This window comes from Oncorhynchus kisutch, linkage group LG26 (assembly GCF_002021735.2).
Source record: "Oncorhynchus kisutch isolate 150728-3 linkage group LG26, Okis_V2, whole genome shotgun sequence".
NCBI lineage: Eukaryota > Metazoa > Chordata > Actinopteri > Salmoniformes > Salmonidae > Oncorhynchus > Oncorhynchus kisutch.
This window is the reverse complement of record NC_034199.2, coordinates 16,018,000-16,139,895: the sequence shown is the minus strand read 5'-3', so window position 1 is coordinate 16,139,895 and position 121,896 is coordinate 16,018,000. Positions and strand designations below refer to the sequence as shown.

The 121,896-nt window shown below is 43.3% G+C and overlaps 3 protein-coding genes across 4 annotated transcripts; 2 read left to right on the top strand and 1 right to left on the bottom strand.

Annotated features, from left to right (window-relative positions):
- Window positions 1–1,213: 1,213 nt before the first annotated feature.
- Window positions 1,214–15,016, bottom strand: LOC109870702 (uncharacterized protein C21orf62). 2 transcript variants are annotated; one of them, XM_031806169.1, is made up of 3 exons: window positions 14,777–15,016; window positions 5,010–5,150; window positions 1,214–3,326 (listed from the first exon to the last, which is right to left on the bottom strand). In XM_031806169.1, the coding sequence occupies exon 3, from the start codon at window positions 3,261–3,263 to the stop codon at window positions 2,532–2,534; it is 732 nt and encodes a 243-aa protein (XP_031662029.1). In that variant the 5' UTR covers window positions 3,264–3,326; window positions 5,010–5,150; window positions 14,777–15,016; the 3' UTR covers window positions 1,214–2,531. The 2 variants fall into 2 exon arrangements, with proteins under 2 accessions (XP_031662029.1, XP_031662030.1); XM_031806170.1 differs by lacking the exon at window positions 14,777–15,016 and having other exon boundaries at window positions 5,010–5,838.
- Window positions 15,017–27,466: 12,450 nt separating this feature from the next.
- Window positions 27,467–29,152, top strand: LOC109871352 (CD276 antigen homolog). Its single transcript, XM_031806171.1, has 4 exons — window positions 27,467–27,892; window positions 28,090–28,353; window positions 28,621–28,719; window positions 28,823–29,152. Exons 1-4 carry the CDS (start codon window positions 27,517–27,519, stop codon window positions 28,858–28,860), a joined length of 777 nt encoding a protein of 258 aa, XP_031662031.1. The 5' UTR covers window positions 27,467–27,516; the 3' UTR covers window positions 28,861–29,152.
- Window positions 29,153–48,945: 19,793 nt separating this feature from the next.
- On the top strand, window positions 48,946–59,874 carry LOC109871278 (uncharacterized). Its single transcript, XM_020462101.2, has 6 exons — window positions 48,946–49,476; window positions 50,884–50,923; window positions 51,772–52,128; window positions 52,250–52,555; window positions 52,652–52,750; window positions 57,448–59,874. Exons 1-6 carry the CDS (start codon window positions 49,414–49,416, stop codon window positions 57,843–57,845), a joined length of 1,263 nt encoding a protein of 420 aa, XP_020317690.1. The 5' UTR covers window positions 48,946–49,413; the 3' UTR covers window positions 57,846–59,874.
- Window positions 59,875–121,896: the final 62,022 nt, after the last annotated feature.

The following is a 121,896-nucleotide window of genomic DNA, read 5'->3' as shown; positions in this document are numbered from 1 at the left end:
TGGCACACCTTTATTTGGGGAGTTTCTTCCATTCTTCTCTGCAGATCCTCTCAAGCTCTGTCAGGGTGGATGGGGAGCATCGCTGCACAGCTATTTTGAGGTCTCTCCAGAGATGTTAGATAGGGTTCAAGTCAGGGCTCTGGCTGGGCCACTCGAATACATTCAGAGACGTCCCGAAGCCACTCCTGCGTTGTATTGGCTGTGTGCTTAGGGTCGGTATCCTGTTAGAAGGTGAACCTTCACCACAGTCTGAGGTCCTAAACGCTCTGGAGCTGGTTTTCATCAAGGATCTCTGCACTTTGCTCCGTTCATCTTTCCCTCGATCCTGACTAATCTCCCAGTCCCTGCCGTTGAAAAACATCCCCACAGCATGATGCTGCCACGACCATGCTTCACCGTAGGTATGGTGCCAGGTTTCCTACAGACATTCAGGCCAAAGAGTTCAATCTTGGTTTCATAAGACCAGAGAATCTTGTTTCTCATTGTCTGAGAATCTGTGAGTGCCTTTAGGCAAACTCCCAAGTGGGCTGTCATGTACCTTTTACTGAGGAGTGTCTTCCTTCTGGCCACTCTACCATAAAGGTCTGATTGGTGGAGTGCTGCAGATATGATTGTCCTTCTGGAAGGTTCTCCCATCTCCACAGAGGAACTCTGGAGCTCTGTCAGAGTGACTGTTCAGTTTGGCCGGCGGCCATCTCTAGGAAGAGTCTTGGTGGTTCCAAACTCCTTTCATTTAAGAATGATGGAGGCCACTGCGTTCTTCGGGACCTTCAATGCGGCAGACATTTTTTGGTAACCTTCCCCAGATCTGTGCCTCGACACAATCCTGTCTTGGTATCCCTACGGACAATTCCTTCGACCTCATTGCTTGGCTTTTGCTCTGACATGCACTGTCAACTGTGGGACCTTATATAGACAGAGGTGTGCCTTTCCAAATCATGTCCAATCAATTGAGTTTACCACAGGTGGACTCCAATCAAGTTGTAGAAACTTCTCAAGAATGATCAATGGAAACAGTATGCACCTGTGCTCAATTTCGAGTTTCATAGCATAGGGTCTGAATACTTATGTAAATATAAGAAATAAGCTCTTTCTGTTTTTTATTTTAAAATACATTTGCACAAAAAAAAGTGTTTAATTTCTCATTATGGGTGTGTAGCTTGATGAGGGAAAAAATAATTTAATACATTTTCGAATAAGGCTGTAATGTAACAAAATGTTGAAAAGGTGAAAGGGTCTGAATTCTTTCCGAATGCACTGTACACATGCACATATCGCGTAGACACACACATTCACAAGCACAAATGCACACACTCAGAGCCTCTGGATGATCTACAGAACAGAAGTGTTGGCTGCAGTCTTTGTTTGTGAGAGTGGTTTTAGATGAATTGAATGTTTACGTCTCTCTCAGGATGTGAGATGGAAATAAAGACCAGATTGGTGCCATTCGTTTTCTGAGTGGAGAACTTCTTTTTGAGTTCCCAACACCTCTTTGCATGCTCCTTTTTTTTTTACACCATGAGTACAATTTATTAACCCTTACTAGGCTGGCCTATAGTAGGTCCCTGGTCAAGGTACTACAGTAAATATACATGGTCATTCTAGAACAGGAGTGAGCAAACTACATTCAATCCGGCAGGAGGTTTGAGTATTTTTTTTAATAAACTTTTGATGGGGGAATTATTATTTCGTGAAAAATATAATGTGTGTCTGTCCCTCTGTTGAATTTCAAAATCCCAATGTGGCCCTCAAGCCAAAAAGTTTGCCCATCCCTGTTCTAGAACATGAGCCGAAGAACACATTGTGGAACATAGAGATGAGAACACTCCACTCCAAGGTTGTTCCAGGACAACCCTGAATTCTAGAACACCAGAAACAGAGTGATGTAATCAATCCAGCATGGGCCGGACCAATCTCCAGATCAAATCAGTCCAAAACGCTTTTAGCTTCATCTTGAATAAAACCCCAACCAAGTCCAGCTTAAGTAGGTGGATTCAGAACTGTACAGTCACGAAGAGTGAAGTCCATCGCCTGATGATCCAACAAGGTTCTAATCAGGCTGGCCCATTTATAAGGCAGACATCATAACCGGTTTCAAAACAACATGTTTTAATAGGCCATCTGCACGCAATAACCGAGAGAAAAGAGCAGCTGGAAAATTTAACTGTCAGCAGCAGGTCTACAAGCTCTGTCAGTTTGTAGAGCAGCAGACGGATGCCATCGTTGTCTTACTCTCACCTAACCGGACCTCTCCCTTTCGCTTGCAATGATATTGAAATATGACTCCATCCTCTTCTCAGAGATGGTTGTGTTTTCTTGTCCAGAGTCCTCTTGAGGACAGATAATAGTGTTTGTTTTTTCCTGCACTGTAGAAATGCACCATATAGACACACATTGAAAAGCAGCACAGCTCTGCACATCAAGCCCATTCAGTAACATCTGGGTGGATGGAGCTCTTGTAGGCACCTGTGTCATCCATCCAGCCCAGTCTAGTTTCCACAGATCTAGCTCTGAGCTCAGAGCCTACAGGTCTAGTATATGAAGGTGAGGAGGCAGTCCTGTTGGGGCTCCGGGGGCTGATCCAGGGCGGTGGAGGGGTGTAGGGGCAGGTGGGGGAAGTATTGGAAGAGGGTGGACATGGGAGTGGCACTCACACTGTAGGCCTTCAGGGACGACAACCCATTTAGCACTGACACATCCAGGATGGATACATGGAGAACGGAGGAGGGGGAGGCGAGGTCAGTGGAGGAGAGGTACCCCATCCCCTCCATATCCCTACTTCTAGAGGAGATGGTGAGGACCTGCTCCAGGTGTGGAGCTTCCTGGGCAGCACTATAGACCCTCAGCCTACGGAGGCCAAACAGGGCCAGGTACTGGTTGGGGATGGCCAGGGTGCCAGTGCCACAGAACGACAGGCGGAGGTCGAGCACCACGCTGCCATTCAGCAGCTCTGTGAGAACCCAGGGCTCTCTGAGCCACACAGTCAGTCCGCCCTGCTCCCTCAGGCCACCGGGGGTCAGCTTGGAGCGCACCACAGTGTGGCAGCTGCACAGCAGGTTGGCCAGCGCCTCGTCACAGTCCTGGATGTGGGCGGAGCAGCTGCAGTTCCGCAGGCTGTTGCTGTTGTCGGTGCTGTCAAAGAGCAGGGTGCTGTTGCCGGGGCCTGTGGTCAGGGTGACAGTTGAGGGGAGGAGTAGAACCCACAGAGTCCACAGCAACAGGGCACGGGGACGGTGCCAAGAGGAAGCCCTGTTTAGAAACATCTCCAAGGCAACCAGTTGGACTACATCTTCACCGAGAGGATATCCTGAAGGTTGTATGCAAATCTGCATGATAGGAGAGAAAGTTATGTAAGCACATGTTTTTAAGGAGCTTCGGGTGTATACAAGGTTGAAATCACAACGTAGACACCAAGACCAATTCATAAACAAAGCTAAATCGAAAGCAAGACAAATCATACCAGTGGGAAAAATGACTCAGATTGCTCTCTGCCTCTTTGTCACAAAGAACACACAATTATACAGACACTCACTTGCTCATAATAGCACATGATCCATAGCTGTTCTGTCCTACAGTAACCTAGCTGCTACTGATTAACATCTCTAGTTTATTGGTTTAAGGGCTGTGAGAGACAGCCAGCTGAATTCAGTCTGGCTACCGCAGACGCAATTGAGCCACTTATTTTTTTGCTCCACTACTTTATTAGGGCGAGGTCCTTCCAGGCCCTGGGCTACTGCGGATGGCATTTGGCTGTCTATAAAAGTGCCTGCGCCCCGCTGCGGTAAAGGCTGTGGCCAGCCACATTAAAACTGTCAGGAAAAATAAAACACTGTCTCTTTCTTTCCCCATTGAGGAGCGAAGGAAAAGTGGGATGAATAAGCCATCTTGACTTCAGGAAGCAAGGACTTTCCGATGCTGTGATTGGCATCACGGTTGGACATAATGTACGTAGATGGGGGAAAAAAGAAAGATTGATCTGGTCACAAAGAAACCTTTTTATTTTTCTCTTATATAAACTGCGTATAGCGCTTATCAGGGTTTCAGTTGCTAAAACAGTGCCATATTCAGACTATATTTTCTCTCTAACTTAAGAGGATATATTTGTTTGAAAACCCAGCCTTGCAGAGGATTGGCTATGCCGATCCCAATCCTCATCTTAGCATCAACAGGTTATATCCATCACACAGCACAAAACAATTCTCAGTCTTTAGACAGAATATGCCACTGGCCTTAAATCTAAACTAAAACCTCAGCAGCTGTGGCTTCATACAACACGGTGTAAACTTACTACCATTCTGTGCTAAGTGTCTGACTGCTTCTAAATCCCTCTGCCTGCAGCCACAGTATCCTTCAGTCACCTGACCCCTGCTAAGTACACAGAACCACAGCCCAGTCTGCATTACCGGAGCCCAAGCTCTAATAGACTACTGTTCCCTTCCTCCTCCAGACCACAGCCCTGACTCACAGGTCTGCAATACTCGAAGCCTATGCAGCGCTATAAACTCCTGTTTAGATATCTCCCTCCTTATTTCCACTCCGTTACTGTCCAAGTCTCACTCATCTCTCTTTCCCGAGTTATTCTCCCTCTGCCCTACTGTCTTCTTCTCTCTCTCCCTCCTTTCCTCATTTCCCTCCCTTCGCCGCAAGCTCCAGCTGCAGGGCCGGATGCTGAAGGAGAGGGAGGGAGGGCGGGAGGGAGGGAAGGTGGCTGCTGTTCCAGACAGCTATGAGGAGAGGCACAGAGCATTCCTCTGACATCATGTTCCACATGCGGCCGCAAGCAGGCACCCAATTCCCCCCTCTCTCCCTCTCTCCCTCTCTCTCCCCCTTTCTCTGCCTCTCCAAATCCTCTCTCCTTTTCCCTCCAAATCCAATCTCCTTCTCTCTCGAATCTATGTCTGTTACGTATACACACATGCGCACGCAGACATAAGGCAGGCACTTTAACAGATTCCCGTATGATAAATGACTCAAGATGTGGCTCGACTATTAAATGTATGGCTACTTACAGGGATGGCGCTGGCGGTGGTCAGGGAGGCATGTTGTCGTCCTCTCTGCTTCTCAGATGTTAGCCTTTTAGCTCTGCTCCTGACGCAGCAACTTAGCCTTCCACATCTGCTGGGAGACACGCTGGAACTGCGCACCCCTGTCTAGCAGACGCAAGGGTGAGAAACGGTCAGCCCAGAGAGAGAAGCAGAGAGAAGGGGGGGAGAAAAAGAGGAGAGGAGAAAGAAAGATAGAGAGGACTTAGGCTTAGTCTCTGAACACGGGATACCACGGACAGTCTTCAGTGATGACATGACAGACACATTCTCTGCCCATTTTCTCCCCATGTCACTCGCTTTCACTCCCTCCCTTATTTCCTCCCTCTCTCTCTCCTCCTCTTCTTCTAACTGCACCTTCCTCTCCATGTCAGTGATGTATCTCAAGCTTCCACCTGCAGTTAGAATATGGTACTACTAAAAACATTTTTATCACGCCAATTCAGACTAATCGAGACCACTTTAAATGATTAAAATAGCATATCTATCCAATCTGTTATCTGACACCCATACATTTAATCTGAAATGTTTTCAACTAATACAAGCTGCAAAAAAAGGAGACAATCTAGCCAATGTGCATTACGTTCTTGTCCTTTGTAAAGCTATGTAGATTTTAAACAGGAGTCTGTTGGCCTGTGACAGGGTAACGGAAGTACACAGTGGTCTCGTCACGTCATACACTAGAGGGAGAAGACCCATGGACACATGGCCTGATGGTCCTCATTAATACTACTGCCGTTGCTGAGTGTGTTTATGTGTATGTGTTCCAACTAGTACATAAAACACATTCTTTCCCAGAGAAACACACATGCATATGTAAAAGAAAAACACCAACCAAAAAAACAGGCGCACAATAAATATAATTATACTCATGTATACTGTATCTCTTTGAATCAACAGCTGATACACAGCAAAAATACCCTGTGTTAAATTAACACTCAAAGTGTGGACTTGAATAGACACTGAAGAGTGTATTTTCTTTTTACTAGGCAAGTTATTTAAGAGCAAATTCTTATTTACAGGCAGAATGACAGATTTTTGTCTTGTCAGCTCGGAATATTGATACAGCTACCTTTCGGTTACTGGCCTAACACTCTAACCACTAGGCTACCTGCCGCCCCGAATTAACACACTGCTAAGTGTAAAGCTTGATTTCCATATTTCCCAGAGTGCTTTGCCATTCAAGTGAGTTGTAGAGTTACCACCCATGATTGATTTTTGTTGATAACAGAGACATGGTTGTTTCATTTATCTATTTTCAGTCCTATGGGCATCACTGAGTGAGATCCTAAGTGGATATGTCATCGTTAATATTTTATTATTTAAAGGTCCTGAACAGTCATTCTGAAAATGTGTTTTTCTTTCACGGCTAACTACCAGCAGTGTTGTAGTAAAATCAGCTCAAGAAAATTTGGTGATCCACAAAACAACTCAAACAACATTGAAATTGCATGTCTCTTGTGATGTGGTTCACAGCAGCACTGAAGGATATGTTGACTTGACAACTGCTTCTATGATGTTGGTTCCAAGGCGGTACTTATTTAAATTAGGTAAGATAATATCAAGTTGCCATTGGTGTATTAAAATGAGAGTTGGGATGATGTCACCTTGTCCCCTTAATATTGAATTCAAGTTTGACATGGGGAAGGTACCAGTAACTTTATGATCAAACTTTATCAATGTAGAAGCAACAGTCAATTTTCATACTTTAGTCATCACACTTTGATCTGGTTTCATCCAAATATCATCCAAACATGATTTTGACCGTTCATCATGACCTTTAATAATGTTCCAGTGTCTATACAGGTCCACACTTTGTGTTAATTTAACACTGGAGAATTTGCTGTGAGACGGAAGCAGGAAACTACTAACATTGAAACTGAGGTGTGAAAAGAATGCAGACATGAAAAAAAGATTTATGTTGGTAACAGAAAAGGTCAAACAAACTACAATATAACTACCCACCTCACCTGTTTGTCTTCCTAGGAATGTTGTGACATAGGTGCTCATGGGTAAATCTCAACGTCCCACAGGCTTGTTCCACTGAACAGATGCATCATTATGAAGCACCATGCATGATTTGTACCATTCAAACCCTCTCAGTCATGACTCACTCACCAAAGCACACTAATACACTGTTTACTGACTAATATGTTAGCATGTTTACCTCATTGAGAGTAGGGGCACATTCATTCATTCATGTTTGTGTGGCGCCGTTGTTGCTAGCAACCAAGAAAACTGTCCACTGCAGGGATGACAAAACAGATGGAAAGTTAGGCTTTTCCACCGAGGGCCAGTGCTTGAGTGAGATTACTTCCTGCCTGCGTGGTTCCAGTAAGTGTCTGGGCGAGAGAGGAGACGAGATGCCAATGTGGTTGCCAGGACAGTGGAACACACTGCGACCCTGCCTGCCATGTAAAAAAGCCCATGGGTGGGTTGCTGGACCTATCCAAAACATACACACACAATCCCAAGGCCTAGTGGGTGATGTGGCTGGATGCTCCATTTTTTTTCTAAATGATATTATTTTATATCCTATTTATATCCTAATCCTTGATATCCTTTGTCTGTGCTTATGGACTGTCCTCTTCAATTCAAACCATCAGTTTTGAATGGGGTTCAAGTCTGGAGACTGATATGGGCATGGCAAAATGTTAGGACCCAAATGGACCCCTAGATGTCTTTTGGTAGATAACATAAAATCCTTGAAGATAACACAATTCTGGTAATTTACTGGAAAACTTGAGTTTCCAGTAATATATCCCCCTTTTGAAGCCCTAGTTCTGCTGAGCCATGCAATGTCATGTATTGTGTAATGTCATGTATGTGGTACTACTTAAGTCGTTTTTTGGGGGTATCTGTACTTTACTTTACTAATTATATTTTTGGCAAGTTTGACTTTTACGTCACTACATTCCTAAAGAAAAGAATGTACTTTTTTCTCCCCACATGTTCCCTGACACCCTAAAGTTCTCATTACATTTTGAATACTTAGCAGGACAGGAAAATGGTCCACTTCACGCACTTATCAAGAGAATACGTGGTCATCTCTACTGCCTCTGATCTGGCGTACTCACTAAACACAAATGCATTGTTTGTAAATTATGTCTGAGTGTTGGAGTGTGCCCCTGGCTATCCATACATATTAAAAACAAAGCACACACATCCCTCTTTTCAGTTCGCTGCAGCTAGCGACTGAAATGAGCTGCAAAAAACACTCAAACTGAACAGTTTTATCTCCTTCGGTTCGTTAAACTCAATCATGGACACTTACTGACAGTTGTGGTTGCTTCGCGTGATGCATTGTCGTCTCTACCTTCTTGCCCTTTGTGCTGTTGTCTGTGCCCAATAATGTTTGTACCATGTTTTGTGCTGCTACCATGTTGTGCTGCTGCCATGTTGTGTAGCTACCATGTAGTTGTCAACTTGTGTTGCTACCATGCTGTGTTGTCATGTGTTGCTGCCATGCTCTGTTGTCTTAGGTCTCTCTGTATGTAGTGTTGTAGTGTCTCTCTTGTTGTGATGTGTGTGTTGTTTATTTGATTTGGAATCCTAGCCCCAGTCCAGGAGGCCTTTTGCCTTTTGGTAGGCCGTCTTTTATAAATAATAATTAGTTCTTAACTGACTAAATAAAGGTTTTAAAATTAATACAATAAAAATTGCGCCATCTGCTTTGCTTAAAATAAGACATTTGAAATGATTCATACTTTAACGTTAACTTTTGATACTTAAATGTATTTGATCAATTACATTTCCTTTGATACTTGAGTATATTTAGAACCAACTTTTAGACTTTTACTCAAGTAGTATTTTACTGGGTAACTTTTACTTGATTTGATTTCCCTTGAGTAACTTTCTATTAACGTATCTATACTTTTACTCAGGAATGAAAATTGGGTACTTTTACCACCACTGCATGTAGGTCACCGTCTTATCCATCTCTTACTGTAAATGTCATATTCTGACTTGATGGTCACATTCATAGTGGGCACTATTCCATTTTCATAAATATAAGGGTACTACTTGGGTGGCAGGTAGCCTAGTGGTTAGAGTGTTGGGACAGTACCTGAAAGGTCAGCTTGGGGATTCGATCCAGCAACGAGTTAAATATTTTTTTCTGCCCCTGAACAAGGTAGTTAGCCCACTGTACCCTGGTAGGCTGTCATTGTAAATAAGAATTTGTTCTTAACTGACTTGCCTAGTTAAATAAAAAATAAATATAATTTAAAAAATGGTAAACAAAAGGTCAAAATGTTTTGTCAAGGGCGTGTGTGTAGGGAGCTGAAACTTTAAGACCTGTTACAGATAATCAGGGGCGTAGGAGCGACTCTAACATTGGCACTCTGGTACAGTCCAATCAGTCTTAGGGCCATGGCCATTTATACTGTACTGAATAGCAGTGTTACTGTGGATATATTCAAGTAAACAACCATTGTGTACTCTCTGCTACTGTATGATTAATTTCCTTGTATTTTTATCACTTCCCCTATGTCAGGTTGTTACTACTGCTGCTCTACGTGCTGTATGGTCTTCTTATGGCTGGGGGGCAGTATTGAGTAGCTTGGATGAATAAGGTGCCCAAAGTAAACTGCCTGCTCCTCAGTCTCAGTTGCTAATATATGCATATTATTATTATTATTATTATTAGTATTGGATAGAAAACACTCTGACGTTTCTAAAACTGTTTGAATGATGTCTGTGAGTATAACAGAACTCATATGGCAGGCAAAAACCTGAGGAGAAATCAAAACAGGAAGTGAGAAATCTGAGGCTGGAATGTACTCAACACAGTTTCCATTTAAATCCACTTGAGATATGAATGATGTTGCACTTTCTATGGCTTCCACTAGATGTCAACCGTCTATAGAAATGAGGCTTCTACTGTGTTGTGGGACTGAATGACAGCAGAATGAATCGGGTGTCTGGCAGTCAGCCATTTTCTGGTCATGCGCATTGCACATGATAGCGACCTGTGTTCCATGGCTCCTGAAAACACAAAGGAATACTCCAGTTGGAACCTTATTGAAGATGAATGTTAAAAACATCCTAATGATTGATTCTGTACTTAGTTTGAAATGTTTCTTCGACCTGTAATATAACTTTTTGAAGTTTTTGTCCAACGTAACGCTGACCAGAACGAGTGTTTGGATATGTATAACAAACGAGCTAACAAAAGTAGCTAATTGGACATAAATAACGGACATTATTGAACAAATCAAGCATTTATTGTGGACCTGGGATTCCTTGGAGTGCATTCTGATGAAGATCATCAAAAGTAAGGGAATATTTAGCATGTAATTTATGGTTTATGTTGACTACAACATGGCGGCTATTTTGACTTGATTGTTCTGCGCGCCGTCTCAGATTATTGCATGGTTTGCTTTTTCAGTAGTCTTTTTTAAAATCTGACACAGCGGTTGCATTAAGGACAGGCATATCTATAATTCCATGTGTATAACTTGTATTATCATCTACATTTATGATGAGTATTTCTGTTGAATCTATGTGGCTATGCAAAATCACTGGATGTTTTTGGAACTAGTGAATGTAACGCGCCAATGTAAACTCAGATTTTTTGATATAAATATAAACTTTATCAAACAAAACATACATACATGTATTGTGTAACATGAAGTCCTATGAGTGTCATCTGATGAAGATCATCAAAGGTTAGTGATTCATTTTATTTCTATTTGTGGTTTTTATGACTCCTCTCTTTGGCTGGAAAATTGGCGGTGTTTTATTTTGACGGTGCTGACCTAACAATCGTTTGTGGCGCTTTCGCCGTAAATCCTATTTGAAATCGGACACTGTGGTGGGATTAACAACAAGAATACCTTTTAAAACGGTATAAGATACATGTATGTTTGAGGAATTTTAATTATGAGATTTCTGTTGTTTTGAGTTTGGCGCCCTGCACTTTCAGTGGCTGTTGTCATATCATCCCGTTAACGGGATTGCAGCCCAAAGAGGTTTTAAAACGTGACAGAATATTTTCTACTTATAATACAGTTATTAAATTGCAATAATAACCAGCAACATACACCGTTAAAAAATGTCAAACTGAAATGAATCAATCTCCACTGTTATCTTTAATAAAATATCATGGCTGCCTCTCTCCTGAAGTTAAGGCATGCAATGCACCTTCTAGATCAAGGGTGTGTGACGACCCTCCCACTCTGTCTGCCGAATTCTTTCTCTTTGCTCTTGTTTTCCTTAATAGGATGTCGGTGGGCGGAGCCGGGAGGTGTAAATACACCGTTTCCCCATAAATAGACCTTTTCCCCATTTATTGAGGAGACTCTCTCCATGCAGACACACTGTTGAATTTTAGTTGTGGCGGTTTTGGCTGTTTGCTTTGGCACCTTTCAACACCCCTCATTATTACATCTATGCAAGCAACCAGTCACTTACACTACTGACTACGTACACCGTTGTTAATTGTATATTATGTACTTTAGTTAATAAATATATTTTTGTTATTCCTTATCTCTACGTTGTCTCCCTTTTTTGTTACGGGCTTCTAGCTGGTTCGTGACAGGTGTCAAACTTATTCCACGGAGGGCCTACTGTCTGCTGGTTTTTGGATTTTCCTTTCAATTAAGACCAAGACAACCAGGTGCGAGGAGTTCGTTACTAATTAGTGACCATAATTTATCAAGTACAAGGGAGGAACGGAAATCCGCAGACACGGCACTACGTGGAATGAGTTTGACGTGCTCTAGACCAGTTTTTTTGGGGGGGGTATCTATACTTTACTAATTATATTTTTGACAACTTTTATTCCACTACATTCTTAAATGTACTTTTTACTCAATACATTTTCCCTGTCACCCAGAAGTACCTGTTACATTTTGCATGGTTAGCAGGACTGAAAAATGGTCCAATTCACACACTTGTGAAGAGAACATCCCTGGTCATACTTACTGCCTCTGATCTGGCAGACTCACTAAACACAAATGCTTAGTTTGTAAATGATGTTAGTGTGCCACTGGCTCTACGTAACTAAAAGAAAATCATACTCTGGCTTGGTTAATATAGGGCATTTGAAATGATTTATACTTTTGATACTTCAGTGTATTTGAGCAATTTCATTTACTTTTGATACTTAAGTATATTTAAAACCAAATACTTTGACTTTTACTAAAGTCATATTTTACTGGGTTACTTTCACATCAGTCATTTTCTATTATCTACTTTTTCTACCACTGCTCTAGACTTAAGATGCTATCATTAATCAGAAATCATATACAGCAGTGTTTCCCAAACCAAGCACTGTGTAGTGCTAGGACAAACATCAACATTTGCACCCAGGGGTGGCCCCAGGACCGAGTTGAGGAAACCTTGATATACAGTGCCTTTAGAAAGTCTTCATAGCCCCTTGACTTTTTCCCCATTTTGTTGTGTAACAGCCTGAACTTTAAATTGAGATTGTCATTGTCCTACTAATTAATTTTTAAAAAGAATCTGAAATGTATTCAAGTATTCAAACCCTTTATGGCAAGCCTAAATAAGTTCAGGGGTAACAATTAACTTAGGTCACATAACTTGCATGGACTCCGTCTGTGTGCAATAGTGATTTTGAATGACTACCTCATCTCTGTACCCCACACATACAATTATCTGTAAGGTCCCTCAGTCTAGCAAACACAGATTCAACCACGAAGACCAGGGAGGTTTTCAATCCATCACAAAGAAGGGTGCCTATTGGTAGATATTTTTTTTCCATATATATATTTTCTTTACCAGTACCTGTTACTTTCAGACAAGTCCCGTGACACTTGTGGGGGTCACATTCGTTTGTAGCCCAAACGGTATGGATGCTACAAACAGAAGTTACACACTGGTGTGTCAATCGACTCTCGGGGGATAAAAACAATGTGCATTTTCCCACCAGAGATGTTTCTATTAAATTGATTTGATGCAGATAAGGCTGTGTGTGAAGACTGTGCAAATAACAATACCTTTTGATGTTAAATAAAAAAATACAAAGTTACATGGTTTTCCATCGCATTTTCAAAATTACTGCTGGTTTTCTCACAAAAAAATGATTTGCGTTATATTGCGAGTGTGTCCACTATGGTATTGGCACGTGCGTTCTAGCCAACAGATGTATCTGCACGCTGTTGGCTAGAGCGCACATATAAGCCTACATGATGAGATTATTATTATTATGGACAAAGAGCAAGATTATCATGACACCAGAATAAGACCCTCAGAAAGGAGCATCAAGCTCATCACCGTGCACTTTCACCCCCCTGTGAAGTTAATCATCATTTATTTAAGCTGTAGCCTACTAAACGTCACCTTTTCTAGCATATTTTGTTTTGCCAACGTTTGGAAAGATAACCAAAAAAGGGTCTGTTTCCATCAGACCTGTCATGTCATTTCTTTTATCTGACATATACTTTACTCGCATAAAAAGGTTGGATGGAAACCTGGTTAGTGACTGACATAAGAGGAAAAACTGCTGATGCACAACCACGTTTCACAATTGCACCTTGTGTATTCTACTTTTCTAACTCAACAGTAAATTGAGACCCCGACTGACTTCCTGAGAACAAAACAAAAAAAAGCATGTGTTTCCACTCTGGTTGAACGGGCTTCCTTATTCTATACAGTTTCTATTTTACTTTAGCATTTAGCATTTTTTGTATCTCTTTTCCTGCATGTCAATGTTGGTAAAGGATTGTTTTGAAGACTGCTATCCACCACGCCATTGCTCTCACGTACTGACCATGACCAGAGCATTACAAAGAGCCAACAGCCCACACCCAATCTGTTGTAGAGACACTCATAAACTTCTGCTTAATTATTTCCTAAAGTTGACCACATTCCAGACAGTGTGTGAGGGGCTGGCAGCGCTAGCTGACACTCATCCACTTACCTAGCAGCTAATTCTAAAATTGAACATTTTCCTGTTTGGTGTGTACTATATGTTATTATTAGGGCCCTTTGTTTTGGACAATCTTGTCACATGACCTAGATTTTATCCTTTTATTTAAAGCTTTTTCATCAAACTGTCCCATTTTCATTTTATGTTAGATGGTCCAGCACCATCCTCAGACAATTACTTTCATTTCATTTTTCATGGGTGGTAACTCTAAAATTCACTCGAAAGGCAAGGCACTCTGGGAAATATTTGAATACAGTTTTACACTAAGCAGTGTATTAATTTAACACTGGTTCCAGTGTGCATATGGTCCTACTGTTTCATTGGAGAATATTCTGTGCTTTCTTCTCTCTTCTTTATCTCTATCGATCTGTACTCTGCCTCTCTCTTTCTCCACCTCCCCTCTATCACCAACTCTCTCCCTCCTCTCTGGGTCATTTTTAGGCAGGTGGTGCGTCCCATCAGTTGTAGAAAATGAAGAGGTTGTTGTCAGCAACAAAATGTGACGGTGTTCTACTGTGGGGGTAGTTTTTTTTTGTTCTCCCCTTCCCTGGAAAGGTGAACAGTAAGACACAGTTACTGGAACTAAAACAAAAAGAGTTCTAGAAATGAGTCATGCCTATCTGACACACACCCACCAGAAAAAACACAAATAACACACACAGACCCACCCACTAGGCACAGGCGTCAATTCAATGTCTATTCCACATTTGTTCAACAAAATTGAATTGAAATTCTATCTCTGCGTTGTTGGGAAGGGCCCGTAAGTAAGTATTTATTTCAATGTTAGTCTAACCTGTTGTTTACGAAGCATGGGACGAATAACATTTATTTGACTTACCTATTTGTTAATGAGAAGTCTTCAGCTTTCCATTCTTTCTCTCTTTCCCTGCTCCCTTATTCTTTCTCTTTCTTTTCAACCTTTCTCTCTCTCCTTCTCTTTGTCTACGTTGTCTGTATGATCTCCCTTTCACTGAGTCCACTTCTTCTATCCCTTGGGAATTCTGCTTCAAATGTGCAACGATCAGGGTTGGAATGTTCGAGTCTCTCTCACTGAGTCCAGTTCTCTCACCCACCCCTCTCCCCGTTCCCAGTGTACCCATAGCAACCCCTACCAAAGCCACTGGCCAGCCTGTATCATTATTTAACCAGCGGGACAAGGGCTCCCTTTCTGCAGGCTCCCACTGAACTATTAATTAGTGTGTATGTGTGTTAAAAGTAGAGAAGGTATGGAAATGTGAATCTGGATGATCAAAACTAAGTGTATGTGTGTCTCCCTCAGTATACTTTCTAAGTACACAGGAGTGTGTGTGTGTGCTGTCCGTTGGGTTCTAAAGCAAACAGAAGACCAAGTGGGTCCGGGCCAGCCACTGGGCCTGAGTGTGGCAAAGCGGGCTATAGGCTTCAAACAGTGGAGAGAAACACAAAGACCTCCCTCTATCTGTCCCCTTCTCTCTCTCTGTCAGTCTTCCTCTCCTTCCCTCCCTTGGAATCTAGGTGCTCTGGGTTCACGCTCCTTGCATATCTATGGCCTCTCCCTCACAAACCTATTGGTCCCAGTCAGAAATCCAATGGGTGAAACGGGGACCGCTGAGAATTTTTTTTCTACCCTTGATGGTGTCACCATTGAAGTAATATGGCTACAGGTTCATCTGCCTCACGTAAAGCCCATTCTGGTGGGAAGCTGCTATAGACCACCAATTGCTAACAATCAGTATTTGGATAACGTGTGAAATGCTTGAAAGTGTATGTGATATCAACAGAGAGGTATATTTTCTGGGTGATTAAAATCTTGACTGGCTTTCATCAAGCTGCCCACTCAAGAAAAAGCTTCAAACTGTAACTAGAGCCTGCAACCTGGTACAGGTTAGCAGTCAGCCTACCAGGGTAGTTACAAACAGCACAGGAATTAAACAGTGTATTGTATTGATATTTATTAATGCTGCAGAAAAATGGACTTTAAAGCAGTAACCAAATCCATCAGATGTAGTGATCACAATGTAGTCACCATATCTAGGAAAAACAAAGCTCCAAAGGCTGGGCCTAAAATAGATTTTGTAGTGATTCCTATGTTGTTAATGTAAATAATATTTGCTGGTCTGTGGTTTGAGGAGCAACCAGAAGCTGCACTTTGAGTAAAGCCAGTGTGACTATGTATGTGGATGACTCAACATTTTACACGTCAGCTACTACAGTGAGCGAAATCACTGCAACACTTAACAAAGAGCTGCAAGTTAGTTTCAGAATGGGTGGCAAGGAAAAAGTTAGTCCTAAATATTTCAGAAACTAAAAGCATTGTATTTGGGACAAATCATTCACTAAACCCTCAACTAAATATTGTAATGAATGATGTGGAAATTGAGCAAGTGGAGTAACCCTGGATTGTAAACTGTCATGTTCATACATCTGTAACTAAAAATGGGGCTGCTCTGCCTTTTTAACAACACTATCAACAGTATGGCCCTAGTATGGTCGTAACTGGACTACTGTTCGGTCAGGTGCCACAAAGAGGGACCTAGAAAAAAATGACAATTGGCTCAGAACAGAGCAGCACGACTGGCCCTTAAATGACTTGTAAATGCACAAGTCAAGGACAGACTATGGGAGGCGCACAGTACTGCATAGAGCCATGGCTACCTGGAACTCTATTCCACATCAGGTAACTGATGCAAAGAGTAGAAGCAGATTAAAAAAACAGAGACATACACACAGGCACCGATACGCATGATACGACATGCATTCTACTCACACGTACATATGGATTTTGTAATGTAGATATGTGACAGTTGAGTGGTGTTGTGAAAAGTGTTATGAAATGTAATATTGTATAACTGCTTTGCTGTTGCTGGATCCCAGGAAGAGTGGCTGCTGCCTTGGCAGAGAGAGACAGGCAGAGAGACAGATACAGAGAGAGAGAACACACAAACACACACACACACACACACAATGACTTTCACATGGCACAAATGGTAAATACAGTCAAGGAAATTACATAACCTGTCTGGAAATGACTGTAAACTGGTCCAACTAATCCAGATGATTGGTAACAATAGCTATTTTGCAAAAGTCAGACCTAATTTAGTTTTGAGTCACATGATGTCATGTAGGTAGCTGTTTTATTTCGCTCTTACCATGAAGTTCATATTCTGCCTTCATGGTTACATTCATCATGGGAACAATTGAACTATTTGTGATCGTAAGGGTACTAATAGTCATCAGACAAATGTTTGTCAAGGGCGTGTGTGCAGGAAGACGGAGCTGTAAAATCATCATGGGGTAATCGATTTAGACAAATGCTGGAGTATTTCTGGATTATTTCCTAATTTCTAGGAAACAAACATCTGTTATTTTTTCAATTTGTTGGTACTGTACAGCAGACTTCCTTATTCTAGTTTCTAACCTACTTCTGCAAACATTTTTTGATGTTTTCCTGCATGTCAATGTTGGTCAATTATTGTTTTAGAAAACTGCCATCTTCCCGTCTACCACACTGTAGCTCTAACCTACTGACCACACTAAAAAAAATGATGGGCTAAAAACGACCTAATTTGGTCAGTTAGGATCACCACTTTATTTAAGAATGTGAAATGTCAGAATAATAATAGAGAGAATGATTTATTTCAGTTTTTATTTCTTTCATCACATTCCCAGTGGATCAGAAGTTTACATACACTCAATGAGTATTTGATAGCATTGCCTTTAAATTGTTGAACTTCGGTCAAATGTTTCGGGTAACCTTCCACAAGCTTCCCACAATAAGTTGGGTGAATTTTGGCCCATTCCTCCCAACAGAGCTGGTGTAACTGAGTCAGGTTTGTAGGCCTCCTTGCTCGCACACACTTTTTCAGTTCTGCCCACAAATCTTCTATAGGATTGATATGGTATGGCCACTCCAATACCTTGACTTTGTTGTCCTTAAGCCATTTTGCCACAACTTTTGCCCCATGTATGCTTGGGGTCATTGTCCATTTGGAAGACCCAAATGCGACCAAGCTTTAACTTCCTGACTGATGTCTTGAGATGTTGCTTCAATATATCCACATCATTTTCCTCCTCATGACGCCATCTATTTTGTGAAGTGCACCAGTCCCTCCTGCAGCAAAGCAACCCCACAACATGATGCTGCCACCCCCGTCCTTCACGGTTGAGATGGTGTTCTTCAGCTTGCAAGCCTCTCCCTTTTTCCTCCAAACTTAACGATGGTCATCATGGCCAAACAGTTATATTTTTGTTTCATCAGACCAGAGGACATTTCTCCAAAAGGTACAATCTTTGTCCCCGTGTGCAGTTACAAACCGTAGTCTGGCGCTTTTATGAGTTGTTTGGAGGAGTGGCTTCTTCCTTGCTGAGAGGCCTTTCAGGTTATGTCGATATAGGACTCTTTTTTTACTGTGGATATAGATACTTTTGTACCTGTTTCCTCCAGCATCTTCACTAGGTCATTTGCTTTTGTTCTGGAATTGATTTGTACTTTTCGCACCAAAGTACATTCATCTCTAGGAGACAGAACGCGTCTCCTTCCTGAGTGGTATGGCGGCTGTGTGATACCATGGTATTTATACTTGCATACTATTGTTTGTACAGATGAACGTGGTACCTTCAGGCATTTGGAAATTGCTCCCAAGGATGAACCAGACTTGTGGAGGTGTACAATTTTTTTTATGAGGTCTTGGCTGATTTGTTTTGATTTTCCCATGATGTCAAGCAAAGAGGCACTGAGTTTGAAGGTAGGCCTTGAAATACTTCCACAGGTAAACCTCCAATTGATTCAAATGAAGTCTATCAAAAGTGTGCAAGTTTGAGCATGTGTCCTTTAGGCCAATGGATAAAAAAAGTATCAGCATAAATTAGTTTGCGCAATTAAAGCCCCTTTTCTATTTCGTAGGCTTGGATCCTCACTATGCAGCTGTTGCATGAGTGCATTTTCCTCTGGCGGTCCACTGGTTTCAAAAGCAATGATTGATAGACAGCTTAAACTTCGCGCAAATAGCTAAATGAGAGAGCAGCTATGTGATTCACATCAATGCGCTATGTAGATATCAATAATAAGTGATATCCGTAATGCTGTAGACTACACCACTGCTGTCATCCTTACCTCCAAGCGTTTATTCAAGTTGAATCATCTTTGGATGCCGACAGCAGTTGCACCTTTGGAAGACATAGCTTGGACTGTAGCCTACAAAAGCCTATTCCTGCTCTTTTCCCACGATCCCCAAACACATTTGGTGTGTCATCATAGTGCTTTCTGACTTGTAATGGTTTCTGACATCATAGTGGTTTCAAACTTAAACTTGCAACTTTTTTCAATGCTGATTTGAATGTCATTGAAAAAAACAGAGAAGTGTCAAAGATTATTTTCAAAAACATCATTACTGAATTTAAAAGTAATCCTTGAAGTAGTCAACTAGTTTTTCAAAAGTATCTGTAATCTGATTACAGTATTTTTCTGGTAACGTAACGGATTACAGTTACCTTTTTTGTAATCCCATACATGTAGATTACACGTAATCTGTTACTCCCCAACCCTGTCTGTAAGGTCCCTAAATCAAGCAGTGAATTTTATACACAGATTCGACCACAAAGACCAGGGAGGTTTTCCATCACCTCACAAAGAAGGGCACCTATTGGTAGATGGGTAAAACAAAAAACAGACATTAAATAACCCTTTGAGCATAGTGAAGTAAAAAATTACACTTTTGATGGTGTATCAATACACCCAGTCACTACAAAGATATAGGCACCATTCCTAGCAGTCACTGGACAGGGAGGGAACTGCTCAGGGATTTCACCATGAGACCAAAGGTGACTTTAAAACAGTTACAGAGTTGAATAGCTGTGATGGGAGACCATTGAGGATGGATCAACAACACTGTAGTTACTCCATAATACTAACCTAATTGACAGAGCGAAAAGACGGATGCTTTTACAAAATATAAATATTCCAAAACATGCATCCTAATTTCAACAAGGCACTAAAGTAATACTGCAAAAACTGTGGCAAAGCAATACATTATTTGTCCTGAATAGTTCCACTCTCAATGTTTTCAAGCATCATTAAGGACTAGAGAGTTTTTCAGGACACAAAATGTATGGAATGGAGCTACAGTACACAATAAAGACACCCTTATGAAAAATGTAGTTTACTTCTTAAAGTAACTTTTTTGGTCTAGACTCAGATTCTGTCGCAGACGGCCGCGACCGGGAGGTCCTCGGGGCGACGCACAATTGGCTTGGCATCATCTGGGTTAAGGAGGGATTGGCCGGTAGGGATATCCTTGTCTCATAGCGCACCAGCGAATCCTGTGGCGGGCCGGGCGCAGTGCACGCGAACCAAGGTCGCCAGGTGCACAGTGTTTCCTCCGACAAATTGATGCGGCTGGCTTCCGTGTTGGATGCGCGCTGTGTTAAGAAGCAGTGCGGCTTGGTTGGGTTGTGTTTCGGAGGACGCATGGCTTTCGACCTTCGTCTCTCCGAGCCCGTACGGGAATTGTAGCGATGAGACAAGATAGTAATTATTAACAATTGGACACCACAACAATTAGATCACTACATCCAAAATATTTTGTGATAAATTATCACATCTAAATCTGAAATGCCAGACTACACATTTCAAGAACAGATCTCACTGGAGTCAGATGTTAAGAGAGGTCAAGGAACACATCACACTTGTCTTTATCTCTATAGCTCAAATGAACAGTGAGCTATTGAAAATTAGACCCATCACAGGAGATAATTCATGTAAAATCAGTTAAATTAAAAATTGCCTTTCTAATGGACGTACTAGGGTGGAGGGAGGTTAGTGACCAAACATTAAGTGGTTTTAGATGTACAGATTTGAAGAATCTCAAAAATAAAGTAATTTAATGTAAAACGACAGGACGTTTTTTGTTTACAGTGTAGTGAGCAGGGAACCACCATCATGACTCAACCAACTCTATAAGCCAGAAGTATGAACGGTGAGGCAGGAAAGTCCCAGGCTTGTGTAGGTCTGTACATGAATATGCACTGCCCATATTAGTATTTTTGGGGGAGTCTCCACCAAACTTGTCATCTCTGTTGGGCCAATTTTTATTCCATGCATCACAGAGAAATTTCTCCAATGAGTACATTGAGAAGAACATTTATAATAATGGAGTTCAGTTTGAACTCTTGCCTTTTATTTTTGGAAAGTTCTTGCAGTAGTTTTATTAACATACCTGGAGGAGCAAACAGTCATGTGTTCGCTTCAAATTGTCAACGCCCATCAACCCAGTAAAAACCTGCATCTATTGGCAACCAGATGTAACAAACAAAGTGTTGCATGTTCTTACTTATGGAAAAGTGTATGACCACCCAGACCCTTCTTATTAAAACAGCCCAACCCCCTGTTCAAAACTGTTTAACTATTGTATTTCTCTCTCTGAGTCAACTACTCACATTTTATACACTGCAGTGCTAGCTAGCTGTAGCCTATGCGTTCAGTACTAGATTTATTCTCAGATCCTTTGATTGGGTGGACAACACATCAGTTCATGCTGCAAGAGCTCTGAAAGGCTGGAGGACGTCCTCCGGAAGTTGTCATAATTACTATGTAATTCTATGGAAGGGGGTGAGAACCATGACCCTCCTAGATTTTGTATTGAAGTCAGTGTACCAAGAGGAGGACAGAAGCTAGCGGTCCTCTGGCTACACCATGGTGCTACCCTACAGAGTGCTGCTGAGGCTACTGTAGACCCTCTTTGCAAAATAGTGTGTTTTAATCCGTGGTGGAAAAAGTAACCAATTGTCATACTTGAGTAAAAGTTCAATGATACCTTAATAGAAAATGACTCATGGAAAAGTGAGTCACGCAGTAAAACCTTACTTGAGTAAAAGTCTAAAGGTATTTGGTTTTGAATATACTTAAGTATCAAAAGTAAATGCAATTACTAAAATATACTTAAATATCAAAAGTAAAAGTTGAAATAATTTCAAATGTCTTACAGTTGAAGTTTACATACACTTAGGTTAAAGTGGGGTAATTTCCAGATAAGGGGGGTTTCTTAAGAGAAGCCAGCAGCCATTTAAGGGCTCGGTCTTAAAATGTGTTGTGTGGTTACTACTTATCTTGATGTGTGTGAATTAGGCCATTTTCCTCTCCTGCTAAGCATTCAAAATGTGAAAAGTACTTTTGGGTGTCAGGGAAAATGTATGGAGTAAAAAGTACACTTTTCTTTAGGAATGTAAAAGGAAAAGTTGTCAAAAATATAAATAGTAAAGTACAGATACCCCAAAAAACGACTTAAGTGGTACTTTCAAGCATTTTACTAAGTACTTTACACCACTGGTTTTAATCGATTGTTTGGTGTCGTGATTATATCTAGAATAGTTTTATTTGAAAACAGATGACTTTTGAAATGTTTTACAATTTTAATTTGTATGAAATTCACTGAGGAGGATTGTCCTCCCTTTCATCCTCTGAGGAGCCTCCACTGGGCAGGTCATATGATGAGGAAAACTACTGACCCTAGGTATTATTCTGCACTTGCATTGAACTGAATTGTGTGATTTTTCATCCTAAATATGGTGTTATCATGATAAAACTGATTTACTATATTTTTTGCAGTTTTTTCTTCCCTCCCCAATTGGTAGTTACAGTCTTGTCTCATCACTGCAACTCCCGTACGGACTCGTGAGAGGCGAAGGTCGAGAGCCATGCGTCCTCCAAAACACAACCCAACCAAGCAGCACTGCTTCTTGACACAATGCACATCCAACCTGGAAGCCAGCCACACCAATGTGTCGGAGGAAACACCATACACCTGGCGACCTGGTCAGCGTGCACTGCGCCAAGACAAGGATATCCCTGCCGGCCAAACCCTCCCAAACCCGGACAACGCTGGGACAATTGTGCGCCACCACATGGGCCTCCCGGTCACGTCCGGCTGCGACAGAGCCTGGGCTCGAACCCAGAATCTCTGGTGGCACAGCTAGCACTGCGATGCAGTGCCTTAGACTACTGTGACACCCAGGAGGCCCTGATTGACTTTTATGGGGAAAATGTTGAAGTAGAATATTATGATCATCTTGTTGTACATGATGTATATTTAGATATTGTTTTATATTTTCCTCAGTATGTATGTGTCTCGTGTGCTTTATCTTAATAAACTATTCAATTTGTGAAGTTACTCAGATGTTACATACTTTGTTTTGTATCAGTATACCTCACCCATTCTCCACTCAACTGGTAATATTGCATACTGTGTGCTCTGTGTAATTTAAGCAGTGTATTTGTTGGTGTGTACACACCATTGTGCTTTTCTAACAAGAGTTGATGGAACACCATCAGGGAACACTTGTAAAATATCTTTATGAAAGAAATCGACAAATCAACCTCTTAGATGGTACTACTGCTATGGACACAAACAAGTCAGAAAGCATGCCATTTTGACACAATATTTTTTTTGGGGGGGGGGGTTCAGGTTTGTTTCCACTACTTATCCTCACTGTTTCACATGGGCTATATTTCTACACCACTTTAGAACACATCAAAATAAACCACATGATAAGGTTTGGCTCAGAGTGAATACTGAGCAGTGACTTACTGAACAGCCATTTGTACATGAGCTCCTATAAACGGGTCCATTTACTGTAAGCATTGTGTGAACAGAATCTTGCCTTGAATTGTTTGGGACTAGTTACATGTTTCTGATTAGCATAGGCTTATTGTAGTTTCATTTATTTGCTCCAAGTGATAAAACAACAATACAGATAGAAACTAATAAAAACAAAAAGGTTTGTTAAAGAAGATAAATGGCATATACTACGTATCATATGTATCATACAACCACAGGTGGATTAGGGAGCTATGTAAGGAGTCATTGTATAAAGAGAAGTTAATCCGTCAAGTATTAAGTGAGAGAGAGTGAGAGAAACACAGAGAGCGAGAGATGGGAGGAGATGGGGGGGTGGAGAGAGATCTTATCATTTGTCATTTCTCAGTTGTCTATTGTAATTAAGTAATGAACTGTGCATGGATAGTTTCTGTAAGGGAGGTACACACTTCATGTGAGTAAGATAAGGAAATGTGTTTGAAATAAGGAGGGGAGAGCGAAGCAACGATATGACTAACAAGCATTCTGACAGAAGATCACATAGAAGGCAAGGGCGCGAAAACATGTCTATCATCAAGAGGAGGGAGAGACAGCTCCGCGAAAGACATTTTGGTAAATGGTGAACCTTGATGATCCCAGTGATCTGCGCACGGTTGATTGTGATATTGTGATCTTCCTGACAGGAATGTGTGCCCTGCATGCAAGCAGAAGGAAAGCATTTGCTGAGCAAAAAAAATCTGCTGTGTACCGCTTCCTCATAACATCCACCTTACGGAAATAGCCTGTGATAGAACGTTTTGACTCAGCACACACAACTGGCACAGGTGCATGAAAGAGTGACAGGACAACGATAATGAGACATTGTGGTCGAAATGCTACTACTAGTGCGTGTTGAAGTTGTTGTTTGTACAGGAGGATTTTGTAAACATGGTTTTGATGGAACGATTGACACCGGAAATGGATAAATATACCACAGGAGGAGCAGGAGGAGCCACACTGGAGGGACACCATGTATCTCATTCAACTTTCCTCCAACTTAGGAGCAGGTGGGGACACAGTAGACAGTAAGCTCCAAACTAAAAGGACTGTTTATTTGATTGTTTTTTCATCCATATATCCTGAGTGCAATGGTCAGACTAATATATATTTGTATTTGGCTGTTATCTGGTAAGTTTTATTCTCTGTTGTGGCGTGGTAGATTTGCACATGATTGTGTCCCTCGTGGCTGTCCCTGGGCATTTTATCCACACGCCTTTACATTCAAATCCAACATACAACCAAATGAACAATTTATGATTGATTTATAACACAATGTCCCAAAATGTATTGACATTTAAAAAAAAAAAGCTGTTTGGATAGGGCGTGGTTGTCTAAATGCACGGTGCTGCTACGTTAGTGTACCAAGTATTTGTAAGTAGGCTATGCTGGCAGGCTACTGACAATACTGTAATTATAATTGATTGGATTATTACAGTGCTTTTCCAGACACACTTTTCTAATTTGAGAGAGGAAACCCACCTTGGTGATGCCATGGCACACATTTTGTACCAGATAGCTCACCACATGCTATACTCTAGGATAGGTGGTGTGGGTTAATAGGAATAACTTGAATCTTTAGAGCCAGACTGGTTATGATGTGATAAAACGATCTGCTTATGATGCAATAACATTTGCACTGTTAGGAAAATAGAAAACAGCTATGTTACTCAGTGTTTGTGATCAAAACATTTCTGAACATATGACCGCAAGAGTTTTGGAGGGGAGCAGTGATGCTCAGAATGGTCGTAGCCTGCCTTTCCAAATGGGTTTTCTTTTGTAGTCCTGCTACAAATGGGGTACGGAAACAACTAGCTCCTGTGAGCCTAGTTCACAAAACAACTTCCAAACTCAAACGTTATTGCATGACGTTCATCCTATTTCTATAAGATTTCCCAAAATAACATACACTTGTAAAGGTCAGGATCTTTTGCTAGGGTTTCTTTTTATTGTTTTTTGAATGAGCATGCAGAGCAAAGACTTGGTTACGGTCTGCTATTGAAACAAAACATCAGACAGTACATGAAGTAGTGGGGGGGGGGGGGGGGGGATTTTCAAACAGAGATCGTATGAGCTGCACAGAAGTGACTTGACTATACTCTTCTTTCCCAATGCATTGTGTAAACTGAAGGCTACTGTAGCAGCATAAAAGCCACAGCCTGTAAAATGTTCAACTAATAATACACTACATGACCAAAAGTATGTGGACACCTGCTCGGCGAACATCTCATTCCAAAATCATGGGCATTAATATGTTGGTTCCCCCTTTGCTGCTATAACAGACTCCACTCTTCTGGGGAGGCTTTCCACTAGATGTTAGAACATTGCTGCAGGGACTTCAAATCAAATCGTTATTGGTCACATACACGTGGCTAGCAGATGTTATTAATGCGAGTGAAATGCTTGTGCTTACAGTTCCGACTGTGCAGTAATATCTAACAAATATACTATCAAATTCACAACAACTGCCTAATACACACAAATGTAAAGGGATGAATAAGAATATGTACATATAAATGTATGGATGAAGGATGGCCGTGCGGCATAGGCAAGATGCAGTAGATGGTATAGAGTACAGTATATACATATGAGATGAGTAATGTAGGATATGTAAACATTATCAAAGTGGTGTTATTTAAAGTGACTAGTGATACCTTTATTAAGTCAATTTATTTAAGTGGCCAGAGATTTGAGTCTGTATGTTGGCAGCAGCATCTCTATGTTAGTGATGGCTGTTTAACAGTCTGATGGCCTTGAGATAGAAGCTGTCTCTCGGATCCAGCTTTGATGCACTTACTTCCATTCAACCACCATTAGTGAGGCTGGACACTGAAGTTGGGCGATTAGGCCTGGCCCACAGTTGGCTTTCCAATTCATTCCAAAGGTGCTCGATGGTGTTGAGCTCAGGGCTCTGTGCAGGCCAGTTAAGTTCTTCCACACCAATCTCAACAAACAATTGTAGTATGGACATCGTTTTGTGCATGGGGGCATTGTCATGCTGAAACTGGAAAGGGCCTTCCCCAAACTGTTGCCGCAAAGCTGGAAGCACAGAATCGTCTAGAATGTCATTGTATGCTGTAGTGTTAATATTTCCCTTCACTGGAACTAAGGGGCCTAGCCCGAACCATGAAAAACAGCCCCAGACCACTATTCCTCCTTCAAACTTTACAGTTGGCACTATGCATTGGGGCATATAGCGTTCTCCTGGCATCCACCAAACCTAGATTTGTCTGTCGGACTGCCAGATGGTGAAGTGTGATTCATCACTCCAGAGAATGTGTTTCCAGTGCTCCAGAGTCCAATGGTGGCGAGCTTTACACCCCTCCAGCCAACGCTTGGCATTGCACATGGTGATCTTAGGCTTGTGTGAAGCTGCTGGGCCATGCAAACCCATTTCATTAAGCTCCCGACGAACAGTTATCGTGCTGAGTTTGCTTCCAGAGGCAGTTTGGAACTCGGTAGTGAGTGTTGCAACCGAGGACAGATGATTCACACTGGCAGTCCTGCTCAGTGAGCTTGTGTGGCCTACCACTTCGCGGCTCAGATGTTGTTGCTGCTAGATGTTTCCACTTTACAATAACAGTACTTACAGTTGACAGGGGCAGCTCTAGTAAGGCAGAAATTTGACAAACTGACTTGGAAAGGTGGCATCCTATGACAGTGCCACGTTGAATGTCACTGAGCTCTTCAGTACGGGCGATTCTACTGCCAATGTTTGTCTATGGAGATTGCATTGCTGTGTACTCAATTTTATACACCTGTCAGAATTCACTGATTTGAAGGCATGTCCATATACTTTTGGCCATTTAGTGTATATAGGCCTTACTAAGGTAACATACCCCTTTATTTGAAGAATATGATTAACATACAGTATCTTAAAGAGATTGGTACAACTGTCTTATGTTGTCATATGAAGTGTGTGCTTTCCTGCAACAAACAGTTTTTTTCTTAAACAGTTGTGGACTCACCTCAGATGTCGAGCCATCCCATCATTGGGATTCTTGGAAAGTCCATCATGTTGCCTTGCAGCCTGAATTCATCTGCACCCGTTGTCCCAGCAAGACTCACACTCTACTGGACAGCAAGACTCAAGCACCAGAAGGAGGAGCAAGTGGTCCATGCCTTATACAATGGAGAAGAGAACAACGACCCCCAATTTCCAGTCTACAAAAACAGGACGCAAATCTTCAAGGACCAGCATTCTTCTGGGAATTTCTCCCTCTTGCTCAAAGATTTAAGGGTTGAAGATGACCTCGCAACTTTTTTCCTCTTTTATCATCAAGAGGATGGAGATTACAACACACTTAACCAAAACAAAGAGATGTGCTTGACCACTGTGAAAGTAGCAAGTAAGAGAGTTTTGCATACAATGAATGCCAGTAGTCAAAGGCACGTTTATCAATATTAAATTGTGTGTACAAGACAACGCCCATTGCCATTACGCACCAAATACCTATAAAACAGGAATAACTGTACTTATCATGTATTATTTCCACTATTGTGACTTTGTCTAAGTGCTTTATCTTTGTCATGATATGCTCTGCAGAAAGCTACCATAAACCCATTGTGACAGTGAACTATGAAGAATGGAAGGCAGAATGCACTTCTCAGGGAGGCTACCCTAAACCTAGACTGACCTGGACCAATCAGAACGGCTTACTAGACTCCGAGGTTCCTCAGATTGTTCGGGATGCAGGAAGTGGAACATGGAACATTTCCAGCACGGTGAACATCACAGAGAATCAGACTGTGACATGCGCCATCTTCAACCCGACTCTGAAAGAGACCTTGAACACCACAAGATCAACAGGTGAGTAGCCTAAAGTATTATGACAGGAAAACATGTCAACGGATGGTCAATTACAAATAGATTACCGGAGATTAGCTCTGGTTATAGTAAAGCACTAAACAGCTGACACTTAAATCTATCTGGCTGTGATTTGACCCTTAATGACTGTCTATGTGCCAATGACCCTAGTTGGTTGGAAGGATAGGAAATATTAGGGAAACCAAAATGTACATTACATGACAGGCAACTCTGTTGATGTCCACACTTCTCTTTATCCTCTCCCTACAGGCGGGGAGCAGGAGGGCCTCTCGATCGGCATAAAAGCAGGGATTGGTGTTCTGGCTGTTGCCGTGATTGGGTCTGCACTGGTGTTAGTCTGCTGGAAAAGTGAGTCATGCAATTTTTATCTTTCATCACTGTTGAGTTTCATGTCACAGCGGAATCTCCTGAATGACTATGATGTCATTAAGCAACTCTCTCTTTGTCACAGAGCATGCAACGGAATGGAGGCCGATACACAGGAGATGAGCCCACTACGACAATGTGTGCTTACTACAAAGTGTTAAACTGGTAATGTTGATAAAATATTGATCTATAGAATGTTTTTTTATCATTGTTACCATTTGGCACTTAGACCTTTAATACATTTTGATCCCAGGATGTGACTGAACACAGTGTCATAGTGCTGTTAGGAACAAGGTCACTCAAGAATAGGGTTCTCTAGCTACTAAAATACCTAACCTTAATTTTGATTGATTATTTGTTAGTACAGTTGAAGTCGGACGTTTACATACACTTAGGTTGGAGTCATTAAGACTTGTTTTTCAACCACTCCACAAATGTCTTGTTAACAAACTGTAGTTTTGGCGCAAAGTAGATGTCCTAACTGACTTGCCAAAACTACAGTTTGTTAACAAGACATTTGTGGAGTGGTTGAAAAACAAGTGAGAAAATCAAAAGAAATCAGCCAAGACCTCCACAAGTCTGGTTCATCATTGGGAGCAATGTCCAAATGCCTGAAGGTACCACGTTCATCTGTACAAACAATAGTACGCAAGTATAAACACCATGGGACCACACAGCCATCATACCGCTCAGGAAGGAGACGCGTTCTGTCTCCTAGAGATGAACGTACTTTGGTGCGAAAAGTGCAAATCAATCCCAGAACAAAAGCAAATGACCTTGTGAAGATGCTGGAGGAAACAGGTACAAAAGTATCTATATCCACTGTAGAACGAGTCCTATATCGACATAACCTGAAAGGCCACTCAGCAAGGAAGAAGTCACTGCTCCAAAACCACCATGAAGAAGCCAGACTACGGTTTGCAACTACACATGGGGACAAAGATTGTACTTTTTGGAGAAATAAAAATAGAACTGTATGGCCATAATGACCATCGTTATGTTTGGAGGAAAAAGGGGGAGGCTTGCAAGCCGAAGAACACCATCCCAACCGTGAAGGACGGGGGTGGCAGCATCATGTTGTGGGGTTGCTTTTGCAGAAATGTCCTCTGGTCTGATGAAACAAAAATATAACTGTTTGGCCATGATGACCATCGTTAAGTTGAGGAAAAAGGGGGAGGCAAGCTGAAGAACACCATCTCAAACGTGAAGGACAGGGGTGGCAGCATCATGTTGTGGGGTTGCTTTGCTGCAGGAGGGACTGGTGCACTTCACAAAATAGATGGCATCATGAGGTAGGAGAATTATGTGGATATATTGAAGCAACATCTCAAGACATCAGTCAGGAAGTTAAAGCTTGGTCGCATATGGGTCTTCCAAATGGACAATGACCCCAAGCATACTTCCAAAGTTGTGGCAAAATGGCTTAAGGACAACAAAGTCAAGGTATTGGAGTGGCCATACCATATCAATCCTATAGAAGATTTGTGGGCAGAACTGAAAAAGTGTGTGCGAGCAAGGAGGCCTACAAACCTGACTGTTACACCAGCTGTCAAATTGCCTATGTGATGCGGGTAAGGCGGAGTTAGGCGCAGGACACAGAAATGAGTAATAACCGTTACTTTTCTCAAAAACAATATTCCATACAGGAGACAAATAATCCAGGTCACAAAACGAGACAACGTGACAATAACAAACACACACAAAACCAAGGTGGTAACCAGAGGGTTAAATAGGGAACAATGATTATGGGATGGAAACCAGGTGTGTATAATGAAGACAAAACAAATAAAAAATGAAACTGGATCGGTGGTGACTAGACCGCCGAACGAACAAGGAGAGGGACCAACTTCGGCGGAAGTCGTGACACCAGCTCTGTCAGGAGGAATGGGCCAAAATTCTTATTGTGGGAAGCTTGTGGAAGGCTACCCAAAAGGTTTGACCCAAGTTCAACAATTTTAAGGCAATGCTACCAAATTCTAATTGAGTGTGTGTAAACTTCTGACCCACTGGGAATGTGACGTAAGAAATAAAAGTTTAAATAAGTCATTCTCTCTACTATTATTCTGACATTTCACATTCTTAAGATAAAGTGGTGATCCTAACTGACCTAAGACAGGGACTTTTTACTAGGATTGAAAGTCAGGAATTGTGAAAACCTGAGTTTAAATGTATTTGGCTAAGGGGTATATAAACTTTCGACTTCAACTGTATATACCTCTTGTTCTGTTAAAGAAAAACAAAAAAAACACGATCTCAGTTGAAGCTGACGTTTATCTCAACAAGTAGCAACTCAAAATACAATGGAAATAGAATCACCAAATCACCTAGTATTTTCCGATCAGAAACATATAAACAAAATAGACTGTCCAAACGATGATATGAATCATGGCTTCTATACTAGACAATTAGTGATGAACACAACACAACACTTCAATATTCACCAACACCCAAATAGGCCTGTCAACATTATTGCAGTGTTCTATTCATTTATGCTGTCATTTTCATTTGTTAGTTTCCTCTCTGTTTTTTCAGTGACCCCTTGAAAGCTCAGTGCAGTCCCAATGCCTCTGGTTAAGAATCACTGTGCCACTGTGCCATGCTGATGCTGTAGGGAGGAACATAGGCAGGGTTGGTCTTAAGCACATCTGCTTTGGGTTTTACAATTCCAGCATTAAGCCTGGTTGACAACAAAAAGTGCAATGATGTCAGTTGGTTTACCTTGGTTTAATCGCTTTTTCTTTATTATTTTTATGATCCATGACAATGAAGGACTGAAAATGTTCTTTATGTTCTCTGTTACCTTCCTATTCATATGCTTCAAATATCATTGTATTGTATTAATGGGGCTATTCTTGTGTTTTTTGCTTAGCTTTCTGTACAGTGGTAATGGGTCAATTTTAGTTATGCCAGAAATGTTCATTGATTGGCAGCTACACAGAATCTGATATGACTTGAAACTTAATAAATGACAATGATCTGAAACAAGACATTTTAAAATGTTGTACAATACTAAAGAGGTTCTTTGTGTTTCAACAGTAAGATTGCATGTTATGTTTTTTTTCTTTTTTACCTCATTGAGCTTTTAACCAATAAAATATTCCTCTTGATAGATTTGTTGCTGGTTGGATATTTTATTTGTTATTGTTTTTCCTGTAAAACACTAAAGAGCAATATCCTCATCAAAGACAGTTACGGCAGCAATATTGTGTCATTGGTCGTCTTGTATGTGCAGTGATATGAGTAAAAAATAGGTAGGATTCAACAGGGTGTATTTACTCAGCAGTTCAGTAGCCTATTATTGAACATTGCCTGGTAAACAACATTATAGTATCCCCTCATGGAAAACAGCAAATGAGCTAATTATAATACACAACGTAAGCACAATGACTGGATAACAGACAAGCTGTAATTTCAATTAAGATAATGAGCAAGCTAAAATGGACAATATCCCTATTTGTTCAGCATTTTTTAAATGGACAGCAACTGAATTCAGAACATGGGCCGTTCTTACAGTATCCTCCCTACACACCAAGTCAGAACCGTAGGATGATTAACAGGTACAAATAAACAGACAATGAAAGCTTTAAAAATATTTTATGATGACATTTCTCTAAAACTGGCTGTAGGCCACATGTGCACCACCAAGCCAGAATGTTAGGCTAAGTTCTGATAGGGAGAGCGACCAAATTCATAGGGTTAGACACGTGCTATTAACAACATACACTTAGTATTACTTTCTTAGCTACAGTATACATATCTCCCTGGCCTATTTTTGGACTCACCATTTTGCCAAGCTCACTTGAACAGGAAGGTGGCGTGGCGTTAATTCTTTTTGGCAAAGTTTTTGTCATCAAACTTTGTCATCAACGTCTGGCATTCTCTGGATTTATGGTGCTTTCTAGACAACTGGAAACAAAAAAAAAACAAGGTCGAATCATGACGTCAGTGATCTTCAGGTCGATAAGTTGGAGCTAAATTAGAATTCCGAGTTGGATGTCCTTTCAAAACAAGTTTATTTTCCCTGAGTTCCCAGTTGTCTTGAAAGCATTGAAGTCAGAGAATGCCCAGTTCCGAGTTCCCAGTAGAAGTCATCCTGGAATTGTGGCCAATGTATTCAAACTTTTTTGGCTCATGGTTTTACATGTGAATGTTTATCCTTTTAAGCATGGAAAAGAGACCCTTTCAGACATATGTTTTAAATCCTTAAACCAAGACTTGAACTACACACCTTCTCCAATGAATAGCAGGAAAAAGTAAAAGTTTGTGGGTTTTAGGTGACAAGGCTGTGTTACGCTTTCTTCACCACACTGTGTGGGGGATCCATTTCAGTTTGTCAGTGATGTGTACGCCAAGGAACTTGAAGCTTTTCCACCTTCTCCACTGCGGTCCCGTCGATGTAGATAGGGGGCTGCACCCTGCTGTTTCCTGAAGTCCACGATCATCTCCTTTGTTTTGTTGACGTTGAGTGAGAGGTTGTTTTCCAGGCACCACACTCCCAGAGCCCTCACCTCCTCCCTGTAGGCTGTCTCGTCATCATTGGTAATCAAGTCTACTACTGTTGTGTCTTCTGCAAACTTGATGATTCAGTTGGAGGCGTGCTTGGCCACACAGTCATTGGTGAACAGGGAGTACAGGAGGGGGCTGAGCACGCACCCTTGTGGGGCCCCAGTGTTGAGGATCAGTGGAGTGGAGGTGGCCTAGCCAGTCTCCAGACCTGAACCCAATAGAAAATCTTTGGAGGGAGCTGAAAGTCCGTATTGCCCAGCGACAGCCCCGAAACCTGAAGGATCTGGAGAAGGTCTGTATGGAGGAGTGGGCCAAAATCCCTGCTGCAGTGTGTGCAAACCTGGTCAAGAACTACAGGAAACACCTTGTAGAGTTTGAAACTCATCAGTGCAGACTGGCGTTGTGCAGACTAGCGGGTATTATCCAGGGTAAAATCGGCTGGTGTCTGAGCTAGAGGTAAAATCCACTAGCAGTGGCTAACAATGACTAATTAGCCAATTAGCTGGTTAGCATCGGATGGCTAGCTTCTGATGGGGGTTCTAACTAAAAGGTCTAAAAATAGCTGATCGAGACGGGTTGCCGGAAGGTATATTTAATCTAAAAATGGAAAAACAGATTGAAATATATACAAAAAAGTCAGAAAATAGTCAGTTTTACAAGGTTAGACTGTAAACTCTCCTTCCAGACTCACATTAAGCATCTCCAATCCAAAATTAAATCTAGAATCAGCTTCCTATTTCACAACAAAGCATCCTTCACTCATGCTGCCAAGCATACCCTCGTAAAAGGTCCTGAAAGATGCAGGTATAAGGTGTCACGTCTGCTCCTGCTCTTCCCTTCCCCTGGCGCTTGAGGGCGCCAGATTACCCTGCATCACACGCTCCTGCAATCCATCACTCACACCTGCCCTCCCTCGTCACTCACATCAGCGTTATTGGACTCACCTGGACTCACTTATCACATGTTCTTTTCCTCCCCTATATTTGTCTGTTGTAATTGTTTTTTGTCATTAGTTTCTGTTTGCTGACGCTGTTCCTGTCTCGTTCTATGTCTGTATATATTAAATGTTACTCCCAGTACCTGCTTCGTCTCTCCAGCGTCAATACATGTGACATAAGGGATGGAAAACTTGACTGAGAGAACTTGTTGAGAAGGGAAGGGCCTCGTGATACATCAGAGAGAGTGTATTTTGTTACAAAATACAGCACTGAAACAGAGAACATTAAAAGAGTCATTAATAATTGGGGAATCAATCAAAGTTATATGCTACTTACCCATGTCTTCCCTGAGCCACCAGTCATAAGCTTTAAGAGATGTCCGACCCTAAATGACAAATTAGTCCACAGTTATCTTCCAAAAAACTTGTCTTGACCACAAACCCAAGGGCTCTTTTAAATGTAACCATGCAACCATTGCAGTAATATTGCACATAAGATGTATTTTGTTGACACAGCTTCCAAAATGGAGTATTACGTCAAGCATTTCATTAACTGTAAAACCACTCATGTCATCTACAGATTGGAATGTCCACAGTGCAAGGTGTTCTACATTGGACGCACAAAGACACACCTTCAAGACCACTTAGCGGAACACAAGTACGCCATACAGGTAGGCAATGAAGACTACCCCATGGCAAGGCACTACAAGTCCTTACACCATGGCAACCCGGCCTCCCTACAAGCTATGGGTATTGATCATGTTCCGGCCTCAATTACAAAAGGGGACCATCTTGAACAGTGAAACCAAAAGGAAAGGTTGGGGATTTCCAAACTACAGGCCACTAAGTACCCTGGTTTAAATGAAGATATCAATCATATCAAAATCAAATTGATTTATATAGCCCTTCTTACATCAACTGATATATCAAAGTGCTGTACAGAAACCCAGCCTAAAACCCCAAACAGCAAGCAATGCAGGTGTAGAAGCACAGTGGCTAGGAAAAACTCCCTAGAAAGGCCAAAACCTAGGAAGAAACCTAGAGAGGAACCAGGCTATGAGGGGTGACCAGTCCTCTTCTGGCTGTGCCGGGTAGAGATTATAACAGAACATGGCCAAGATGTTCAAATATTCATAAATGACTAGCATGGTCAAATAATAATAATCACAGTAGTTGTCGAGGGTGCAACAAGTCAGCACCTCAGGAGTAAATGTCAGTTGGCTTTTCATAGCCGATCATTAAGAGTATCTCTACCACTCCTGCTGTTTCCAGAGAGTTGAAAACAGAAGGTCTGGGACAGGTAGCACGTCTGGTGAACAGGTCAGGGTTCCATAGCCGCAGGCAGAACAGTTGAAACTGGAGCAGCAGCACGGCCAGGTGGACTGGGGACAGCAAGGAGTCATCATGCCAGGTAGTCCTGAGGCTCAGGTCCTCTGAGAGAGAGAAAGAAAGAGAGAATTAGAGAGAGCATTCTTAAATTCACACAGGACACCGGATAAGACAGGAGAAATACTCCAGATATAACAGACTGACCCTAGCCCCCCGACACAAACTACTGCAGCATAAATACTGGAGGCTGAGACAGGAGGGGTCAGGAGACACTGTGGCCCCATCCGATGGTACCCCCGGACAGGGCCAAACAGGCAGGATATAACCCCACCCACTTTGCCAAAGCACAGCCCCCACACCACTAGAGGGATATCTTCAACCACCAACTTACCATCCTGAGACAAGGCCAAGAATAGCCCTCAAAGATCTCCACCATGGCACAACAAGGGGGGGGGCGGCGCCAACCCAGACAGGAAGACCTCGTCAGCGGCTCAACCCACTCAAGTGACGCACCCCTCCTAGGGACGGCATGGAAGAGCACCAGTAAGCCAGTGACTCAGCCCCTGTAATAGGGTTAGAGGCAGAGAATCCTAGTGGAGAAAGGGGAACCGGCCAGGTAGAGACAGCAAGGGCAGTTCGTTGCTCCAGAGCCTTTCCGTTCACCTTCACACTCCTGGGCCAGACTACACTCAATCATAAGACCGAGATGATGAGATGAGTCTTCAGTAAAGACTTAAAGGTTGAGATGGAGTCTGCGTCTCTCACATGGGTAGGCAGACCATTCCATAAAAATGTAGCTCTATAGGAGAAAGCCCTGCCTCCAGCTGTTTGCTTCAAAATTCTAGGGACAATTAGGTGGCCTGCTTCTTGTGACAGTAGCGTACGTGTAGGTATGTACGGCAGGACCAAATCGGAAAGATATAGGTAGGAGGCAAGCCCATATAATGCTTTGTAGGTTAGCAGTAAAACCTTGAAATCAGCCCTTGCCTTAACAGAATGCCAGTGTAGGGAGGCTAGCACTGTAGTAATATGATCACATTTTTTGGTTCTAGTCAGGATTCTAGCATCCGTATTTAGTGCTAACTGAAGTTTATTTAGGGCTTTATCCGGGTAGCCGGAAAGTGGAGCATTGCAGTAGTCTAACCTAGAAGTAACAAAAGCATGGATACATTTTTCAGCATAATTTTTGGACAGAAAGTTTCTGATTTTTGCAATGTTACGTAGATGGAAAAAAGCTGTCCTTGAAACAGTCTTGATGTGTTCGTCGAAAGAGAGATCAGTGTCCAGAGTAACGCCGAGGTCCTTCACAGTTTTATTTGAGACGACTGTACAACCATCAAGATGAATTGTCAGATTCAACAGAAGATCTCTTTGTTTCTTGGGACGTAGAACAAGCATCTCTGTATTGTCCTAGTTAAAAAGTAAAATGTTTGCAGCCATCCACTTCCTTATGTCTGAAACACAGGCTTCTAGCGAGGGCAATTTTGGGGCTTCACCATGTTTCATTGAAATGTACAGCTGTGTGTCATCCGCATAGCAGTGAAAGTTAACATTATGTTTTCGAATGACATCCCCAAGAGGTAAAATATATAGTGAAAACAATAGTGGTCCTAAAATGGAACCTTGAGGAACACCGAAATGTACAGTTGATTTGTCAGAGGACAAACCATTCACAGAGACAAATTGATATCTTTCCAACAGATTAGATCTTAACCAGGCCAGAACTTGTCTGTGTAGACCAATTTGGGTTTCAAATCTCTCCAAAAGAATGTGGTGATCGATGGTATCAAAAGCAGCACTAAGGTCTAGGAGCACAAGGACGGATGCAGAGCCTCGGTCTGACGCCATTAAAAGGTAATTTACCACCTTCACAAGTGCAGTCTCAGTGCTATGATGGGGTCTAAAACCAGACTGAAGCATTCCGTATACATTGTTTGTTTTCAGGAAGGCAGTGAGTTGCTGCGCAATAGCTTTTTCAAAAATGTTAGAGAGGAATGGAAGATTTGGGTCAAGGTTTGGCTTTTTCAAGAGAGGCTTTATTACTGTCACTTTTAGTGAGTTTGGTACACATCCGGTGGATAGAGAGCCATTTATTATGTTCAACATAGGAGGGCCAAGCACAGGAAGCAGCTCTTTCAGTAGTTTATTCAGAGTAGGGTCCAGTATGCAGGTTGAAGGTTTAGAGGCCATGATTATTTTCATCATTGTGTCAAGAGATATAGTGCTAAAACATTTGAGTGTCTCCCTTGATCCTAGGTCCTCGCAGAGTTGTGCAGACTCAGGACAACTGAGCTTTGGAGGAATACGCAGATTTAAAGAGGAGTCCGTAATTTGCTTTCTAATGATCATGATCTTTTCCTCAAAGAAGTTCATGAATGTATTACTGCTGAAGTGAAAGCCATCCTCTCTTGGGGAATGCTGCTTTTTAGTTAGCTTTGCGAGAGTATCAAAAATAAACTCCCTCTTCAAATTAGGTCTAATTGGAAAAGCTGTTCAAAAGAGGACATTGTATAACTTCTTTGTACTCCCTGACGAAGGCCATGTAGCTGAAATGTATTACATAGGCCTAAGCTTCTCATTACCGTAATACATTGTGGGATCGACAAATCCATACAAAATCATGTTTGGAGTTTTCAGAAAATATGTATCAAGCAACCATTACGCATGGACCCTCCATGTACAGTGCACATCACATGCTTTGGATGACCCCGGGGCGCTATCACCAGGGTGGCCGGGTAGCGTTCAGTAAGCACGAAATTGTGACCGGCCGGCTCGATTTGGTCTTATGTAGCAAAATGTTAAATTGTTTTTGACATTTTACAGAGCTCAAAAATGGTATATCAAATCAAATGTTATTTGTCACATGCACTGAATACAACATGTGTAAACCTTACGGTGAAATGCTTACTTACAAGCCCTTAACCAACAATGCAGTTCAAGAAATAGAGTTAAGGAAATATTTACTAAATAAACTAAAGTAAAAAGATCAAATAATAAAGTAACACAAGAAAATTACATTAAAATAATGAGGCTATATAAACAGAGCACCGGTAACGAATCAGTGTGCGGGGGTACAGGTTAGTCGAGTTAATATGGAAAGTGACTATGCATAGATAATAAACAGCGAGTAGCTGTAAATGTAAATTGTCCGGGTGTAAATTGTCCGGGTGGCCATTTGATAAATTTTTCAGCACTCTTATGGCTTGGATGTAGAAGCTGTTAAGACTTGCCGTGTGGTAGCAGAGAGAACAGTGTATGACTTGGGTGTCTGGAGTCTTTGAAATTTTTTTTAGCCTTCCTCCAACATCATACGCCATACGCACTACCCTTTGTAGCGCCTTACAGTCAGATGCCAAGCAGTTGTCATACCAGGTGGTGATGCAACCTGTCAGGATGCTCTCGATGGTGCAGCTGTAGAACTTTAAGGATCTGGGGACACATGCCAAATATTTTCAGTAGCTAGAAGTGTTGTGCCCACTTGTCACGGTTTTCTTCCGTTGAAGGAGAGGAGGACCAAAATGCAGCGTGGTTAGTGTTCAACATGTTTAATATAGACGATAACCGAGAACACTACAAAATACAAAACAACAAATGTGAAAACCGAAACTTCTCATCTGGTGCAATGACACAAAGACAGAAGACAACCACCCACAAAACCCAACACAAAACAGGCTACCTAAATATGGTTCCCAATCAGAGACAATGACTAACACCTGCCTCTGATTGAGAACCATATCAGGCCAAACATAGAAATAGACAAACTAGACATACAACATAGAATGCACACTCAGCTCACGTCCTGACCAACACTAAAACAAAGCAAACACAAAAGAACTATGGTCAGAACGTGACAGTACCACCCCTCCCAAGGTGCGGACTCCGGAAACCAGAACCTATAGGGGAGGGTCTGGGTGGGCATCTGTCCGCGGTGGCGGCTCTGGTGCAGGACGTGGACCCCACTCCACCATAGTCTTTGTGCGCTTTAGTCTCCTCCTAGGAACGGCGACCCTCGCCGCCGACCTAGGATTGGCAACCCTACTAAAGGGCCCCACTGGACTAAACAAACTCCTCCGGACTGAGGGGTAGCTCAGGACTGAGGGGTAGCTCAGGACTGAGGGGTAGCTCAGGACTGAGGGGCAGCTCAGGACTGAGGGGCAGCTCTGGACTGAGGGGCAGCTCTGGACTGAGGGGCAGCTCTGGACCGAGGGGCAGCTCTGGACCGAGGGGTAGCTCTGGACCGAGGGGTAGCTCAGGACCGAGGGGTAGCTCTGGACCGAGAGATGGCTCAGGCTGGTTGACGGCTCAGGCAGCTTCTGGCTGACTGACGGCTCTGACGGATCCTGGCTGAATGGCTGCTCTGGCGGATCCTGGCTGACTGGCGGCTCCTTGCAGGCGGGAAACTCTAGCAGCTCTGGACAAGCGGGAGACTCTAGCAGCTCTGGACAGGCGGGAGACTCTAGCAGCTCTGGACAGGCGGGAGTCTCTAGCAGCTCTGGACAGGCGGGAGACTCTAGCAGCTCTGGACAGGCGGGAGACTCTAGCAGCTCTGGACAGGCGGGAGACTCTAGCAGCTCTGGACAGGCGGGAGACTCTAGCAGCTCTGGACAGGCGGGAGACTCTAGCAGCTCTGGACAGGCGGGAGACTCTAGCAGCTCTGGACAGGCGGGAGACTCTAGCAGCTCTGGACAGGCGGGAGACTCTAGCAGCTCTGGACAGGCGGGAGCACCCATAGGGATGAGACGGAGAGACAGCCTGGCAGCGTGGGGCTGCCACTGGAGGGCCTGCCCAACCTTACCTAGTTGAATGCTCCCGGTCGCCCTGCCAGTGCGGAGAGGTGGAATAGCCCGCACTGGGCTGTTCTGGCGAACTGGGGACACCATGACTAAGGCTGGTGCCATGTATGCCGGTCCAAGGAGATGCACTGGAGACCAGATGCGTAGAACCGGCTTCATGGCACCTGGCTCGATGCCCACTCTAGCCCGGCCGATATGAGGAGCTGGTATGTACCGCACCGGGTTATGCACCCGCACTGGGGACACCGTGCGCTCCACAGCATAACACGGTGCCTGCCCGGTCTCTCTCGCACTCCGGTAAGCACAGGAAGTTGGTGCAGGTCTCCTACCTGGCTTCGCCACACTCCCTGTGTGCCCCCCCTGAAGAAACTTTTGGGGCTGCCTCTCGGGCTTCCTTGACAGCCATGTTCCCTCATATCGCTGGCTCCTCTCTCTGGCTGCCTCCGCTCTCCTAGCTGCCTCCACCTGTTCCCATGGGAGGCGATCCCTTCCAGCCAGGATCTCCTCCCATGTGTAGCAACCCTTGCCGTTCAAAACGTCCTCCCATTTCCAGGAGTCCTGACATCGCTGCCTCTCCTGCTGCTGCTGCCTGTTACCACGCCGCTTGGTCCTTGGTTGATGGGTGGTTCTGTAACGACTTTCTTCCGTTGAAGGAGAGGAGGACCAAAATGCAGTGTGGTTAGTGTTCAACATGTTTAATATAGACGATAACCGAGAACACTACAAAATACAAAACAACAAATGTGAAAACCGAAACAGTCCTATCTGGTGCAATGACACAAAGACAGAAGACAACCACCCACAAAACCCAACACAAAACAGGCTACCTAAATATGGTTCCCAATCAGAGACAATGACTAACACCCGCCTCTGATTGAGAACCATATCAAGCCAAACATAGAAATAGACAAACTAGACATCAACATAGAATGCCCACTCAGCTCACGTCCTGACCAACACTAAAACAAAGAAAACACAAAAGAACTATGGTCAGAACGTGACACCACTTTACAACTGTCTTAGTATATGTACCATGATAGTTTGTTGGTGATGTGGACACCAAGTAACTTGAAAATCTGGACCTGCTCCACTTCAGCCCCGTCGACGTTAATGGGGGCCTGTTCGGCCTTCCTTTTCATATAGTCCACAATCAGCTCCTTTGTCTTGCATACATTGAGGGAGAAGTTGTTGTCCTGGCACCACACTGCCAGGTCTCTGACCTCCTCCTTATAGGCTGTCTCATCGTTGTTGGTGATCAGGCCTACCACTGCTGTATCGTCAGCAAATTTAATGATGGTGTTGGAGTTGTGCCTGGCCGTGCAGTCATGAGTGAACAGGGAGTACAGGTGGGAACTGAGCACGCACCCCTGAGGGGGCCCCCATGTTGAGGATCAACGTGGTGGATGTGTTGTTACCTACCCTTACCATCTAGGGGTGACCCGTCAGGATCCAGTTGCAGAGGGAGGTGTTTAGTCCCAGGGTCCTTAGCTTAGTGATGAGCTTTGAGGGCACTATTGTGTTGAACACTGAGCTGTAGTCAATGAATAGCATTCTCACATAGGTGTTCCTTTTGTCCAGGTGTGAAAGGGCAGTGTGGAGTGCAATAGAGATTGCATCGTCTGTGGATTTGTTGGTGCGGTATGCAAATTGGAGTGGGTCTAGGGTTTCTGGGATAATGGTGTTGATATGAGCCATGACCAGCCTTTCAAAGCACTTCATGGCTACAGACGTGAGTGCTACGGGTCAGTAGTCATTTAGGCAGGTTACCTTAGTGTTCTTAGGCACAGGGACTATGGTGGTCTGTTTGAAACATGTTGGTATTACAGACTCAGTCAGGGACAGGTTGGAAATGTCATTGAAGACATTTGCCAGCTGGTCAGCGCATGCTCGGAGTACACGTCCTGGTAATCTGTCTGCGGCCTTGTGAATGTTGAAATGTTTTATTAAGTCTAAATCACATCGGCTGCGGAGAGCGTGCTCACACAGACGTCCGGAACAGCTGATGCTTTCATGCATGTTTCAATGTTACTTGCCTCGAAGCGAGCATAGCAGTTATTTAGCTCATATGGTAGGCTCGTGTCACTGGGCAGCTCACGGCTCTGCTTCCCTTTGCGGTCTAATGTTTTGCAAGCCCTGCCACATCCGATGAGCGTCGGAGCCGGTGTAGTACGATTCGATCTTAGCCCTGTATTGACGCTTTGCCTGTTTGATAGTTTGTCGGAGGGCAGAGCAGGATTTCTTATAAGCTTCCGGGATAGAGTCCCGCTCCTTGAAAGCGCCAGCTCTACCCTTTAGCTCAGTGCGAATGTTGCCTGTAACCCATGGCTTCTGGTTGGGGTATGTACTGTACATACAGTCACTGTGGGGACGACGTCCTCGATGCACTTATTGATAAAGCCAGTGACTGATGTGGTCTACTCCTCAATGCCATCGGAAGAATCCCCGAACATATTCCATTCTGTGCTAGCAAAACAGTCCTGCAGTTTAGCATCTGCTACATCTGACCACTTTTTTATAGACTGAGTCACTGGTGCTTCCTGCTTTAATTTTTGCTTGTAAGCAGTAATCAGGAGGATAGAATTATGGTCAGATTTGCCAAATGGAGGGCGTGGGAGAGCTGTGTGTGGAGTAAAGGTAGTCTAGAATTTTTTTCCCTCTGCTTGCACATTTGACATGCTGATAGAAATGAGGGAAAACTGATTTAAGTTTCCCTGCATTAAAGTCCCCGGCCACTAGGAGCGCCACCTCTGGATGAACATTCTCCTGTTTGCTGATGGTGGTATACATTGACTGCGGTTTTAGTGATAGCATCGGTCTGTGGTGGTATGAAAAATATAGATGAAAACACTCTAACTACAGTGCCTTGCGAAAGTATTCGGCCCCCTTGAACTTTGCGACCTTTTGCCACATTTCAGGTTTCAAACATAAAGATATAAAACTGTATTTTTTTGTGAAGAATCAACAACAAGTGGGACACAATCATGAAGTGGAACGACATTAATTGGATATTTCAAACTTTTTTAACAATTCAAAAACTGAAAAATTGGGCGTGCAAAATTATTCAGCCCCTTTACTTTCAGTGCAGCAAACTCTCTCCAGAAGTTCAGTGAGGATCTCTGAATGATCCAATGTTGACCTAAATGACTAATGATGATAAATACAATCCACCTGTGTGTAATCAATTCTCCGTATAAATGCACCTGCACTGTGATAGTCTCAGAGGTCCGTTAAAAGCGCAGAGAGCATCATGAAGAACAAGGAACACACCAGTCAGGTCCGAGATACTGTTGTGAAGAAGTCTAAAGCCGGATTTGGATACAAAAAGATTTCCCAAGCTTTAAACGTCCCAAGGAGCACTGTGCAAGCGATAATATTGAAATGGAAGGAGTATCAGACCACTGCAAATCTACCAAGACCTGGCCGTCCCTCTAAACTTTCAGCTCATACAAGGAGAAGACTGATCAGAGATGCAGCCAAGAGGCCCATGATCACTCTGGATGAACTGCAGAGATCTACAGCTGAGGTGGGAGACTCTGTCCATAGGACAACAATCAGTCGTATATTGCTCAAATCTGGCCTTTATGGAAGAGTGGCAAGAAGAAAGCCATTTCTTAAAGATATCCATAAAAAGTGCCACAAGCCACCTGGGAGACACACCAAACATGTGGAAGAAGGTGCTCTGGTCAGATGAAACCAAAATTGAACTTTTTGGCAACAATGCAAAACGTTATGTTTGGCGTAAAAGCAACACAGCTCATCACCCTGAACACACCATCCCCACTGTCAAACATGGTGTTGGCAGCATCATGGTTAGTCCTGCTTTTCTTCAGCAGGGACAGGGAAGATGGTTAAAATTGATGGGAAGATGGATGGAGCCAAATACAGGATCATTCTGGAAGAACCTGAGACTGGGACGGAGATTTGTCTTCCAACAAGACAATGATCCAAAACATAAAGCATAATCTACAATGGAATGGTTCAAAAATAAACATATCCAGGTGTTAGAATGGCCAAGTCAAAGTCCAGACCTGAATCCAATCGAGAATCTGTGGAAAGAACTGAAAACTGCTGTTCACAAATGCTCTCCATCCAACCTCACTGAGCTCGAGCTGTTTTGCAAGGAGGAATGGGAAAAAATGTCAGTCTCTCGATGTGCAAAAGTGATAGAGACATACCCCAAGCGACTTACAGCTGTAATTTATAGAGAACGCTCCCCCCGCCTTGGTTCACCATCTTGGAACCGTAAGAAATGGAGCTGGGTGGGAAGGCTGCCGTTTTATCGGCTCTTAACCAACCATGCTATTTTGTTTGTTTTTTCGCATTGTTCCCAACTTGTTTTGTACAGAATGTTGCAGCAAAAGGTGGCGCTACAAAGTAATAACTTAAGGGGGCTGAATAATTTTGCACGCCCGATTTTTCAGTTTTTGATTTGTTAAAAAAGTTTGAAATATCCAATAAATGTCATTCCACTTCATGATTGTGTCCCACTTGTTGTTGATTCTTCACCCAAAAAAATATTTTTATATCTTTATGTTTGAAGCCTGAAATGTGGCAAAAGGTCGCAAAGTTCAAGGGGGCCGAATACTTTCGCAAGGCACTGTAGATAGTGTGGTCTACAGCTTATCATTAAATACTCTACCTTAGGTGAGCAAAAACTTGAGACTTCCTTAGATATCGTGCACCAGCTGTTGTTTACATAAATGCATAGGCCCCCGCCCCATGTCTTACCAGAGGCTGCTTTTCTGTCCTGCAGATAGTGTATAACCGGCGAGCTGTATGTTTTTAATGTCATCATTCAGCCACGACTCGGTGAAACATGAAATATTACAGTTTTTAATGTCCCATTGGTACGATAAACGTGCTTTCAGTTCGTCCCATTTATTTTCCAGCGATTGAACGTTAGCTAGCAGGACGGAATGCATGGGCAGATTAGCCACTCATCGCCCGATCCTCACAAGGCACCCTGATCTCTTTCACTGAAATCTGCGTTTCCTTCTCTAGTGAATAACGGTGATCTGGGCCTGGGCGGGAGTCTGTATTATATCCCTCCTGTCTGACTCATTGAAGATGAACTCTTCATCCAGTTTGAGGTGAGCAATCTCAGTTCTGATGTACAGAAGCTCTTTTCTGTCATAAGAGATGGTAGCAGCAACATTCCGTACAAAACAAGTTGGGAACAATGCGAAAAAACAAACAAAATAGCATGGTTGGTTAAGAGCCGATAAAACGGCAGCCTTCCCACCCAGCTCCATTTCTTACGGTTCCAAGATGGTGAACCAAGGCGGGGGGAGCGTTCTCTATAAAGCCACCTGCTGGAGAAAATTGATTTAAGGCACACGTACAGTATAGCCTGTATGATGAGATTATTATTATGAACAAAAGAGCAAGATAAAAAATTATTTGTCAAACTGCAGCCAAACATCGATTATCATGACACCAGAATAAGACCTTCAGAAAGGAGCATCAAGCTCAACCCCGTGAAGTTAATCATAATTTATTAAAGCTGTAGCCTAATAAACTATATGTGTTCCCGATGAGTCATAGTGTGAGGACCACACAACATGCCAGCGTGTGACTCCAAGTTTACTTCGATATGATGGTTATTCTATCAATACTTGCACAAAGCGTTTCCACCGACATTTCTCGCATAAATTCATTTTACAGACACAAAAATATATCACATTTTGTAGCATATTTTGATTTGTCAACGTTTGGAGAGTTTACCGAAAATGTTTCTGTTTCCATCAGACATCAAATCGTAATTTCTGGGAAACAACGTGTTATTTTTCCACTCTGGTGGTAAGATAGGCATCCTCTAGTTTCTATTTTACTTCTGCATTTGCCGTTTTTTCTCTCTTTTCCTGCACGTCAATGTTGGTAAATGATTGTTTTGAAGACTGCTATCCACCACACCTTTGCTCTCACATACTGACCATGACCAGAGCATTACAGACAGCCAACAGCCCACACCCTTACTCAATCTGTTGTAGAGACACTCTTAAACCTCTGCTTAATTATTTCCTAAAGTCTACCACATTCCAGACAGTGTGAGGGGCTTGCAGCTCTAGCTGGTTTCCTTTTTGTAATCCGTGATTGACTGTAGACCCTGCCACATGCGTCTTGTGTTTGAGCTGTTGAATTGCGACTCTACTTTGTCTCTATACTGACGCTTAGCTTGTTTGATTGCCTTGCGGAGGGAATATCAGTCATGTTTCCAGTCACTATGCCATGATTAATAGCAGTGGTTCGCGCTTTCAGTTTAGCGTGAATGCTGCCATCAATCCACGGTTTTTGGTTAGGGAAGGTTTTAATAGTCACCGTGGGTACAACATCACCGATTAACTTGCTAATAAACTCGCTCACCGAGTCAGTGTATACATCAATGTTGTTGTCTGAGGCTATCCGGAACATTTCACAGTCCACGTGATGGAAGCAGTCTTGAAGCGTGGAATCCGATTGGTCAGACCAGCGTTGAACAGACCTGAGCACGGGTGTTTCCTGTTTTAGTTTCTGTATATAGGCTGGGAGCAACAAAATGGAGTTGTGGTCAGATTTGCCGAAAGGAGGGCGGGGGAGGGCTTTGTATGCGTCTCGGAAGTTAGAGTAGCAATGATCCAGAATTCTCCCAGCTCGAGTGGCACATTCGATATGCTGATAAAATTTAGGGAGCCTTGTTTCCAGATTAGCTTTGTTCAAAATTCAAAAGGCACTCGCACATCTGAACAATCTTTTTTGCAGGTGCATGGCAACAGTTGAACAAGATGAAGGAAAAAGGAAACCGCACACTGCTCGTCAAAGCTCTGACGAAGGCCGTGAGGACAATACGTAAACTTATTAAAGATCAGTGATACTATCAAGAGCAGTGTGCGGTATCCTTTTTCCATCAGATTAGCTTTGTTCAAATCCCCAGCTACAATAAATGCAGCCTCAGGATATATGTTTTCCAATTTACATAGAGTCCCATGAAGTTCTACACGGCTGTGATTATAATCGAAGAGAATTCTCTTGGTCGATAATGCGGTCGGCATTTGATTGTAAGGAAATCTAGGTCAGGTGGACAAAAGGACTTGAGTTCCTGTATGTTGTTATGATTACACCGTGAGTCATTAATCATAAAGCATACACCCCCTTCTTGCCAGAGAGGCAAGATTTGTTTGCACAATGCGCGAAGAAACCGGATGGCTGTACCAACTCTGATAGCATATCCCGAGTGGGCCATGTTTGATGTCTCTCTGGAAGGCAACATTTGCTCGAATTTCATCTACCTTGTTGTCAAGAGACCATGTAGGTTCTATGAAGAACCCTAAAAAAGGGTTCTATATAGCCCCCCAAAATTATTGTAAACATAGCAGAACCTTTTTTGGTGCTATATAAAACCTTTTTTAATGGTTTGTCATAGAACCTTAGGAAAGTGCTATTCATAGCACTATACAGGTCCAATTTAGAACTTCATTTATAACTTTTTATATAAAAAGGTTCTTTGGAGCACCCAAGAGGGTTCCGCTACGGTTAAATAACCGTTATTTGGCACTATATAGAACCAGTTGTTTTTGAGTGTGTATCAATACTGTACACCACTGAAACAGCAACATGTCAAAGCAAATCACACTTTACTGTTTAACTTATGTGCAAACATTTTACTGATTTTGTTGGAGTCGCGTTGGAGACAACATTAGCATTTTAGCTAACCCTTCCCCTAACCCTTATGCTAAATTTAGCCCATTTCACCCAACCTGCTACATAAATTCTCCTAACCTTTGTCATTAGTTCCTCTAACCGCCAATGTAACTTCTCCACATAATTCTCCTTTGTTGTTAAGGTGCAACAAGAAACCTGGTCTCAGAGAAAGACGTGTAATACTATACATCATCCAAGACGTGTGATAAGGTAAGTCATTTCATTAATATGCTATTATGCGATCCGGGTAAGATGTTTGATAATATACATCCTATAAATCCTATGATATTGTTCGACTGCTATTTCATTCATAATGTAACCTAACGTAACATAATCTATTATACTCCCGAGTAGCGCAGCGGTCTAAGTCACTACAGACCCTGGGTTTGATCCCGGGCTGTATCATGATCGGGAGTACCGTAGGGCGGCGCACAATTGGCCCAGCGTTGTTCAGGTTAGGGGAGGGTTTATCCGGGGGGCTTTGCAAGTAGGCCGTCGTTGGAAATTATTATTATTATTATTATTATTATATAAAGGTTAAATAAACATTTTACAAAAATTCTAAATGGAGTGTCACTGATTTACGTACTGAATGATAACAATTGCCTTGAGACTATGTTGCTTATACTGGTGTACTATCTTAATTTGACCAGTTTCTCACAGCAGGAAAAATAATCCTATAGCAACAGGAAATGTTGAGTATGGGCCTAATTAATGAACATTTTTGTACGGGTTGATACATTTTTCAAGTTTGACCTTGAATTACAATAGAATTTGCATTTCCTACTGACCAGGAACATTCGGCACAAAAACAGCGTGACCAAATTAAGATAGCACACCTGTAAATTGTAGGTCTTATAGCCAGCGCCTTAACTGGCTAGGTATACAAGTGTTTGATTCATGAATAATGTAAAAATCAAATAATAAGGGGTTAACTGTTAGTAGTCTATGAATCACACAACCACAGCAAGAGTTGGCAGTCAAGTACTGAAATGAAAGCTATTTACAGTGGTAATATACTCAGTGTCTTAAAACTGAAGCAATGGGGAGCATGATGACCTTTCAATGTTTACCTAAACGTATTGCTCTTTCCATGTGTTGTGTCATATTTGGTAAAAAAAACACTTAATGCTAATGAATGAAGCAACAAGTGAGGATGTTCTTGCTAACAGGAAGTGTGTGAGTGTGTGTGCGTGTGTGTGTGCGAGAGGGAGACAGAAAGAGAAAGAAAGAACAAGAACGTGAAGATGTTTTTATTATTTTAGCACCTTTATTATTTTAACTAATCTCTACTGTATATTATGTCATCAGTTACTTTATCCAGGAATAGGCCGACTTAAATTAGTCAGCGACATTGCGGTCATGTGAGAGGGTGGAGCTGTTAGGATGAACGTATATCAGCTGTTCTTGGTGACAATCTAGATGTGAAAGGGTATGAACACCAACATGCTTGTCATAGAAAGGAGAAGGATCATCCCTGAGTCGGTCTTCAGTCTGGTAAGATTCGGGTTAACCCCTAATTAATGGCTTAATAAGCTGGTTGCATTCTGTACATTATCATTTGTTTCTCATGAAGCTACAAACTATACATACAACTTATTTCCCTATGAGGAGATACGGCTACGATGAGAAAGCGCTGTCTTCATTCATATGCACGGACAAACTGAAACAACTTCTGCACAATTCAAAGTTAATTTGTGGATACAGCCCCTAGAAGTTGTGTCAGAGTGGGAAAGAGTTACCAGTGCCACATGCAATTGCTTTGGAGTTGTTCAAATAATGGTTGGATATTTCTATATGATCACTCCATAAATAATCGAGACCTACACGCAACAGTATCTCTTTCGCTTTTGACGATGATTTCACAAGGCCTTTTTCACATCATATGCCTAAATACATATAACCACATTTTTCTTTTGATTCTTTATTTACCTTACATTATGTTATTTCAAGTTCTCCATTTGGGACGCAACATCACATTGTTATAATAAGTCTTAATTGGGCTTGCCTATATGAATGATTGAATCTTTGATTTTTGTGTCATTCACCGGTTTGCTACCGACACCCCTTACAGGGATCAATTGACACACAACTTCTCCTCCGGTTTACTGCGCATCGCATGCAAAGAATGAAACAATATTAACATGATAACAAAGAAAGTTATCCTAGCAACAACAATAACCTATAAGGCTATTGAAGGCAACTAGGGCTTGTGCTAACTTTGTGTTCGATGAAAATGATAGACCTTTCAAACGTTGTTTGCATCATAACTTTGGTAAGCGCTAAACCCAATGCCGCTAAGAGGGGAGTAAGGGAGGGCACGTACACTGAGTATACCAAGCAGTATACCAAGAGTTGAACCCCGACTTTTTGCCCTGGGAACTCTAAAAGGTGCCAAAAGCGTTCCACAGCGATGCTGGCCCATGTTGACTCCAATGCTTCCCACAGTTGTGTCAAGTTGGCTGGATGTCGTGTGGGTTGTGGACCATGCTCGATTCACACAGGAAACTGTTGAGCTTGAAAAACCCAGCAGCATTGCAGTTCTTGACACAAATCGGTGAGCCGACCACCATGCCTCGTTCAAAAGGCACTTAAATATTTTGTCTTGCCAATTCACCCTCTGAATGGCACATACACAATCAGTGTCTCGATTGTCTTAATTCCTTTAACTTGTCTCCTCTACTTCATCTACACTGATTGAAGTGGATTTAACAAGTGACATCAATAAGGGATCATAGCTTTCACCTGGATTCACGTGGTCAGTCTATGTTATGGAAAGAGCAGGTGACGTTAATGTTTTGTATACTCAGTGTATGCCGTGAAAGGAAGATGTGTATTTCACAAATAAAGCAGATGGCATACAAAATGAACCCCCCCATTAATTTCTTCTCTAATTATTTGCAGCGTGGAAAATCTACTCTGGTATTCATGTTTTTGCTGTTTGGTAAGTCACCTTTATCTCAATGCGCATTTATTTTATTCAATGCTTTACAGAAAAGGTTTTGGCTTGTCTAAAGAGAATCTCTGGGCTTGCCCACACATCACCCACACAGACTTTCCCATGGAAATGGTAATTCCTTCCCTTCTGGAGGTCTAGGTCAGTTTACTGTAAACCACATTGTGACACATGTTCCTACCGAGCTGACGGTTTTATGACAAAGATAAATGTTTCATCAGAGTAGTCATGAAACGGGTGATGTCATACATCTCCCCATCATCTTCGTAAGCAAGTGCTGGAATTCATTACAAAAGGTAGACCGATAAACGAACAACCCAGTCTCAAATGTTATTGTACGGCTTTTGGAAGAGAGAACGTTTCTTACATTTCCAGGAACGTGTTTGTTTAGGGGACTTTTCTCTCTGCATGTGTGTACTGTGCTTAAGCTCTACCACATCCATACAACTTCTGTAATTTCCTTTGAGTCAGGACATGAGCACGTCATGCCATTCCTCCAGTGAAGCCTGCTGTCACAATAGCAGTGTGAGTTTTAGTGTTTGGGCCCCTCTGTCCTGGTTTGAAGGACTGTGTCAGATCTAGCATAAGCTCCTACAATTCTCTCAAGGAGTCGGGAGATAACTCATATGGGCCTGTGCTTGAGCACCATTGATGACATTAAGGCACGGTGACAATTCTTCACTGTTTCACATCTCAAGCCAATTGAGACATTGCATAGATTCTCCCATATTCAAACACAGTCAATCAGTTATTAAGTGGTGGACGTTTATGATCTGGGTGTTGAATTCTGAGCTTAGTTTGGTGTAACTTTGGCATATTTGTCTTGAATTTTTCAGGACAAGTTGCATCTGAACATCTAGTCACTGGCATTATAGGAGAATCTGTTCTGTTACCCTGTGACCTGAATTTATCCATCAACCCAGCAAGACTCCGGTTCCATTGGCAAGATCATTCAGACATTGTGTTGTACTCTTTCAACGCAAGAGTTGAGCAAGAATATCAGAATAAACTTTACACAAACAGGACTAACGCCTTTCAGGTTGAGATGAGTTCTGGAAATATCTCTATCGAACTCAGGCAAGTAACACCTCAAGACAACCAGAAAACCTACTGGGCTTTCGCGTTGCTGTTCGACAGAAATGATCAACCTATCCATTTCACCAAAGTGTGTCAGACTACTCTGCTTGTCGCAGGTATGGCTGCGTTATTCATAGCTCTTGTGGGGGAATCATAAAGGACATTATTATAGCATTTATACATGGCACTTTGTGGAACCTTTCTCTCACTTCTTGTCTTTGCCTTGTACACTTTCAGCACGGTTTCCGACACCCAAATTGACTGTGAAGTACAAAGGGATGAATGCAATGTGTTTGACCCAGGGAGGCTACCCCAAACCAAAAGTCACATGGACTATCCAGGACCTCTCTCAGCCTCAGAACGGCACTCTGGAACCCAGGGAAGTACAGACCAACTTTACACTTAATCCTGAAAGTGGACTGTACACTGTCTGGAGCCAAGTGAATTTCACAAAGAATTACATAGATAATCATTCTGTGACCTGCCAGGTGTTCAACCTCGTTCTGAGAGAGACTGTGAGCAACACAACCATCATCCGCACAAGTAAGAGAATGAACATGATACAGTGTGTTTCACCCCCTCTCATTACCTAATCTTTATTAACTGAAAACTTAAACTGGTCTTGTCTTTTCCCCACAGGTGAAGGCCTTTCTCTCAGTGCTATTGTAGGCATTACACTAGGCATCACACTATTGATGCTGATTTGCGTCGGGGGAATCATTTTTGTTTACAAACAATGTAAGTTGCAATTTCAGGATTTTTATTACCATAATGAAAATAGATCCAGTACTGTATAAAGACACCCCATCTGTAAATACTCTGTTAGTGACAAATCTAAGGATATTACATCGGTTTACATTCAACGAAGTGCTACCAACTCCCAATCACACGATAATGGCAAACCTGGGATAACTATAGACATAACTATGCTTTGTGGAAAATAACTATTTTTCCTTTGGCACAAATAGTTACTTTGAAAGTGACTACAACTACTTGAATAAAGATTCCAACATTTTTTCGGAAACTATAGGATTAGCTGCCTTCAACTAATGGCAGGGCTGCATCTGCATGTTGAAGATAGAAATAGAATCAATAGAGCGCACACACTATATCCTATACTATTCCAATCTATCTGACAGTCATACTGTATTTGATCTACACAATACATTTATATCTGAACATTCTGTTAATGCCCATTCTCCTAAATATCCATTGCTCCATGTGTACATAAAGGCAAAACATTTAACAAATGATATTTGATAAAAAAGTATAAATAAGTTGTGACCCTCAACTACTTTATGACTCTTTCAACATGCCACTGAAAAGGTTGAAAGCTGCAATTAATACTGCAGAGTAATTTGAAGCCAATTGCAAACATTGCAAGTTGGACATTTACACAGCTAATTCTCCAGTGTAAGAAAACAAACAAAATTAACACAGAATGTTAAATCAACACTGTAAGTGTTGAGTCTGGACCCATATCAAATGATTTGATTATTAGTGTTAAGGGATTTTTATCAATAATGACTATGTATACATTTCAATCAGGACTGACTAATCAGAATACTATTATGTTACTCTATAGATGTATGAATTTTCTTTTAACCCTAGTACTGAATATAATGTGTGTAAATGTAATCAAGAATTAGAACAATGATTGTCTGTTCCTTGGTAGAAATGAATGAACTTATAGCGAGACTGGCTAGAATACTTATCTAAACAGGCAGACCTTGGTTCGGGTCGTAAATTATCTTAGTAGGGAGAGACGATGTGGGAAGGCTTGAACTATACAGCCATTGTACTGGAGCGGCGATGAGACTGGGTAGTACGAAAACTAATGACGTCATTTTCAGTTTATAACCTGTGGTAAACTGTATCATGTTCAGCACTCTCGAGAATAAACGCTGCTGATTGATTTTGAGACTGGTCTCTGTCCATTTTATGCAAATAAGAGTCTTACAAATTCTTAGGAATTGACAGAGTGTTTAATTTTAATTGGGTATTAAAACATAGAGGAATTTAATTCCTGTAACAATTTGTCACATGCGCCGAATACAACAGGTGTAGACCTTCCCGTGAAATGTTTACTTACTAGCCCTTAACCAACAATGAAGTTAAGAAAATAGAGTTAAGAAAATATTTACTAAATAAACTCTAAAAAAATAAGTAACACAGTAAAATACCGATAATTGTGCTGTAAACAGTGGGTGCCGGTACTGAGTCAATGTGCGGGGTTACAGGTTAGTTGCGGTCATTTGTACATATAGATGCCGGTTTTGTTAAATTAACACACTGCTTAGTGTAAAGCTGTGCCTTTAGAGTTATTGTAGAGTTATCACCCATGACCTATTTGTTTGTGACACATGGTTGCTGCATTCAGCCATTTTCAGTCTTATGAACTTCACTAATCCTAAGCAAATATGTATTTTTTTAACACAATACCATACGTATTACACAAGGCCTTATTTTGAGGGCCTAGTGACACCCCAATGCAGGGGACTGAACTGATACACATCACTTTGAACCAAAAACTGCACATCAATGTCATATTTCCCAGCATGCTCTATTGCAGGTACATTTTTAGAATTGTTTCAATATATGTATGCGCCGGTACTGTACATTAATTCATCAAACAATCTTATGCTACTTAAATATAAATTACAAAAATTTTCGAAATGAATCCAATATCTTACTTGGACTTATTGCACCCGTTACTGAAATGTTTGTTCCAGTTTAGATGCTTTAGATAGTCTTGTAGACTAGTCTTCCAACCCTGGCAGTCATTTTGAATACAGGTAGCAGGCTATCAGAAATTCTTAATGTTGGATGCCCCCACACTGGCTAGATTCCAATAGGAATCACACATCACCTTGCAAGCCAACATAATGTGACTTGCAGGCCTGATGAGGCCTGTAAACCATGAGTTTAATGTTGTATTACACTGAGAAAAAAGTATTGCATTTGTTTTTAAAGGGGTACAAACACATGCCACTGTAGTGGTGCGGTGTGGTTGTGTTTATACGTATATTATATTTCCTTCTCATGGGACTCGTAATAAGACTAAGCGATTAGCCCATTAAAGGAATTATCTCCATAAGATAAATAGCAATATGCAAGAACACAATAGTTGAGTTACAGTAATAGGCAATTAAGAAATGTCTCAGAATGGAATTCGAAACATGGATTCATATACAAGGCATAAAGCTTAAGTTGCAAGGCATTAACAAGCATGTGCTATGGCCCATAGAAGAACAACGTATCTAAGAACCTTTTATAAGCATCTAAGTTGTTTGGATTCAAAATAGAAGTTGTTGACCAATAGTTTTACTGTAAAGTTAAGATAATGATGTCTTCCTAAGACAACACAAAGCAATCCTTGTGTTGAATCGCATGATAACATTTGGATCTCACTAGGTGAAGTCCACAGGACCAAATGTGGATGAATGCAACAAGCATGTCTATGTCACTAACAAATGCTGTCATGGGTGGTACTCAAAAGGCAAGGCACTCCGTGAAATTTTAAATAAGGCATTACACGAAACAGTGTAATGCCAAGCAACTTGGATGCAGTAAAATCCACTCAAGCACATTTGGTGATACACAAAGCAACTCAAACATTAAAATTGCATTAATGCTAGATTTTTTGTTGTTGATATACAGTGCCTTCGGAAAGTATTCAGACCCCTTGACTTTTTCCACATTTTATCCTCAGCAATTCTCAGCAATCTACACACAATACCCCATAATGACAAAACTAAAACAGGTTTTTAGAAATGTTTGCTAATTTATACAAAATAAAAAACTGAAATACCTTATTTACATAAGAATTCAGACCCTATGCTATGAGACTCGAAATTGAGGTCAGGTGCATCCTGTTTCCATTGATCATCCTTGAGATGTTTCTACAACTTGATTGTGGTAAATTCAATTGATTGGACATGATTTGGATAGACGATTGACCATTTAGGGAATTGAGTTCTCAACAGGTGTGCCAAATATTATATTATATACTATTGACTGAAAAATGACTAGGGGAAAAATTAACTTTAACATGCATTTCTGGCTCAAAACCTAATATAAACTATCACTATCACGACTATCATCGTGTCTATAATAAGTATCTTTACCGTAGATGAATAGGCTAAACCTTTAATTATATTTGCTGTCACCCTACAGTCAAAATTTGTCACAAGTAGAGTAGTTACCTAGCTATATAAACCACGCCCCTCTGCAAACACATCTTCTCCCATGTTGGTTAGAAGGTGTACTTATTTTAAATTAGGTAAGAGAATACCATTGGTGTATTAAAATGAGAGTTAAGGTGATGTCACCTTGTCCCGTTAATAATGAATCCAAGTGTTTGACATGGGGGAGGGGACCAGTAGCTTTATGATCAAACTTGATCAATGTAGAAGCAACTGCCATTTTTCATACTTTGGCCAACATACTTCTGGTTTACTTCAAATATCATACCATTTTATGAAAAACATGATTTTGACTGTTCATGACCTTTAACACAATACCATATGTATTTCATGAGGCCTTATTTTGAGCGCCTACTTTGACGGTAACACAGGGGCCTGAAACTCAGACACATTTGAACCAAAACCATGTCTATCATTATCGTATTTCCCAGCATGCACTATTTTAGGTAGATTTTTCAAAAAAAGGTTTCAAAATCTGTTTGTGCATGTACACTAAATTGATTGATTGATTAATATATATAATAAATAACATACACTACCATTCAAAAGTTTGGGGTCACTTAGAAATGTCCTTGTTTTTGAAATAACCTCAAATTGATCAGAAATACAGTGTAGACATTGTTAATGTTGTAAATGAGTTTTGTAATTGGAAACAGCAGATTCTTATTGGAATATCTACATAGGCGTACAGAGGCCCATTATCACCAACCATCACTCCTGTGTTCCAATGGCACGTTGTGTTAGCTAATCCAAGTTTAATTTTAAAAGGCTAATTGATCATTAGAAAACCCTTTTGCAATTATGTTAGCACAGCTGAAAACTCTGGTGCTGAAGAAGCAATCAACTGGCCTTCTTTAGACTAGTTGAGTATCTAGAGGTTCAGCATTTGTGTGTTCGATTACAGGCTCAAAATGGCCAGAAACAAATAACTTTCTTCTGAAACTCGTCAGTCCATTCTTGTTCTGAGAAATGAAGACTATTCCATGAAGGCTATTCTCGTACAATGCTGTGTACTACTCACAGAACAACGCAAACTGTCTAACCAGAATAGAAATAGGAGTGGTACAATACGACTATTTTCTGCCCAGGACTGGATGAATGTACTATATATCCTGGCCTCTCATTTGAGGAGTGTCAAGTATGTGAAAATCAATCTGCCCTATGTACTTTTAATAGTTGGCTGCAGTGTATTGCTCATTATGACTAAAACACTGATCCATGTTGATCTAGGTTGTGGAACCAGTGGAGTTAAAGCTACAGCAAACAGTGTTGCTGCAGGATCCAGCGAGGGTGCCGCAGGAGGTGTTGAGGAGCACAGCAATCTGATGTCTTCCACAACAAGCCAGGCTTTGGGCAATTGTAGTGTTGTTCAAGGTGATCGAGCTACAGCTATCAATAGTGGTGAAGCAACAGTTGACAACACTAATGGTGCTGCCACAGGAGCAAACAGTGCTGCCACAGAAGGTGTTACTGAACCAGTGGATGACATGGCAACTGTCATGACTGGCCTGGTCGGGTCAGGTTACCGTGGACCACAATCCTACAGGGACATCTCTCACACCCACCAGAGGGGAGAGATCGAGAGGTATGGAGGTGTTTTTTTTAATGACACCTCACACGCATTGTAAATCTTAAGCAGCAGACAAAATCCCTTTGTCGCAGAGTGTGGAGGAATGGAATGTATGATGGGACTATGGAGAACCTACCTCAGAACAGTAACATGCAAAAAATGGACTTTGAGACAATCTGTTTCGTCAGCCAAAATGGTGGTACAGTGGTTGCTCCACTAAAGGTTTTTGCAATTATGCTGCGGGATTAGAGGTAATTTATGGTTTAGTATGGTTCCCTGCGTCACTACTTCATTGCCCCAGACCAGCGCAAGGGGGAGTTAGAGCACTGATTATTCTTTTGAGTCCCAATGCTGGTTCAATACCCGTGCCGGTCTCAACTGGGAGACCCATGAGATGACTGTAGGTTTTTGGTTTCTTTCCATCTAAAAACATTAATAAATAATTCTAAATAATAATAATTATTCTAATAAGTATTATCATTATTATTATGTATCACATCCGACCGTGATTGGGAGTCCCATAAGACTCCCAAGCGTTTCTCTCCTTCTAAAAACAGAAATAAATGTTTTGGCCTTTACAAATATTATTTTGGCCTTTATACAGATTACAATCACTCATTTTAGTTTTTTTGAAAACGAAATAACCTCAAAAATATCATTATATATTATCAAGTTGATGGCACAGTCATAGAGCCAGCACCTAACATAAAGCTGAGTGACTCACTCATTCATGGCTTTGGATCAAAATAAATAAGTACCAACATTCTTTCTGATAGTCTTTAATAAAGAAATGTTTTGGTTATCCTGACCTGGATACCATGTACAGTATTATAACAGCCCTCCTGATTGGCACAGCGGTCTAAGATGCTGCATTGCAGTGCAAAATGCATTGCTACAGATGTAGGTTTGATACACATGCCGGAAGACCCATATGTAATTATTGACGATCATATTTATCGACAATCATATTATTTGATATACTGTAGGCGCCATGAGTCTCACTAGTGTTGAGTAATGTGCTGTTAAAAGTGGTGTGGGTCTTATTCTTTTAAAGAGCATATTGCAGTTACAAGCAATAGGATTTGAAGCAATAGCCTACAAATATTTTAGCACTGTTTCACGCTGCTCTGAGACAAGCATGGGGACTGATCTTGATAAATCAATGAGATTTACACTGAATCTCCGTTTGGGTATTGGTTAAACTACAATTATACAATAAAGGTGGAGAAATGTTATGCTCTTAGTGCAGCAGTCAGTTCAGAACAAATTCTTATTTACAAAGACAGCCTACTCATTCCCCCACATCGGGGAATTGAACCCCGGTATCCCACGTGCCTGCACAACAAGGGGATTATTTTGCTAAATAGCCCAGTACTGTAGCCTACTCACGACCGTCACGTTGTACAGCGTCATATTTTCTGTTCCATCCAAACGGAAAGCCAGAGTTTTTTTTTCTTTTTTTCTTGGAATAAAAACACAATAATAATCAAATGAAGTAAGCAAAATTACTTAAAATCAGTCCCATATACTATGTTCTTACAAAAAGGTTTTAAATTCTCTAGTACAGCACTATTGAAGGCTATCAAATGTTTCTCAAAGATTCCCTCTGGTGGTCAAACTAGCACTAACTAGATTTAATGGTTATGATGGCTGCCACGTTATTTACGAACAACTGTAATGACGATAGATGGAATATGAAAATGAATGTTGTTTTTGTTGTTATTAAAAGTTAAATGACGACGTTATAACAAAACATTGTAACTTGAAGAGTTTTCATAATATGTACCTGATGTTTGTATACTGTACATTGTGTGAAAAATGTCCAGATCAAAGAGAATGTTTTAGTTGTTAGTTGTCTAAATTGGATCTGAGTAAAATCCAGACCTTGCCTCGTAACAAGTGGCGCCCAGAGATCTTGCCATGAAGACGGAAATGCCCCTTTCTGACCTGAGGGTATAAATCATGTGAGTTAAGAATTAACATATCAGACTAGGTGACCACGAGCTGCAGCCAAGGTCTGATTAGTTGAAACCCCAAAATGCAACACGAGGTTGAAGACAAAGAAACCTTTTAAAAATCTATGCTACGAATGAGGGTGAATTCAAGCAGGACCACCTGGTTACCACTCTCCAAGCATAGTTTACAAATGTATCCAAGTGTACTTTTCTCTCATGCACTCTCTCTTTTTTAAATCCCCATTGTGTGTAACATGTGTGATATTGTGTTGGCCCGCTAAGAACCTGTTTCATGTGTGTTTGTGTATCTTATATTATAATTTTAGCTCGTTAGTAAATAAATAATCAACTCAATTGGTGTGATACTGACTTATTTACTGGGACTCGGGTTTGTGCAGATTTCCGGACTATGCGACGTTAAGGATGAGACTGTAGAGGAATAGAGGAAATTAATCAATTAGCTACTGTTGTAAAATCGATATTCTGATATTCTTTGAGTTAATTTGGGAAATGGAAACTCAAATAAAAACAAACTTTCCCATGGTGCCCCAGGTTACTGAGTTAACTACATAATTATTAACAGTTAATCATTCGATGAACAGCAGTTGTCACAATCAATACAATGTCACAACAGTAAGCATGCAACTGGACAAACATTAGTGGTAAGAAATTATGTTTTCGGACAGGCCTTAGCCTGAACTAGATGCAGATAGATGAGACGAATGTGTACTGTATCTCATGACACACGTTTATAGGCAGTCCTTATCTTGACAATTATAGACGTGACGAGTTTTAATAGTATTTCTTGCGGCCACCTGTAACAGTTTCTGTGTTATTTGATTATTGTTTCCTTAGGTTACCGCTGGAGGGCACCCTTATCCTGGTTTCTAGTTTCCAAGTTACCCTTATTATTACTTATTGGATTCACCTGTGTTTAATGACCTCTGTTCACCTGGTTGCCTTGTTATTTTGGTTCCTCAGCTGGCCTGGATCTTTGCTTAGGTCTCATGTTTTATTAGTGGGCTCTTATGCGGTTGTCTTGTTTCTGTTAAGACTAAGTAAATGTTCTGGATTTACCCTTACCTCTGCTTGCTGTGTTTCTCTGCGCCTGGGTTCAAACTAGCATTATTGTTACACTACCTAGCTAAGATTCTTGACGTTGGATTAAAACGAGACTATAGCGTCCATAAAGTGACCATTAGATTTAAAATGTTTTAATTAAATGTATAATTTATCACTTTCACATGCACATTGTATAGCTACGTAGCTAACTAGCTAATGTTGCCTAGCTTGCCTGTACAAGCTAATCTGCCTAAACAAAATCACATTCATTGGTTAGCTACCTTTATTTGCCAGTTCATTAGCTAGCTAGCTTTCAGCTGATTGCTGTTAATTAGCTACAGAGACTAGCTGCTGGAATTTGTACAGGCAAGCTAATCTAGCTTGATTAGCTAGGTAGCTAACTAGCTCATGTAATGTTATACCAGTCAGATGAGAGCTAACATTGGCTAAGTAGCTAACCAACAAGCGAGGAAAGCTAGCTAGCTAGCTATAATTTTGCCAAGTAAGTTTTTTTCTCATAAGGCTGAAGTCATCTGTAAACTTCTGATCTAGACACTTGCGGGTAATCGGAGCACAAACAAATATGTACAAAGCGAACGTCCTTGGCTGCAATGCTAGCCAAGTAACTCTAGCTAGCTAGGTAACCTTAGCCAACGTATGACTGTAACTTTAGCTAATGTGTATGGCCAGTTCATGCACCACAATATCATACTTCCTTAAACAAAACGTAACTAGTTAACATTAGTTATGTTAACTTTAAAACCACCAAACGTTGGGAAACTGCCACACTAATCGTGTTCATTCGTATTGCACAGACCAATCTATGATAACGTAAGATGAAGTAGACAGATTTTACATAGGACAAACACTGCAGTTTACTACACTACATTTCCTCAACTAAGAACAACCAAGGCCACAACACAATCCAGAGTTGAGAAAACAAATTGCTTAGTTAAGAAACAGTAAGTTAGCTATGTTTATTTATTTTTTATTTAATGGGGATAGGGTCTTGTTTCCTGAATTTCCACCTGACTGATGTGCCCAAAGTAAACTGCCTGTTACTCAGGCCCAGAAGCCAGGATATGCATATAATTGGTAGCATTGGATAGAAAACACTTTGAAGTTATACAAATGTTAAAATCATGTCTGAGACTATAACAGAAATTATATGGCAGGCAAAAATCCAAAGAAAAACCAACCAGATTTTTTTTTTAGGTCCCAGGCTCCTATAATGGAAACCTATTGTTCCTGTGTAATTCCGTCTCCCAGATTGCAATTCCTATGGATTCCACTAGATGTCAACAGCCTTTATTCAATGTTTCAGGCTTGTTTTTTGAAAAACAGGCAAGAATTTGGAGTTTTGGTTAGGAGAGCACCGGAACAATATCAGTCTTTCGGTACGCACTTACTAATTTTGCTTGCCTATTGAACATACAACTTTCCGGATGAAATATTATAGTTTATTTACATTTTAGAGTACCTGAGGATTTAATAGAAACGTTGTTTGACTTGTTTGGACAAAGTTCAGCGGTAGCTTTTTAGACTCCTTCGTCTGCATGTTGAACGAGTGGATTACTGAAATCGATGGCGCCAACTAAACTGACTTTTTGGGATATAAAGAAGGATTTTATCTAACAAAACGACCATTCATGTTGTAGCTGGGACCCTTGGGATTGAAAACAGAGGAAGATCTTCAAAGTAAGTGAATTATTTAATCGCTATTTGTGATTTTATGAAGCCTGTGCTGGTTGAAAAATATGTTCATGTGGGGCGCCGCCCTCAGACAATCGCATGGTATGCTTTATTGTAAATCAGACAACGCAGATAGATTAACAAGACTTTAAGCTTTTAAATGACATAAGATACTTGTATGTTCATGAATGTTTAATATTACGATTATTTATTTGAATTGCGCGCCCTCCAATTTCACCGGATGTTGTCGGCTGGTGTCCCGCTAGCTAAATTGGTCTGCCTGCTCTTCAGGCAGATAGATATTCTGAGAGCAGGTTTGTGTCTCCTTCTTCTGTACATAAAAAACTGTTTAATACTGTGTAACACAATAGTGTCTTTGGAAAACTGGTTCATATATCCCGAAGTCAATAGCCAATGTGTATATGTATATATTTATGTTGCCGTTAATGTATTGAAAGCTTATTTTGGCAGGTTAACCAAGTGTATGCTGGCTGAGCTAGCCATGTTAATGATGAGCTAACTAGCACAGTCAGTCAGTGCACTGTAATGTCACGCTAGCTATTGCTTGCAGGTGATTTATTGAAATATTAACTTCTTCGAGATAGGGGGCGCTCTTTTAATTTTTGGATAAAAAACGTTCCCGTTTTAAACAACATATTTTGTCATGAAAAGATGCTCGACTATGCATGTAATTGACAGCTTTGGAAAGAAAAAACTCTGACGTTTCCAAAACTGCAAAGATATTATCTGTGAGTGCCCCAGAACTAATGCTACAGGCGAAACCAATTTCATACAGGAAATGGTCCAGATTTTTAATGCCCTGTGTTCCAATGTCTCCTTATATGGCTGTGAATGCACTTTCTGTCGTTTCCCCAAGGGGTCTGCAGCATTGTGACGTATTTGTAGCCATATCATTGGAAGATTGACCATAAGAGACTACATTTACCAGGTGTCCGCCCAGTGTCCTCCGTCGAAATTATTGCGTAATCTCCAGGTCCATGCGCGTTCCATTTTCTTCAGAGGAGAAACCAAACTGCCACGAATGATTTATCATCGATAGATATGTGAAAAACACCTTGAGGATTGATTCTAAACAACGTTTGCCATGTTTCTGTCGATATTATGGAGTTAATTTGGAAAAAAGTTTGCGTTGTAATGACTTAATTTTCATTTTTTTTCTTACCCAAACGTGATGAACAAAATGGAGCGATTTGTCCTACACAAATAATCTTTTTGGAAAAACGGAACATTTGCTATCTAACTGAGAGTCTCCTCATTGAAAACATCTGAAGTTCTTCGAAGGTAAATTATTTTATTTGAATGCTTTTCTTGTTTTTGTGAAAATGTTGCATGCTGAATGCTAGGCTTAATGCTATGCTAGCTATCAATACTCTTACACAAATGCTTGTTTAGCTATGGTTCAAAAGCATATTTTGAAAATCTGAGATGACAGTGTTGTTAACAAAAGGCTAAGCTTGAGAGCTAATATATATATTTCATTTCATTTGCGATTTTCATGAATAGTTAACGTTGCGTTATGCTAATGAGCTTGCGCCGATAATTACACTCCTGGATAAAGGTTTTTTTCGTAGCCAAACATGATGAACAAAACGGAGCGATTTGTCCTACACAAATAATCAATAAACTTTGATTTGGAAGAACTGAACATTTGCTATCTAACTGAGAGTCTCCTCATTGAAAACATCTTAAGTTCTTTAAAGGTAAATAATTTTATTTGAATGGTTAATGTTGCGTTATGGTAATGAGCTTGAGGCTATAAATAGGATCCCGGATACGGGATTGCTAGTCGCAACAGGTTTTAAGTGAATGTTTGTTTTCTTAGTACCTTAAAAGGTTTATATAAAAAGGTTTGTACTTGTGCTCTGTATTTATGGAGTAATGTCACTTCACATGAAGGACATGTATCATTACTGTTGCTCCTATCTAAAAGATATCGCGTGTCCTACCTAATCAGTGAACGTGTGGCTGTGACCGTTCTGTCAATGTCTGTCATCACTGTTTGATATATTTTACTGCAGGTATGCTTTACTGTATTTTTGTTATTTTCTTAACACATTTATATATTCACTTTGTGCATTGAGTCAGATATATTCTGAGAGCAACGTGTGGCTGTGACTGTCGTGTCATTTCTTGTTATCACGGTTTGATATATTTTACTGCAGATTTTTTTAAAACAAGTCAACCTGAAGTTCGGGTGTCCGTGTGCCTTTCTTCTGGGTGGCTATATGAAGTTGGTTACACGTGGGTAGAATAGGAAGTGTGGTGGTCATGTGAATTTCCTTTCGGCTTCAGACAAATGCCCAATTCTCACTTAAAATGTAGATGTTTAAAATAAGGTGTTTCAGCTAAACAAACTATAGTAATACTTTTCTTGTGACTTGTTGTTTGCAGTTACTTCATGTCAATGCAGATGAATACAGGATTAACCATATCACTTTAGGTTAATGAGGTCGAGGTACACATAGTGGAGATCCACATGCTGAACAGTAGTAAAGCTATACAGTACCATAGTCATGTCTCATCTACCCATTCACCAGAAATGGGTGATGCTATAGCAGCTATAGCAGCTATTTTGCATCCGAAGCTCACCACACCTCCGCTATCACAGTTACGGGTAAAGGAGGGAATGATGCTAATTAGGAACCAGGGGGTGATTAGGTGGTGATGGTGTAACTATGTGGAAGGAATCTGTTAACTTGGTGCTCATGTTCAGTGGACAGACTTGCCCAGTGGAATGCAAGAAATTGTACATAACAGGTATTTGACAGTTTTTTGGGGTACATATTTTGTGTATTTGACTTGTATTATATTGAGCCTATGAAGTACACGGAAGTTGTTTTTTCCCCCACCATAGGCCAGAGAGAATACCTGTAGCTAGCCACCTTACTCTCTCTGCATGCCTTTGTGTGACAAGTTACTGTAGGTGTTCTAAAGTTGATGTTCTGAAAATAAGACCATGTAATCCTCACACTCGTACAGGTGTGTTTTCTGACTGACTCGAGGAAACATTCAGTCTGCTCAACTGACCTTGTGTTAAATGATGGTGTCCTATTATTATCTATCATTTGTACATTTTATTTCTGAATAATGTATAACATTGATTTCTTTATTTTAATGTTTGACTTTTAATGCTGGTGTTTTTCCTATACGGTAGATGTCATTCAGTTGTGCCATTATGCTGCATGTGTTTGGAAACGTCCTAAAGTGGAGATGTGGTTAGATGTGGTAGAGAGCCCCCTCTGCTGGATTCATGTAGCATGACACTTACTGTTTGTTGCATAGCTCAGAGGTGTAGTGGCCCAAAGACATGTTAATAGAGTCATCTGAATCTTTAATGGAAATGTCATTGAATGTGTTTTATGAATGGTCAAAAGTTAAGAGATCCAATCCAGTAGCGTTGCATGGGAAAAATCTCTGGGGAAGCCAAGCCAAAAAAAAGCCGTATTGCAATCTGTGTTGTGTTAAAAGGGTTTGCTCTGTGACCTGTTAGTTATATGCCATGCCACTTTGATATATAGGCCGAGACAATAAGACAGTGGCAGAATAAATTCAACCACACAAAACATTTCATCACAAAACCGGAGAGCATCATCTGTCCAGTGGAGTCCACAATGCATTTAGCATATAACAAACAGTTTCATGACCTACAGCATGGTCAAGCAAGTTAATGTTTACGTCATTTTTGGACTACTAAACAACCATGCTTAGTTTAAAACAGTGACAAAACATAAAGATACCAAAAACGATTTTGTCCAATCAACGTAAGCTATATATGTGGCTGTCCATGGTACTGATTTATGTGTGTGCATGCGTGCAAGTAGAAAAAAACATGTTGACACACCCTCCTCTTTCATATTGCCGAAACGGTCTATGACTGTCATATCTTACGAACTGACTCGAAGCCCGTAACAAAGAGGGAGACAACACAGAGATAAAGGAATTAACAAAAATATATGATATAAAGTAAACTATATACAAGTAACAATGGTGTGTGTCGTCAGCAGTGTATTGGGCCGACCAACCTGCATTGTGTCCCTCCACCCACCACCCACCAACCCCTCTTTTACGCTACTGCTACTCTCTGTTCATTATATATGCATAGTCAATTTAAGCATATCTACATGTACATACTACCTCAAACAGCCTGACTAACCAGTGTCTGTATGTAGCCTCGCTACTTTTATTGCCTCACTACTGTATATAGCCTATCTTTTTACTATTGTTTTATTTCTTTACTTACCTATTGTTCACCTAATACCTTTTTTGCACTATTGGTTAGAGTCTGTAAGTAAGCATTTCACTGTAAGGTCTACTATACCTGTTGTATACGGCGCACGTGACAAATAAACTTAGATTTTTTGTTTGTAAGTGAGTAGATGCGTACATAGATGTGATAATGAGGGGTGTTGAGAGATGCCAAAATAAACAAACAAAAAGCCCCAAAATGCCACAACAAAAAAACAACAGTGTGTCTGCGTGGAAAGAGTATCCTCGATGAATGGGGGAAGGTGTATTTATCCCCGGGACACACCCGAGCCAAGATGTGTCCCATTTCGCTGACGAACCTCCTAGCTCTGCCCACCGACATCTTAAGGAAAACAAGGACAGAGAGAAAGAATTTGTCAGAAAGAGTGGGAGGGTCATCACAAGCCCCCCCCCAGATTAAACAGGGGGACCATCAAGGACCCCAGAACACCAGACCAACCTAAAAACTAAAAAAGCTAACTAGATGAGGTTTAATGTTAGCGTGAGTACTGAATTTACCCATAGCCCTGAGAACAGGACATTTGTTTTTCCAATGACCTGAACCCTGACAGTAGTGACACTTGACTGAAGCCAGCTTTACCACAGGAGCCAGGCTCAATCCTATATGACTGGGTGTCTCGGTGGGAGAGGCAAAAATCTCCCTGAACGCCCTTTCTCACTCCGAATACAGGGCTCTGCAAAGCCACTTTTGTGAGTCAAAACATTCTCGTCCACCAAAACCACAGCTTCAGAGACGGTCTTCACATTTTGTTAGTTAATGTACATGGCTATTCGATCAAGGATTGTGTCCATAAAATTCTAGCATAATCAGATCACACAGCCCCTGGAAAGTCTTAACGGCAGAGGCGGGACACCAGCGAATAAACTTTGAAGATAACTCACGCAAACTCAACATGAATCTGTTTCTCAGCCCTTTTTAAAGTTCTAAATCGTTGACGGTAAGCCTCAGGAACCAATTCATAAATCTGTAACAGCCATTTTAAGTGTCCGAATCAGAATCAGGCCAACTCCTAGCATAAGGCCAGCTGTAAGTTTCCAACAATATCAAATGTGTCCGTGGCACAACCGAGAGAGGAGCAACCCCTAGGTGAATCAGGGTCACCATCCCTAAGCAAACTCTCGAGAGCTTTCCATCCCTAACCAATTCTAGCTGCTCTTGTTGCAGCTTGATTTTAGCGTGCTCCAAATCTGGTTTAAATTCCAATTCCTTGTCATACTTAACACAGTTATTTCTGCTGTTCAAAAGGAAGACTACTATGGCGATCAGACGGAGAGACCTTTAGTCTACAGCTTATCATGAGACACTCTACCTCAGGCGAGACTTCCTCAGGCAACGGGTGGCTACTTTGAAGAATCTCAAATCTAAAATATATTTTGATTTGTTTAACACTTTTTGTTATTTCGTTGTGTTGATGTCTTCACTATTGTTCTACAATGTAGAAAATAGTAAAAATAAACACTTGAATGAGTAGGTGTGTCCTAACTTTTGACTGGTACTGTACGTTAGAGGTTCAGTGATCAAGGATGACACTGATTTTCAAAGTTAAAGAATAGGATCAAATGATTTGTGATTTGATTTAGTCCTATTTTTTTTACTTCGATTTTTGGATTAAATGGAGACATGAATCCAACATATCAATTATTAATTTATATTCAAACTGGAATTAAAGCCAGACTCAGTGATAAGTGATTGTTTTGCTTACTATGTTGTAATTATTGTTCTATGTAAAGTGTTGTGATTCTAAATGCACTTAAAATAACATTTGATTTGATTTAGATCAAGCACAGTGATAACACATGATGTATAGATAAGCGAAATATCTGACATTGTATTCCCATTTGAACTTGCGGTTCTTTTTAAGTGGTTGAAACAGCAGTGATAACACATTTAGGTGACAACTAAACCAAAAATAAGATGTTGATTTTCCATTGGAATTTGGCTGTGCTTTTAGATGTTTGAAAGCAAAGTGATAACATCGTCAGGAATTAAATGAGTGGGTGAAAATAGGTTGGAATCTCATCGATCAACAGGTGGATTACTGTATCTGTATCTACCAAATATCACCCAATTCTCCCTGTTGAAATGACATTCTGAGTCCAGTGAACAGATTATCCATTATATCACTTGTCAAACTCATTCCATGGAGGGCAGCATGTCTGCGGGTTTTCCCTATACTCTTGTATTTGATTGATTAAAGTCACTAATTAGTAATGAACTCCCCTCACCTGGTTGTCTAGGTCTGAATTGAAAAGGAAACCAATAAACCAGCAGACACTTGGCCCTCTGTGGAATGAGTTTGACACCCCTGCATTATGTTGACCAGACACTCTAGTGGCCGCTCTAACAATTCAAATAAATGTCTTCAGAAATGAAAGGCGGTCAGAGGGAAGTAATATCAGGTGGGAACATTCTAATGAAAGGCAGTCAGGAGGAAGTAATATCAGGTGGGAACATTCTAATGAAAGGCAGTCAGGAGGAAGTAATATCAGGTGGGAACATTCTAATGAAAGGCAGTCAGGAGGAAGTAATATCAGGTGGGAACATTCTAATGAAAGGCAGTCAGGAGGAAGTAATATCAGGTGGGAACATTCTAATGAAAGGGCAGGTATGCGTGTGAACAACAGGCACAACAGTTTCCACTAGTTACCAGTGGTGGAAAAAGTACTCAATTGTCATACTTGAGTAAAAGTAAAGATACCTTAATAGAATATTACTCAATTAAAAGTGAAAGTCACCCAGTAAAATGCTACTTTAGTAAAAGTCTAAAAGTATTTGGTTTTAAATTGACTTAAGTATCAAAAGTAAATGGAATTGCTCAAATGTACTTACAGTTGAAGTCGGAAGTTTACAAACGCTTAGGTTCACTATATCACAATTTCAGTGGGTCAGAAGTTTACATACACTAAGTTGACTGTGCCTTTTAAACAACAGCTTTAGAAGCTTCTGATAGGCTAATTGACATCACTTGAGTGAATTGGAGGTGTACCTGTGGAAGTATTTCAAGGCCTACCTTCAAACTCAGTGCCTCTTTGCTTGACATCATGGGAAAATCAAATGAAATCAGCCAAGACCTCAGAAATTCACCCAACTTATTGTGTGAAGCTTGTTTAAGGGTAACTGAAACATTTGACCCAAGTTAAAAAATGTAAGGGCAATGCTACCAAATACTAATTGAGTGTATGTTAACTTCTGACCCACTGGGAATGTGATGAAATAAATAAAAGCTGAAATAAATCATTCTCTCTACTAATTATTCCGACGTTTCACATTCTTAAAATAAAGTGGTGATCCCAACTGACCTAAGACAAGGGATTTTTACTAGGATTAAATGTCAGGAGTAGTGAAAAACTGAGTTTAAATGTATTTGGCTAAGGTGTATGTAAACTTCCGACTGTAAGTATCAAAAGTACAAGTAAACCATTTCAAATTCCTTATATTAAGAAAACCAGATGGCACGTTTTCTTTCGTTTTTTTTACTGACAGATAGCCAGGGACATATTAAGCATTTGTGTTTAGTGAGTTTAGATCAGAGGCAGTAGGGAAGACCAGGGATGTTATTTTGATAAGTGTATGATTTGGACCATTTTCCTGTCAAAAGTACTTTTGGGTGTCAGGGAAAATGTATGGAGTAAAAATGACATTTTATTTAGGAATAAGTAAGTAAAAGTTGGCAAAAATATAAATATAAAGTAAAGTACAGATACCTAAAAAAAACAGACTTAAGTCGTTTTTTATAGTATTTTTTACTTTAGTACTTTACACCACTGCTAGTTACCACAGCCATGAAAAAAAAAATGCTTTTTGGTTTTAATTTAAGGTTAGGCATAAGGTTAGCAGTGTGGTTAACGTTAGGTTTAAAATCACATTTTGAGAAGAGAATTTTAGAAATAGGCAGGGTTTATGATTTTGTGGCTGTAGCTGTGGTAACTAGTGACGACCAGACACAACTCCAATATAAAATGTTTTTTCTCAAAGTTGCCGGGATGGCACGTCCTACTTATACCAGTACCAGTATCATTACAATGCTTCTTTTCGATCAAATAAGCCACAAGTATCAAATAAGCCAAACACTCTTTTTTGGTTAACCAAATGCAACACTGGCAACCTTCATACAACAACTTATCGCTTGGTTGAGCAAAAAAATTCAAATAACCGCCACCTATTGGAGAAGACAGATTTTGGACCCAGTTATCCCTCTCTTCACCTCTCCCTCTTTGGTTAGCGCTATAGCGCGATTGAAATGTACTGTCCGATAAACCGATATGCAGCAGCGTTGAATGTGAATGCAGTCTCCGTGAATGTGGGAACATTTTCTTGAAATTTCAATCGGCTAGAGCACTGAACTTCCCGGATACGGAATGAATCGAGCCCTTAAACTTTATATGAGTGCGTAATTATCTCCATGCGTCACTCTACTCTAAATGAAACATAATAGTAATGTCAAACATGTCAATAAAGAGTGTATAAACATCTTTATTTGCTTTGAAAATCAACACTGTGCCTGTTTCTTGAATTAATCTTTAGATTCATCTGGATGCATCAATGTAACACATCACAATATGTAACCATCTGGCCAACTTATATCTTTTATGCAACTGATTAATGTATCTTAACTCCATGTGTAATACTTGGAATAATAAACATTTCCTGAGAGGAGGTTTTGTTGTGTAATATACAGAGATGGGCAATATTTCTGTTGCATGTATTTAAAAGACATCTTTGAATTACGTCTGAGTACTTTGTAATTTGAATAACACTGGGCTGAACTACCCTCCAATGTCATTTGTATTCTCAAAATAAAACATGTTATACTATTTGTTTTATAGCTGTGCCCATTTTGTGCTAAATTAACTAAATATACATGTAGTTAAACAAATTAACCATTGCAAAGCATGGTGAGTATTATTCGAATGAGCTCCGCCACGAAATATGGTCAATAATAATACCCAGTGTGCTTTGCAATTCATTTTGGTATGTTCATTTTCACATCTACATTTACATTTTGGTAATTTAGTAGACACTCTTACCCAGAGTGACGTGCTCAACTAAGGTAGATAAACAGAAAGTTACAGAACGTGTGAGAGAGAGAGAGAACAGGAATGAGTGAGTGAGTTAGAGTAAAGTAGAGAGAGAGAGAGAGAGAGCAGGAGTGTGTGTGTGAGAGAGAGGAATGTTACAGAGTGTCAAGTTCCATTATGGATGTGCCGTGTCCGTGACGGGGAGTGTATCTTTCAGGGGAAAGCGGGGTTAAGTCTGTGTTTATGAAACACAGTGGGAGAATGGGCGCCCAAGCCACGCTGGCGCTCTGGCGGTATTTCATGTGTTTGGGGGCCGTCAGGGCCTCGGCTAAGACTGACTGATGGGAACTAAAACCCTCAGCAAGGATTTGGCCTCTTTGCAAATGGAGAAGTTCTCGATTGACAGCAGCTTTGAAGAGATTTCTCTTCTTTCTTTTTTTCCAGGGTAAAAGGGGGAAGTGACAGTAAGCTGTAAGACTAACTGCCCAAAGCAAATGGGATGCAAACATGAGAGGCAAAACAAACACAAACAACAACAGGGTATTTTTTGCACCATGATCCTCTGCATCAGAGGAAACTGGGATCCACCCAGAAATATAACACTGGATTGAGACACAAGCTGCCACTGATACAGATGTTGACACAACAGCTCTGTTTATGACCACATGGGGGTGCTCTTCACTCTAAGTACCATGCTATGGATCAAATGTTACAGTAGATTATGTGGGTACTGTACATTACTGAAAGCAACTGAAGATTGCGAGTTGTTACATGCATCTTCAACATGTAGAATTAAATTGGCCATGTTGACATTAATCTTTGACATATATACGTTTTGTTTGATAGATCTTATTGCTTTCCGACCCATTTTATTATCATACTCACTAACCTTCTCTCCATATCCTCTAATAATTCCTTTTGTGTGTGTTTGGGGGTACCCAGACCCCACTTTTACCATCTTTGCCCTCCAGGGCACAAGGGCAAGCCCTAGGGGTGTGGTCTGCCCCTCAATCCCTTGCCCCCAGATCTCTGGGCCTCCTGTCCCTGGTTCCCATGTCTCTAGTGGGATTAATCCCTGAACCACAGGTGTGATAATCCCAAACAGAATGGCCCTGCTGAACACAGGGATTGACAGCGACAGGGCCCCAATCCGCTTTGATCACGGGAACAACAGCTGCGCTACGCTTTAATCCACAAACCAAGCATGGCCCAGCCCAAAGAAACAGTCGGGAATGGGAGTACATTCATAATATAGGGCGGAGGATGGGAGTAGTATCTGTCTGACTCATGGTTCCCTCCAAAACATGTCTATCAAAAGTCTATAGAGAATCATACAACACAAACTGTCTCTGTATTTCAGCCCACTACTCTGGTTTTTGGTGGCAGGAATTAGGGTCACTGTGGAATATTAATAGGACACCAGTGGACCTGGAGGTCAGTGTGACTGACAGCTCAGCGCAGCCAGTGGGAGACATGAATATCCTAAGTGTCACTCCAATGGGCGGGCAGGAAGGAAGTCGCATCACCACTGCACTTAGACATGACGACACAGACCAACACGGACCAACTGACAAACAGTGGTGGGAGCAGAGTTGAGCGGGGGAAAGGGAAAGAGGGGAAAAGGGAGGAGGAGGAGGGTACGGGCCGTCACGGCGGCCATTTCAATGGCAGGATGTGGGGCCCATGGCAGCCTCAGCGCCGTCTCCAGAGCGGCGTGAGAAAAGTGCAAGTGGAGCACTCAGTGCCTACATCACTCCCCGTCCATCAACAATCATCCCAACAGCCACAGGAAAGCAGCACACTCACTGCTCTGGAGTCTATAGAACAAGAGCCTCTTGTGAGTCAGCAACATTTTGCTGATAGAGGCTTTATTTACTTACGAGGACTGTAATATGTGATTGTCTTACCTAGCTACCTTAAGATGAATACTCTAACTGTAAGTGACTCCGGATAAGAGCGTCTGCTACATGACTAAAATGTTAATGTCAAAATGTTAATAAATTGCGAAATGCAGTGGGACATATACGTACCCCTGGGGAACACTGGATCCCACACGGTTGAATGTGAGATGGTTCGAAGGTGTGGGTTTTTCCCAGTAACCATGGAGAGCATCAATACCACCTGCTAGTAAACTAAGAAGATGTATCAAATGTCCATTCCTACATAACAGTGATTCCCAAACTTTTTACAGTCCCGTACCCCTTCAAACATTCAACCTCCAGCTGCGTACCCCCTCTAGCACCAGGGTCAGCGCACTCTCAAATGTTGTTTTTTGCCATCATTGTAAGCCTTCCACACACACACTATGAGATACATTTATTAAACATAAGAATTTGTTCATCGAAAATTGTCAATAACTCACCACAGGTTAATGAGAAGGGTACACTTCAAAGGATGCACATAACTCTACAATGTTGGGTTGTATTGGAGAGAGTCTCAGTTTTAAATCATTTTCCACACACAGTCTGTGCCTGTATTTAGTTTTCATACTAGTGAGGGCCGAGAATCCACTCTCACATACAGTGGCTTGCGAATGCCCCTTGGCATTTTTCCTATTTTGTTGCCTTTCAACCTGTATTTAAAATAGATTGTTTGGGGGGTTTGTATCATTTGATTTACGCAACATGCCTACCACATTGAAGATGCTAAACATTTTAATCTAACAAGAAATAAATAAATAAATAAATAAAACTTGAGCGTGCATAACTATTCACCCCCCCAAAGTCAATACTTTGTAGAGCCACCTTTTTTCTGCTATTACAGCTGCAAGTCTCTTGGGGTATGTCTCTATAAGCTTGGCACATCGAGCCACTGGGATTGTTGCCCATTCTTCAAGGCAAAACTGCTCCAGCTCCTTCAAGTTGGATGGGTTCTGCTGGTGTACAGCAATCTTTAAGTCATTCCACAGATTCTGAATTGGATTGAGGTCTGGTCTTTGACTAGGCCATTCCAAGACATTTAAATATTTCCCCTTAAACCACTCAATTGTTACTTTAGCAGTATGCTTAGGGTCATTGTCCTGCTGGAAGGTGAACCTCTGTCCTAGTCTCAAATCTCTGGAATACTGACACAGGTTTCCCTCAAGAATTTCCCTGTATTTAGCGCCATTCCTCATTCCTTCAATTCTGACCAGTTTCCCAGTCCCTCCCAATGAAAAACATCCTCACAGCATGATGCTGCCACCACCATGCTTCACTGTGGGGATGATGTTCTCTGGGTGATGGGAGGTGTTGGGTTTTGCGCCAGACATAAGGTTTTCCTTTATGGCCAAAAAGCAAAAATGTAGTCTCATCTGACCAGAATACCTTCTTCCATATGTTTGGGAAGTCTCCCACATGCCTTTTGGCGAACACCAAATGTGTTTACTTATTTTTTCTTTAAGCATGGATTTTTACTAGAGCCTGTAGGACCTGCCTTGCTGATAGTGTTGTTGTTAAAAAGGCAGAGCAGCGCTTTATTATGGACAGACTTCTCCCCATCTTAGCTACTGTTGTATCATTATGTTTTCACCATGACAGTTTACAGTCCAGGGTTACTCCAAGCAGTTTAGTCACCTCAACTTGCTCAATTTCCACATGATTTATTACAAGATTTGGTTGAGGTTTATGGTTTAGTGAATGATTTGTCCCGAAATACAATGCTTTTAGTTTCTGAAATATTTAAGACTAACTTATTCCTTGCCACCCATTCTGAAACTAACTGCAGCTCTTTGTTAAGTGTTGCAGTGATTTTGCTCGCTGTAGTAGCTGACGTGTAAAATGTTGAGTCATCCACATACATAGTCACACTGGCTTTACTCAAAGCCAGTGGCATGTCAGTAAAGATTGAAAAAAGTACACCTGCACTGGGGAATTACTAATTCTACCTGGATTTTGTTGGAGAGGCTTCCATTAAAGAACACCTTCTGAGTTCTGTTAGACAGGTAATTCTTTATCCACACTATAGCAGGGTGTGTAAAGCCATAACACATACGTTTTCCCATCAGCAGACAATGATCGATAATGTCAAAAGCCGCACTGAAGTCTATTTCTCTCAACCAATCATCAGTTATTTGTGCTGTGCTTGTTGAATGTCCTTCCCAATAAGCGTTCTGAAAGTCTGTTGTCAGTTTGTTTACTGTGAAATAGCATTGTATCTGGTCAATCACAATTTTTCCCAAAGGTTTACTAAGGGTTGGTAACAGGCTGATTGGTCGGCTATTTGAGCCAGTAAAGGCAGCTTTACTATTCTTGGGTAGCGGAATGACTTTTGCTTCACTCCAGGCCTGAGAGAGGAGACAGAGGAGACAAACAAACAACACTTCCTGATAACAATGGTGAGTGCGCATACGTGTATGTGTGTAATGTATGTGTGTATTCTGTTTGTGTGTATTATGTGTACAAGAGGGCCTTGAAAATCCAACTAAAGAATTTGCCTTTACCTCAATATCCATTAGGTGGCAGCACACCCCATACAATCCCCTTTTCCACACCCAGACAGCTCTAGCTTTCCAAAGGCCACATTCTCACCACCTCAAACACCATGGCTCTCTTCAGCTGAGATAACGCTCATCTCACAGAGGGAGGCTAAAGATAGACTCCCCACTACTGATATGAACTGGGTTTAATTAGTAAGGAATTATTGGACTCTGTTGTTTGGCTGAGGAGCCATGCAGTGGACTACTAGTGGACATGAGCCAGTGTTGACTGCCCTCCTGCCCTGTAGTGGCTGGTAGATCAGTGTTATGGGTCCAGGCTAGGGAGAGTTCACTCACTATTGCTCTGTGTGTTAATATATCCTCCCAGCTGCCCTGTCAACTTGAGTTTCAAACACACACACACACGGATGCACACTCGTGCGCACACACACACACACACACACACACACACACACACACACATTCAGATATAGGACACATGTTTTACATCAGTGAACACCACGGGTAAGAGCTGGGCAAGTTGAATCAGTGTGTCGCTGTGTTTGTGTGTGTGTGTGAAACAACAACGAGTCACGCACACAAAAGCACACACTCACACACACACACACACATACAGACAGACAATTACAGACACACACTTCAGGTTTGCTCGGTTTAGCGATGAGCTAGTTTATTAAAAAGGACTTAAGGAGACACTCCAAGCTCTGTGCTTTAACAACAGTATAACTGCACAACATGTCAATCCCCACTGAGTCAGTGGACAGGGGCCCGAGGATTCAGCCAGTGACCTTTCTGTGAATGAGGGAGATATTGACTGACAGAGCTAGCTGAATGGGAGGCTGCCTGGGTTAGCAGGGGTAAGCTGATACTCCTCTTCTCAGCCCATCAGTAAACACTATTAGGATGCGTCCAAAATGGCACTCTCTTCCTTATGTAGTGCACTACTAAGTGACTGAACTCCACAGTGACACGGAGATGTCACTCTGCTTCTCCGGGGTCCCCATGTCACAAGGCCAAAACGATGGCACTGACCCCCCCCCCCACCACCACCACCAACTGTTGAACTTTCACCCTTCCTTTAAAAAAGAAAGAAAAACTTGAGGGAAGAAGCTTTTTGTCCCGCCGCTATACAAACAAAGCCCCTGAACCTGACGCTTTCTCACAAGCTCTGGGGATGGGGTGGTGGAGTGTGTGTGTGTGTGTGTGTGTGTGTGTGTGTGTGTGTGTGTGTGTGTGTGTGTGTGTGTGTGTGGAAAGGGTGTGCAGCAGAGGGTGTAAGATGGGCAATGGATGGTCTAGGACAGGGATGTCCCATTGTAAAGAGTAAAGTGGCTGTTAGCGGGCTGGAGTAGGGAAGTGTGTGTGTCAGTGTGTGTGTGAGAGAGAGACAAGGTTCTTCTGGTCTCTTATCCTCATGCAGTGACTCTTTCCTGTGGCTCAGGTGGTGGCCTTTTTTTTGTGACAGTTGGGAAGACTGTGCGTGTGTGTAAGTGTGCGTAGGTGTGTGTGTGAGAGAACCTGTAATAATGGGAATGAAGATAGGGGACTTTCTCACGAATGGGTCACAGTGGAGAGGAGCTGAGAGCAGAGACTGATTCTATTCCCACCTGATCCACGAGAAGAGGGAAATATACACTTGGGACAATAGGAAACTAATAGGAAACTAGAATAATGGATCCACACAATGGAGTCCAACTAATTGTACTGTACTGTGGGAAAATACTCATTGTAGAGGTAGGGGACTATCTCCAACAGAGAAAACCCATTTAAAGACAAACAGAGGACATGGAGGGCACATACAATTGGAATACTCAGCAAGTAAATTCTTCCCTGGACCAAGGTGATAGTGAGGTATGGGGGCTGTGTCATGTGACAGTGGCTAACCCTGGGTTCTGAGTTTAGGGCTCAAGGTTCACAGAAGCAGGCTGGGTACCCGCCGCTGGCTCTGTTGGGGACACATCTGTCTAAACACAAGTCCAGTTATTGTTACTGTTTGTGGCTTTGGCTGAAACCATGAATAACAAAGAAAGAACAGCCACAGTTTACAGGCCATTTTAAAGCTGGCTTGGGTACTGTGTTTGTGTGTGTGTGTTTGTGTGTGTATGAGAGAGAGAGAGAGAGAGAGAGAGAGAGAGAGAGATATATAAATGCATGAGGCCGAACCGATGTGTTTCTAAAGAATGTAATAAAGGATTGTGTGAGGGTATTGATGCGTTTGTGTGGCAGAGTAAGTGTGAGATGGGGCCAAGAGATTGAGGAAAGTATTTTGTCGGTCACTTTGTAGATGCAGCAGGTGAAACTGAGGTGAAAGGGAGGGAAGAAACTGAGGTGAAAGGGAGGGAAGGAAGGTGTCTCTCTCCAGGTGTGGGGGAGGGTTACCCACCCGGAGGGTTACCCACCCCCCCCCTTTCTCCCCTCTCCTTCTTCTCTGCCCCTGGCTGTGTGTGTGTGTGCACCCTGTGTGTGTGTGTGTGTGGATTTACATATTACGGCCTGCTTATGTTAACTCCAGGCTTAGCAGTGGTGTTTTATGAGCAGGCCAGGGTGTGGAGGCCCGTAAAGCTATAATGTAAGGCTTTGGAGAAGCGACACCTCTCAGATTACTTAATGAGCGGTGCACTGACACTTAGTGTTTGCTCTGTTTACAACCTCTGTTGTACTGAAAATAGATACCTACATAAAACATGACAAGACTACACAGATGTTGATTTAGCAATCATAATGCTGTTTTTAGCAGATCGCTCTAAGGAGGTTCAATCCTAGGATGTGTAGTGTCTAAAAGGCTACAGAATACACGTACACTACATATACAAAAGTATGTGGACACCCTTTCAAATTAGTGGGTGGGCCTGGCTCCCAAGTTCCCTCCCATTCAAGACAGCACCCCTGGCCAGCCAGGAAATCCATAGATTAGGACCTTTTGAACTCAATTGACTGATTTCCTTATATGAACAGTAACTCTGTCAAATTATTGAAAATGTTGCATGTTGCGGTAGCTTCGACATTTGAGTCAATCTTTTAAGCTACTGTTCCTGTTTGATTTGAGTTATTGTCTAGAATTGAACAGTGTTCAAAAATGATAGGTTGACAGTAGGTCTGTAGAGTTAACCATCATCATATATATCTTATGTCAGTATAATAGCAGCGATGAGAAAATACAGGAGCACACACACACACACACATACAAATTGAGGGATCAATAAAACAAGGCCTTTGTGCGCTGCTCCTGCTGTGGACCCAGGATGTAGTAAATACCAGACGTGGTGAGGGGCCTGCCCTTTACTGACCATGACATACACATGTCTCTCTCTCTCTCTCTCTCTCTATCTAACTCACTCTCCCTCGCTCTCCATCTTTATCTCTCTCACTCTCCCTCTGTCCTTCTCTCTCTCAGAGCTAGAACAGAAATACTCCCCAGCAAAACAAGGTATTTACTCACCTGTCTTACTCTGTACTGTGTATTCATCGAGGTCAAAAAGTTCAGGAACAGGAAAAGCAATTGTAACATTTGTAACAGTTTAACGAATCCCCTTAACCCGTGCAACCACACCTTCTCCGACCCCTCTTTGCTTCCTCTTACAAGACCCGGGGTCACCAGTGAAAGAGTCATCTCCACAAACACCCCTGGTTACGTTTAGGCTGAATGACCATCCCAGTGGAACATCAGAGGCAGATGCTGCAATGCCCTGTTGGCTCCAAGCACATAGGGAACACTGATCGCACTCTAGTGACTCCTTGTGGTGGGCCGGGCGCCTGCAGGCTGACACCTGTCGTCCGGTGAATAGTGTTTCCTCTGACACATTGGTGTGGGCAGGTGTTAAGAAGCGTGGTTTGGCCAGTCATGTTTTGGAGGACACATGACTCGACATTTGCCTCCCGAGTCTGTTGGGGAGTTGCAGCTATGAGACAAGATTGAAAAAAAAGAGGGAAAAATACACCCACAAAAAATATGTTTACCCTTTGAAGGAGTGATACCCAAGTGGAACCAGGAACAAAATCAAGACCAAATGCGCACAAACACACTTCAACTGTAAACTACCCTACAGATTTCATCAAACTGATACATCAGGTCTTCTCTGTCAAGCACATGAGTGTTTAGCTAGCAGCAGGATAGTCAGACAGGCAGAGGAGCTCTGGTTGACCAAACGCCAGCAGGGGAGAGTATCCATGTGAATCTTCCGTAGGCATCTCTCACATGCCTGTGTGTTATTCCCCAACTCATACAGAGCACAAGGGGATCCCACATTAAGCAGCAGAAGCCCACAGAAACAGGATATTGTGAGAGACCTTTATGTGTTTGAATTTGGGGTGAAAAGGGGGGGGGGAAGACAATGTTTCTCACCTACTTATGGTCCAGTTGGTGGGGGCTGAATACTGGTTTGATAAAATAACATAATAAACCTCTAAGTCCAACTTTGTGAGGTGATTGAGTTTAGAATTTCATAACAACGGTGTGTTTGTGTGAGTGAGTCCGCGTGTGACACCAGTGTGTCTGAAATGTTCGGGGTCAAGGCTTGCCCAGTGGCAACGGATATCGAAATTATTGAAATGTTTTAAAAACATTTCTAAGAAATGCAACAATTGGACAATGGATGAAGATACTCCAAACTTGTATAATTGTTATAATCCGTCAGATATTGACAGAATTATAGCACATACATTTTTTTACTGGGGTTCAAGGATTTTGGTAGGAATACAGATATTCAATTTACTGTCAAATTTCTTTTTTTTCTTGCACTCATAGACACTGAACAAAAGCATAAATGCAACATGCAACAATTTCTAAGATTTTACTGAGTTACAGTTCATATAAGGAAATCAGTCAATTGAAATAAATTCTAATCCATGGATTTCACATGACTGGGAATACGGATATGCATCTGTTAGTCACAGATACCCTAAAAAAAGTTATAAAGTAGGGGAGTGGATCAGAAAACCAATCAGTATCTGGTGTGCAGCGCGACACATCTCCTTCCCATAGGCTGTTGATTGTGGCCTGTGGAATGTTGTCCCACTCATCTTCAATGGCTGTGCAACGTTGCTGGATATTGGTGTGAACTGGAACACGTTGTCCTACACGTCGATCCAGAGCATCCCAAACATGCTCAATTGGTAACATGTTTGGTGAGTATGCAGGCCATGGAAGAACTGGGACATTTTCAGCTTCCAGGAATTGTGTACAAATCCTTGCGACATGGGTCCGTGCCTTTTCATGCTGAAACATGAAGTGATGGTGGCGGATAATGGAACAACAATGGGCCTCAGGATCTCATCACGGTATCTCTGTGCATTCAAATTGCCATCGATAAAATGAAATTGGGTTTGTTGACTGTAGCTTATGACTACTTATGATAACCTCACCACCAAAATGGGGCACTAAGTTTACAACGTTGACATCAGCAAACCGCTCTCCCACACGACACCATACACGCTGTCTGCCATCTGCCCGGTACAGTTGAAACCGGGATTCATCCGTGAAGAGCACACTTCTCCAGCATGCCAGTAGCCATCGAATGTGAGCATTTGCCCACTGAGGATTGTTTCGATGTCGAACTGCAGTCAGGTCAAGACCCTGGTGAGGATGACGACCACGCAGATGAGCTTTCCTGAGACCACGCAGATGAGCTTTTCTGACAGTTTGTGCAAAACTTCTTAGGTAGTGCAAATCCACAGTTTCATCAGCTGTCCGGGTGGCTGTATCAGACAAACCTGCAGGTGAAGAAGCCGAATGTGGAGGTCCTGGGCTGTCATGGTTACACATGGTCTGCGGTTGTGAGGCCGGTTGGAAGTACTGCCAAGTTCTCTAAAACGACGTTGGAGACTGCTTATGGTAGGAAATAAACATTCAGTTCTCTTGCAACATCTCTGGTGGACATTCCTGCAGTCAGCATACCAATTTCACGCTCCCTCAACTTGATACATCTGTGGCATTGAGTAGTGTGACAAAACGTCACATTCTAGAATGGCGCTTATTGTCCATCAAGTTGCACCTGTGTTATGACCTTGCTGTTTAATCAGCTTCTTGATATGCCAAACATGTTCTAGGTGGATGGGTTGTCTTGGCAAAGGGGAAATGCTCACTAACAGGGATGTAAAGCAAAATTTGGCACAAAATTTGAGAGAAAGAAGCTTTTTGTGCGTATGGAACATTTCTGGGATCTTTTATTTCAGCTCATGAAACATGTTGACTAACATGTTGCATGTATATTTTTGTTCAGTATATACATTTTTTCAGATGTTGTGTTAAAACAAAGAAAATGATATGTACCTAATTTGCATAAATACAGCAGGTGTGTTTGCATAAATGAAAACATTAACATAAAGGGGTGGAACAGGGCTGAAACCACCAAACACTTGCTCTGACTACCCTATACCGCCACTCACCTACACTGTCTAGACTGCCTCATTAACTACTGTTGTCACGTTCTCTTGCATAATTCAGTGTTTTAATAGCAGGATACCCTCTGATAGAAAATAAACACGCTTAGCTCTCGATTAAACCTATTTAAACATGCGTTAAATTGTTTGTGAGTCATAATATCACTATAGTCTGAGTGTTCATTTTAAGAAGTTGCTTTCTTTTCAGCTCATCTCATTTGTAAACATTTCCACTCGACCACCAATCAAAATAAAATGATCTTTCTTCTCTTTCTTGTGATGTAAGTGTTGAGACAGATGCGTTAAATCCCAGATGAAGCTTTAGCGTCCTTATAGATGCCACGGGAAGACAATGTATTCCATGAGCCCATTTCAGCTATTGGCTGGGTGTGTTTGACAGGTCATTACAAACATTTACCCGGTCATAATGTTAATGGAGTAAAATGACAGGCACAAGAAAGTGTATGAAAGACTCGCAGGAGTAAAATGAAAGAGTAGTAAAATGAAAGCAATCAATCCTGTGGGATTTAAGACAAGTGGATTTTGCACCCCTCAAACACAGGAAATTGATGGCCTGATTGCAAAACAACACAGTTTCTCAGGTGGGTGGGGCATATGCATTGCTTGGCCCATGGTGCATAGTGAGGGTGTCTAGCCTGAGAACCAGACTGGAAAGCTTTATCATCACCTCACAAGATATCCGTGGGCCAACACAAACCCACAGGGAGTTTTTAACGGGCAGGACAGGAGGAGGGGGGCTGGCCAGACTGGCACTCCTCAGACGACAGGAGGGGGCCTCTTAGGAAGGGGGGCTTGTTGTATTTGGAATGTGTGTCGGACAGGCAGGCTTGGGAATGATAACGTATGGCGAGTGTAATAAGGGGCCGGAAAAGGACAATGGAAAATGGAGGAGGGAGGATGAGAGAAAAGAAACGGGTCCGTTATAACTGTTAACGCAGTGGAACGTTATGGAGTACATTTAACCGTCAACCTCCTTTATGCCTGTGTGAAAACTTCATTTAAAACCTCTTCACCTTCAATCCTGTTTCCTCTGATGATAGTGGCCACAGCTCATCACACCTGAGCAACATTAAAAAAAACAAATGACAGTGTGCTTTACACCTGAGCACCATACCACTTCAAGCCGTCACTCTGAAGGAGGACGACCCACTCATAAAACCTCCCCTATATCATTATCTCTCTCTCTCATCCCTCTCTCCTTCCCTCCCTCCCTGGTGGAGGGTCCTTTTCCCTAACAATGGCCCAGGAATGCGAACTCGCTCACTCCCTCTCTCTCTCATTCTCCCTCCCAGGGGAACGCTACCGCTTCAGGAATGTGGAGGAGGTGTAGAAGAAGCAAGGAGAAGAAGAGGGAGGAATCTCCTGTCTGGTGGCCCTCCTCGTTGAAGAACATGCTCTAGTTGTCTCAGTGTGAGAAAGAACGGGGGGAGAAGTGAAGAGAGAACAGAGAGAAAAGAAAGGAGAACGAGACGCATCACTAACTGCAGGACTGAGAGGAATGGAATGGCGTTTGCTCTCTTGGGGCCTCATAAACTCTCTGTCTGTCACAACAACCATAGAGCACACTATAACTATAACCAAGATGTTGTCTGTATAATGTACAGATCATAGGGTCTTTACAGGAGGCATGTGTAGGTCTAAAAAGGGCCTAAAATGTCCACTTTTATTATGACTTGTGATACAAATGTAAAAAGCATTTCAAACATCTTTCTCCCAAATGATGTTCCTATTTGAGAATTGCCAGAACAATCTGAGACACCAAAAATATATTCCCCCTTAGCTGAAGACTAGGTCTTAATTTTGGTTCAGGTAGTCCAAACCTTCGTCATGGCAGCTCTATGCCTTGATCCAATAACCCTCCAGTAGCAAGTTCATGTCCTCCCTAATTATGATACGGCACCATATCTTACCCCCACTTGTATCTTAAATCTGAAGATGCTTCTAGTTTATCTTTCTCCCACAACCCTCGTTCTCTCTCTTTCTCTACATCTCTACCTCTCGTTCTTCTGTGATAACGTCAGAGTTTCAAACGTCGTTCCCTTTTCTCTCGTCACAACACTTTCCTTGACAGTCATTTGATCAAAGCCCACACTTCTCTCCCTTCTCAGGCATTGCAGGGGTGAGAAATGTTTGGCACAGTGGGAGATTTGTTTGGAGGCTTCCACACTCCACAGTAGGCCTCTACGCCTCCGCGCCTCCACCCGTGCTATACACTCCACAACAGACAGGGAGAAAAGTTGTTCCTTATTATCAGGCTTTATGAAATCCACCAGGGCCCCATTATGGGAAACCAAGAGGTTTCAGCAGTAAAGAGATGTATAGAACGTAACACAGGAAGCTGGTGAGGGGAGGACGGCTCATAATAATGTCTGGAATGGAGTGAACAGAATGGTGTGATGTGTTTGATACCATTTCATTCATTCCGTCCTAGCCATTCCTATTAGCCCGTGCTCCCCAATGAAGGTGCCACCAGCCGCCAGTGAAAGCGTTAGATGTAAAGCAAAAAGGTAAAGAAAATCTGCATTTCTTTATTACAGTGGTTCTGTTAAATTATCTAAGGGGTAATGAGAATGAAAACAAAAGGGATTCGAGGGACTGGGAGATGTGTTTGACATCAACTTTGGCCATAACCTCACAAGAACAAACAAAACACACTGTTACTTCTTCCAGGAATACATAGACGTTGTCACCGATCCCCCTGGTACTGCTGCTCATTCTGGTCACCAGTTCCGGAGGTCTACGTCACCGGCTTTCTAGGCTTCACTGAACGGGATTCATTATCATCTACCCCGGACTGTCTTGTCTGATTACACACACCTGGTTCCCATTTCCCCTGATTAGTATGTTACATATGTGCCCTCTGTTCCCTCTGACTTTGTCGGTTATTGTTTCCATGTCCGTTGGTGGTGTCAGTACCTATGTGTTAGTGCAGCTGTTATGCCGCGTGCTTTACATATTGTGTATTACAGGTATCGTGTCGGTCAACAAGGTTTACCCTCTCTCTTTTGTTTGGGTACAGCCCATTGTTTTGTATACGTGTTTGTTTTGGGTGTATTAAAAACCCCTGTTGTGTATTCCTGCGCCTGTCTCCAAAATCCTTTACAGTGTGACAGATGTCGTCATACACACGCTACACACTCTCATGCTCCATGTGCATTCTACGAGGACGCTCTCTTGAGTACGTTCTTGTGAGGACGAGTGTGGAGTACGCATAACACATTACATTTGAGAAGCACTTGCACTCCCCCTACTGTATTACCTCACGCTACATCTCCCCATTCACTGAACCTTCTTCAGCCAGGACATTGGCAACAATAGAGACGAAACAAGCTACACACAAAGCAAACATTTTACTTCATGATTATCAGCTAGATATATGTGAATCATTGTAATCTAGCTACCCAGCTACCCAGCTAGCTAGTGAAACAAGGATAAATTACCTAAAACTAATGTTATGCAAGGTACAGTAGATGTCAATTCTTCGTGGGTAGCTAGCTAACAATTCTTTGTGACTATCTGGCTAGCTAACAGTAGTAGCCAGCCAGTTAGCTCTGTTGACTTACTTTGGGCTTGAGACCTACGCACACTATCGTGGGTATTGTAGGCAGGTGACCATGCCAAAATGAACACAGCATGTATTTATTAACGTATCAATTTAAAATGTTGTAGTCAGGCAACATATGGGATGTGAAAAAGCAACATTTAATTGCGAATTCGGAGTGTATTTTCTCTCGCTTCAGCTCAAATAATGGTCGCCATTGATTTAATGAACATTTGCATAAAATTTTACGTCGGTGCATTATATTTCTGCCCATAGAGATCCTTTTATTTATTTTAGATCCTTTTATTTCTTTATTTGGTTAGGTCAGGGTGTGATTAGGGTGGGCATTCTAGTTTTTTGTTTCTATGTTGGCCTTGTATGGTTCCCAATCAGAGGCAGCTGACTCGTTGTCTCTGATTGGGGATCATATTTAGGCAGCCTTTTCCCACCTGTTGTTTGTGGGATCTTGTTTTTGTGTAGTGCCTGTGAGCACTCCATTTCTTCACGTTTCGTTTGTTTCTGTATTGTTTTGGTGAGTTTCAATAATTAAACATGTGGAACTCTACGCACGCTGCACCTTGGTCCATTTATTCTACAAACGACCGTGACAATTTCTTTGCATACTTTCCTTTGAAGCTTGCATCGATGCATGCTTCCAATTTTTTTTTTACGGAGTACGCAATCGAGAAGTGCCCTCCGTGCTCCTTTTTGCAGACTTTGACCCTCCTGCTCAAATTTTCATGCTCGAAGCACGGTAGTATGAATTTTGAGAAACACCTTAGATATCATAGCCATGCATTTCTGGAATACTGTCAGGTATTACAAGCATTTTAGCAAAGATGCAAATCTACAGTATCTACATGTATTTGATACATTTTACGTAATGTTAAATATACTGAAATGTGTTTTGTTCCTGTATGGGTTGTTTAGCTACTGCACGATATGTGTGTGTATGGGTGTATGTGCGTGTCTTTTACGGTAAACTGTGTGTTAAGTGTGTGTTCCATCTCCCTTCTCCAGAGACAGAGGCTGAGAAGTCCACCCACCCTAGCAAACGCTTCCCCAATCTTCTAATTATACGATCTCCCCTGGAGATCCCTGCATTGTAAAGAGCTCCAGTAGCATAGCAGTAGGCTTCAGGCCAGGCTCCATGCAGCCCAGCTCAGGCCCCATTGTGGACCAATGTTCTGAGGAAGCAGGCCAGAGGAGACAGGGGTCTGAGACAGGGGTCTGGAGGGGAAACCATGTGACCTGAGTGGATTAGCAGGAAGTCCTCTGGGGCTAAAGAGAAGTCTTCTCATCTGACTGCCACTCCTCTTCCTCTACCGCCCCCAGGGACAGATTAACCTGCAACACACACACACACACACACACACACACACACACACACAACCATCCTCTGCAACACACACTCACATACCCACAACCTGCAACACACACTCACACCTGGCACACTGCAACAAACACACACATGGCCCTGCTGCAACACACACACACTCACAGCTCAAACTGAGAAAGAAACAAGCAGATATGTGGGGGCCTTGTTAACACATGTGTGTGCGCACATTGTGTGTGTGTGTGTGTGTGTGTGGGATGGGGAGGAGTGTTTGAGTGAGCAGGAATGATAACAGTGATGACCTGAGTGAATGTGGCCAATTATCTGTGTGGCCTGGGGGTGGTGGTGGTGTATGCATGTGTGTGTTTTGTGTTGGGGTGGGGTGGGAGTGAAGAAGGCCAGAGGTCATGACAACATGTAACAGGTTCACAGATTGGCCACAGGGTAAGAGCCTGGGAGAATCTCACAGCTGCCACTATCTCTGACTGATGGCACTGAGAACAGGACTGACCTGAGGATCGATGGAGAGAAAACACAGAAACGGCAAGAATTGTGTGTGTGTGTGTGTGTGTGTATGTGTGTGAGGGTCGTAAATATGGGAATGCACCTGCATTAATACGTCATTTGTCATACGTGAGCTCAGCGGTTATATTGTTTAGCACAGCAATGTAAAATACAACACTTATTATCAGTTGAATAACATTTCGTTAATGTCCCATTAAGATGACTGACTATGTACTCATGTAATGGGGAAGTACTGAAATCAGTGGATTCCACTGTGCCATAGTGTCGTAATACTGAATACATTCACAACACAAAAATATGCTGCCTCACTGTTGTGTTTTGAAAGCTATTCAATTTTCAGCTCATCTTTATGGATGTGCATTCACCGTGTGGACAAGGAGCCAGCTCTCTGTCAATTCACAATGGTTTCCAACCCTCAAAGTTGATATTAAAAAACAAAACCAGGCATAAACAACGTCAATCTCAGGCTTTCCATTCTACAGACACAAATGCATTACGATTGTAGGCACCATGCCAGGGGGAAAGAAAGAGAAGAATGGGAAATGAATGTCGGAGAATAACATTTTCTAAGAGGCCTGAGTTGGTCTCTGAACGTGACATTTGCTGCCATGTCATGTAAACCATAACTAGAAGCATTAGTTGAATACACACAGTGATCACATGCGCAGCCACCATGGCAATAAGGACTAAGATATGTTGTGCTTGTCCTGTAAGCCAGAGTGGCCAGTGAGCCTATTCCCTTCTCCCACACCAATCAGTCAGTCCTGTAAGTTAGCACAAGTCCATTTTCACACGACAGCCCTCAGTGTTTTCTCCTGCACGGCAAATTAAAGCACAATAACAAAATGAAAGTGCAATAACAAGGTCCAGTATTTTTCCTGGCCTCCCCTTTCCTCTGCAATTAAAGAGAACCAAAACAAAAGGGAGATAACGAGATTTTAGCCCTCTCTCCCCCTCCCCCCTTTCCCTTGCTTGTCACACCAATACACCACAAATTGAGAGAGAAAGCAATCCTCTGCCTCCCTCCCTCTCCCTCCTTCACTCACCCCTCGACCCCTCCTTAAGCCTCCGATCACCCCAGGCTGTGGCCTAAAGCTAAAGTGGCCATGTGTAACGCAGGGCAACAGGGCTAACGAAGGAGAGAGGGGGAGTGAGGAGGAGGAAGAGGAGGAGGAAAATAAAGAGGAGAAGATAAGAATTCAATCCATTGACAGATGAAGAATGTCGGGCGGATGGCGAGGAGCAGCAGAGCAGACCACGGTGAAAGAATAGAGGGATAGAAGAAGGGGGGTATGGAGGAGAAGGATGAGTATGAAAGAGTGGAGGGATAGAAGAAGGGGGGTATGGAGGAGAAGGATGAGTATGAAAGAGTGGAGGGATAGAAGAAGGGGGGTATGGAGGAGAAGGATGAGTATGAAAGAGTGGAGGGATAGAAGAAGAGGGGTATGGAGGAGAAGGATGAGTATGAAAGAGTGGAGGGATAGAAGAAGGGGGGTATGGAGGAGAAGGATGAGTATGAAAGAATAGAGGGATAGAAGAAGAGGGGTATGGAGGAGAAGGATGAGTATGAAAGAGTGGAGGGATAGAAGAAGGGGGGTATGGAGGAGAAGGATGAGTATGAAAGAGTAGAGGGATAGAAGAAGGGGGGTATGGAGGAGAAGGATGAGTATGAAAGAGTGGAGGGATAGAAGAAGGGGGGTATGGAGGAGAAGGATGAGTATGAAAGAGTGGAGGGATAGAAGAAGGGGGGTATGGAGGAGAAGGATGAGTATGAAAGAATAGAGGGGTAGAAGAAGGGGGGTATGGAGGAGAAGGATGAGTATGAAAGAATAGAGGGGTAGAAGAAGGGGGGTATGGAGGAGAAGGATGAGTATGAAAGAGTGGAGGGATAGAAGAAGGGGGGTATGGAGGAGAAGGATGAGTATGAAAGAGTGGAGGGATAGAAGAAGGGGGGTATGGAGGAGAAGGATGAGTATGAAAGAGTGGAGGGATAGAAGAAGGGGGGTATGGAGGAGAAGGATGAGTATGAAAGAGTGGAGGGATAGAAGAAGGGGGGTATGGAGGAGAAGGATGAGTATGAAAGAGTGGAGGGATAGAGGAAGAAGGGGGTATGGAGGAGAACGATGAGTATGAAAGAGTGGAGGGATAGAAGAAGGGGGGTATGGAGGAGAAGGATGAGTATGAAAGAGTGGAGGGATAGAAGAAGAGGGGTATGGAGGAGAAGGATGAGTATGAAAAGGTGGAGGGATAGAAGAAGGGATGTATAGAGGAGAAGGATGAGTATGAAAGAGTGGAGGGATAGAAGAAGAGGGGTATGGAGGAGAAGGATGAGTATGAAAGAGTGGAGGGATAGAAGAAGAGGGGTATGGAGGAGAAGGATGAGTATGAAAGAGTGGAGGGATAGAAGAAGGGGGGTATGGAGGAGAAGGATGAGTATGAAAGAGTGGAGGGATAGAAGAAGAGGGGTATGGAGGAGAAGGATGAGTATGAAAGAGTGGAGGGATAGAAGAAGGGGGGTATGGAGGAGAAGGATGAGTATGAAAGAATAGAGGGATAGAAGAAGAGGGGTATGGAGGAGAAGGATGAGTATGAAAGAGTGGAGGGATAGAAGAAGGGGGGTATGGAGGAGAAGGATGAGTATGAAAGAGTGGAGGGATAGAAGAAGGGGGGTATGGAGGAGAAGGATGAGTATGAAAGAATAGAGGGATAGAAGAAGAGGGGTATGGAGGAGAAGGATGAGTATGAAAGAGTGGAGGGATAGAAGAAGGGGGGTATGGAGGAGAAGGATGAGTATGAAAGAGTGGAGGGATAGAAGAAGGGGGGTATGGAGGAGAAGGATGAGTATGAAAGAGTGGAGGGATAGAAGAAGAGGGGTATGGAGGAGAAGGATGAGTATGAAAGAGTGGAGGGATAGAAGAAGGGGGGTATGGAGGAGAAGGATGAGTATGAAAGAGTGGAGGGATAGAAGAAGGGGGGTATGGAGGAGAAGGATGAGTATGAAAGAATAGAGGGGTAGAAGAAGGGGGGTATGGAGGAGAAGGATGAGTATGAAAGAATAGAGGGGTAGAAGAAGGGGGGTATGGAGGAGAAGGATGAGTATGAAAGAGTGGAGGGATAGAAGAAGGGGGGTATGGAGGAGAAGGATGAGTATGAAAGAATAGAGGGGTAGAAGAAGGGGGTATGGAGGAGAAGGATGAGTATGAAAGAGTGGAGGGATAGAAGAAGGGGGGTATGGAGGAGAAGGATGAGTATGAAAGAATAGAGGGATAGAAGAAGGGGGGTATGGAGGAGAAGGATGAGTATGAAAGAGTGGAGGGATAGAAGAAGGGGGGTATGGAGGAGAAGGATGAGTATGAAAGAATAGAGGGATAGAAGAAGGGGGGTATGGAGGAGAAGGATGAGTATGAAAGAGTGGAGGGATAGAAGAAGAGGGGTATGGAGGAGAAGGATGAGTATGAAAGAGTGGAGGGATAGAAGAAGGGGGGTATGGAGGAGAAGGATGAGTATGAAAGAGTGGAGGGATAGAAGAAGGGGGGTATGGAGGAGAAGGAGAGTATGAAAGAGTGGAGGGATAGAAGAAGGGGGGTATGGAGGAGAAGGATGAGTATGAAAGAGTGGAGGGATAGAAGAAGGGGGGTATGGAGGAGAAGGATGAGTATGAAAGAGTGGAGGATAGAAGAAGGGGGTATGGAGGAGAAGATTGAGTATGAAAGAGTGGAGGGATAGAAGAAGGGGGGTATGGAGGAGAAGGATGAGTATGAAAGAGTGGAGGGATAGAAGAAGGGGGGTATGGAGGAGAAGGATGAGTATGAAGAGTGGAGGGATAGAAGAAGAGGGGTATGGAGGAGAAGGATGAGTATGAAAGAGTGGAGGGATAGAAGAAGGGGGGTATGGAGGAGAAGGATGAGTATGAAAGAGTGGAGGGATAGAAGAAGAGGGGTATGAGGAGAAGGATGAGTATGAAAGAGTGGAGGGATAGAAGAAGGGGGGTATGGAGGAGAAGGATGAGTATGAAAGAATAGAGGGATAGAAGAAGAGGGGTATGGAGGAGAAGGATGAGTATGAAAGAGTGGAGGGATAGAAGAAGGGGGGTATGGAGGAGAAGGATGAGTATGAAAGAGTGGAGGGATAGAAGAAGGGGGGTATGGAGGAGAAGGATGAGTATGAAGAATAGAGGGGTAGAAGAAGGGGGGTATGGAGGAGAAGGATGAGTATGAAAGAGTGGAGGGATAGAAGAAGGGGGGTATGGAGGAGAAGGATGAGTATGAAAGAGTGGAGGGATAGAAGAAGAGGGGTATGGAGGAGAAGGATGAGTATGAAAGAGTGGAGGGATAGAAGAAGGAAGGTATGGAGGAGAAGGATGAGTATGAAAGAGTGGAGGGATAGAAGAAGAGGGGTATGGAGGAGAAGGATGAGTATGAAAGAGTGGAGGGATAGAAGAAGGGGGGTATGGAGGAGAAGGATGAGTATGAAAGAATAGAGGGATAGAAGAAGAGGGGTATGGAGGAGAAGGATGAGTATGAAAGAGTGGAGGGATAGAAGAAGGGGGGTATGGAGGAGAAGGATGAGTATGAAAGAGTGGAGGGATAGAAGAAGGGGGGTATGGAGGAGAAGGATGAGTATGAAAGAATAGAGGGATAGAAGAAGAGGGGTATGGAGGAGAAGGATGAGTATGAAAGAGTGGAGGGATAGAAGAAGGGGGGTATGGAGGAGAAGGATGAGTATGAAAGAGTGGAGGATAGAAGAAGGGGGGTATGGAGGAGAAGGATGAGTATGAAAGAGTGGAGGGATAGAAGAAGGGGGTATGGAGGAGAAGGATGAGTATGAAAGAGTGGAGGGATAGAAGAAGGGGGGTATGGAGGAGAAGGATGAGTATGAAGAGTGGAGGGATAGAAGAAGGGGGGTATGGAGGAGAAGGATGAGTATGAAAGAGTGGAGGGATAGAAGAAGGGGGGTATGGAGGAGAAGGATGAGTATGAAAGAGTGGAGGGATAGAAGAAGGGGGGTATGGAGGAGAAGGATGAGTATGAAAGAGTGGAGGGATAGAGGAAGAAGGGGGGTATGGAGGAGAACGATGAGTATGAAAGAGTGGAGGGATAGAAGAAGGGGGGTATGGAGGAGAAGGATGAGTATGAAAGAGTGGAGGGATAGAAGAAGAGTGGTATGGAGGAGAAGGATGAGTATGAAAGAGTGGAGGGATAGAAGAAGGGATGTATAGAGGAGAAGGATGAGTATGAAAGAGTGGAGGGATAGAAGAAGAGGGGTATGGAGGAGAAGGATGAGTATGAAAGAGTGGAGGGATAGAAGAAGGGGGGTATGGAGGAGAAGGATGAGTATGAAAGAAAAGAGGGATAGAAGAAGGGGGGTATGGAGGAGAAGGATGAGTATGAAAGAGTGGAGGGATAGAAGAAGGGGGGTATGGAGGAGAAGGATGAGTATGAAAGAGTGGAGGGATAGAAGAAGAGGGGTATGGAGGAGAAGGATGAGTATGAAAGAATAGAGGGATAGAAGAAGGGGGGTATGGAGGAGAAGGATGAGTATGAAAGAGTGGAGGGATAGAAGAAGAGGGGTATGGAGGAGAAGGATGAGTATGAAAGAATAGAGGGATAGAAGAAGGGGGGTATGGAGGAGAAGGATGAGTATGAAAGAATAGAGGGGTAGAAGAAGGGGGGTATGGAGGAGAATGATGAGTATGAAAGAGTGGAGGGATAGAAGAAGGGGGGTATGGAGGAGAAGGATGAGTATGAAAGAGTGGAGGGATAGAAGAAGAGGGGTATGGAGGAGAAGGATGAGTATGAAAGAGTGGAGGGATAGAAGAAGGGGGTATGGAGGAGAAGGATGAGTATGAAAGAGTGGAGGGATAGAAGAAGGGGGGTATGGAGGAGAAGGATGAGTATGAAAGAGTGGAGGGATAGAAGAAGCGGGGTATGGAGGAGAAGGATGAGTATGAAAGAGTGGAGGGATAGAAGAAGTGGGGTATGGAGGAGAAGGATGAGTATGAAAGAGTGGAGGGATAGATGAAGGGGGGTTATGGAGGAGAAGGATGAGTATGAAAGAGTGGAGGGATAGAAGAAGGGGGGTATGGAGGAGAAGGATGAGTATGAAAGAGTGGAGGGATAGAAGAAGGGGGGTATGGAGGAGAAGGATGAGTATGAAAGAGTGGAGGGATAGAAGAAGGGGGGTATGGAGGAGAAGGATGAGTATGAAAGAGTGGAGGGATAGAGGAAGAAGGGGGTATGGAGGAGAACGATGAGTATGAAAGAGTGGAGGGATAGAAGAAGGGGGTATGGAGGAGAAGGATGAGTATGAAAGAGTGGAGGGATAGAAGAAGGGGGGTATGGAGAGAGAAGGATGAGTATGAAAGAGTGGAGGGATAGAAGAAGGGGGGTATGGAGGAGAAGGATGAGTATGAAAGAGTGGAGGGATAGAAGAAGGGGGGTATGGAGGAGAAGGATGAGTATGAAAGAGTGGAGGGATAGAAGAAGGGGGGTATGGAGGAGAAGGATGAGTATGAAAGAAAAGAGGGATAGAAGAAGGGGGGTATGGAGGAGAAGGATGAGTATGAAAGAGTGGAGGGATAGAAGAAGGGGGGTATGGAGGAGAAGGATGAGTATGAAAGAGTGGAGGGATAGAAGAAGAGGGGTATGGAGGAGAAGGAATGAGTATGAAAGAATAGAGGGATAGAAGAAGGGGGGTATGGAGGAGAAGGATGAGTATGAAAGAGTGGAGGGATAGAAGAAGAGGGGTATGAGGAGAAGGATGAGTATGAAAGAATAGAGGGATAGAAGAAGGGGGGTATGGAGGAGAAGGATGAGTATGAAAGAATAGAGGGGTAGAAGAAGGGGGGTTATGGAGGAGAATGATGAGTATGAAAGAGTGGAGGGATAGAAGAAGGGGGGTATGGAGGAGAAGGATGAGTATGAAAGAGTGGAGGGATAGAAGAAGAGGGGTATGGAGGAGAAGGATGAGTATGAAAGAGTGGAGGGATAGAAGAAGGGGGGTATGGAGGAGAAGGATGAGTATGAAAGAGTGGAGGGATAGAAGAAGGGGGTATGGAGGAGAAGGATGAGTATGAAAGAGTGGAGGGATAGAAGAAGCGGGGTATGGAGGAGAAGGATGAGTATGAAAGAGTGGAGGGATAGAAGAAGTGGGGGTATGGAGGAGAAGGATGAGTATGAAAGAGTGGAGGGATAGATGAAGGGGGGTATGGAGGAGAAGGATGAGTATGAAAGAGTGGAGGGATAGAAGAAGGGGGGTATGGAGGAGAAGGATGAGTATGAAAGAGTGGAGGGATAGAAGAAGGGGGGTTATGGAGGAGAAGGATGAGTATGAAAGAGTGGAGGGATAGAGAAGAAGGGGGGTATGGAGGAGAAGGATGAGTATGAAAGAGTGGAGGGATAGAGGAAGAAGGGGGTATGGAGGAGAACGATGAGTATGAAAGAGTGGAGGGATAGAAGAAGGGGGGGTATGGAGGAGAAGGATGAGTATGAAAGAGTGGAGGGATAGAAGAAGGGGGGTATGGAGGAGAAGGATGAGTATGAAAGAGTGGAGGGATAGAAGAAGGGGGGTATGGAGGAGAAGGATGAGTATGAAAGAGTGGAGGGATAGAAGAAGGGGGGTATGGAGGAGAAGGATGAGTATGAAAGAGTGGAGGGATAGAAGAAGGGGGGTATGGAGGAGAAGGATGAGTATGAAAGAGTGGAGGGATAGAAGAAGGGGGGTATGGAGGAGGAAGGATGAGTATGAAAGAGTGGAGGGATAGAGGAAGGGGGGTATGGAGGAGAAGGATGAGTATGAAGAGTGGAGGGATAGAAGAAGGGGGGTATGGAGGAGAAGGATGAGTATGAAAGAGTGGAGGGATAGAAGAAGGGGGGTATGGAGGAGAAGGATGAGTATGAAAGAGTGGAGGGATAGAAGAAGAGGGGTATGGAGGAGAAGGATGAGTATGAAAGAGTGGAGGGATAGAAGAAGGGGGGTATGGAGGAGAAGGATGAGATATGAAAGAGTGGAGGATAGAAGAAGAGGGGTATGGAGGAGAAGGATGAGTATGAAAGAATAGAGGGATAGAAGAAGGGGGGGTATGGAGGAGAAGGATGAGTATGAAAGAATAGAGTGGTAGAAGAAGGGGGGGTATGGAGGAGAAGGATGAGTATGAAAGAGTGGAAGGGATAGAAGAAGGGGGTATGGAGGAGAAGGATGAGTATGAAAGAGTGGAGGGATAGATGAAGGGGGGTTATGGAGGAGAAGGATGAGTATGAAAGAGTGGAGGGATAGAAGAAGGGGGGTATGGAGGAGAAGGATGAGTATGAAAGAGTGGAGGGATAGAAGAAGGGGGGTATGGAGGAGAAGGATGAGTATGAAAGAGTGGAGGGATAGAAGAAGGGGGGTATGGAGGAGAAGGATGAGTATGAAAGAGTGGAGGATAGAAGAAGGGGGGTATGGAGGAGAAGGATGAGTATGAAAGAGTGGAGGGATAGAGGAAGAAGGGGGTATGGAGGAGAAGGAGAGTATGAAAGAGTGGAGGGATGATGAAGGGGGGTATGGAGGAGAAGGATGAGTATGAAAGAGTGGAGGATAGAAGAAGGGGGGTATGGAGGAGAAGGATGAGTATGAAAGAGTGGAGGGATAGAAGAAGGGGGGTATGGAGGAGAAGGATGAGTATGAAAGAGTGGAGGGATAGAAGAAGGGGGGTATGGAGGAGAAGGATGAGTATGAAAGAGTGGAGGGATAGAAGAAGAGGGGTATGGAGGAGAAGGATGAGTATGAAAGAGTGGAGGGATAGAAGAAGGGGGGTATGGAGGAGAAGGATGAGTATGAAAGAGTGGAGGGATAGAAGAAGGGGGGTATGGAGGAGAAGGATGAGTATGAAAGAGTGGAGGGATAGAAGAAGGGGGGTATGGAGGAGAAGGATGGTATGAAAGAGTGGAGGGATAGAAGAAGAGGGGTATGGAGGAGAAGGATGAGTATGAAAGAGTGGAGGATAGATGAAGGGGGGTATGGAGGAGAAGGATGAGTATGAAAGAATAGAGGGATAGAAGAAGGGGGGTATGGAGGAGAAGGATGAGTATGGAAGAGTGGATGGAATAGAAGAAGGGGGTATGGAGGAGAAGGATGAGTATGAAAGAGTGGAGGGATAGAAGAAGCAGGGTATGGAGGAGAAGGATGAGTATGAAAGAGTGGAGGGATAGAAGAAGGGGGTATGGAGGAGAAGGATGAGTATGAAAGAGTGGAGGGATAGAAGAAGGGGGGTATGAGAGGAGAAGGATGAGTATGACAGAGTGGAGGGATAGAAGAAGGGGGTATGGAGGAGAAGGATGAGTATGAAAGAGTGGAGGGATAGAAGAAGAGGGGTATGGAGGCGAAGGATGAATATGAAAGAGTGGAGGGATAGAAGAAGGGGGGTATGGAGGAGAAGGATGAGTATGAAAGAGTGGAGGGATAGAAGAAGGGGGGGTATGGAGGAGAAGGATGAGTATGAAAGAGTGGAGGATAGAAGAAGAGGGTATGGAGGAGAAGGATGAGTATGAAAGAGTGGAGGGATAGAAGAAGGGGGGTATGGAGTAGAAGGATGAGTATGAAAGAGTGGAGGGATAGAAGAGAGGGCGTATGGAGGGAGAAGGATGAGTATGAAAGAGCTGGAGGGATAGAAGAAGGGGGGTATGGAGGAGAAGGATGCGTATGAAAGGAATAGAGGGATAGAAGAAGGGGGGTATGGAGGAGAAGGATGAGTATGAAAGAGTGGAGGGATAGAAGAAGGGGGGTATGGAGGAGAAGGATGAGTATGAAAGAGTGGAGGGATAGAAGAAGAGGGTATGGAGGAGAAGGATGAGTATGAAAGAATAGAGGGATAGAAGAAGGGGGGTATGGAGGAGAAGGATGAGTATGAAAGAATAGAGGGGTAGAAGAAGGGGGGGTATGGAGGAGAAGGATGAGTATGAAAGAGTGGAGGATAGAAGAAGGGGGGTATGGAGGAGAAGGATGAGTATGAAAGAGTGGAGGGATAGAAGAAGGGGGGTATGGAGGAGAAGGATGAGTATGAAAGAGTGGAGGGATAGAAGAAGGGGGGTATGGAGGAGAAGGATGAGTATGAAAGAGTGGAGGGATAGAAGAAGGGGGGTATGGAGGAGAAGGATGAGTATGAAAGAGTGGAGGGATAGAAGAAGGGGGGTATGGAGGAGAAGAATGAGTATGAAAGAGTGGAGGGATAGAAGAAGGGGGGTATGGAGGAGAAGGATGAGTATGAAAGAGTGGAGGGATAGAAGAAGGGGGTATGGAGGAGAAGGATGAGTATGAAAGAGTGGAGGGATAGAAGAAGAGGGGTATGGAGGAGAAGGATGAGTATGAAAGAGTGGAGGGATAGAAGAAGGGGGTATGGAGGAGAAGGATGAGTATGAAAGAGTGGAGGGATAGAAGAAGAGGGGGGGGTATGGAGGAGAAGGATGAGTATGAAAGAGTGGAGGGATAGAGAAGAGTGGTGGGGGGTATGGAGGAGAAGGATGAGTATGAAAGAGTGGAGGGATAGAAGAAGAGGGGGGGTATGGAGGAGAAGGATGAGTATGAAAGAGTGGAGGGATAGAAGAAGGGGGGTATGGAGGAGAAGGATGAGTATGAAAGAATAGAGGGATAGAAGAAGAGGGGGGGTATGGAGGAGAAGGATGAGTATGAAAGAGTGGAGGGATAGAAGAAGAGGGGTGGGGGTATGGAGGAGAAGGATGAGTATGAAAGAGTGGAGGATAGGAGAAGAGGGGTGGGGGTATGGAGGAGAAGGATGAATATGAAAGAGTGGAGCTGGAGGAAGAGGAAGCAGGGAGCAGCTCTGAGAAGAAGGGAACGAGAAAGAATAGGAGATGGAGGAGGAGTGGAGGAGGAGTAGAGGAGTAAGACTGTGTTTGTCTGAGGGCTGATCCTAGATTAGCTCATGTCATCTCTGTTATGAGAGAAAAGAAAGAACAAGTAGAGGGATGAGCCGGAAGAGAGAAAAGAGGAGTAGTTCGTCTGTAAGGGTTAATCCCACTGGTAAAGCCTGCGGACACCCTGGAGAGAGACAAAAGATCATGGGAGAAAATAGAGTGAATGGGAGAACAGAGGGAAAGGGCGAAAGGAGGAAAACGATGGAGAATGAGGGAAAGAGAGGTGCACTTAGAAGGACTGAGATTTAGAATGAGAGAGTTACAAGGCGAACGTATGACTAGGAGATAGAGAGTATGGCGAAAGAGAGAGTGATGGGGGCATTGTCGTGGAACCGCGTCCTTAACCCTGTGGAACGCTATGTTTTTCTTACCCGGGTTTAACCACCCCATCCTATAAGCTGAACCCCATTCAGGGGCGACAGGGCAGAAGTGATATCTTGACCCTCTGACTGACAGTCCTAGGATCAGTGGGGCGGGGACAGAGGATGCCGGGGGGGGGGGGTCCATTTGTCACTTTATCCATCTTAGGGCCATGTCAGCTGACCTGTGGACAAACGCGGGTTGACAGGCCAATGAGGCACAAACACTAACATTTACCCCACTCACTTTGCTCATTACTGGGCCACACACCACTAGAGAAGACACTAAACTCACACACATCACTATAGCTAATGTACTGGGCCCGATGACTAGAGAAGAGTGGGAGGAGGAGGGAATGGGATGTACAGGGTTGAGTTTCCCAAAAGACCCGAACATGGCACATTGTTTTCTCATCGCACAGCTGCAATAGAGAGTATCAATTATCAAAATGTTGCATAGTAAATCTTCTGCCCATGAACAAATTACATTTGTCAAATCAGGCCATTTGCTGTTCTACGAGTGGCGTTGGTCTGGGTCAAATAGCCAGGCGGACAGTGGTCACACTGACATACAGACGTATAGACCAGGGGTGGGCGACTCCAGTCCTCCAGGGCCTGATTGGTGTCACACTTTCCCCTGTCCCTAGCAAACACAGCTGATTAATCAAATTGCATTCTAAACTGAACACCATGATTAGGTGATTATTGGAGTCAGGTGTGTTAGCTGGGGCTGGGGCAAAACTGTGACACCAATCAGGCCCTCGAGGAGTCACCCACCCCTGATATAGACAGATGCAAAGACAGACAGACAGTGGCGTCATTAGGCCTGGGAACTCTATCCCTCTCTGTCTCGCTCGCTCTCTCCCTGCTGCATGCTCATGGTTATGAGTGTGTATGAGTGTGTGGCTCCGGAGCCCTGTGTCCCTTTGTCCAGCAGGGCTGATCCCACACTGATAGTGTCTGCCTGGCCAGGAAGCAGGACAATGCCAGGCAGGAGAGGAGGAAAGGCTGGATCAACCAATCCCACTCAGACGCAAGGAGAGAAAGGGAGTGGGGGGATACAGAGAGAGGGTGGGATGAGAGAGATAGATGAGAGAGAGAGAGAGAGAGGAGAGCGAGAGAGAGAGAGAGAGAGAGAGAGAGAGCGAGAGAGAGAGAGGAGAGAGAGAGAGAGCGAGAGAGAGAGAGAGAGAGAGAGAGGACAGGGAGAGAGACAGAGAGAGTCAGAGAAAGAGAGAGAGAGGGGAGGGTGGGGGGGGGGCAGGAGAGAGACAGAGAAGTGAGACTGCCAATGCCTATTTCATGCAGAGTTTCATGAGGGATTTGCTATCTGGAATGACACAGGATGTCAAATTAAATATAAAAATATATATAAATATATTTGCCACATGCGCCGAATACAGTGAAATGCTTACTTACAAGCCCTTAAACAAAGTGTTAAGTGTAAGTAAACATAGATAAGTAAAAAATTGAAAATAAAAGTAACAAATAATTAAACAGCAGCAGTAAAATAACAATAGCGAGGCGATATACAGGGGGTACCGGTACAGAGTCAATGTGCGGGCACACCGATTAGTCAAGGAAATTGAGGTAATATGTACATGTAGGTAGAGTTACAGTGACTATGCATAGATAATAAACAGAGAGTAGCAGCAGCGTAAAAGAGGGGTCTGGGTAGCCCTTTGATTAGCTGTTCAGGAGTCTTATGGCTTGGGTGTAGAAGCTGTTAAGAAGTCTTTTGGACCTATACTTGGCGCTCCGGTACCGCTTGCCGTGCATTAGCAGAGAGAACAGTCTATGACTAGGGTGGCTGGAGTCTTTGGCCATTTTTAGGGCCTTCCTCTGACACCGCCTGGTATAGAGGTCCTGGATGGCAGGATGCTTGGCCCCAGTGATGTACTGGGCTGTTCGCATTACCCTCTGTAGTGCCTTGCGGTCCGAAGCTGAGCAGTTGCCATACCAGGCAGTAATACACTCAGCAAAAAAGAAATGTCCCTTTTTCAGGACCCTGTCTTTCAAAGACAATTCGTAAAAATCCCCAAAACTTCACAGATCTTCATTGTAAAGGGTTTAAACACTGTTTCCCATGCTTGTTCAATGAACCATAAACAATTAATGAAAATGCATCTGTGGAACGGTCGTTAAGACACGAACAGCTTAGACGGTAGGCAATTAAGGTCACAGTTATGAAAAGTTTACTGACTCTGAAAAATACCAAAAGAAAGGTGCCCAGGGTCCCTGCTCATCTGAATGTGCCTTAGGCATGCTGCAAGGAGGCATGAGGACTGCAGATGTGGCCACGGCGATAAATTATGTCCATACCGCAAGATGCCTAAGACAGCGCTACAGGGAGACAGGACGGACAGCTGATCATCCTCGCAGTGGCAGACCACGTGTAACAACACCTGCACAGGATCGGTACATGCGAACACCACACCTGCGGGACAGGTACAGGATCGGTACATGCGAACACCACACCTGCGGGACAGGTACAGGATCGGTACATGCGAACACCACACCTGCGGGACAGGTACAGGATCGGTACATGCGAACACCACACCTGCGGGACAGGTACAAGATCGGTACATGCGAACACCACACCTGCGGGACAGGTACAGGATCGGTACATGCGAACACCACACCTGCGGGACAGGTACAGGATCGGTACATGCGAACACCACACCTGCGGGACAGGTACAGGATCGGTACATGCGAACACCACACCTGCGGGACAGGTACAGGATCGGTACATGCGAACACCACACCTGCGGGACAGGTACAGGATCGGTACATGCGAACACCACACCTGTGGGACAGGTACAGGATCGGTACATGCGAACACCACACCTGCGGGACAGGTACAGGATCGGTACATGCGAACACCACACCTGTGGGACAGGTACAGGATCGGTACATGCGAACACCACACCTGCGGGACAGGTACAGGATCGGTACATGCGAACACCACACCTGTGGGACAGGTACAGGATCGGTACATGCGAACACCACACCTGCGGGACAGGTACAGGATCGGTACATGCGAACACCACACCTGCGGGACAGGTACAAATAAAAAATATAAAAAATGAATGGCTGTGTGTTGAGTTATTTTGAGGGGACAGAACATTTACGCTGTTATACAAGCTGTACACTCACTACTTTACATTGTAGCAAAGTGTAATTTCTTCAGTGGTGTCACATGAAAAGATATACTCAAATATTTACAAAAATGTGAGGGGTGTACTCACTTTTGTGATATACTGTAGGTATTCCTTTTGTCCAGGTGGGAAAGGGCAGTGTGGAGTGACATAGAGATTGCATTATCTGTGGATTGGTTGGGGTGTCATGCAAATTGGAGTGGGTCTAGGGTTTCTGGGATAATGGTGTTGATGTGAGACATGACCAGTCTTTCAAAGCACTTCATGACTACAGATGTGAGTGCTACGGGTCGGTAGTCATTTAGGCAGGTTACCTTAGTGTTCTTGGGCACAGGCACTATGGTGGTCGGCTTGAAACAAGTTGGTATTACAGACTCAGTCAGAGTCCGGTTTAAATTGTCAGTGAAGACAGTTGCCAATTGGTCAGCGGACGCTCGGAGTACATGTCCTGGTAATCTGTCTGGCCCACCGGCCTTGTGAATGTTGACCTGTTTAATAAGGTTACTCAGATTGGCTACGGAGAGCGTGATGACACAGTCGTCAGGAACAGCAGATGCTCGCATGCATGTTTCAGTGTTACTTGCTTCGAAGCGAACATAGAAGTCATTTAGCTCATCTGGTAGGATTGTGTCACCTTGCAGCTCGCGACTGTGCTTCCCTTTTGTAGTCTGTAATAGTTTGCAAGCCCTGCCACATCCGACGAGTGTCGGAGTCAGTGTTGTACGATTCAATATCAGTCCTGTATTGATGCTTTCCCTGTTTAATGGTTCGTCGGAGGGCGTAGTGGGATTCGCTATAATCTTCCAGGTTATAGTCCCGCTCCTTGAAAGCGGCAGCTCTAGTCTTTAGCGCAGTGCTGATGTTGCCTGTAATCCATGGCTTCTGGTTGGGGTATGTACATACGGTCACTGTGGGGACGACATCATCGATGCACTTATTGATGAATCCAGTGACTGATGTGGTGTGCTCCTCAATGCCATCGGAAGAAACCCGGAACATATTCCAGTCTGTGCTAGCAAAACAGTCCTGTAGCTTAGCATCTGCTCCGCTATCATGTGAATAAGAAAGACACCCCCTCCCAGATAACAGATGAATAATGCTAACACTAATAGCTAATACAGGTAAGGTCATCTTGCCCAAGCTACAGAGGCCAGGGTTAGCTAGCCTAGCGGTGGGTAACAGAGGGCTCCAGAGGCCAGGGTTAGCTAGAATAGCGGTGGGTAACAGAGGGCTCCAGAGGCCAGGGTTGGATAGCCTAGCGGTGGGTAACAGAGGGCTCCAGAGGCCAGGGTTAGCTAGCCTAGCGGTGGGTAACAGAGGGCTCCAGAGGCCAGGGTTAGCTAGCCTAGCAGTGGGTAACAGAGAGCTCCAGAGGCCAGGGTTAGCTAGCCTAGCAGTGGGTAACAGAGGGCTCCAGAGGCCAGGGTTAGCTAGCCTAGCAGTGGGTAACAGAGGGCTCCAGAGGCCAGGGTTAGCTAGCCTAGCAGTGGGTAACAGAGGGCTCCAGAGGCCAGGGTTAGCTAGCCTAGCAGTGGGTAACAGAGGGCTCCAGAGGCCAGGGTTAGCGAGCCTAGCGGTGGGTAACAGAGGGCTCCAGAGGCCAGGGTTAGCGAGCCTAGCGGTGGGTAACAGAGGGCTCCAGAGGCCAGGGTTAGCTAGCCTAGCGGTGGGTAACAGAGGGCTCCAGAGGCCAGGGTTAGCTAGCCTAGCGGTGGGTAACAGAGGGCTCCAGAGGCCAGGGTTAGCTAGCCTAGTGGTGGGTAACAGAGGTTGTGGTGGTGATGAAGCTGGAGCAGGAGTTGTTCCCTGTTTTTCAAAGCTAATCCCATGTCCCGTGGGACTGAGGCCATTGACTAGAGCTGGGAGTTAATAGGACAGAAGAGAGGGATAAAGACACCCTGTGGAGACGGAGAGGGAAAGGAATGATTGAGAGTGAGAGGGGAGGTAGAGAGAGAACATAGGGTACAATCTGGTGAAGAAAGAAGGTTGAGTGATAGAGGAGGAAAAGCAGAAATTGGATGAGCGAGAGACGGATGGGAAAGAGGAGGCTCTCTGTTAAGAAAATGTTCTTTTTAGATGTGGAAACATCTTTTGCATCTCATGAAAGTTTAAATCCAATAATAACTAATGAGATACCATTTTAATCCCAAAAGCAGAGCGATAGTGGAACTGGAGGTATGGAGAGAAAGGGATGAATAAAAAAGAGAGGAGTCCTGGGAAGAGGGTTTGTGAGAGGGCCCACCCCCTACGGTCAATTCTATTCTATCTCTTCTCTCCCTCTCTTTCACCATCTTGGTTCCCCCCGTCTGTCCCTCCCCTCAATCAGATCCATTCTACCTCCTCTCATGGCTAATCCACGTAGCAGGGGCTGGGAAACACCCTCATTAGAGAGAGAGAGAGAGAGAGAGAGAGAGAGAGAGAGAGAGAGAGAGAGAGAGAGAGAGAGAGGGAGATAGAGTGAGAGAGAGTGAGAGAGAGAGAGAGAGAGAGAGAGAGAGAGAGAGAGAGAGAGAGAGAGAGAGGATCATAGCTATTAAATCATAGCTATTATTTACCCTTACATGGGTTTACATTCAACATATCACTTCATTGTAAAGCCATCTATCCATATCATCACTTTGCTTGGTTTCCAAAACATCAGCTAAATGCTTTATTAGTGTGGCAGTAATATAGTGGCAGCTGTACATTAATCACCTGGGAAAGCCATCAGCTCCAAAAATGAAAGAGAGGCAGAGAGAGAGAATAAGAGGAGGGGGGGCAGCGAAAGAATAACAGGCTAATAACAATGTCCATTGAGCCCTTGTATGTGTGTTTCCCCTGGGAAAGCTTAGCGGCCCTTTCCTGCCATAGAGCTAGGACAACGAGCCGCCAGGGTGTGTGTGTGTGTGTGCCACCTGCAGAATGCGTTTGGGACCTCAAACACCAACGGAGCCTGTCGACCAACCACCCGATCGGGTTTCAGCAAACGGTCACAACATAAGCCACCGCCACAGCCGCTCACTTTGAAGAAGAAGAAGAAGAAGAAGAAGAAGGGAGAATATTAGCTTCAAGACCTCCTCTCCTCCTTTCTTCTCCTCTCTTCTGTACCTATTTGTTCCCTCAAACCTGGCCCCACCACCGTGAGAGAGAGGTGCAAGCGTGAGAAGTTACAACTTGAGACGCGTCGGAGGTTAACTTCTCATTTGACTTCGGGAGGACCCCGGGTAACTTAGCGCCAAGGGTTAACCTCCACCTGAAAGGAGATTTTAACCTGAGCGAGATGCCGTCCCCACAGGAACCTCACACAGCTGGCTCTCAGCAATGTTATGACGTGGGGGACAAAGGCAGTTGTCACTCTCTAACTCACACAGAGACAAAAACGAAGGGTATCGGTTTCATACGTGTGAATGCGCAGGACAGTGATTAATATATCGTTTCCTGCGTGGGAGTTTTTTGTTTTCATATTTGCAGTGAATGAGGTTCCTCTACGCCATGTCTAAAGCAACACTAAATATGTCACTTCAACATGATAAAGTATGGATCTATAGACTAACTGATGGGTAAGCTGCATGTGGAGGAAGTTCACATTCCAGGTGGGGCCCAGCTGAAAGTCCAATAGATTACTATGACAGTAGAACATGTGCAGGGAAAAATCGACAAAATATCACATGACAGTATGATTTGATTGATGGTGCGCATGAAGATTTATAACCCTTACAGTGGCTTGTAGGATTCCGACCATTTCATGATAACAGCTCTTTTGAATTTCTTGATTAATCTCTCGTTATATCAACATGTCTCTTTAGTCAACTGGAAGTCAGCCACACCTTGACAGATATGCTATGCAGAGAACCCCCACCCCCCAGAAACATTTTAAGAAGTACAAAACGTGCAAGTACTAGTTACAGATAGACATCTTAATTGAGTCTCCCCCTGCAGTATATCCTCTGTACTCAGCGTGCCATACGTCCAAGCCCCCTGTGATCAGCGTTCCAGACCAGAGGAGACCCCTACCCCTCTCCCCAACGTTCCAATGTGAGGGCTAATGGGTAAAAGGGCCGCTCTGGAACTCTGGCCCCCAGCTGTTTGGCCCCAGATGGGACACTTCCTGTCTAATCCTGTTCCAGATGTAGGGGGGGTTCTCTCTCTCCCTCTCTCTCTCTCCCTCTCTCTCTCTCTGTCCCCCTCTCTCTCTCTGCCCCCCTCTCTTTCTCTCTCTGTCCTTCTCTCTCTCTGTCCCCCTCTCTCTCTCTGTCCCCCTCTCTCTCTCTGCCCCCCCCTCTCTCTCTGCCCCCCCTCTCTTTCTCTCTCTGTCCTTCTCTCTCTCTGTCCCTCTCTCCATCTCCCCACGAAACCATTCCCCACTGTCCCCATGATCAATCCCTCTACTCACTGACAAAAAAAACACATGTGTGAGGAGAAATGTTTAAAAACTGTTTGTGAAACCTTTGACATGTTTGCATACTGGGCCATGAGCAGGAAACCACCTTCTCCCAAGTTGGGAAAGTCTTCATATGGGAACGACATATGGGATGGAGAACAAAGAGAGACATTTGGATGACTGACTAAGAGCTAACACAACCAACTCACAAGACAATGTTACAGATCTGCTATCTTAATTTGACTACTATTGTCGCAGATCATTTTCCTGCGCAGCAGGAAATGCAAATTGTAGTGTATTATACATTTGTCATTGTCATTTCCACTTGAACATTTAACATCAGACTTGATTTGCCCTAACATAAAATGTATCAACCCCTGCAAAAAATGTCCATTAATTGTAACCCACATAATAATTGACATTTCCTGTTGATGCAGGATTATTTTCCTGCCGTGAGAAGCAGGGTCAAACGAAGATAGTTTATCTGTATCCGTCTGTTCCGGAGGAGGCTAAATAGATGTAGATACCTTTCTATCCCTCTCTCCCTCTTCCCTCTGTCTTATGCTCTTCGGTAACAGAATGACACTGGCAGACACACGCTGACATATGCCTCAACAATACCCAGTGTGTTAAAATATTAACTTGCTCTGCCTTGTTAAACAAGGTAGCTAGTCTCTCTCGATCTCCTGGTCATAAAGGCCTTCTGTCTGTTCACCAGGCAGGGCCATAAACCTGGGGTCTGCCCCTCGCCCCCCTGCCCAGCCCGAGGTCCCCTTGTCAGGCTAACGCAACAGTGGCATCTGCCCTCAGGACCACAAAGAGCAGTATGGAACTCTTAATGGTGTTGGATACAGGCAGACCTGGAGCTTGGAGGGAGGTCGAGGGAGACATATGAAGAAAAGAACGGTCTTTAGAAACACGGGTGGGAGTTGTGTGCGGCAGTGTGTGTTTGTGTATGGGTGTGTGTGTGTGTGTGTGTGTGTGCGTTCTTGCGAGTCAGTGTGTGTGTTTTGTCAAAGTAGGCCAGCTGCCCTTTCAAAGGGTTCTGTGCTCCTCGTCTCACCCTTTCCCCTGTCTCTGTCCTCTCTCCTCTCCCCTGTCACTGATCCCTGCTCTTTGTGAACCTCCTTCCCTCTCTCCTTCCCTCTCCAGGAACCATTGATGGGGGATTAACTCTCTAAGTGTCAATCAATACTATTTTCTTTCTCCCCCCCCCCTTCCCCTCTTCTCCCCTCTCTCGTTCTCACTGCAGAGAATTTTAATTGCAGGTTAAGCCAGGAGGAGGATGCCTGGCAGTGTTTTTTTTTTCTTCCATTCCTCCGTTCCGTTTCTGTTCCTTCCCTTTTTTCTCAAGCTGTTTGCTCAGCTCTGGGTGGCTGGGTTTGGAGATGGAGGGAGAGAGAAGAAAGAGGAGAGGGAGAAAAGAGCTGTCAGAGAAAACAGTAATAAACATCTATTAGAACTCTCAGCTGTCAGGAATGGAGAGCTCGTTAGTTGTGTGTACTACATGTGTGTGTATGTGCGTGTGTGTGTGTGTGTGTGAGTGCGTGTCTATGCCTGGGTTCAAAGAAAGGTTCATAATCTTTAACCAGAAGCCAACCCATCACAACATACTTTCTCAGTCCTGTTTATCAAAAACACAATGTCGACACAAAAAGTGTGTGTGAAAAAGTGGGAGAATGAGAAATGGAAAGTTTCAAAAGAGTAAATATTTGTCCCCTTGAAGTGGAACATCTTAAAATGGCCCGGCTACATTTATATTGTGTGAATATAAATGTGGAACAGTTTCCTGTGTGAACAAACAATATCTTTAGCGCCCTCCCACAAAGTGTTTTGGTTGCTTGAAACCTCCACCGCAGCAGAGATAAGACACACACACACACACACACACACACACACGCACACACACACACACACACACACACACACACACACACACACACACACACACACACACACACACACACACACACACACACACACACACACACACACACACAGGTGCAGTATCATAGTATGAGGTTAGCGCAGCAGAGGTCAGTGTACTAACAATACAAAGGGTTGATCTTAACCACAATCCTCTTCCCTAACGTCTGATAGGGCCCAAGTCTACTGATGTGCTCTAGGGTTACATCCCCTTTTAACCTGCTGGGGCCAGCTACAGCTTCCATCCTCTTTAGGCCCCGAAAAACCACTAGGGACCACATAGAGAGGGACATTAGGAGGGAGCATTTGCAAATTTAGAGGCTATGGATAGAGCAGCTGAGGGGAACAGGATTCAGGCCTGGCTGGGCTAAGAGCTCAGGCAGCCTGGTTTATATTGGTCAACCTGTTAAGAGCCTGATAAGGATCACCACAGGGATCAATATAATCAATGGAATGGCTTCTATCCCAAATGGCTAAATAGTGCACTACTTTTGACCAGCGCCTGCAATGGCTCTGGTCAAACGTAGTGCACCATGAAGGGAACAGGTTGCAATTTGGGAAGCAGCCCTAGTCTGAGGGTCAGAGGGTGGTGAGTGCTGTTGCTGGGGATTGTGGGTCGCTATCAGCGTCTATCAGGCCTGTCAGTCTTATCTCTGGGTCATTAACCCGTGAAAGCTGGCCCAGGAGACTCCTATCGGCAAACATATGTGTGTGTGTCACCTGGGCGATAATGGCTAGGCTGTCCCTCGGGGGGGTAGGGACTCCAGGAGGGAGATGATGATGAGGAGGCATGCTGGGAGGCTGATGGGAGGGGGAAGGGAGAGAGATAACGATGGTGAGAGAGCAAATGAGATAGGGAGAGGGGGACAAAGAAGGAAAGAAAGAAAGAAAGAAAGAAAGAAAGAAAGAAAGACAGACAGACAGACAGACAGACAGACAGACAGACAGACAGACAGACAGACAGACAGACAGACAGACAGACAGACAGACAGACAGACAGACAGACAGACAGACAGACAGACAGACAGACAGACAGACAGACAGACAGACAGACAGACAGACAGACAGACAGACAGACAGACAGACAGACAGACAGACAGACAGACAGACAGACAGACAGACAGACAGACAGACAGACAGACAGACAAAAGCATAGGGAGAAAGTGAGAGAGGGCGATAAAGGAATAAAAACAGAGTGAAAGAGTGCCTCTTTATTCTTCTGTGGGATAAGCATCAAGCAATTATTGCTAGATGAAAACCGGATTTCATATAGGAGATCCATCTGATTAGAATTGTCCAATAACCTTTCAGAATGCTACACCACATAACAAACCCTCACCAATCCCAAATGACAAGGCAGGAAGTGAACTTGAACAGCTTCCTTTTATGTCTCTACCCTCTGACAGATTGGTTCCCTAACCCACATCCCCACATCCCTGTGGCCCTGGGTGGGTCAGTATAGGCTAATCTCCTTCCTCTAATAGACTGGCTAAAGGTTGACTTCATTAGAGAGATGGGGATGTGACGTCTCCACGGCAGACCGTGTTTGTGTTGGAGGCCAGTGTGTACTCCAGAGTGTGTGTCTTGCCGTCAGTACCTGGGTTGTCGTGTGTAGTGAGGGTGTGACAGAGCTTAATCCACCCTTTCACATCCAACAGGTTCACTGTTTGATCCTACAGCCCTGAGTAAATACAGAGAGAGAGGGTTTTGCAAACACACACCTCAGGTACACACTCACACACAGCTAGGTAAAGCCTCAGTCGACAACTTTGGGTTGCACACACTGTTACACATTGAGACAAACATGCAAACACTCCTGCACATGACCCGAATACATTTCACAAACACAGTGGCCCCAACCCCATCACACAGACTAATAACACAGACTTCATAACATTCATTCCCACGTCCCATGACAATCAATCCTCCTTCCTACTGTAGGCTACATGTTTGTACTTTTGTCTGCTGAATTTACACTAGACGGCAACTATGTTTTTACTTCATCATTATTTAGGTGAACATTGTTTCTAATGAACACATTTGTATGTGAAGGGAATGGGGAAAGTGGACTAACGAGAGACGGATTGGAACCAGAAGGTCTGTGGTTGGATTGAAGACAACATTGTGATTAAAGGAACAGATCTGACATCAAATTATTCATTAATAACCCTCCTTATGTTCAGCTTGAGCCCTGTCTAAAATACAGTAGAGTTGATTGCTGTAAGTGTAGCACTACACACAACATACAACAGGCTTCTCTCAGCTTCTATGACTTCACCTCTAACGCAAGACAGGCTAACGGCTAAGGAAGCTAAATCTACCATTCTTAGCAACGGCAACGACATGGGTCTGGTATTGATAACTTTTTTTTAAAACACACAAATCTGACAGAACTCTCCCAACAAATCACAAGCCAGGCCTGCCAGAATACCTCAAAATCGAAACCAAAGTTTGCAGGCAAAACCTTTGCTGCGGCATTAGTGAACGTAGATGATGTAAACTAGCCGCTTGCGAAATGCACTGATTAAAAATAACATCTGTGACCTCCATCTTGCTAGCAACTATTTTGTGTCCGGAAGTAGTGGGTCACAAGCGGATAAGGCAGTGACGTAGTTTCTCCATTCCAAAATGACTTTGTATCCATACAGATACCGGAACATTCTAGAGAGACTAATTCTTCATCAGTGTTGAAAGCCTGGTACAAAAAAAACACTTCATGGGGTGCATATACCGCATCTTCAAATGTCCTCTGAGGTGAATCACACATAGCAACTAAAGATTTGGCCTAGCCTAGCGGTCATTGAAAGGTATACTGACTCCACTGCTAAACTAATCCACACAACTGATGGAGTCACAGGTACACAAGCCATCCCTTATATCCCTCCACTCCATCTGCTGTAACATCAATAACTATCTGTTCCCTGCCCTGTCCACTCTGTCCCAGTACCCAGTACGGAGGGCCCTGGTGCCGGGATGATGTGACCTTCTGCCTGGGGCCCGTGGAGCTCATATCCTTCCTTTCTCACTGGATCAGACTGTTTACATATGGTATTAGGGAAAGATCCAGGCCATAGATCGCAGCACGGGCATCTGGCTAACAGAATACAAGACAAATCAATAGAACTATCATCAGGAGAACCCTCTCCTCCTCTCCTGCCCTCCCCTCCTCTCCTCTCCTCCCCTCCTCCCCTCTCCTCCCCTCCTCCCCTCTTCTCTTCTCATCTCTCCTCTCTTCGTCTCACTCCCCAATGTGTGGAACATATCAGGGGAATCTGCTGACAGGGCTGTTCGCGTCATAATTAGTCATGATGATTAACCTTGAGAGAGGAGAGAATGAGAGGTAAGGATGTAGAGGGATGGAGGGAAGGAAGAAAGCAGAGGAGGGGAGGATGAGACGGATGAGAGGGAAGGAGGATGAGACGGAAAGGGGAAGGAGGAGAGGGGGAAAAGGATCGAGGGAGAGAGGAATGAGAGGGAGGGAGAAGAGGGAGAGGGACGTAGGTAAAGGATAAGAGTGAAGGAGGGAGAGGAGGAGGGGAAAGTGGTGATATGGAGAGAGGGAAGAAGAGGGATAGACTTAGAATCTGTCTCTGGGATACCAAAAGATCAAAATAGAAAGAAATAATGGTAAATCACAATTTATTCTTTGGTGGTAAGAAAATATGAAAATAGAAAGGAAAGGGAGAGAGAGATGGAAGAGAAGGAAAGAACAGAGGGCTGACAGAGGCGGAGGAGAGGTAGTTGTTGGCAGCTTTGCCGACGTGGCTGATTGTGGTGTGCATGATCAGGCATGAGAGAGCGAGCTCAGAGTCTGTCTGAGAGGATTAGTGAGCAGACTCCTTCAGTCAGGGTCAGAGGGCAAGTTTTAGGGGTCAAAGCCACAGGACAGGTAGAGGACAGATGACAATGTGTGTGTGTGTGTGTATGATCTGCACCCGCTGTGATTTACTGAAATACTGGAGAGCAGAAATGTGTGTGTGCGCTTGGGCTCCTGAATGGGGCAGCGAAAAGGGGGATACCTAGTCAGTTGTCCAACTGAATGTATTCAACTGAAATGTGTCGTCTGTATTTAACCCAACCCCTCTGAATCAGAGAGGTGTGGTGGGCTGCTTTAATCAACACCCACGTCTTTGGCGCCCGGGGAACAGTGGGTTAACTGCCTTGCTCAGGGGCAGAACGACATATTTTTACCTTGTCAGCTCAGGGATTCAATCCAGCAACCTTCCAGTTACTGGCCCAATGCTCTAACCATTAGGCTACCTACCATACTGCATCTCAGTGCAAGAGGCGTCACTACAGTCCCTGGTTCGAATCCAGGCTGTATTACAACTGGACGTGATTGAGAGTCCCATAGGGTGGCACACAATTGGCCCAGCGTCGTCCGTGTTTGGCCGGGGTAGGCCATCATTATAAATAAGAATTTGTTCTTGACTGACTTACCTAGTTAAATAAAGATACAAAATAATTAATAAATAACAATTATAATAAAAAGGTGTGTGTGTGTGTATGAGCATGTGTGTTTAAAAAGTACAACATCATTATTATTTCACAATGCTTTCTGGATGTCTTTCTTTATCACAGCCCTAACTACATTTCCCAAGCCCATCAGCTGGGCTTGACAATCTGGACCCTCTATTTCTGAAACTATCTGCCACCATTGTCGCAACCCCTATTACCAGCCTGTTCAACCTCTCTTTCATCTCGTCTGAGATCCCCAAGGATTGGAAAGCTGCCGCAGTCATCCCCCTCTTCAAAGGGGGAGACACCCTGGACCCAAACTGTTACAGACCTATATCCATCCTGCCCTGCCTATCTAAGGTCTTCGAAAGCCAAGTCAACAAACAGGTCACTGACCATCTCGAATCCCACCGTACCTTCTCCGCTGTGCAATCTGGTTTCCGAGCCGGTCATGGGTGCACCTCAGCCACACTCAAGGTACTAAACGACATCATAACCGCCATCGATAAAAGACAGTACTGTGCAGCCGTCTTCATCGACCTTGCCAAGGCTTTCGACTCTGTCAATCACCATATTCTTATCGGCAGACTCAGTAGCCTCGGTTTTTCGGATGACTGCCTTGCCTGGTTCACCAATTACTTTGCAGACAGAGTTCAGTGTGTCAAATCGGAGGGCATGCTGTCCGGTCCTCTGGCAGTCTCTATGGGGGTGCCACAGGGTTCAATTCTCGGGCCGACTCTTTTCTCTGTGTATATCAATGATGTTGCTCTTGCTGCGGGCGATTCCCTGATCCACCTCTACGCAGACGACACCATTCTATATACTTTCGGCCCGTCTTTGGACACTGTGCTATCTAACCTCCAAACAAGCTTCAATGCCATACAACACTCCTTCCGTGGCCTCCAACTGCTCTTAAACGCTAGTAAAACCAAATGCATGCTTTTCAACCGGTCGCTGCCTGCACCTGCATGCCCGACTAGCATCACCACCCTGGATGGTTCCGACCTAGAATATGTGGACGTCTATAAGTACCTAGGTGTCTGGCTAGACTGCAAACTCTCCTTCCAGACTCATATCAAACATCTCCAATCGAAAATCAAATCAAGAGTCGGCTTTCTATTCCGCAACAAAGCCTCCTTCACTCAAGCCGCCAAGCTTACCCTAGTAAAACTGACTATCCTACCGATCCTCGACTTCGGCGATGTCATCTACAAAATGGCTTCCAACACTCTACTCAGCAAACTGGATGCAGTCTATCACAGTGCCATCCGTTTTGTCACTAAAGCACCTTATACCACCCACCACTGCGACTTGTATGCTCTAGTCGGCTGGCCCTCGCTACATATTCGTCGCCAGACCCACTGGCTCCAGGTCATCTACAAGTCTATGCTAGGTAAAGCTCCGCCTTATCTCAGCTCACTGGTCACGATGGCAACACCCATCCGTAGCACGCGCTCCAGCAGGTGTATCTCACTGATCATCCCTAAAGCCAACACCTCATTTGGCCACCTTTCGTTCCAGTACTCTGCTGCCTGTGACTGGAACGAATTGCAAAAATCGCTGAAGTTGGAGACTTTTATCTCCCTCACCAACTTCAAACATCAGCTATCTGAGCAGCTAACCGATCGCTGCAGCTGTACATAGTCTATTGGTAAATAGCCCACCCTTTTCACCTACCTCATCCCGTACTGTTTCTATTTATTTACTTTTCTGCTCTTCTGCACACCAATATCTCTACCTGTACATGACCATCTGATCTTTTATCACTCCAGTGTTAATCTGCAAAATTGTAATTATTTGCCTACCTCCTCATGCCTTTTGCACACATTGTATATAGACCCCCCCTTCGTTTTCTACTGTGTTATTGACTTGTTAATTGTTTACTCCATGTGTAACTCTTTGTTGTATGCTCACACTGCTATGCTTTATCTTGGCCAGGTCGCAGTTGCAAATGAGAACTTGTTCTCAACTAGCCTACCTGGTTAAATAAAGGTGAAATAAAAAATAAAAAAATTAAATAAAATGATACCCTTCCAGAAGTTTGAAATCGGTTCATTATACATAATCATATAATGATGAGCCAATCCTAATCACATCCTTATAATAAGCAGTGGAGAGCATTGTGATCCATTTACACAGCGTTCTACAAGAAGACTCCACTTCACAAGTCATCACATATCTTGACATCACATGTGTCTGTCTAATCAACGATCAGGCAGTACTATATGTTACGTTCCAGGGGTTCTGCAGACAGACTATCAAATGAGGCTTTTTAATCTCTCCAATTACACTGTATCTCCTGGTAATACAATCAGCTAGTACAGGCATGACAAGCCACGCATGACTCCAAATCAAAAACAAATGCATGCACAGAGAATACATTATTGTCTGCGCACTCCGCCGCAATGCTAGGGGAGAGCTTTGAGAGAAGGAGATAAATTAGAAAAATTCCCTCGGCGAGTCAGATGAGAGAAGCGATAACGTTTTTTGGAACAGAATTCCACATGACCATGAAATAGGATTTTCTGCCCCGAATCAGAGTTGAAACGCTGAAGCTTGAATCAGACTTTTTTTTTTCTTCTTTAATCTAATTTGAAAGTTTTTAATGAGAGTAAGGAAACGGTTTGGGTTGCTCGATCCTTCTCGTCTTTTTTGCCTGAATGCTCATGTCTGTAATTGTGATGGTGCAGTTATGAAAATGCTTTCTTAGCTGGCTGCTCTGATGGTAAATGGGGTGGTTTTGGATGCGGCCGGGGCTTAGGGCCTTTGGAGAGGCACTGTACTGTAGGCCTCAGCTTGTGGTCCAAAGCTCTTACATGCCGTCTGTTGGGTCAGCTCAGGAAACGGCAGAACCACACAGTGAAGACAAAGTGTGTGAAAGAAAAAGGGAGAAAAAAGGGAGGAAGGGGCAGAGAGAGGGGAAAGGGATGGAATTGGAGAAAGGAACATTCAGAGTGTACATCTCTCTCTCTCCCCTTCTCTCTCCCTCCTTTCCCTTCCTTTCTCCCCCATTCCAAGGTAATCATACCCTCTCCCTTGAGGGTGGAACACACATTTTGCCACTGGATTCAGCTGGATCCAGTCTGCAAAGCCAGTGAATAAATCAAGCCCTTATCCTCCCCCTCTTCCCTCATTCCCTCCGTCCCTCATGCCTCCATCATCATACCCCTGTCCCTAACCACCTCCTGGCTCCTCTTCAGTACAGAATGGCAGCATAAACCGCAATTAGGGGCAGACTGATCTCACAGAGCCAACCATGGAGAGGGGAAGAAGTGGAGAGATGGAGGGAGAGATGAAAAAATGGGGAGGAAGAGAGCGAGAGAACAGAGAGAACAACAGAGAAAAAAGAAAGAGAGACAGATAACATTGAGAGAAAGCACTGTGAGTTAGCCTGTTTGGTGGCAATGTGGTGGTACTCTAGTACTGTAATGGTAACTGCTACACTCTTAGAAAAAAAGGTGCTATCTAGAACCTTAAAGGGTTCTTCTGCTGTCTCCATAGAAGAACCCTTTTTGGTTCCAGGTAGAACCCTTTCGGTTCCAAGTAGAACCTTTTTTGGTTCAATGAAGAACAGTTTCCACAGAGGGTTCTACCTGGAACCAAAAAGGGTTATCCTATGGGGAAAGCTGAGGAACCCCTTCGGAGCAATTTTTTATAAGAGTGTAGTGGTGCAGCGGTGGAAGTGAAGTAACGTAGCAGTAAAGGACTTCCTTCTCGTGGTGCTGCTAATTGTCTCCATCCGTCTTTCTTAGCAGCCCGGTAAGCATGTTAAGGCAGAGCGGAGAGGAGTGGAGAGGAGCAGAGGACAAGAGAGAGGGGGAATATAAATAAATCAATACATATTAGCATATAAATCTTCCTCTCCGCTCCCCGGCCCGGGCCTCTGGGCACCATGTGGCGTAGCCAAAGCCCACACCGCCACGGCTTTACAACGCTGGCATCTTTCATCCTCCAATGTGGACCATTGTTCAAGGCCAACCCTCTCAGCCTCCATAGGAGCCTATTGCTGGGACTACCACTGTAATAAATACACCAGGGGATGGAGTGTGGAGTGTGTGTTCATACATCATACATACAAAAACCAAGGCAAACCCACACACTAACACAGAGCACACCGGTAGTGGTCGTAGCTTAACCTCTTTCACAGCTGTGTAAATTCAAAAGTTCCAACTCACGTTCACACACAAACGCCCACATGCTAGGGCTGGGTGGTGAACCGTAAAAACGATATAACGGTATTCATTAACAGACTGGCTTGGATTTTTACTTTACTAAAATACTATAACAGTATTTTGATGTTTGATTTGTTACATTTAATAACTCAGTAACGACTCCAGAAAACGATAGCAATCATCAAATCAAATCAAATCAAATGTATTTATATAGCCCTTCGTACATCAGCTGATATCTCAAAGTGCTGTACAGAAACCCAGCCTAAAACCCCAAACAGCAAGCAATGCAGGTGGAGAAGCACAGTGGCTAGGAAAAACTCCCTAGAAAGGCCAATACCTAGGAAGAAACCTAGAGAGGAACCAGGCTATGTGGGGTGGCCAGTCCTCTTCTGGCTGTGCCGGGTGGAGATTATAACAGAACATGGTCAAGATGTTCAATGTTCATAAATGACCAGCATGGTCGAATAATAATAAGGCAGAACAGTTGAAACTAGAGCAGCAGCACAGTCAGGTGGAAGTTGAAACTGGAGCAGCAGCATGGCCAGGTAGACTGGGGACAGCAAGGAGTCATCATGTCAGGTAGTCCTGGGGCATGGTCCTAGGGCTCAGGTCAGTTGAAACTGGAACAGCAGCATGGCCAGGTGGACTGGGGACAGCAAGGAGTCATCATGTCAGGTAGTCCTGGGGCATGGTCCTAGGGCTCAGGTCCTCCGAGAGAGAGAAAGAAAGAGAGAAGGAGAGAATTAGAGAACGCACACTTAGATTCACACAGGACACCGAATAGGACAGGAGAAGTACTCCAGATATAACAAACTGACCCCAGCCCCCCGACACATAAACTACTGCAGCATAAATACTGGAGGCTGAGACAGGAGGGGTCAGGAGACACTGTGGCCCCATCCGAGGACACCCCCGGACAGGGCCAAACAGGAAGGATATAACCCCACCCACTTTGCCAAAGCACAGCCCCCACACCACTAGAGGGATATCTTCAACCACCAACTTACCATCCTGAGACAAGGCTGAGTATAGCCCACAAAGATCTCCGCCACGGCACAACCCAAGGGGGGGGGGGCGCCAACCCAGACAGGATGACCACAACAGTGAATCAACCCACTCAGGTGACGCACCCCCTCCAGGGACAGCATGAGAGAGCCCCAGCAAGCCAGTGACTCAGCCCCTGTAATAGGGTTAGAGGCAGAGAATCCCAGTGGAAAGAGGGGAACCGGCCAGGCAGAGACAGCAAGGGCGGTTCGTTGCTCCAGAGCCTTTCCGTTCACCTTCCCACTCCTGGGCCAGACTACACTCAATCATATGACCCACTGAAGAGATGAGTCTTCAGTAAAGACTTAAAGGTTGAGACCGAGTTTGCGTCTCTGACATGGGTAGGCAGACCGTTCCATAAAAATGGAGCTCTATAGGAGAAAGCCCTGCCTCCAGCTGTTTGCTTAGAAATTCTAGGGACAATTAGGAGGCCTGCGTCTTGTGACCGTAGCGTACGTATAGGTATGTACGGCAGGACCAAATCAGAGAGATAGGTAGGAGCAAGCCCATGTAATGCTTTGTAGGTTAGCAGTAAAACCTTGAAATCAGCCCTTGCTTTGACAGGAAGCCAGTGTAGAGAGGCTAGCACTGGAGTAATATGATCAAATTTTTTGGTTCTAGTCAGGATTCTAGCAGCCGTATTTAGCACTAACTGAAGTTTATTTAGTGCTTTATCCGGGTAGCCGGAAAATAGAGCATTGCAGTAGTCTAACCTAGAAGTGACAAAAGCATGGATTAATTTTTCTGCATCATTTTTGGACAGAAAGTTTCTGATTTTTGCAATGTTACGTAGATGGAAAAAAGCTGTCCTCGAAATGGTCTTGATATGTTCTTCAAAAGAGAGATCAGGGTCCAGAGTAACGCCGAGGTCCTTCACAGTTTTATTTGAGACGACTGTACAACCATTAAGATTAATTGTCAGATTCAACAGAAGATCTCTTTGTTTCTTGGGACCTAGAACAAGCATCTCTGTTTTGTCCGAGTTTAATAGTAGAAAGTTTGCAGCCATCCACTTCCTTATGTCTGAAACACATGCTTCTAGCGAGGGCAATTTTGGGGCTTCACCATGTTTCATTGAAATGTACAGCTGTGTGTCATCCGCATAGCAGTGAAAGTTTACATTATGTTTTCGAATAACATCCCCAAGAGGTAAAATATATAGTGAAAACAATAGTGGTCCTAAAACGGAACCTTGAGGAACACCGAAATTTACAGTTGATTTGTCAGAGGACAAACCATTCACAGAGACAAACTGATATCTTTCCGACAGATAAGATCTAAACCAGGCCAGAACATGTCCGTGTAGACCAATTTGGGTTTCCAATCTCTCCAAAAGAATGTGGTGATCGATGGTATCAAAAGCAGCACTAAGGTCTAGGAGCACGAGGACAGATGCAGAGCCTCGGTCCGATGCCATTAAAATGTCATTTACCACCTTCACAAGTGCCGTCTCAGTGCTATGATGGGGTCTAAAACCAGACTGAAGCATTTCGTATACATTGTTTGTCTTCAGGAAGGCAGTGAGTTGCTGCGCAACAGCCTTCTCTAAGATTTTTGAGAGGAATGGAAGATTCGATATAGGCCGATAGTTTTTTATATTTTCTGGGTCAAGGTTTGGCTTTTTCAAGAGAGGCTTTATTACTGCCACTTTTAGTGAGTTTGGTACACATCCAGTGGATAGAGAGCCGTTTATTATGTTCAACATAGGAGGGCCAAGCACAGGAAGCAGCTCTTTCAGTAGTTTAGTTGGAATAGGGTCCAGTATGCAGCTTGAAGGTTTAGAGGCCATGATTATTTTCATCATTGTGTCAAGAGATATAGTACTAAAACACTTGAGCGTCTCTCTTGATCCTAGGTCCTGGCAGAGTTGTGCAGACTCAGGACAACTGAGGTTTGGAGGAATACGCAGGTTTAAAGAGGAGTCCGTAATTTGCTTTCTAATAATCATAATCTTTTCCTCAAAGAAGTTCATGAATTTATCACTGCTAAAGTGAAAGTCATCCTCTCTTGGGGAATGCTGCTTTTTAGTTAGCTTTGCGACAGTATTAAAAAGGAATTTCGGATTGTTCTTATTTTCCTCAATTAAGTTAGAAAAATAGGATGATCGAGCAGCAGTAAGGGCTCTACGGTACTGCACGGTACCGTCCTTCCAAGCTAGTCGGAAGACTTCCAGTTTGGTGTGGCGCCATTTCCGTTCCAATTTTCTGGAAGCTTGCTTCAGAGCTCGGGTATTTTCTGTGTACCAGGGAGCTAGTTTCTTATGAGACATTTTTTTTGTTTTTAGGGGTGCAACTGCATCTAGGGTATTGCGCAAGGTTAGATTGAGATCCTCAGTTAGGTGGTTAACTGATTTTTGTCCTCTGGCGTCCTTGGGTAGGCAGAGGGAGTCTGGAAGGGCATCAAGGAATCTTTGTGTTGTCTGTGAATTTATAGCACGACTTTTGATGTTCCTTGGTTGGGGTCTAAGCAGATTATTTGTTGCAATTGCAAACGTAATAAAATGGTGGTCCGATAGTCCAGGATTATGAGGAAAAACATTAAGATCCACCACATTTATTCCATGGGACAAAACTAGGTCCAGCGTATGACTGTGACAGTGAGTGGGTCCAGAGACATGTTGGACAAAACCCACTGAGTCGATGATGGCTCTGAAAGCCTTTTGGAGTGGGTCTGTGGACTTTTCCATGTGAATATTAAAGTCACCAAAGATTAGAATATTATCTGCTATGACTACAAGGTCCGATAGGAATTCAGGGAACTCAGTGAGAAACGCTGTATATGGCCCAGGAGGCCTGTAAACAGTAGCTATAAAAAGTGATTGAGTAGGCTGCATAGATTTCATGACTAGAAGCTCAAAAGACGAAAATGTCATTTTTTTTTGTGTAAATTGAAATTTGCTATCGTAAATGTTAGCAACACCTCCGCCTTTGCGGGATGCACGGGGGATATGGTCACTAGTGTAGCCAGGAGGTGAGGCCTCATTTAAAACAGTAAATTCATCAGGCTTAAGCCATGTTTCAGTCAGGCCAATCACATCAAGATTATGATCAGTGATTAGTTCATTGACTATAATTGCCTTTGAAGTAAGGGATCTAACATTAAGTAGCCCTATTTTGAGATGTGAGGTATCATGATCTCTTTCAGTAATGACAGGAATGGAGGTGGTCTTTATCCTAGTGAGATTGCTAAGGCGAACACCGCCATGTTTAGTTTTGCCCAACCTAGGTCGAGGCACAGACACGGTCTCAATGGTGATAGCTGAGCTGACTACACTGACTGTGCTAATGGCAGACTCCACTATGCTGGCAGGCTGGCTAACAGCCTGCTGCCTGGCCTGCACCCTATTTCATTGTGGAGCTAGAGGAGTTAGAGCCCTGTCTATGTTGGTAGATAAGATGAGAGCACCCCTCCAGCTAGGATGGAGTCCGTCACTCCTCAGCAGGTCAGGCTTGGTCCTGTTTGTGGGTGAGTCCCAGAAAGAGGGCCAAT

Coding starts and splice junctions, on each gene's coding strand:
- LOC109871352 (XM_031806171.1), top strand. CDS start 27,517: ATGTCGAGCCATCCCATCATTGGGATTCTTGGAAAGTCCATCATGTTG. Junction 28,354..28,620: donor GAACACCACAAGATCAACAG/GTGAGTAGCCTA, acceptor CTCTCCCTACAG/GCGGGGAGCAGGAGGGCCTC. Junction 28,720..28,822: donor GGTGTTAGTCTGCTGGAAAA/GTGAGTCATGCA, acceptor TCTTTGTCACAG/AGCATGCAACGGAATGGAGG.
- LOC109871278 (XM_020462101.2), top strand. CDS start 49,414: ATGAACACCAACATGCTTGTCATAGAAAGGAGAAGGATCATCCCTGAG. Junction 52,556..52,651: donor CACAACCATCATCCGCACAA/GTAAGAGAATGA, acceptor TTTTCCCCACAG/GTGAAGGCCTTTCTCTCAGT. Junction 52,751..57,447: donor CATTTTTGTTTACAAACAAT/GTAAGTTGCAAT, acceptor ATGTTGATCTAG/GTTGTGGAACCAGTGGAGTT.
- LOC109870702 (XM_031806169.1), bottom strand. CDS start 3,263: ATGTTTCTAAACAGGGCTTCCTCTTGGCACCGTCCCCGTGCCCTGTTG.